Here is a 144,179-nt window from a genome sequence, read left to right as displayed (position 1 = left end):
ATATTTAGTTTTGTTGAGCACGTACCCCGTACCGAGCGAGGTAGCGCAGTGGTCAGCACACTGGACTCGCGTTCTGGAGGACGACGGTTCAAGTCCGTGTCTGGCCATCCGGATTTTGGTTTTCAGTGATTTCCCTAAATCGCTTCAGAAAAATGCCGGGATGGTAGGTTCAAAACGGCCGAATTCCTTTTCCATCCTTCCCAATCCGATGGGACTGATGATCCTCGCTGTTTGGTCCTCTTCCCCCAAATCAGCCAACCTACGTACCCCGTACAAAAATTAAACACGAACATGCAGTATCACATTAATACTGCAGTGGTTTACGCTGGAAGAAACTCTCCTAACGGTCAGACGACCACCTCTTCACTTCATACGATAGAAACAAAGAAAAGTAAGGCTTTTTCACGTAGTAATTCATCTCTTTGCAAAGCAGGTTGGTTTGGGGTACGGACGTTAGCCGGGAAGTTAGTCCACCCGCCAGTCACGAGAGTAGTGTGGGCTGCCTATCTCAAAGGCAAACTCAAGAACGCGATTTCTGCGTGAACGGAGAGGATCAACGCTTACTGTGTGTGAACGCTTTTCACACACTGCTTCTCAATACTCTCTTTAAACGAGTTACATGTGCATGATCACAAGATTCTAACCCTAGGCCGATTTCAAGATGTTTGGGTTTGTGCATAACTTTGTACCGTTTCCCCAATGTTTAATAAACATAATCTATAGACATAACACAAACTTAAGTCATCAACAAATATTCTCCTTCTCTATTTAAAACCGTCTGCCAACGCTGGGGTAACTTTTCGATTTCACGACTGTAAAAATGGCGTTGTTTTGAGGTGAAAAATTCGTCATGTTCGCAGCGCATTTTCATCCGAAAAGGTAGTTCTTTGAAGGTTGTTCGATAGAGAATGGAAAAGGTGAAAATCTGAGAGTAATAAGGCTGGTGTGGAATGTCTTCCCAATCAAGCTCCTTAGCAGTGCTTCTAATCTGTCTACCAGAATGTGCGCGGGCGTTATCGTGAAGCAACATCACTTCATCCTGTCTTCCTTATCGCTCTTCTATATGTCAACAGTTATGGTTACACCACACTGTCGCTGTGCATAACATTATCTTTCGTGCATGCGTGAAAGTCTTTTTGTGGGGGGTTGCTGCTTTGAATGGCCTCAGCTATTCCTTTCTTTTCCTTATGTAATCGTAAAGACACCATTTATCGTCGCCAGTAACAATAGAGGATAGGAATGGTCGGTGTTGTTGACGAGCCAATTGATGACGAGCAATCAGAGATGCTCCAGCTGATTTTTGTGATTTTCGCTTAGAGCATATTGTACACATACACCTGATTTTTGAACCTTTCCTATTGCGTGCGATTACTGACCGTTTGTGGAATGGCCGCAGTTCATCAGATTTGTCGGTTCTTGGGTTCACTGATGTGAATCATTGTGGGTTAATGTGTTTAAACGCTCTTTATCAAATCCCGAAGGTCTTCTTGTACGTGGAGCGCCACTGATCTCAAAACGATCTTCCTTAAAGCGAGAAAACCATTTTCCTGCGCGCTCTGTCCAGTGACGTCACACCTACACACTGCGCAAATGTTCCTGGACGCCTCCGCTGCTGTCACACCTCTACTGAACTCAAAATAGATGGAGATGTCGAAAACGTTCCGATTTCTCCATTTGAACTCCGTTTTTTAACATTCAAAGCTCCATTCACTACCTACAAACGTCAAAGTGATAATATGTAAGCTCAAATAGTGACAATGAGCTAGAAATGAAAATGACAGTCGATAAATAAACTCATAGTTACCGGAATACCAAGGTGCAAAACAAAACGCTACGAACTTAAGACACCAAGCTAACAGTTCGGGCCTGCAAGTAGGCAACCGAATGAACAGATCCTCGAAACGCGCCGCAGTCGCTGCGTTCTGGACACACTGCGTCAATAAACTGCGCGCGCTTGTTGACGTTGGTCGCGTCACACACTGTGTCCGTACTGAGCACCTCTAGCATATGTTAAAAACACTGATGTACGGCTGTTCTCTACTTTTTTGTGTTCTTGCGCAATCGTCTTCTGAAGTCTCGGTGGTATGTCCCAGCCCCTCCCCCTTTGGAAAACGAAACGTGGAGCAATATTTTTTTCATGTTGTTAATTCAGACTACGACGTAAATTAGAGTAACCATATATCAATGTCTTTCACTCTGGAAAATTTTTTTTTTAGTGAAACGGGGTATTGGTTGTAACGTGACATATGAAAATTACCTATTACGTCACTTTTAGTTCTTTTATTTTTTTTATTTCATTCGCCTCAATCAACATATTCTGGGGTGGCGAGAGGGTAGGATGTTAGCGGTACAATAAGCTGGTCTTCAGCCAAGGGATTTTTAAAAATATAACAAGAATGAGAAAAAAGCCTGGGGACTGTTTCTTTTTTAAATCAAGGAAAAACAGCTAAAAACGAAAATATGTACATTTGAAAAATACGTCGCAGTTTGATGAAATCCCGCTGAGGGGAACAGAAAGCAGGGAGTACTGCACTTTCAGAAAGCTCTAAACGACCTGCACTGGGTGAAAAGGTTGTCGGAAGAGGGAGTTCGTTGAAAACGGTTGAGGGGCGTGCGTCAAAAAGATAGGCGCCAGTTAGGTAGGAAAACGATGGCGATGAAGGTAGGACTTGGGATGGATAGTGGGAATACAGAAGAAGGGAAAAGTGGAGGATGAGGAGGAGTTTGGTGCTAGGGTAGGGAAGTGGTAGCAGAAGGAAAGGGACGACGACGCATGGAGACGGAAAATGGGAGAGGAGCACTGGTGTGGAGCAAGGCAGGCGGGGGACTGTCTGAGCAATACGCTTTTAGTCAGCACACACCCGCGCCTAGCTCCCTCAGAAACCACATTAGCTCCCTACATTTATACATATACACATATATAATGTAAGGTGCCCCGTCTGCTGGTATGTTCAGGAATTATTGTAGGCATTTTGATATATTTTCACTACCACATGAGCATCTCCTTCTAAACCAGAGGACCGATTTCGACTAAACTTGGTACACATTTTACTTACTGTCCGGAAAGAATCGCTATTGGGGTACGAGCGAATTACCTGTCAAAGAGATGGGGGTGGAAGTGAAGCAAAGGTGTAGCCCAGGAAGCGCGGAAACTCATACCGTACTTATCCAGTATCAGAGAATGAGAGCGCTCAGTCACTTGCGCAACTATACTCGTAATTTCAGATCCTTACCAAAGTTTTTCTCGCTGGTAATGCCCACAAAATGTTAAAGGAAAGAAGTTTCTCACTTACGACATCTTCGCTGTTAGTGCTGTAAAACTACCGCGTCATGCATGATGTTTTAATGCATTACTGCTGTATTGCTAACTGGAAGCATAGACAGTAATATGAAAGTTTTGCATAGGGCGCCAAAGGAACAGTTACTAAACCTACCCGAAGAAATGGAGTACAGAAAACGACATCCGGAATTACTGGTGACTGAACAGAACGAGCTTAACCTAAATGCTTATTTTGACGTATTCAGAGACCTACTAATTTGAGTAGCGTGGAGCACCCCAGCGCATTGACGTGCGCCGGCCGTCGGCGACGAGGAGACTGGGCCGTCCCCCGCGAGCTCCACCACAGGATACTACGACACGGCGCCATCGAGAGCACACGCTGCGGTTAATACCGACCATAGATTTTTTTGACTTCTAACGTAAAGTTACCATTTCAGTAACTGTACTACAATTACGTTTATGGTAACTGATCCGTCAACCTGAAAGATTTTTTGTTATTGTTGTGGTCTTCAGTCCTGAGACTGGTTTCATTCAGCTCTCCATGCTACCCTATCCTGTGCAAGTTTCTTCATCTCCCAGAACTTGCTGCAACCTACATCCTTCTGAATCTGCTTAGTGTATTCATCTCTTGGTCTCCCTCTACGAGTTTTACCCTGCACGCTGCCCTCCAACGCTAAATTTGTGATCCCTTGATGCCTCATAACATGTCCTACCAACCGGTCCCTTCTTTTTATCAAGTTGTGCCACAAACTCCACTTCTCCCCAATTCTATTCAATACTTCATCATTAGTTATGTGATCTACCCATCTAATCAGCATTCTTCTGTAGCACCAGATTTCGAAAGCTTCTATTCTCTTATTGTCCAAACTATTTATCGTCCATGTTTGACTTCCATACATGACTACACTCCATACAAATACTTTCAGAAACAACTTCCTGACACTTAAATCTATACTCGATGTTAACAAACTTCTCTTCTTCAGAAACGTTTTCCTTGCCATTGCCAGTCTACATTTTATATCCTCTCTACTTCGACCATCATTAATTATTTTGCTCCCAAAATAGCAAAACTCCTTTACTACTTTAAGTGTCTCATTTCCTAATCTAATTCCCTCAGCATCACTCGACTTAATTCGACTACATTCCATTATCCTCGTTTTGTTTTTGTTGATGTCCATCTTATATCCTCCTTTCAAGACACTGTCTATTCCGTTCAACTGCTCTTCCAAGTCCTTTGTTGTCTCTGATAGAGTTACAATGTCATCGGCGAACCTCAAATTTTTTATTTCTTCTCCATTGATTTTAATACCGACTCCGAATTTTTCTTTTGTTTCCTTTACTGCTTGCTCAGTATGCAGATTGAATAACATCGGGGAGAGGATACAACCCTGTCTCACCTTCTTCCCAACCACTGCTTCCCTTTCATGCCCCTCGACTCTTATAGCTGCCATCCGGTTTCCGTACAAATTGTAAAAAGCCTTTCGCTCCCTGTATTTTACCCCGGCCACCTTCAGAATTTGAAAGAGAGTATTCCAGTCAACATTGTCAAAAGGTTTCTATAAGTCTACAAATGCTAGGAACGTAGGTTTGCCTTTCCTTAATCTTTCTTCTAAGATAAGTCGTAGTGTCAGTATTGCCTCACGTGTTCCAACATTTCTACGGAATCCAAATTGATCTTCCCCGAGGTTAGCTTTGATCAGTTTTTCCATTCGTCTGTAAAGAATTCGCGTTAGTATTTGCAGCTGTGACTTATTAAACTGATAGTTCGGTAATTTTCACATCTGTCAACACCTGGAGGGCGTGAGGATATTTTTAGATATTTTATTTTATTGTTACACTTTTTAAACTAGCTTGTACAGGTTTTATGTTTTACCTAGTCAGGCTAGTGGCTGTATTATATTAGTATTTGTACTTTGTGTGGTATTTTAAGTATGAATCCAATTTCACATCATTTACGTTTTATTGTCAGACGTTCGTTTTGCTTTTCGAAGTAATTAAAAAAAATTTAACTACCGACTTTGCATGTCGCACTTTAATCATCAAATTGGAGACTCTGGGTTAATATGCACTCTAGCTTAAGTGCCCTCTGCTGGCATGTGTCTCTCGTACCAGACGCAATCTGAGTATTACTATCAGGTACCATGTACTAGGCGCTTCAGTCTGGAACCACGAGACCGGTACGGTCGCAGGTTCGAATGGTGCCTCGGGCATGGAGGTGTGTGATGTCCTTAGGTTAGTTAGGTTTAAGTAGTTCTAAGTTCTAGGGGACTGATTGTAAGGTGTCAGGCAAATCCAACACCTGCCATGAAAAGCCTGACATGATAAGCAAATCCGCTAGTATGTCACATAGCTCCGAATAAATCGTGACATTAAATTAACCAAAGTAATACGAGTAGCGAGTGAGCAAATGGAATACCACAGATTAACACAAGAATGCCTAAATACATGTCATACCTTCCCACTGTGAGGCAGACGCAGTTCTGAGGGGAGAAACGAGAAGCGGAGAGCAGAACTGTGTTAAGCTGGAGGGCCCTACGATAAGGGATTGACGGACACCCACGTCGCCAGCTAACAGCTAAGACCACACCACCCGCAAGTTTTAGCGTGAGACTTTTCGCGTCTCTGTTGTGTCAAGGACCACCCTCCAGCCCATGTTAAAAGATAGAGCACTCCAGAAGAACAGTATAGATCTTACGATAACGCTAAAAGGACCACACCAGCTGCAAGTTTTAGCGTGAGGCTTTTTCGCGTCTCTGTTACGTTGCAAACTTTAACAACATTGCCCCACCACGAAAAGTATAACTTTCTCATTGGATAGACAGAATTTTTGTAGGCGGAGCTTAAGGTTAACATTGAGACCCTGATTGGTCAGATGAAAACACAGCCAGATAGTTTTTTTTTTTAAACCAACTTCGGTAAACAGTAGTAAGGAGAAGTTAGGAGAGGAGTTGCTTCCGAGATGGCGAGGTGAGCGGAGCTGTGCTGCCGCCGCCGCCGCCCTGACGCTGCCTAAACACCGACAATGTAATGAACGCACGCGATGCCGCATTTTTGAGAGCATAAGGCTTCACTCAGAACTGCAGAAGTCTCATCTGTTACACCCCCTTTTCGCGTAATACTAGTGTTGATCGTCAATTAAAGCTCATGGTGTTCACATTTGCCACTTGAAGTAAAAATCTGAAACTCGATGATTTTTCTGTTATATAGTTATTGAAAAGCCACATCAGCCACTGTAATTTACGACAAGTTAGAAAAGTAATTAAAGATGATTGAGGGTCACTGTAGACCATTTTGATAGTTTTCTCTTTCGTGAAACTTAATTTAAACCTAGATTATAGATGTGATATGGCATAGGTCATCCTTTGATCCATTGTAGAACTTGGAAACCCATTCAGGGAATATTCGTTCACATTTTTGTTGAACGCAGTTGTTTTTTACCATCGTATATTAAAACATTTCCTTTCATCAATAGTGCAATTTATACACTGTGTTTTGTGAGTAGAATAAAATTTCCAATGGTAAACTTAACTGCTTTTTCGACGTTATTTTATCAGCTAACTAAAAATAGGAAAGCCTTGAACCCCTTCTACTAAATTTAGTTAGTATTAAGATTCTTTTACAGGGAGTGCAGTGGAGCTGACGCTGAGATCATATGGTATTTGGTTATATCATCGCTAGTCTCACTGAACTCTTCTGAATTCTACATGTCATGTGTGGTCTGGCGTCTCCTTACCAGCAACAGGTCCCAGGTTCAAACTAGTCAATTCCCTAAAAAAGATTCTCAGAGCGTCGTTGCGCGAAAGTGGTAGGGAGACACGATATAGAACAAACAGACACCACCATGAATGTTAGATGATGACTTGAGATGTTAAGTCCTATAGTGTTCAGAGCCATTTGAACCATTTTTTGAACCATGTACTCAGATGTTTAACTTGTTTACATCAAAATATTTTAATTGGCTGTGTGGCTGTTATACATGGCTATAAACATTTTAGAATTTTATATTTTATGTATTACTAAGACTTGTTAGATTTAGCGTTAACGTATTGAACCTGTCGCTTACACAATATTTATCTGTGATCTGAGGATGGCAGTATGCCGAAGCAGGTAATAAGTTTTAAGAAATCTGTGGGGTCAAGACGGACTTGTGAAAATAAAGTGCCAAAAATGATTGCGGACTCATTTACAGACTTTATGTCTTCAATTAATAAGAAACATATTCAACCATGTCTGATTCACAAATGACTGCTTCGAGTTACGGGAAATGTTTCGTGTCATGAACTTGAAGCTGATTTTTCCACAGCATTATTTTTTGTTTGATGGGATCAATCCTGTACACCACATGTGTAACTAAATAATCTCACCTTTCATTAATAATTTGTGATGCCAATAATAAAAGATGTTTTCATCATTCTACTTATCCCGAACTCAGTTTTATTCCCTAATGGCCGCCTTCATTTAAACCAGCATTCAGCAGAGAACTAGTTCATCCTACCGTGTTTGTGGCTGGTGTTGTGATGGCGTTCCATTAAATATTTGTGCAGCTCATAGTAGTGCGATGGCATGTTATGCTCTTTGCTTGATCTTTAAACGACTGCGCTTTCTCTTCTTTTAGACAAACGCTTAGACGCCTTACTACAGCTACTGCAGAACGTGAATCTAATTGAGTGCAGGCAGTAGCGCATGCAGACTGCTTAGCGACTGTGCAGCTGTAGCGGCCTCGGGCTGCGGCCTTTATTTTCCCCCTCCTCCTCCTCACACGCAGTTGCGTTCCCAGGCGCCGTGTCGCCGTGGCCGACTACTGCGTACTGCTGCCTGCATGGAGGCGGGGCGCCGTGTTAGCTGTACACGCAGGCTGTCCCCCCAGAGAATCGTCAGGCGCATTTCCTCTGCTGTTTCGGCAGAAACCTGCAGTTTTCTTTTTTGGACTGTGTAGCAGGAATCAGTCCAGACAAATACCGCTCATGACCTCTTCAATGCGAAGCATAGCGTTCACGTAAACGCCGGTCTGCTTCCCGTTACAAACAAAATGATTTGGAAAGCGGAACTTTACGATTCCTTTGGGTAGAGTAGCTCCATATTAGTCTAGTGCGATATTTACTTTATTGTTATATGTTAGCAGGGACAGTGAAACACGAAGAACAAACGGTACTCCAGCACTGCGCTGCCCCGTGCTGACTGCGGCCGCACTGCAGCAGCGCTACCCATTCGCTGCTGGAGTACCGTTTCTTCTTCGTGTTTAGTGGCCCTGGTTACCACGTATCGATAAAGCCAATATCCTGCGCGACTGACTCTGGACTGCCCTATCGAATGGAACTCAAAATCGAAATCGTTTTAATTGTAGCGGAAAAGAAATCGACGCTTTCTGTCGATGCCTGGCGTCGCATGAAAGACAAGGTGGACAGTGCTTGTTTTGGCTGACTGAAGCTACACGGAAATAGAAAATGTCTGCCGAAGCGCCAGAGAAAACGCTCCTGACGAGTTTTCCTAGAGCCGATCGGTCTACGGCGCTGCAGTCCCTCGGGCATGGGTGTGTGTGTGTTTGTCCTTAGGATGATTTGGGGTAAGTAGTGTGTAAACTTATGGACTGATGACCTTAGAAGTTAATTCCCAGAAGATTTCACACCCATTTGAACATTTTTCTTCCTAGAGATGCCCTGTATAGTTACTTACGTACATCTCTTGAGGAATCCGTTCATGCTCGATAGCATATGATAATCAAACTTTATAAATATGTGTTATATATTGTATACATCACTATTATTTTTGGCGACAAGAAAAGAGTTTAACGCAAGTGTATGTAAATTCTGCGTTAGTATTTTTTCAGCATCGGTATGTGTTATGGACTATTTGCGGAGAAAGAGCTGTATAACACGTTAGAGAGAGTGTTTGCTTCGACACTATAAACAATCGGTCAGACTGCCCACCAGAACTAACTATCCTCTCGTGATGTGTTCCGCCTCATCCATTCGTGTCGTTGTCCAGGTTTTGTTGTCCACTGCCCGCTCGTAGTGCACTAACAAAGAACACGGTGCTTGTTGTACACATCACTGTGCACTCAATCAAAACTGTTTTAGTTTTCGTCACCTGTCTTCTCATTGTCTTAAACTGTAGTTCAAGATGTCCGTTAAAACATTCTTGATTACGGAAATACGAAAAATTATCACCTACTATCCTATCATCGGTACACAATGCTAAGTTTTGTGTTTCTCAATAACGTTTTTCATTTATGAGCCCACAGTCACTATCCTAACAAAAGTCGTTTTTGTACATAGTTAACCTTTTTATATTATTAAACACACGTTTATTTTATTTCGCCCCCTTGGTAGTTGTCAAACGACATAACGCCGACCGTTATGTGCTGTTATGCTCAAAATATGTTATGAGTTGTACAGGAACGTAGGAAGAAGCAAGTTCGGTACAACAACGGTAGGTACAGCGCATCTACCATATACCTGTATGTGAAGTCGAAATGTTAAATGAAGAAACTGTAACACATATGCCAATTTTCTCATTGTGCGACCACACATAACACATTAAAATACATTACTTCTTGGAGACGGAGTGTTTAAGGACAATGGACCCAGGGTCGTCCTTAACTCAACAAAGCAGACATTTGCGCTAGCCTAATTTAATGGCCCTTATACAAAGAAATTGTTCACTCGGGAGCATATTTAACTGTCAGTTACTGTCATAATTATTACCATAATTTACAAGCAAGATGGTGACCTAGTGGTTTCATGTTTACTCACGTTTTCAATGCTTTTACCTTAAAGCCATCATTTTTTAATGATGGTATTTCGCGACTCAAAGAAACGACGGCCTCCCAGTGCTGCTATTGGTCATTCCCCGGCCCCCACCATCGCCCACACTTCTCCTTAGCCGCCCTGAGATTGTCATTCTTAACGTGGATCTCACTGGAGCAGCAGCAGTAGCAGCAGTAAATTCAGATGATGCTGTAGATTTCCAGCGTAGTATATCACGCTATTTACGATTTTGCACCTGATTTTTAGCTGTTCTTCAAGGAAATACATTTCATTGCTATTTTATGATTCCCTGCACTTTACGAAGATAGATGTAAAAAGGGGTTTCCTTGTTATTTTCCCTCACTTTCAAGAAAATACATGTAAATATGGGTTTCGAGACTAAGTTTACAGATTTTTTTTTAAGGCGACACACTTAAATATTGGTTTTGCTGCTATTTTAGCGATTTTTAAGAAACACCTTTTAAGAAAACGGCTTTAAATATTTCATGACATGTCCAACAAATGACGCTATTTAAGGTTTTTAGGCTGTTCGTCTTGATTTTGTAGATCTTCCCTCAATCTTTGGCAGAATACGTGCACTAAGGTGACAAAAGTCATGGAATGCCTCCAAACACCGTGTCGGATCTCCTTTTGTCCGGCGCAGTGCTGGGACTCGACGTGGCATGGAGTCCTCAAGTCGTTGCAGGTCCCCTGCAGAAATACTGAGCGATGCTGCCTCTATAGCCGTCCATAACTGCGAAAGTCTTGCGGGTGCAGGATTTTGTGCACCAACTGACCTCTCGATTATGCCCTACAAATGATCGATGGAATGCATGTCGGTCGATCTGGGCGGCCAGGCCATTCTCTCCAGCTATCCAGAATGTTCTTCAAACCAATCGAGAACAAAGATATCCCAGTGACATGGCACATTGTTATCCATAAAATTACCGTCGTTGTTTGGGAATGTGAAATCCACGAATGGCTGCAAATGCTCTCCGAACATAACCATTTCCCGCAATGCTCGGTTTAGTTGGACCAGAGGATCCAGCTGATTCCATGTAAACACACCATTATGGAACCACAGTGGCATGTTGACAACTTGGGCCATGGCTTCGTGGGCTCTGCGTCACACTCGAATCCTGCCATCAGCTCTTACCGACTGAAATCGGGGCTCGTGGGACCAGGAGAAGAGTTACCAGTAGTCTAGAGTGCAACCGATGTGGTCACAAGCCCAGGGTAGGTAGGCGCTGTGGTGCTGGTGGCAAAGGCATGAATCACCTGCGTGTCACCTCCGCCAATGCACTGCCCGTTTACATGTCTACGTATACAATCATCATCTGAGTATGTGCGAATCGCTATCCATGACTTTGGTCACTTCATTGCACTTTCTCAAGACGATACACTTAAGTACGGAACTCTAAATGTGTAGGAACAAACACCATAGTGCATACCTTCCGAACATATAAACATACGATACTATTTATAGTTCTTGAAAGTTTTGACAATTTTCTCCAAAAATGGCCACTTTTTGCAGGAAGACACACCATGACGAGAAATATGCAGCAGACCTAGTTTCACTTAAAGCGAATTTATCCGCCTGCACTTCTATGTGTGACGTTACTATCAGCTCCCATAACACCAAACTTGTAAAAGATAACGGCTGGAACGCTTCTACAGAGGAAGGGGCACGTTCCACCCGCGAAGCCCGCACTGGAGCGGCGGAGTCCTGCGTCGTCCAACCGCTACTCACACCTGGCACCTTAGTCCTGCCACAGGATAACTGACGGGACTGTATTCGAATAATCACGACAAATGCTGCATACTGCTTCCGTACTCTACCCAGTAATCCCTTTAGTACCGCAGGACGCACTGTGTCTTCACCGCACAGAAGGTGCCTGAGCGCTTGCACTCACTGTACCACACTTTGCATTTGTCTTGTATGTAGGACGTTCGCAGCTGATGGCGTTGTCTGCAAGCGAGCATGGAGGCCTGTTGGTGGACTGGAAGTTGACCCAGACGTAACTAAATCCGTTGCACATTGACAGGACTAGAAATCCAGTACACTGCCATCCGTGGGTTCTTCAATTATTATCAATCGTACACCTAGTTGCAGAACAGTAAATAAAGTGCTACGGACTCTGCGAGTGAATTACAAGACTCTATGCATAGTGCACATTCTTTCGTAACTTTTGTACATCTTTAAATGGATAGACTGACATCTTAATAGGTAGACTAAATTTAAAAATCCAGTGAGTAAAGTTGTGGTATTACTCTGCAGCACAAAAATTCCGAGTGACAGAGAGTCTTTCTGCATGTAATTCACGAATGGTTCTAGTTAAAGACGAAAAGAAGACATGCTTAACGGCTCCCAGGAGTGACAAAGTGTGTATCTTATCGCTACGACAGTAGAACTTAAAACGAGGAAGAGCCATCCGCCGGATTTTGAATGTTGCTGCATTCATCAATGATAATTTGATCGGATCGATGGAAGAAGATACTAGAACTATCAAACTGTAATTGAACGTGAATTTTTGTGACACAAGTGAAGTCACATACCTTTGGAAACATGTGCAAGGTTTCAGGATGGATGAAAATTCACAAGTACGGTCTGCTCGAATACGTGGGACGGGGGACTGGGTGGGGGACGAGAGGGGGAGGAGCAAGTGGTCACAGCAAGTCTCTTTAATCGTGACAGCCGCTGGTAGTGTGTGGCAGGGGCTTGACCGCAGAGCTGGACAGCGGTGTGCGCTCTCTCGTGGTCGAGGGGTCAGGCGTAGGGGAGCGCCGGCCGGCCTGCCACAGCTGGCCGTGGGCGTCGGAAACACGCAGCTTTACTCCCAGGAGCATTCCCATACGGTGAGTGTGGTCGCGATAGACACTTTGAGAGGGGTCGGCTGGAGCCTGTAGTATTGAGTCTCGACGCAATTTGTGTGTTGTACCGTAACTGCGAGTGTGTTAGGACTACAGTAAGCTGGCAGTGGTGCATCGGCATTAAGCAACTTGTATCTCAGGAGAAGTTCCATACAGTGCCAATAACCCGCAATAGCCACTTGGAGAGAGGCTGTTGGAAAGTGTATGTGTTATTGTATCGCGATGCAGTTTCAGTGTTGTATAGTCGATGTGAGGATGTGTGGATTACAGTAAGCAGGCAGTGGGGCGTCGGAAACAAGGAACTTCACTCCCAGTAGTATTTCCATACAGTGAAGGTACCTGCGATAGTCACTTGGAGAGAGGTCGGCTGGAGCCTGTAGTAGTGAATCGCGACGCAATCTGCATCGTCAATGTGAGGGTGCTAGTGCTACAGTAAACTGGAATGGGTGCATAGCAAATAAGCAACTTGACTCCAAGGTGATCTTCCATACAGCGTTCGTAGCGGCGAGAGACACTTGGAGAGAGTTCGGCTGGAGCAAGTTGTATTGTATCGCGACACAATTAGTGTATTACATCATCAATATGACTGTCCCAGGGTAACAGTAAGCAGACATGGGTGCATCGGTAAAAAGCAAACTTCACTCAGAGGTGAATGTTCTGTACGGTGACAATACCCACTATAGTCACTTGGAAAGTGGTCGGCTGGAGCATTTTGTATTGAATCGCGCGGCAACTTGTGGGTTGCATCGCCAATGTGTGTGTGTGTGACGGTTACGGTCAACTGGCATTGGGGCATCGGAGACAAGCAACTTGACTCCCAAGAGATCTTCCATACAGTGTTCGAAGCTGCAATAGACCCTTGGAGACAGGTCGGCTGGAGCCTGTACTACTGAATCGCGACGCACTTAGTGTGTTGCATTGGAAGTGTGAGAGAGCGAGTGTTACTGTAAACTGGATGTGGTGCATCGGAAATAAGAAACTAGACTCCCAGGAGAAATTCCAAACGGTGTCAGGAACCACGCTATACACTTGGAGAGAGTTAGTCTGCAGCCTGTAGTACTGATTCGTGACCTATTTTGTGTGTTACATCGTTAATATGAGAGTGCGAATGTTACAGAATACTGCAGGCCGCGGTGGTCTATCGGTTCTAGGCGCTCAATCTGGAACCGCGCGACTGCTACGGTCGCAGGTTCCAATCCTGCCTCGGGCATGGCTGTGTGTGATGTCCTTAGCTTAGTTAGGTTTAAGTAGTTCTAAGTTATAGCCCCCCCCCCCCCCCCCCCTCCATGAACCATGGACCTTGCCGTCGGTGGGGAGGCTTGCGTGCCTCAGCGATACAGATGGCCGTACCGTAGGTGCAACCACAACGGAGAGGTATCTGTTGAGAGGCCAGACAAACGTGTGGTTCCTGAAGAGGGGCAGCAGCCTTTTCAGTAGTTGCACGGGCAACAGTCGGGATGATTGACTGATCTGGCCTTGCAACATTAACCAAAACGGCCTTGCTGTGCTGGTACTGCGAACGGCTGAAAGCAAACGGAAACTACAGCCGTAACTTTTCCCGAGGACATGCAGCTTTACTGTATGATAAAATGATGATGGCGTCCTCTTGGGTAAAATATTCCGGAGGTAAAATAGTCCCCCATTCGGATCTCCGGGCGGGGACTACTCAAGAGGATGTCGTTGTCAGAACAAAGAAAACTGGCGTTCTACGGATCGGAGCGTGGAATGTCAGATCCCTTAATCGGGCAGGTAGGTTAGAAAATTTAAAAAGGGAAATGGATAGGTTAAAGTTAGATATAGTGGGAATTAGTGAAGTTCGGTGGCAGGAGGAACAAGACTTCTGGTCAGGTGACTACAGGGTTATAAACACAAAATCAAGTAGGGGTAATGCAGGAGTAGGTTTAATAATGAATAGGAAAATAGGAATGCGGGTAAGCAACTACAAACAGCATAGTGAACGCATTATTGTGGCCAAGATAGATACGAAGACCATACCTACTACAGTAGTACAAGTTTATATGCCAACTAGCTCTGCAGATGACGAAGAAATTGGAGAGATGTACGATGAAATAAAAGAAATTATTCAGATAGTGAAGGGAGACGAAAATTTAATAGTAATGGGTGACTGGAATTCGAGAGTAGGAAAAGGGAGATAAGGAAACATAGTAGGTGAATATGGACTGGGGCTAAGAAATGAACGAGGAAGCCGCCTAGTAGAATTTTGCACAGAGCACAACTTAATCATAGCTAACACTTGGTTTAAGAATCATGAAAGAAGGTTGTATACATGGAAGAACCCTGGAGATACTAAAAGGTATCAGATAGATTATATAATGGTAAGACAGAGATTTAGGAGCCAGGATTTAAGTTGTAAAACATTTGCAGGGGCAGATGTGGACTCTGACCACAATCTATTGGTTATGACATCTAGATTAAAACTAAAGAAACTGCAAAAATGTGGGAAATTAAGGAGATGGGACCTGGATAAACTAAAAGAACCAGAGGTTGTACAGAGTTTCAGGGACAGCATAAGGGAACAATTGATAGGAATAGGGGAAAGAAATACAGTAGAAGAAGAATGGGTAGCTCTGAGGGATGATGTAGTGAAGGCAGCAGAGGATCAAGTAGGTAGAATGACGAGGGCTGCTAGAAATCCTTGGGTAACAGAAGGAATATTGAATTTAATTGATGAAAGGAGAAAATATAAAAATGCCGTAAATGAAGCAGGCAAAAAGGAATACAAACGTCTCAAAAATGAGATCGACAGGAAGTGCAAAATGGCTAAGCAGGGATGGCTAGAGGACAAATGTAAGGATGTAGAAGCTTATCTCACTAGGGGTAAGATAGATACTGCCTACAGGAAAATTAAAGAGACCTTTGGAGAGAAGAGAACCAAGTGTATGAATATCAAGAGCTCAGATGGCAACCCAGTTCTAAGCAAAGAAGGGAAGGCAGGAAGGTGGAAGGAGTATATAGAAGGTTTATACAAGGGCGATGTACTTGAGGACAACATTATGGAAATGAAAGAGGATGTAGATGAAGATGAAATGGGAGATATGATACTGCGTGAAGAGTTTGGCAGAGTACTGAAAGACCTGAGTCGAAACAAGGCCCCGGGAGTAGACAACATTCCATCAGAACTACTGATGGCCTTGGGAGAGCCAGTCCTGACAAAACTCTACCATCTGGTGAGCAAGATGTATGAGACAGGCGAAATTCCCTCAGACTTCAAGAAGAATATAATCATTCCAATCCCAAAGAAAGCAGGTGTTGACAGATGTGAAAATTACTGAACTATCAGTTTAATAATTCACAGCTGCAAAATACTAACGCGAATTCTGTACAGACGTATGGAAAAACTGGTAGATGCGGATCTCGGGGAGGATCAGTTTGGATTCCGTAGAAATGTTGGAACACGTGAGGCAATACTGACCTTACGACTTATCTTAGAAGAAAGATTAAGAAAAGGCAAACCTACGTTTCTAGCATTTGTAGACTTAGAGAAAGCTTTTGACAATGTTGACTGGAATACTCTTTTTCAAATTCTAAAGGTGGCCGGGGTAAAATACAGGGAGCGAAAGGCTATTTACAATTTGTACAGAAACCAGATGGCAGTCATAAGAGTCGAGGGGCATGAAAGGGAAGCAGTGGTTGGGAAAGGAGTGAGACAGGGTTGTAGCCTCTCCCCGATGTTATTCAATCTGTATATTGAGCAAGCAGTAAAGGAAACAAAAGAAAAATTTGGAGTAGGTATTAAAATTCATGGAGAAGAAGTAAAAACTTTGAGGTTCGCCGACAAATTCTGTCAGAGACGGCAAAGGATTTGGAAGAGCAGTTGAACGGAATGGACAGTGTCTTGAAAGGAGGATATAAGATGGACATCAACAAAAGCAAAACGAGGATAATGGAATGTAGTCAAATTAAATCGGGTGATGCTGAGGGAATTAGATTAGGAAATGAGACACTTAAAGTAGTAAAGGAGTTTTGCTATTTAGGATGTAAAATAACTGATGATGGTCGAAGTAGAGAGGATGTAAAATGTAGATTGGCAATGGCAAGGAAAGCGTTTCTGAAGAAGGGAAATTTGTTAATATCGAATATAGATTTATGTATCAGGAAGTCGTTTCTGAAAGTATTTGTTTGGATTGTAGCCATGTATGGAAGTGAAACATGGATGATAACTAGTTTGGACAAGAAGAGAATAGAAGCTATCCGAATGTGGTGCTACAGAAGAATACTGAAGATAAGGTGGATAGATCACGTAACTAATGAGGAGGTATTGAATAGGATTGGGGAGAAGAGAAGTTTGTGGCACAAGTTGACTAGAAGAAGGGATCGGTTGGTAGGACATGTTTTGAGGCATCAAGGGATCTCCAATTTAGTATTGGAGGGCAGCGTAGAGGGTAAAAATCGTAGAGGGAGACCGAGAGATGAGTACACTAAGCAGATTCAGAAGGATGTAGGTTTCAGTAGGTACTGGGAGATGAAGAAGCTTGCACAGGATAGAGTAGCATAGAGAGCTGCATCAAACCAGTCTCAGGACTGAAGACAACAACAACAACAACAAAGTTATAGGGGACTGATGACCACAGATGTTAAGTCCCATAGTGCTCAGAGCCATTTGAACCATTTGAACCAGAATACTGGCAGGCCTGCGTCGGAAACAAGCAATTTGACACTGAGGCGAAGTTCCATATGGTGACCGTACCCGCACTCGTCGCTTGGAGAGAGGTCGCCTAGAGCCTGTAGCATTGAATAGCGACGCAATCTGTGTGTTCCATCGTCAATATGAGTCTCGGAGGGTGACAGTAAGCAGGAAGCGGTGCATTGGAAAAGAGCGAACTTGGCTCTCAGGTGAAGTTCTGTACGGTGACCATAGCGGCGCTACGTGGAGAGTGGTCGTATGGAGCCTGTACTATTGATTCATGGTGCAATAAATTTGTGATATCGTCAATGTGAGTGTGCGAGGGGTATAGTCAGCCTGCAGTGGGGCGTCAGAAACCAGCAACTTTATTACCAGGAGAAGTTCCATACGGTGAATGTAGCCACGATAGTCACTTGGATAGAGGTTAGCTGGAGTCTGTCGTATTGGATCGAGATGCAATCTGGGTGTTGCATTGCCAGTGTGAGAGAGCGAGTGTTACGGTAAACTTGCAGTTGTACATCAGAAATAAGCAACTTGACTCAGATCACATGGTCCAAGGTTTTAACATAAGTACTATAGTCACTTGGAGAGACTTTCGCAGGAGCCGTAATATTGAATCGCGACGCAACCCGTGTATTGCATCGTCAACGTCATGTTGCGAAGGTCACATTAAGCTGGCAGTGGTTCTTCGTAATTAAGCAACTGGACTCCCAGGAGGAGTTCGATACGGTCACCGTGGCCTCGATAGTCACTTGGAGAGAGGTCGGCTACAGCCCTTAGTATTGAATCGCGACACAATTTGTGTGCTGTATCGTCAATGTGACGGAGAGAGTGCTACAGTAAGGTGGCTATGGGGCGTGGGAAACATGCAACGTTACTACCAGGAGAAGTTCCATACGGTGATCGTAGCTGCGATAGTCACTTGGAGAGAGGTCGTTGCAGCGTCTAGTATTGAATTGCGCCACAGTTAGTAGATAACATCGTCAATGTGAGGGTTCGAGCGTTACAGTAAACTGGCATCTACATCTACATCCATACTCCGCAAGCCACCTGAGGGTGTTTGGCGGAGGGTACTTTGAGTACCTCTATCGGTTCTCCCTTCGATTCCAGTCACGTAATGTTTGTGGAAAGAGAGAATGTCGGTATGCCACTGTGTGGGTTCTAATCTCTCTGCTCTTATCCTCATGGTCTCTTCGTGAGACATACGTAGAAGGGAGCAATATAGGGCCTGACTCCTCGGTGGAGGTATGTTCTCGAAACTTCAACAAATTCCCGTACCGAGCTACTGAGCGTCTCTCTTGCAGAGTTTGGAGTTCGTCGATCATATCTGTAACGCTTTCGCGATTACACGGGTTGCCTCACTATTCAATACTACTGTCTCAAGCAAATCTCTCTAGAATTGACTACCGCGGCTAAGACCTCCGTATAGACCTTCTCTTGGGAGTCAAGTTATTTCATTTCGATGCACCACTGACGGCTTACTATGACACTAGCACACTCACAATGATGATGCAACACACAAATTGAATCGCGATTCAATACCACAGGCTCCAGACGATCTGCCATTTTCCAATGCTCCACAGCCAGCGATCTTGTACCCTCAGAACCTCACATTGACGATGCAACACACAGGTTTCATCACGATTTAGTACTACAGGCTCAAGCGGACTTCTCTAGAAGTGAGCATTGAGCAGCAGCGAGTCACATTTTTAGCTTTAATGTTTGTTTTGTAGTCAGATCCTTAATTTCTTTCCGATTGTTTGTGCGCTTGTATATTTAATTACATAAAATCCTTGCGTTTTCTCGTATTTGAGAGGAGTAATATTGCTTATTGATAGCTGTAAAGTATAAATGGTTCAAATGGCTCTGAGCACCAAGGGACTTAACATCTGTGGTCATCAGTCTCCTAGAACTTAAAACTATTTAAACCTAACAAACCTAAGTATATCACAGACATCCATGCCCGAGGCAGGATTCGAACCTGCAACAGTAGCGGTCACGCGGTTACAGACTGAAGCACCGAGAACCGCACGGCCACACCGGCCGGCTGTAAAGTATAAATTCGCAGAGTCGTTAGTCACTTGTTGGACAACCGGTGCTTTATTGTGTAGAGTCAGTTACCAGCAGACAGAGGCCAGTGCAGTTTCATCTGTGCTTGCAGAGTGACGTGTACGAGCAGCAGTAGCAAAAAACTAGTCGTATATTCAGTTTTTAGTATTAGTTCTGCAGGTCTAATTCATATTACTTTGTGTGTTTGGGTGCTTCCGTGGTGAAATTGTTCGGATCTTTGCGTATTTTCGAATTAGAAAGGGGTGGTATCAAATTTTAATAACAATAGAGCGTAACATCGCGTAGGTGGTTGTCTTTTCTACTAAGACAGGGGTAGGATCGCATTGTTATATCTGTATAGTGGCGTAATCGTAGTCATTTGATTGGAATGTATACCGCAGAGATAGGCTGGACAGTGAAGGGGGAGGCGTGTTTATAGCGATAAGAAGTGCAATAGTATCGAAGGAAATTGACGGAGATTCGAATTGTGAAATGATTTGGGTGAAGGTCACGGTTAAAGCAGGCTCAGACATGGTAATTGGATGTCTCTATAGGCCCCCGGGCTCAGCAGCTGTTGTGGCTCAGCACCTGAGGAATAATTTGGAAAATATTTCGAGTAGATTTCCCCACCATGTTATAGTTCTGGGTGGAGATTTTAATTTGCCGGATATAGACTGGGAGACTCAAACGTTTATAACGGGTGGCAGGGACAAAGAATCCAGTGAAATATTTTTAAGTGCTTTATCTGAAAACTACCTTGAGCAGTTAAACAGAAAACCGACTCGTGGCGATAATATATTAGACCTTCTGGTGACAAACAGACCCGAACTATTTGAATCAGTTAATGCAGAACAGGGAATCAGCGATCATAAAGCGGTTACTGCATCGATGATTTCAGCCGTAAATAGAAATATTAAAAAAGGTAGGAAGATTTTTCTGTTTAGCAAAAGTGACAAAAAACAGATTACAGAGTACCTGACGGCTCAACACAAAAGTTTTGTCTCAAGTGCAGATAGTGTTGAGGATCAGTGGACAAAGTTCAAAACCATGGTGCAATATGCGTTAGATGAGTATGTGCCAAGCAAGATCGTAAGAGATGGGAAAGAGCCACCGTGGTACAACAACCGAGTTAGAAAACTGCTGCGGAAGCAAAGGGAACTTCACAGCAAACATAAACATAGCCTTGCAGACAAACAAAAATTACGCGAAGCGAAATGTAGTGTGAGGAGGGCTATGCGAGAGGCTTTCAATGAATTCGAAAGTAAAGTTCTATGTACTGACTTGGCAGAAAATCCTAAGAAATTTTGGTCCTATGTCAAAGCGGTAGGTGGATCAAAACAAAGTGTCCAGACACTCTGTGACCAAAATGGTACTGAAACAGAGGATGACAGACTAAAGGCCGAAATACTAAATGTCTTCTTCCAAAGCTGTTTCACAGAGGAAGACTGCACTGTGCTTCCTTCTCTAGATTGTCGCACAGTTGACAAAATGGTAGATATCGAAGTAGACGACAGAGGGATAGAGAAACAATTAAAATCGCTCAAAAGAGGAAAGGCCGCTGGTCCTGATGGGATACCAGTTCGATTTTACACAGAGTACGCGAAGGAACTTGCCCCCCTTCTTGCAGCGGTGTACCGTAGGTCTCTAGAAGAGCGAAGCGTTCCAAAGGATTGGAAAAGGGCACAGGTCATCCCCGTTCTCAAGAAGGGACGTCGAACAGCTGTGCAGAACTATAGACCTATATCTCTAACGTCGATCAGTTGTAGAATTTTGGAACACGTATTATGTTCGAGTATAATGTCTTTTCTGGAGACTAGAAATCTACTGTGTAGGAATCAGCATGGGTTTCGAAAAAGACGATCGTGTGAAACCCAGCTCGCGCTATTCGTCCACGAGACTCAGAGGGCCTTAGACACGGGTTCACAGGTAGATGCCGTGTTTCTTGACTTCCGCAAGGCGTTTGACACAGTTCCCCACAGTCGTTTAATGAACAAAGTAAGAGCATACGGACTATCAGATCAATTGTGTGATTGGATTGAGGAGTTCCTAGATAACAGAACGCAGCATGTCATTCTCAATGGAGAGAAGTCTTCCGAAGTAAGAGTGATTTCAGGTGTGCCGCAGGGGAGTGTCATAGGACCGTTGCTATTCACAATATACATAAATGACCTGGTGGATGACATCGGAAGTTCACTGAGGCTTTTTGCAGATGATGCTGTGGTGTATCGAGAGGTTGCAACAATGGCAAATTGTACTGAAATGCAGGAGGATCTGCAGCGAATTGACGCATGGTGCACGGAATGGCAATTGAATCTCAATGTAGCGAAGTGTAATGTGATGCGAATACATAGAAAGATAGGTCCCTTATCATTTAGCTACAAAATAGCAGGTCAGCAACTGGAAGCAGTTAATTCCATAAATTATCTGGGAGTACGCATTAGGAGTGATTTAAAATGGAATGATCATATAAAGTTGATCGTCGGTAAAGCAGATGCCAGACTGAGATTCATTGGAAGAATCCTAAGGAAATGCAATCCGACAACAAAGGAAGTAGGTTACAGTACGCTTGTTCGCCCAATGCTTGAATACTGCTCAGCAGTGTGGGATCCGCATCAGGTAGGGTTGATAGAAGAGATAGAGAAGATCCAACGGAGAGCAGCGCGCTTCGTTACAGGATCATTTAGTAATTGCGAAAGCGTTACGGAGATGATAGATAAACTCCAGTGGAAGACTCTGCAGGAGAGACGCTCAGTAGCTCGGTACGGGCTTTTGTTAAAGTTTCGAGAACATACCTTCACCGAAGAGTCAAGCAGTATATTGCTCCCTCCTACGTATATCTCTCGAAGAGACCATGAGGATAAAATCAGAGAGATTAGAGCCCACACAGAAGCATACCGACAATCCTTCTTTCCACGTACAATACGAGACTGGAATAGAAAGGAGAACCGATAGAGGTACTCAGGGTACCCTCCGCCACACACCGTCAGGTGGCTTGCGGAGTACGGATGTAGATGTAGATGTAGAAGCTTGGTTCGTAAGTAATTGTTCATATATCGCTGCTCACTCTGGCGCTGGTGACGCAACTGTACAGTCGCATGTTGCTGTTTTATTTGTCGCAACGCTATACGTCAAGATATTAGCAGTAGGTTGGATAGGGTGTGCGCGTGCTGTGTGCGGGCGCAGGAGGAGCTGGCCGCGGTTCGCGAGCAGCTGAGCGTGCTGTTGGCCACGGTCAGCCGCCTTCAGGCTGCTGCCTCGAGGTGCAGCGACGGCGGAGAGTCTGGAGCGACGTTCCAGATACCCCAGGTGTCGGTTGTTGCGTCCGCTGACTCAGCCGCCGAGGCACCTTCTAGTGTACCCGGCGCTTTGGGGGTGAGTGGCGGACTGCAGCGTATCGCGTCGCTCGAGGCGGACGGTTATTGTGGAGGCTGGCCGGCTGGTATCGCCCGTTCATCCTGTCAGTGGGCTGGTGGCCACTCCTGCAGCAGGCCCCGAGCAGGCACACAGGGTCAAAGGCTTGCTGGTTATTGGGAGCTTCTTCACTTTAGACGGGTGATGGAGCCCCTTAGGGAAATAGCGAACATGGCTGGAAAGCATTCCATCGTGCACTCAGTTTGACTGCCGGGGAGCCTCATTCAAGATGTGGAAGTGGCCTTGCCTTCGGCTATCGAGCGTACGAGGTGCAGTCGTCTGCAAGTAGTTGCTCAATTCGGCACCAATGATGCCTGTCGCTTGGGTTCTGAGGCGATCCTCAGTTCGTACAGGCGGCTGGCGCATTTGGTGAAGACCGCTGGCCTCGCACACGGGGTGTAAGCAGAGCTCTCTATTTGCAGCATCGTTCCCAGAGTGGATCAGGGTCCTTTGGTTTGGAGCCGAGTGGAGGGTCTCAACCAGAGGCTTCATCGGCTCTGTGAGGGTCTTGGCTGCAGATTTCTAGATTTGTGCTATTGGGTGGGGAATTGTAGGACGCTCCTAGATAGGTCATGGGTGCACTACACAAAGGAAGCGGCTACTCGGGTAGCAGAGTACTTATGGCATGCACATGGTTTTTTTAGGCTAGGCAGTAGTGTGAGGTGTCCTGATGGACACTCACCAGTCGACGTGCAGGCAGGGAAATCAGGACGCGGTCAGGGTAAAGACACTTCAGCAACAAGATATTAGCAGTAAATTTTCAGAATGTTCGGAATAAAGTTTCTGAAATTACTGCCCTCCAAGAAGTGTGTGGCGGACAAATTATTCTCGGGAGTGAACCCTGACATAGGAAGTTCTGAAATATTTAGTAAGGGTTGGAACGTGTACTGGAAAGCCAGATTAGACACTGCAGGAGGTGGTCTCCATTGCAGTTGACAAAAATATTGTGTCTACTGAGGTCGAAGTACAGTGTAATTGTGAAGTTATCTGGACACGTTTAATTGTTGGGTGTTATTACTGGCCACCAGTTTTCACAGTGACAGTTCTAGAATCATTCAAACGGAGTCTACACTCTGTACTGCAGAAGTACCTGGATCATGCTATATTAGTCAGAGGCGCTCCAACCTACCTAGTATAGACTGGGATGTCTCTGGATTCATTACAGGTGATACAGACAAGCCGTCGAGTGAATTACTTTTGAACACATTGTCCGAAAACTGTCTTGAGCAGCTAAATCGACAGCCAACGCGTAATGGAAATATTTTAGATCTGGTAGCCACAAACAGACCAAACCTCATTGACGGTGTCAGTAGTAGGGTAAGGTTCGTACTACGACATGCTGCATTGTTGCCAAATTTATTCAAAATGGGGACGATGACGTCATCCAAGATGGCGGCAGGTAGACTTGGCAACAGCACATGCTGTCATCCAAGATGGCGGATTTTGGCGGGAAAATAGACCAATTGCGCTACATCCACTAACCTAACCTGCAGAAAAAATGGAGGGAATTTCGAATTTTGGCAGGAAAATATACCAATTGGCCTACGTCCACTAACCTAAACCTCCAGAAAAAATAGGCGCGAAATTCAAATTCCAACACGATAATGGCTGGAAAACCTTACTTTTGTTTATTATTATTGATTAACATTCATAACCATTAATTGTCATTTATTATCATTATTATTATTATTTATTATTATAGGCCTACCTCCACTAGAAAATTGCGCCAAATTCAAATTCCAACACGATAATGTCTCGAAAACTGTAATATTGCAGAGCGTTATGAAGTGGGACAAGCATGTAATGACAGTTGCGGGGATGGCGGATAGTCGTCTTCGGTTCATTGGCAGAATTTTGGGAAGATGTGGTTCATTTATAAAGGAGACCACTTATAAAACACTAATACGACCTATTCTTGAGTACTGATAGAGCGTTTGGGATCCCTATCAGGTCTGTCTGAAGAAGGACATAGAAGCAATTCAGAGGTGGGCTGCTACATTTGTTACTGGTAGGTTTGACCATCACGCAAGTGTTACGGAAATGCTTCAGGAACTCGGGTGGGAGTCTCTAGAGGAAATGCGTTCTTTTCGTTAATCGCTACTGAGGAAATTTAGAGAACTAGCATTTGAGGCTGACTGCAGTACAATTTTACTGCCGCCAACTTATGACCACAAAGATAAGATGAGAGAGAATAAAGTTCGAACTGAGGCATGTAGGCAGTCATTTTTCCCTGGTTCCTTTTGGGAGTGGAACAGGGAGAGAAGATGCTAGTTGTGGTACGAGGTACCCCCCTCCACGCACCGTATGGTGGATTGTGGAGTATGTATGTAAATGTAGATGTAGAAATGACCTTCGCGGCTACGATCATCGTATAGAACTTCACCTGGGAGACAGGTTTCTGCATTACGATGCATAACTGACGGCTTACAATAACCCTAGCACACTCACACAGACGATGGAACACATAATTCGCATCACGATTCAATACTACAGATGGCATCTTTCCAAGTGACTTGCGCCGCTATGGTTACTGTACAGAAAGTCTCCTGTGAGTCAAGTTTGATTGTTCCAATGCACCAGAGATAGCGTACTTGTACCCTCAGAGCCTAACACTGACGATGCAGCATACAGATTGCATCACGATACAATACTACAGTCCCCAGACGTTATCTCAGCAAGTGTCTAGTGTGACTATTGTCACAGAACGTCTCCTGGGAGTCAAGTTTGTCTGTTTCCAATGCACCACTGCCAGCATACCGTTACCCTGGCATCCTCACATTGACAATTAAACACAAAAGCACAGCGGGTTACGTGGTCAGGGTTGTAGGGCGTGGCTGGGTAAAAGAAGGTGGCTGTTTTTAGCAATCTTCCTCTTTATTGTTGGTTCTCCCAATACATTTTTCGATAGCTCAGCCCCATCGCTCGTGGTGGAGACGCGCTCATGCGCGCTCGGTCAGCGGCTGCAGAGGTGGTAGGTGGTTAGCAGCACGAGGCCCGGCCCAGCTCGCAGACGCAGCGACTGGGGACGACGCCGGGAATCGCCGGTGCAGCAGCGGGGGGTCCTCAGGGACAGCGTCACTGATGACGACGACGTGACAGCGACCGAACGCCCAATCGGTCGAACCGAATGCCGACGTCCACCTCTGATGCCCTTTAATAGTACAGACTGCTGCTGAATCCGCCGGTTACACGGCGGCGTGTGTAATAAAAGGTTCTCGATTAGTTGGCTAACGCAACCGCGCCACACGGCCCGCGCCTACGTAATTCTGCTAATGCTTCTTTCCGGCTGTTGATTGCTGCCACACACGTACACACATACCGACGCTCGTTGCAACACTGTGTTACCTGCATAACGCGCCAGCCAGCCTTCATCCACCGTCTGTCGTGAGGCTGGTGCATCGCGCACTGAAACACACTAAATCACAATTTCGCATCATAACCCATTGTCCTGGTCAGTTCCTCCCTCGTACGAAAAGAATTCGTCCCCGAATTCTACTAAAAAGTCAAAACAACTGCAGTTCACACCACAAACACCACAAAATGAGATTGATTCACTATTCACATTGTGTTCATTCACTTCTATCCTCAGTCTAATCTTTGTCAGAAACATTACTCAGTGTCCTGCTGCAGTGGCTCACAACTGTTCAGTGATTTTGTCTGGACCCTTAGGTTAAAGGTTGCAAGAGGCGGGATTTGGGCTACCTTCCTCTTGAGCCAATAGTAAACTAATCCTACAACAAAGATAAAAATACATGTGGCAGTGGTTGATGATCCAATAATTAGTAAGCGTTGCTTATGCTCATTACAGTACTACTGCACTCGTTGAAAAACATGTTCCATAGTTATGCGTCCATCCTGAACTGCTAGTATCTGTTCCAAAGAGGCGAGCAAAGTTTGGTCTAATGTGCTATTCAAAGGAGTGAGATTTTCTTTCGTGACGAATTGCACCAGTTGGTCGTGCACATAGATCAATGTGCGTGTTATGTTCATCATTGTAGTTCCAGTAATCATGGCTGGTAAACGTAACGTTGGCCCTCAAATGTCACAGTGTGTGCCGTTAATTAACAGTCCCTGACCCTGCAAATCTATTCTTTCCGTACTCCCTTGCTTACCCTGCTCGTAACAAACGCAAATAACGACTGTGTTTTCCATTACTGAAAATACCCAATGTGGACCCACGTGCTGAAAGAACTGCACCGTGCCTGCTACAATTTCCTTAGGGCACTCGGTGACTGGTTCTTTAGAGCGGAATAGAGAATACTCACAAGATTGGGAACAGTGTGTAACAATTTCGCGGGGGAAGATGGTATCTGGACCTGTTCGTCAATGCAGCAAGTCTTGCGCAGTGAGGAACGCATGAGCTTGTCTGTTACGTGTCACTAACAGTATTTCCCGTACGGTTAATTGTACAATTTCTGCAAAATTTCCCACTTCACTGGATACGTAGGCAAGGCATAACATTCAAATTTACAATCCTTACATGTTAATGGTGTTATGATATGAATTCTCATCTGGGTACCTGTCCGCTTACTGGTAATAGTGGCCATTCTGTAGTACAGAGATAAGTGTTCGCATGGTACTGTCGTCAGTAGCTTCAGGGATGCGGGCAGTTCTGATTCAACTTTGTGCAATCCTTCCCAAAGTTGTTCCGAAGATAAAAGTACTGGGGTTAGGTGCCCGCGCATTGCGTGCAACGAAGCCTCCTGTAGTTCCGTGGCTTCTATGCGTGCTTCTGTAATACAATCAGCAAGAAAAGGCAGCAGCTTAGCGATTATCAGCTGTGAATCGATGTTATCCAACCGGTACTTGATTATACCCAAGTCGTGATTGGTTGTGTCGGCTGTGGCCTTAATTTGGGACATCAAGGTCGCGGTCAAAGCTCGCAATTGGCGCGTATTATTAATTACATCTTTCTCCAAACTCTCTAATTGGGTTTTGTGAAGATCTAGCATTTCCTGGTTGCTATTCACATTATCCTGTATCTGCTGTTCGGTTTCATAAATACTTTTAATATGTTCCACGTCAGCGGCCCCAAAAACAGTTTTTAGGATATGGCCACCTGCATGTAATCATCCTCTTTTCTTACGGAGGTGCAGGATTAACCCTGCAGTTTGCCGCAACTGAGCTTGTAAGCGTGCAAAAGCTGATCGTAGTAGCTGATATTCCCCCTGTATGTCATTAAAGCTAGTAGATAGTGTCGGAAGTTCCATGCGGATTTTCGCACATGATGCTGTAGTATACAGAGACGTTGCAGCATTAAAAAATTGTAGCGAAATGCAGGAAGATCTGCAGCGGATAGGCACTTCGTGCAGGTAGTGGCAACTGACCCTTAACATAGACAAATGTAATAAATTGCGAATACATAGAAAGAAGGATCCTTTATTGTATGATTACATGATAGCGGAACAAACACTGGTAGCAGTTACTTCTGCAAAATATCTAGGAGCATGCGTGCGGAACGATTTGAAGTGGAATGATCATATAAAATTAATTGTTGGTAAGGCGGGTACCAGGTTGAGATTCATTGGGAGAGTCCTTAGAAAATGTAGTCCATCAACAAAGGAGGTGGCTTACAAAACACTCGTTCGGCCTATACTTGAGTATTGCTCATCAGTATGGGATCCGTACCAGATCGGGTTGACGGAGGAGATAGAGAAGATCCAAAGAAGAGCGGCGCGTTTCGTCACAGGGTTATTTGGTAACCGTGATAGCGTTACGGAGATGTTTAGCAAACTCAAGTGGCAGACTCTGCAAGAGAGGCGCTGTGCATCGCGGTGTAGCTTGCTCGCCAGTTTTCGAGAGAGTGCGTTTCTGGATGAGGTATCGAATATATTGCTTCTCCCTACTTATACCTCCCGAGGAGATCACGAATGTAAAATTAGAGAGATTCGAGAGCGCACGGAGGCTTTCAGACAGTCGTTCTTCCCGCGAACCATACGCGACTGGAACAGAAAAGGGAGGTAATGACAGTGACATGCAAAGTGCCCTCCGCCACACACCGTTGGGTGGCCTGCGGAGTATAAATCTAGATGTAGATGTAGAAACCTTGACTGATTAGCCACCATGGAATGAAGTCCATTAAATATATCCTCTAATTTACAGATTTCGTCTTCAACCGCCCAAATATTATAGTCCACCCTTAAGGTCCATTGATGTCTGGACATAATTACGTCCCCTTGTCGAGAGAACAAAACACCATTTGATATAGGAGGTACCTTCAAGGCTTCAGGTAAGCTACAACAGAAAAACAGAATAACTATGCTGAGAGATAGTGAACACTTTCCCTCTTCCCTGTTCAGCGCATCCCATGATGCTGGAACTTCTGTTCTTACCAGAACGTCACGCCTTCTGAGAAACAAAAGAAAAACAACTCATGTTAGCTCTTCCTTTTTACGAGTGGCCTAAGAGCATAATAGCATGTCTGATCGCTTCCACAATTAACTTGGTTCTCTTTTTTATCTACTCCTTTCTTATTCTTTTTCTTAGATTCAGCTTTCTCTCCACTAGACGTTACTGCAGACAATGAAGGAAGTTCCTCAAAATTCCCCTTGAAAGGTCTAATTCGGTTCATATGCACAATAGTAGGGTGAGTTGAAAGCTGTAATTTTACATTCGCCGTCGATGTCATCTCGATCACCTGAAAGGGATAACGGGATACAAATTTTTTCGTTTTGCCTTTTGGCACATACAGATTAGTCATCATGACCCATTGTCCTACATGATATTTGGGCAAAGATGCCTTTCTATTGTGAACTTTGTCCTATCTCTCTAACGCTTTAGTGTTAATTTTTTGTGGATAAATCCTTAACAGCCTAACTATCGGTTCTTGGTGGGGTCTTGAGCAATTCAAACGGAGATGGCGTCTTCCGACCAAACAGTACTTCATACAGAGACAATCCTGTACTTTCATGCACTTTTGAGTTATACGCCGTGGTTACAAACGCCAATAGGGTATCCCAATTGTTGTATTGCGAATTTACATACTAACTTAACATCTTAGCTATTGTACGATGAACTCCCTCGATCCGACCATTAGCCTGCGGGTGTAACGCGCTCGTTCTCAATTTCTTTTCATGCAACAACTTGCACAACTGTTTCATCAAATCGGACATAAAGTTTGTCCCTTGATCTGCAATTATAGTTTCAGGAGTTCCGTATTTCAATATCCATTGATGTACCACGGCGTGAGCCACAGTTTCGGCTCGCTGGTACAGGACAGGTGTCATAGGCACATAGCACGAAAAATTATCTATTATTGACAAAACATAGCGATTACCCGCTGGTGTTTGCACAAACGGTCCCAAAACATCTACGCCAAGTAATTGGGAAGGTCTATCTGCTACCGGTAGTCGTTGCACCACAATTTTCTGATGACTCAATTCCGCCCGTTGAGCACACGGAATGCAATTCGTTACGTACTGATCGACATCTTGCTTACGCGTTGACCACCAATAACTCTGTGCTACCCTTCTTTCCGTTTCTCTTCGACCCGAATGACCAGACAACATTGAATCATGTGCTTGCCTTAAAATTTCGCTTCGCAATTTTGCTGGTACGACTATGCGTGGACCATTCCTAGTTTTACGGTACAATATCCCTTCTACGACGCACTGTCGCTGCGAGGTAAATCTTTCACAATCTGTGTCGGCGGTTTGTGCCTCCACCCATTCGTTCTCATTTATTCCTGTGCATTCCATGGCGCATACTTTGCGACTCAGACCATCCGCGTTTCCGTGCGATTTACCCGCTCAATGAATCACTTCAAAATCGTTGTGTAATCTGCTGAGAAATACTTATCTAGTTCATCTTCCCCTACTATCTCCAGATTCGCTATTACGGTACCCCATGCTAACTGCACCTCTTCAGGTAAAAATTATCAATACTGACAGACAACCTTTTTTCCTTCTATCTCCCGCACATAGGACAGGCTACGGCGCGTAAAACACCATTTTATCCAATGGCTTATACTCAGACAAAGGTTCAAAGACACTCAACGAATTTATCAGCACTCTAGCTCCAACATCTGCCCAGAATATTTTCCCTGTACCCTTCGGTATAGCATCCCGCGAGTTAACCCTAACGGACCTGGTACAAAGTGTAGGTGGGCCACTTGGTGTCTGCGCGGCTCCTTGCGACAGTAATGGTTTCTTGGCCACAGAACCCAGGCCAAATTGTATTCTACCCATCTCTACTCTATGCTGTTCCAGGTTAACTTTTGTGTGAGGCGTAACCAGGAAATCCAATCCAAGTAAGACATCATAGCTGCTGCCAACAACTGGAAGAACTTCTACCTTTACCTGGAAGTTCGTCATTTCCACTCGGAAGTTTAACGCCGCTGATCCGAGTGACTTCACCTGTCTCCCACCCACGCCACTTAACGCCCAGAGTGGTGTTTTTAATTCTACTTAACCGAGTACATTCTACTCGCCACAGATACCTGAGACCCATTATCCAATAAAAATTTGCACGGTCTGCCCCTCACCAAGCTGGTCAGCAAAAAGTCTGCCACTGATTCTGCACTAGCATTAATCCTTACCGGGGATGTTGCACAGTTGCGGTTTCCTATCATGTTCTGCCAGAAACCATTGCAATTACGCTCCATATGACCCCAACGTCTGCATTTCCTGCACTACACTTCCTTGCAATCGTGTCTAATGTGTCCCATCTGACTACATCTGAAACATTTTATTCCTGAATTAAACACTGCTTTCTCTAACGCCACAGCCGACTGCTCCATTGAGAGTCTTGGGAAATTCCATCCTAATCTTGTGGGAGGTTTTGGGCTGTATTCCCCGCAAAAATGCGTCTAGTGCCATCTGCTCAACTTCTTGCACTATGGCTTCATTAACCCTATCGGAGTCCGTTAGCTCATAGGTACTAACATTAATTTTTCGAATTCGATCTACAAAAGTTTCTATTAATACCCCATTCCTTTGATACATTGTATTCAATTGTTCCTGATAATATCTAGACGTATTTTTCCTCCTATAGCTTTCCAGCAATCCTTTTTTGAATACTTCAAATGTCCGAGCATCCCTTAATTCTTCATGGCATGTAACGTACGTTCTGGCATCCCCAGTTACTTTCAACTTAGCCACATGCAAAAGTTTTTCTGTACCCCAATTTAGTGACTGTGCTAAGGCTCTAAAAAAAAAAAAAATCATAGCATCCTCCCCAGCTTTTCCCAAGAAAAGGGTGATCAAAGACACAGCGTTAGTGTCAAGAAATACTGCATTAACAGGAAACCATTCCTTGATCGCTTCTTTAGACCGAGCAAGCTCTATTTCTATTTCCGACACTCGCTCAAGTAGCTGCTGAATTGCCACCTCGTTTGACACAGACTGGTCCATCACTACCAGCTATAGAATCAAGACTACAGTAAGTCCAGAAAGAAGAACAGGAGGGGAAGACGGACTATGCTACAGGTTCAGACAAACCATCACACGAAAAATTGCCACTTACTTGTCATGAGCAGGAGTTGCTGATCCATTGTTCCCTTCTCAGGTGCCACATACCCTCGTCGATTACCAGCCACAATTTGCTACAAATCCAGGGAGAAGACCACTACTGTCACAAATTGTAACAGCAGTGTGTGATGCGCAGGTTGCCCAACTGATACCACTTGTAATAGGATGACCGGAGCGGGTGACCTGGTCGAGGTTGCAGGCTTGGCTGGGTAGAAAAAGGTGGCTGTTTTTAGCAATCTTCCTCTTTATTGTTGGTTCTTCCAATATATTTTCCGGTAGCTCAGCCCCATCACTCGTGTCGTGGTGGAGACGTGCTGATGCGCGCAGCCCGGGGAATGCGACGCCGCGTTCTGTCAGCAGCTGCAGAGGTGGTCGGAGGTTAGCTGCACGAGGCCTGGCCCAGCTCCCAGATGCAGCGGCTTCTGTCGACGCCGGGAGTCGCCGGTGCAGCGTTTGTCAACGCCCTCCGCCGGGGGGTCCTCAGGGACAGCGTCACTGATGACGACGACGTGACAACGACCGAACGCCCATTCGGTCGAACCGAATGCCGACGCCCACCTCTGATGCCCTTAAATTGTGCAGACCGCTGCTGAATGAGCCGGCTACGCGATTAGTTGGCTAACGCAACCGCGACACATGCGGTCCGCGCCTGTGTAATTCTGCTAATGCTTCGTTCCGGCTGTTCATGTCTGCCATGCACGTACACACATACCGACGCTCGTTGCAAAACTGTGTCACATGCATAACCCGCCGGCCAGGTTTCGTCCGGAGTCTGCCGTGAGCCTGGCGCATCGCGCACTGTAACACATTAAATCACAATTTCGCACCATATTTCCTAAAAATAACCACTTGTCCTCTACAGTACAGAACGTCTCCCGTGAGCCAATTTTGATTGTTTCCTGTTGTGGTTGGCAGGAGAGCCAACACAGGATTACTGAAGGAGGCCGAAATGCACGCCTTTTAGCTCATGCAGGCTGGCGTGAGGTCTGGAACATGACAAGGGAATTAGAATTGAGAAAAACGGACGTAGCTGGTGGAATAATTAACTTTAATCCATTAATGATGAACGTAGCTCTTGACGGTACATGATTTACAATATCAATAGAAACTGATCATGGCGCCTTGCTAGGTCGTAGCAAATAACGTAGCTGAAGGCTTTGCTAACTATCGTCTCGGCAAATGAGAGCGTAATATGTCAGTGAACCATCTCTAGCAAAGTCGGCTGTACAACTGGGCTTTACAACTGGGCCGTGTGGCGGCGCTCGGTCTGCAATCACTGATAGTGGCGACAAGCGGGTCTGACGTATACTACCGGACCGCGGCCGATTTAAAGGCTACCACCTAGCAAGTGTGGTGTCTGGCGGTGACACCACATTTCCAATGCACCAGAGATAGCGTAGTTGTACGCTCGGACCTCACATTGACGATGCAACACACAGATTGCCTCTCTACAAGTGACAATCGCGGAAGCGATCACCCTATGAAAATTTTCCTGGGGGTAAAGTTTCTTCATTCTGATGCACCAATGACGGCTTACAATAACACTAGCACACCCACATTGACGATGCAACACTCATATTGCATGGTGATTCAGTGCTACACGATCCAGACGACCTCCCTCCAAGTGACTGGTGCGTCAGTGGTGACCGTACAGAATATCTCCCGGGAATCAAGTTTGCTTGTTTCCCATGCACCACTACCGGCGTACTGTGTCCCTCGGAACCTATACGTTGACGATGCAACACACAGGTTGGCTCGCGATTCAGTATTAGATGCTTAAGCCGACCTCTCTAGAAGTGAATATCGTGGCTACGATCACCGTATAGAAATTCTCCTTGGAGCCAATTTTTTTCATTGCCATCCACCAATGACGCCTTGCAATAACACTAGCACACTCACATTGGCGGTGCAACTGACAAATTGCATCGCGATTTAATACTACAGGCTCCGGACGGCCTCTCTCCTAGTGACTAGCCCCGCTATGGTAACAGTACATAACGTTTCCTGGGATCCTAGTTTGCATGTTTACAGTGCACCACTGCCAGGATACTGTCACCCTCGGAACCTCACATTGACAATGCAAGACACAGGTTGCATCGCTATTCAATACTAAAGGCTCAAGATGACCTCTCTAGATGTGGCTATAGCGGGTAGGATCACCGTATAGAACATCACCTGGTAGTCAAGATTCTTCATTCCGATGCACCACTGAGGGCTTACAATAACCCTAGCACACTGGCATTGACGATGCAACATGCAAATTGCTTAGCGATTCAATACTACTGGATCCAGACGAGCTCTTTCCAAGTGACTAGTGCATCGTTGGTCACCGTACAGATCATCTCCTGGGAATCAAGTTTGCTTGTTTCAGATTTACCACTGCCAGCGTACTGTTTCCCCTCTTAACCTCACACTGAAGATGCCACACACAGGTTGCCTTGCGATACAATGCAACAGGCTCAAGCCGACCTCTAGAAGTGACTATTGCGGCTACGATCACCGTATAGAACTTCTCCTTGGAGTCAAATTTCTTAATCCCGATGCACCTCTGACGGCTTACAATAACCCTAGTACCCTCACATTGACGATGCAATACACTAGTTGAGTCGCTATTTAATGTTACACTCTCCAAGACAAACTGTTCAAAGAAACCTTTGATTACTATGTGTATTGAAGAGAATTCAGAAAGCAAAAGAAATCTGTATGAGACAGCAAGCACTAATACAGATGCAGAAGTAGTTTTACACTATAAAAATTATTGTAACATACTGAGAAAAGTTGTAAGGGAATCAAGAAATATGTATGTTAGAGAAGAAATAAACAACTCCAGCAATCAAATCAAATCAATATGGAATGTTGTTAGAAGGCGACAAGAAAAATAACCACTCGGGTAGGTAGCATTACTGTTAAAGAGAATGAGACCATTTTAACCAACAGTACACAGGTAGCCAATGTATTTAACAATCACTTCTTAAGTGTAGGAGAGAAAATTGGTGAGAATAGTTCAAAAGAAAAAGTCAGGCACTAAATAGCAGAGCCAGTTTTGAAAAAAAAAATAGTCAGATTAAGTTTCATCTAACAACCTCTTGTGAAATAAGGAAACGTATTAAATCTTTGAAAAATAAATGTTCTGTTGGAGTAGATTATATCTTTAACAAGTTATTAAAACAATGTGGAGCAATTGCAGCTGATGTTCTGAGTCACGTATGTAATGCATCACTGACTTAGGGTATTTTTCCAGACAGTTTACAATATACCATTGTCAAACCTCTCTACAAGAAGGGGGAAACCACAGATGTCAATAATTACCTGCCAGCATCCTTACTTACAGCAGTTTCTGTGGTGTCACAGCGAGACACCACACTTGCTAGGTGGTAGCCTTTAAATCGGCCGCGGTCCGTTAGTATACGTCGGACCCGCGTGTCGCCACTATGAGTGATTGCAGACCGAGCGCCGCCACACGGCAGGTCTAGTCTAGAGAGACTCCCTGGCTCTCGCCCCAGTTGTACAGCCAACTTTGCTAGCGATGGTTCACTGTCTACATACGCTTTCATTTGCCGAGACGACAGTTTAGGATAGCCTTCAGCTACGTCATTTGTACGACCTAGCAAAGCGCCATATTCAGTTACTATTCTGAACAGATAATATTGTGAATCATGTACCGTCAAGAGCCACGTTCACCATTAATGGATTAAAGTTAAGTATCTAACTAGCTACGCCCGCTTTCTGAATTCTAATTCCTTGTCATGTTCCAGACCTCACGCCAGTATAGTTCTTTCCTCCTCACCCCAGCCTGCGTGAGCTAAAACGCGTGCATTTCGGCCTTCTCTAGTAACACGGTGTTGGCTCTTCTGCCAACACTACAATTTCAAAAATCTCTGAGAAAGTAATGCACTCAAGAGTTGTTAGCCATCTCAACAGTAATGGAATACTTAGTAAATCACCGTTCTGATTTCAGAAATGCTGCTCCACTGAGACAGCACTATACAAATTCACTTTTCAACATAATAGACTCTTTAAATAGTGAAATGGGACCAGTAGGAATATTCTGTGACTTATCCAGAGCATTTGATTATGTGAACCATGACATTATGTTAGAGAAATTACAATTCTATGAGATAAATGGAACAGCATGTAAGTCGTTTAAGTCATATCTACAGAACAGGAAGCAAAAAGTCTCTTTACATGCTTCAAGGGACTGAAAGGAGTTTGCCACTTCATCTAACTGGGGTGAAATTACATTAGGTGTTCCACAAGGTTCGATCATGGGTCCCCTCCTGTTCTTGATATATGTGAATGACCTCCCTTCTTATGTGAAACAAGATGCTGAACTGGAACTGTTTTCTGATGATACAAGTATAATTATTAATCCAGTAAAAGAAAGTCCGATAGAAAATGATACAAATAAGGCCTTTGGAATAGTTATTAATTGGTTTTCTGGGAATGGATTTCCTCGGAACTTTGAAAAAAAAAAAAACACAGTACATCCAGTTTTCAGCTGGGAAAAGTATAATTCCTTCAATAAATATAACACATCAAAAGAAGTCAGTACCCAGGGTAGAGCAGACTATGTTTTTGGGTGTACATATAGATGAGAATCTTAATAGAAAATTCGTATTTTGGATGTCCTAAAGCGACTAGGTTCAATCAGAATAATTGCCAGTTTTGAGAATGCAGAAATTAGTAAGCTAACATACTTTGCATATTTACTCTCTCTGATGTCATACGAAATAATCTTCTGGAGCAACTCAAAACTTAGTCAAAAGATATTCACTGCCGAAAAGAAAGTAGTTAGAATAATGTGTTGGGTTCATAGGCGCACTTCTTGTAGGCATCGGTTTAAAGTGTTAGGTATTCTTACAACTTCTTCACAGTACATTTACTCAGTAATGAAACTTTTTCTCAACAACATAAACCAGTTTAAAATCAACAGCGACATTCATTACAATACCATGAAAAAGAAAGACCGACACTATCCTTTACTTAACCTGTGTTTGGCACAGAAAGGGGTAAAATAAGCTGCTATAAAACTTTTTGATAAATTACCAGATGAAATAAAATGCCTCACAGACAGCAGTAATTGTTTCAAAAACAAATTGAAAACATACCTCCTTGACAACTCCTTCTATACAATTGATGAATTCTTGAATATCAGTTAATAAATCTTGAGATGTAATATATGCATTTTGTGCCATTTAAGGGAATGGGAGACATAATAGAAAATTTTAGTTACAACACCATAACGTAAAAAAAACTCGCTTCCTGTGCACAATCCTTGTGCATTTGACATGTCCACATCATAACGGTTGTTCCGTGATATTGATCAATGGAACAAGTAACTAACTAACTAACTAACTAACTAACTAACTGCAGTCGACCATTCTCCAAGTGACTAGCGCCGCTACGGTCAGCGTACATAGTTTCTGGTGCGAGTCAAGTTTTCTGGTTTCAGTGCACCCCTGCCAGCTTACTGTTATCCTTGGAAACTCACATTGACGATACAACACACAGGTTGGCTGACGATTCAATACTACAGGCTCAAGCCTACCTTTCTAGAAGTGACTAACGCGGCAACGATAACCGTATAGAACTTCTTCTGGGGGTCAAGTTTCTTCATTCTGATGCACCTCTGACAGCCAACAATAAGCCTAGCACACTCACATTCACGATGCAACACACAAATTGCATCGCGATTCAATACTACAGGCTCCAGGGGACACCTCTCCTAGTGGCTAGCGCACTACTGGTCACCGTACTCGACGTCTCCCGCGAGTCAAATCTGACTGTACTGTAACACTCGCACCCCCACATAGACGATACAACTCTCAGATTGCTACGCTATTCAATACTACAGCCTCTAGCCAAACTCTCTCCAAGTGTCACATGCGGCTACGATTACTGTATGGAAGATCTCCTGTGAGTCAAGTACCTTATTCCATATGAACCACTGGCAGTTCACTGTAACACTCGCAAACTCACATCGAAGATGCAACAAATAGTTTGCGTCGCGATTCAGTACTACAGGATCCCGATGAAATCTCTCCAAGTGTAAATAGCGGCTATGATAAGTGTATCGAAGATCTCCTGTAAGTCAAGTTGCTTAATTTCTATGCACAACTGCCAGTTAACTGTAACACTCGCACCCTCACATTGATGATGCATTTCACAGATTGGTACGAGGTTCAATACTACAGGCTCTAGAAGACCTCTCTCCAAGTGTCAAACGCGGCTACGATCACTGAATGGAAGATCTCCTGGGAGTGAAGTAGTTATTCCATTTGCACCCCTGCCAGTTTACTGTAGCAGTTCCACCCTCACTTTGATGGTGCAACACACAGATTACGTCGCGATTCAATACTACAGGCCTCACATTGACGATGCAACATACAAATTGCTTCGCGATTCCATATTACAGGCCCCCCTAACCGACGTCTCTACAGGTGACTATCACGGCTGTGGTCACCATAAGGAAGTTTCCCTTGTAGTCCAGTTGCTTGATTCCGATGCACCACTGGCATTTTACTGTGACCCTCGCACCATCACATTGACGATGCAACACACATACTGCGTCGTGATTTAGTACTATAGGCTCCAGCCGACCTTTGTCCAAGTGACTATCGCAGCTACTGACACCGTAACGGAATTTCCTGAGAGACAAGTTCCTTGTTTCCGATGCAGCATTGGTAATTTACTCTAACACTCGCTAGCCGGCCGGGGTGGCCGAGCGGTTCTAGGCGCTATATTCTGGAACTGCGTGACCGCTACCGTCGCAGGTTCGAATCCTGCCTCGGGCATGGATGTGTGTGATGTCCTTAGGTTAGTTAGGTTTAAGTAGTTCTACGTTCTAGGGGACTGATGACCTCAGATGTTAAGTTCCATAGTGCTCAGAACCATTTGAACCATTTCTAACACTCGCTCCCTTGCATTCACGATGCAGCACACAAATAGCGTCGGAATTCAAATCTATAGGCTGCACCCGACCTCCCCCCAAGTGACCATCGCTTCTAAGGTCACCGTAAGAAATTTCTCATGGGAGTTACGTTTCTTGTTTATGGTGCATCAGTGCCAATTTACTGTAACCCACGCACCCTCACATTCATGATGCAACGCACAAATTGCATCGCGAGATAATAATACAGGCTGTAGCCGCCTCATCTCCAAGCGACTAAGACGGCTACGGTCACCTTATGGAACTTCCCCTGTTAGTCAAGTTGCTTATTTCCCAGCGAACACTGCAAGCGTACTGTAACCTTCGAAAACTCATATTGACGATGCAACGCACAAATTAAGTCGAGAACAATACTATAGGCTCGAGCGGAACTCCCTCCAAATGTCTACTGCAGCCACAGTCACAGTAAAAAATTCCTCCTGGGAGTCAAGTTGCTTAATTCCGATTAACCACAGATAGTTTCCTGCAATACTCGCACCGTCACTTTGACGATGCAACACATAACTTGCCTCGCGATTCAATACTGCAGGCTCCAGCCATCCTATCTCCCGGTGACTATTGTGGCTGCGGACACCGTATCGACTGTCTATAGGGAGTCAAGGTACATCTTTCCCATGCACCACAGCCAGCATAATGTAACACTCACACCCTCAGATTGACGATGCAACACGTAAATTGCGTCGCGACTCAATACTACAGCCTCCAGCTGTCCTCACTCCAAGTGACTGTCGCGGATACTGTCACCGTAAAGAATGTCTCCCAGGAGACATGTTGCTTGTTTCCGATGCACCACTGCCAGTTTACTGCAACCCTCGCACCGTCACACTGACGATGCAACACACAATTTGCGTCTCGTTTCTTTACTAGAGGCTCAAGACGACATCTCTCCAAGTGACTGCCGCGGATACTGTCACCGTAAAGAATGTCTCCCAGGAGACATGTTGCTTGTTTCCGATGCACCACTGCCAGTTTACTGCAACCCTCGCACCGTCACACTGACAATGCAACACACAATTTGCGTCTCGTTTCTTTACTAGAGGCTCAAGGCGACATCTCTCCAAGTGACTACAGCGGCTATGATCACCTTACGGAACTTTTCCTGGCAGCCAAGTTGCTTGATTGTTTGATTGTGATGCAGCACTGCCAGTTTACTGTAACCCTCGTACCCTCACATTCAGGATGCGTCACACAGATAAAGTTGTGATTAAATAGTACAGGCTCCAGCCGACCTACATCCAAGCGAATAACGCGGTTACAGTCACCGAATGGAACTTCTCCTGGAATTTAAGTTGGTTGATTCCGATGTACCACAGCCAGCTTAATGTAACCCTCGCACACTCACATTGACGATGAAACACAGAAATTGCATTAGGATTTCATACAACAGGCCTCATGCCGACGTCTGTCCAGGCGGGTAACGATCAAACGGTCTGTGCTTGGAACCGTTCCGGGGAGTTCAGTAGTAGTTTCTGATGCACCACTGCAGGTTTAGTATAACTCTTGGACCTTCACATTAACGATGAAACACAGAAAATGCATCGCGATTGAATACAAAAAACCAATTGCAACTTTTGTCCAGGCGAGTAACGCTTCAAACGATCTGGCTTGGAAACTTTCCTGGTAGTCCAGTAGTAGTTTCCGATAGGAAACTGTAGGTTTCTGCAACCCTTGCACCTCACATTGAGGATGAAACAAAGAAACTGCAACGGTATTGAATACAACAGGAAAGTAATGCTTCAAACTGTCTGTGCTTTGATACATTCCTGGGAGACCAGTAGTTGTTTCCGATGCACCACTGCAGGATTACTGTCACCCATAGACCTTAACATTCGTGATAAAACACAGAAATTGCCTCAGGACTGAATGCAACAAGCACCATGCCGATTTATGTCAAGGCGAGTAACTTTTCAAACGGTCTGCGCTTGGAAACTTTCCTGGGAGTTCAGTGCTTGTTTCCGATGCAACACTGCAAGTATACTGTACCCCTGGAACTTCGCATTGACGATGTAACACAGAAATTGCATGAGATTAAAATACAACAGGCACCACGCCGACGTCTGTCCATGGTAGTAACACTTCATAATTGTAATTGATATTGTGTTTATACTGGTGGCTGCTGAGGATGAAAGTTAGTTGTTAGTATTTTCTTAAAGATCTCATTCATAAGCAGCCATACCACAGTCATCACAGTCGCTCAAGCAAGTTTTAATTAATCTTTACCTGTTTAATCAATATCGGACGATGACTCTACTTGTCCGCAGATCCGATGATTCGAAGCGATCTGCAATCCTGTGTTTCGTAGTCAGTTGGGAAACCCCAGATCAAGGGGAACGTTTTATTTGATAGAGTTTAATTATCCGATGAAATAATGGAGCTCTTGGATCTAATAATTGCAGGTTCGTTTCCAATTAATCGGAAGTACCCTTCTGATTATCAACGAAACGACACCTCCGTACAAATATATAGTGAAATTCCTTGCACACCTTTGATGTAAATGCTCAGTATATATTTTTTTGAGTAGCATACAATATATTTTCAATCTCTTTCTTCCAGTAATCTCGATAGCAAAACTGCAAATATTCAGTGCATCTATTCGGCACGGACAATATCCCAGAAGTCCTCTCACCACACCAGAGAGAATATTAACAAGAGTAATTATGCGCTCATGGAATAGTACTGTACTACTTCGCGCATCGATATCGCGAGTATATAGATAGTCAAGTAGGAAACGTAATTCACTCATAGAAATGTGCAGGGATAATTAGTAGAATATAAAGAGATATTACAATTGCCGCTCGCAATGAGCAAAGTTAATGATAATACACTTTGCGAGATAACCGTAAATTTTGTTGGTTCGTTTATTCAAAAGAGAAATATTTTGAAGATTAGTTTTTCGAAATTTACCATAGAGTGTATGGGTAACATGTTAAGACTGTATGTTACCAGAATACTTAGCCTGTGACTTTTACATGTACCTGGGTATATCCGCATCCCGCGTACATAACCAGGAAAGATATAAATCAGTATGATAGCGGAAAAGTGTACCCATTTGGGACTTGGCCTTCACGGGCGCCCTGGAAACGCCGGAAGAATAGACCGCAGATAAGAAAGCCTAATCAAAGTGATTTTGAAATGTATAAAACTTAATAGTTGAGGTAGATGGAAAAGTGCATCAAAGCCACAAAAAAAAAAAACCACTTTACAACAGTGTTTCAAAAAAAATTTTTAAAAATTTCTTCTTTCGATGGTGTAGGCGGAGATCTCGTAGTCGCTCCGATGGAACAGGAACACTGGGTACGGTCAGCGTGTACTCGACGTACAGCGTTTGGTGGAGGCGGCACGGAGGACAGGCGATGAGTGGCGGTACAGGACAGAAGCTGGTAACGTGCCGTAGAAACAGCAAGAGGGTCTCGAGAACAGATGGTCAGGGACGTGAACATAGAACAGGTCTCGTTGTGAAGTCGATGGAACAGGAACACTGGGTACGGACAGCGGGTAGGCGATGTACAGCGTTTGGTGGAGGCGGCACGGAGGACAGGCGATGAGTGGCGGTACAGGACAGAAGCAGGTAACGTGCCGTAGAAACAGCAAGAGGGTCTCAGGAACAGATGGTCAGGGATGGAACAGGAACACTGTGTACGGTCAGCGTGTAGGCGACGTACAGCGTTTGGTGGAGGTGGCACGGAGGACAGGCGATGAGTGGCGGTACAGGACAGAAGCTGGTAACGTGCCGTAGAAACAGCAAACGGGTCTCGAGAACAGATGGTCAGGGACGTGAACATAGAACAGGTCTCGTTGTGAAGTCGATGGAACAGGAACACTGGGTACGGACAGCGGGTAGGCGAAGTACAGCGTCTGGTGGAGGCGGCACGGAGGACAGGCGATGAGTGGCGGTACAGGACAGAAGCTGGTAACGTGCCGTAGAAACAGCAAGAGGGTCTCAGGAACAGATGGTCAGGGATGGAACAGGAACACTGGGTACAGTGTTTTGTCTCAAGTGCAGATAGTGTTGAGGATCAGTGGACAAAGTTCAAAACCATGGTACAATATGCGTTAGATGAGTATGTGCCAAGCAAGATCGTAAGAGATGGAAAAGAGCCACCGTGGTACAACAACCGAGTTAGAAAACTGCTGCGGAAGCAAAGGGAACTTCACAGCAAACATAAACATAGCCAAAGCCTTGCAGACAAACAAAAATTACGCGAAGCGAAATGTAGTGTGAGGAGGGCTATGCGAGAGGCTTTCAATGAATTCGAAAGTAACGTTCTATGTACTGACTTGGCAGAAAATCCTAAGAAATTTTGGTCCTATGTCAAAGCGGTAGGTGGATCAAAACAAAATGTCCAGACACTCTGTGACCAAAATGGTACTGAAACAGAGGATGACAGACTAAAGGCCGAATTACTAAATGTCTTCTTCCAAAGCTGTTTCACAGAGGAAGACTGCACTGTGCTTCCTTCTCTAGATTGTCGCACAGTTGACAAAATGGTAGATATCGAAGTAGACGACAGAGGGATAGAGAAACAATTAAAATCGCTCAAAAGAGGAAAGGCCGCTGGTCCTGATGGGATACCAGTTCGATTTTACACAGAGTACGCGAAGGAACTTGCCCCCCTTCTTGCAGCGGTGTACCGTAGGTCTCTAGAAGAGCGAAGCGTTCCAAAGGATTGGAAAAGGGCACAGGTCATCCCCGTTCTCAAGAAGGGACGTCGAACAGCTGTGCAGAACTATAGACCTATATCTCTAACGTCGATCAGTTGTAGAATTTTGGAACACGTATTATGTTCGAGTATAATGTCTTTTCTGGAGACTAGAAATCTACTCTGTAGGAATCAGCATGGGTTTCGAAAAAGACGATCGTGTGAAACCCAGCTCGCGCTATTCGTCCACGAGACTCAGAGGGCCTTAGACACGGGTTCACAGGTAGATGCCGTGTTTCTTGACTTCCGCAAGGCGTTTGACACAGTTCCCCATAGTCGTTTAATGAACAAAGTAAGAGCATACGGACTATCAGATCAATTGTGTGATTGGATTGAGGAGTTCCTAGATAACAGAACGCAGCACGTCATTCTCAATGGAGAGAAGTCTTCCGAAGTAAGAGTGATTTCAGGTGTGCCGCAGGGGAGTGTCATAGGACCGTTGCTATTCACAATATACATAAATGACCTGGTGGTTGACATCGGAAGTTCACTGAGGCTTTTTGCAGATGATGCTGTGGTGTATCGAGAGGTTGCAACAATGGAAAATTGTACTGAAATGCAGGAGGATCTGCAGCGAATTGACGCATGGTGCACGGAATGGCAATTGAATCTCAATGTAGCGAAGTGTAATGTGATGCGAATACATAGAAAGATAGGTCCCTTATCATTTAGCTACAAAATAGCAGGTCAGCAACTGGAAGCAGTTAATTCCATAAATTATCTGGGAGTACGCATTAGGAGTGATTTAAAATGGAATGATCATATAAAGTTGATCGTCGGTAAAGCAGATGCCAGACTGAGATTCATTGGAAGAATCCTAAGGAAATGCAATCCGACAACAAAGGAAGTAGGTTACAGTACGCTTGTTCGCCCAATGCTTGAATACTGCTCAGCAGTGTGGGATCCGCACCAGGTAGGGTTGATAGAAGAGATAGAGAAGATCCAACGGAGAGCAGCGCGCTTCGTTACAGGATCATTTAGTAATTGCGAAAGCGTTACGGAGATGATAGATAAACTCCAGTGGAAGACTCTGCAGGAGAGACGCTCAGTAGCTCGGTACGGGCTTTTGTTGAAGTTTCGAGAACATACCTTCACCGAAGAGTCAAGCAGTATATTGCTCCCTCCTACATATATCTCGCGAAGAGACCATGAGGATAAAATCAGAGAGATTAGAGCCCACAGAGAAGCATACCGACAGTCCTTCTTTCCACGTACAATACGAGACTGGAATAGAAGGGAGAACCGATAGAGGTACTCAGGGTACCCTCCGCCACACACCGTCAGGTGGCTTGCGGAGTACGGATGTAGATGTAGATGTAGATGTACAGACAGCGGGTAGGCGACGTACAGCGTTTGGTGGAGGCGGCACGGAGGACAGGCGATGAGTGGCGGTACAGGACAGAAGCTGGTAACGTGCAGTAGAAACAGCAAGAGGGTCTCGAGAACAGATGGTCAGGGACGTGAACATAGAACAGGTCTCGTTGTGAAGTCGATGGAACAGGAACACTGGGTACGGACAGCGGGTAGGCGACGTACAGCGTCTGGTGGAGGCGGCACGGAGGACAGGCGGTGAGTGGCGGTACAGGAGAGAAGCTGGTAACATGCCGTAGAAACAGCAAGAGGGTCTCAGGAACAGATGGTCAGGGATGGAACAGGAACACTGGGTACTGTCAGCGTGTAGGCGACGTACAGCGTTTGGTGGAGGCAGCACAGAGGACAGGTGATGAGTGGCGGTACAGGAGAGAAGCTGGTAACGTGCCGTAGAAACAGCAAGAGGGTCTCAGGAACAGATGGTCAGGGACGTGAAGATAGAACAGGTCTCGTTGTGAAGTCGATGGAACAGGAGCACTGGGTATGGACAGCGGGTATTCGACGTACAGCGTCTGGTGGAGGTGGCACAGAGGACAGGCGATGAGTGGCGGTACAGGACAGAAGCTGGTAACGTGCCGTAGAAACAGGAAGAGGGTCTCGAGAACAGATGGTCAGGGACGTGAACATAGAACAGGTCTCGTTGTGAAGTCGATGGAACAGGAACACTGGGTACGGACAGCGGGTAGGCGACGTACAGCGTCTGGTGGAGGCGGCACGGAGGACAGGCGGTGAGTGGCGGTACAGGAGAGAAGCTGGTAACATGCCGTAGAAACAGCAAGAGGGTCTCAGGAACAGATGGTCAGGGATGGAACAGGAACACTGGGTACTGTCAGCGTGTAGGCGACGTACAGCGTTTGTTGGAGGCGGCACGGAGGACAGGCGGTGAGTGGCGGTACAGGAGAGAAGCTGGTAACATGCCGTAGAAACAGCAAGAGGGTCTCAGGAACAGATGGTCAGGGATGGAACAGGAACACTGGGTACTGTCAGCGTGTAGGCGACGTACAGCGTTTGGTGGAGGCAGCACAGAGGACAGGTGATGAGTGGCGGTACAGGAGAGAAGCTGGTAACGTGCCGTAGAAACAGCAAGAGGGTCTCAGGAACAGATGGTCAGGGACGTGAAGATAGAACAGGTCTCGTTGTGAAGTCGATGGAACAGGAGCACTGGGTATGGACGGCGGGTATTCGACGTACAGCGTCTGGTGGAGGTGGCACAGAGGACAGGCGATGAGTGGCGGTACAGGACAGAAGCTGGTAACGTGCCATAGAAACAGCAAGAGGGTCTCAGGAACAGATGGTCAGGGATGGAACAGGAACACTGGGTACGGTCAGCGTGTAGGCGACGTACAGCGTTTGGTGGAGGCAGCACAGAGGACAGGTGATGAGTGGCGGTACAGGACAGAAGCTGGTAACGTGCCATAGAAACAGCAAGAGGGTCTCAGGAACAGATGGTCAGGGATGGAACAGGAACACTGGGTACGGTCAGCGTGTAGGCGACGTACAGCGTTTGGTGGAGGCAGCACAGAGGACAGGTGATGAGTGGCGGTACAGGAGAGAAGCTGGTAACGTGCCGTAGAAACAGCAAGAGGGTCTCAGGAACAGATGGTCAGGGACGTGAAGATAGAACAGGTCTCGTTGTGAAGTCGATGGAACAGGAGCACTGGGTATGGACAGCGGGTATTCGACGTACAGCGTCTGGTGGAGGTGGCACAGAGGACAGGCGATGAGTGGCGGTACAGGACAGAAGCTGGTAACGTGCCGTAGAAAAAGCAAGAGGGTCTCAGGAACAGATGGTCAGGGATGGAACAGGAACACTGGGTACGGTCAGCGTGTAGGCGACGTACAGCGTTTGTTGGAGGCGGCACGGAGGACAGGCGATGAGTGGCGGTACAGGACAGAAGCTGGTAACGTGCCGTAGAAACAGCAAGACGGTCTCAGGAACAGATGGTCAGGGATGGAACAGGAACACTGGGTACTGTCAGCGTGTAGGCGACGTACAGCGTTTGGTGGAGGCGGCACGGAGAACAGGCGGTGAGTGGCGGTACAGGAGAGAAGCTGGTAACGTGCCGTAGAAACAGCAAGAGGGTCTCAGGAACAGATGGTCAGGGATGGAACAGGAACACTGGGTTCGGTCAGCGTGTAGGCGACGTACAGCATTTGGTGGAGGCGGCACGGAGGACAGGCGATGAGTGGCAGTACAGGACAGAAGCTGGTAACGTGCCGTAGAAACAGCAAGAGGGTCTCAGGAACAGTAGGTCAGGGACGTGAACATGGAAAAGGTTTAAAGTGGAATGAGAAAAGGCGGTCTCGTTGTGAAGTCGATGGAACAGGAACACTGGGTACGGACAGCGGGTAGGCGACGTACAGCGTTTGGTGGAGGCGGCACGGAGGACAGGCGGTGAGTGGCGGTACAGGACAGAAGCTGGTAACGTGCCGTAGAAGCAGCAAGAGGGTCTCAGGAACAGATGGTCAGGGATGGAACAGGAACACTGGGTACATTCAGCGTGTAGGCGACGTACAGCGTTTGGTGGAGGCGGCACGGAGGACAGGCGATGAGTGGTGGTACAGGACAGAAGCTGGTAACGTGCCGTAGAAACAGCAAGAGGGTCTCAGGAACAGATGGTCAGGGATGGAACAGGAACACTGGATACGGTCAGCGTGTAGGCGACGTACAGCATTTGGTGGAGGCGGCACAGAGAACAGGCGGTGAGTGGCGGTACAGGACAGAAGCTGGTAACGTGCCATAGAAACAGCAAGAGGGTCTCAGGAACAGATGGTCAGGGACGTGAACACAGAACAGGTCTCGTTGTGAAGTCGATGGAACAGGAACACTGGGTACGGACAGCGGGTAGGCGACGTACAGCGTCTGGTGGAGGCGGCACGGAGGACAGGCGATGAGTGGCGGTACAGGACAGAAGCTGGTAACGTGCCGTAGAAACAGCAAGATGGTCTCAGGAACAGATGGTCAGGGATGGAACAGGAACACTGGGTACGGTCAGCGTGTAGGCGACGTACAGCGTGTGGTGGAGGCGGCACGGAGGACAGGCGATGAGTGGCGGTACAGGACAGAAGCTGGTAACGTGCCGTAGAAGCAGCAAGAGGGTCTCAGGAACAGATGGTCAGGGATGGAACAGGAACACTGGGTACATTCAGCGTGTAGGCGACGTACAGCGTTTGGTGGAGCCGGCACGGAGGACAGGCGATGGGTGGCGGTACAGGACAGAAGCTGGTAACGTGCCGTAGAAACAGCAAGAGGGTCTCAGGAACAGATGGTCAGGGATGGAACAGGAACACTGGGTACGGTCAGCGTGTAGGCGACATACAGCGATTGGTGGAGGCGGCACGGAGGACAGGCGATGAGTGGCGGTACAGGACAGAAGCTGGTAACGTGCCGTAGAAACAGCAAGAGGGTCTCAGGAACAGATGGTCAGGGACGTGAAGATAGAACAGGTCTCGTTGTGAAGTCGATGGAACAGGAGCACTGGGTATGGACAGCGGGTATTCGACGTACAGCGTCTGGTGGAGGTGGCACAGAGGACAGGCGATGAGTGGCGGTACAGGACAGAAGCTGGTAACGTGCCGTAGAAAAAGCAAGAGGGTCTCAGGAACAGATGGTCAGGGATGGAACAGGAACACTGGGTACGGTCAGCGTGTAGGCGACGTACAGTGTTTGGTGGAGGCGGCACGGAGGACAGGCGGTGAGTGGCGGTACAGGACAGAAGCTGGTAACGTTCCGTAGAAACAGCAAGAGGGCCTCAGGAACAGATGGTCAGGGATGGAACAGGAACACTGGGTACTGTCAGCGTGTAGGCGACGTACAGCGTTTGGTGGAGGCAGCACAGAGGACAGGTGATGAGTGGCGGTACAGGAGAGAAGCTGGTAACGTGCCGTAGAAACAGCAAGAGGGTCTCAGGAACAGATGGTCAGGGACGTGAAGATAGAACAGGTCTCGTTGTGAAGTCGATGGAACAGGAGCACTGGGTATGGACAGCGGGTATTCGACGTACAGCGTCTGGTGGAGGTGGCACAGAGGACAGGCGATGAGTGGCGGTACAGGACAGAAGCTGGTAACGTGCCGTAGAAAAAGCAAGAGGGTCTCAGGAACAGATGGTCAGGGATGGAACAGGAACACTGGGTACGGTCAGCGTGTAGGCGACGTACAGTGTTTGGTGGAGGCGGCACGGAGGACAGGCGGTGAGTGGCGGTACAGGACAGAAGCTGGTAACGTGCCGTAGAAACAGCAAGAGGGCCTCAGGAACAGATGGTCAGGGACGTGAACATAGAACAGGTCTCGTTGTGAAGTCGATGGAACAGGCGCACTGGGCACGGACAGCGGGTATTCGACGTACAGCGTCTGGTGGAGGCGGCACGGAGGACAGGCGATGAGTGGCGGTACAGGACAGAAGCTGGTAACGTGCCGTAGAAACAGCAAGAGGGTCTCAGGAACAGATGGTCAGGGATGGAACAGGAACACTGGGTACGGTCAGCGCGTAGGCGACGTACAGTGTTTGGTGGAGGCGGCACGGAGGACAGGCGGTGAGTGGCGGTACAGGACAGAAGCTGGTAACGTGCCGTAGAAACAGCAAGAGGGTCTCAGGAACAGATGGTCAGGGATGGAACAGGAACACTGGGTATGGTCAGCGTGTAGGCGACGTACAGTGTTTGGTGGAGGCGGCACGGAGGACAGGCGGTGAGTGGCGGTACAGGACTGAGGCTGGTAACGTGCTGTGGAAACAGCAAGAGGGTCTCAGGAACAGATGGTCAGGGATGGAACAGGAACACTGGGTACGGTCAGCGTGTAGGCGACGTACAGCGCTTGGTGGAGGCGGCACAGAGGACAGGCAAAGAGTGGCGGTACAGGACAGAAGCTGGTAATGTGCAGTAGAAAGAGCAAGATGGTCTCAGGAACAGATGGTCAGGGACGTGAACATAGAACAGGTCTTGTTGTGAAGTCGATGGAACAGGAACACTGGGTACGGACAGCGGGTAGGCGACGTACTTCGTCTGGTGGAGGCGGCACGGAGGACAGGCAATGAGTGGCGGTACAGGACAGAAGCTGGTAACGTGCCGTAGAAACAGCAAGGGGGTCTCAGGAACAGATGGTCAGGGATGGAACAGGAACACTGGGTACGGACAGCGGGTAGGCGACGTTCAGCGTTTGGTGGAGGCGGCACGTGGACAGGCGATGAGTGGCGGTACAGGACAGAAGCTGGTAACGTGCCGTAGAAACAGCAAGAGGGTCTCAGGAACAGATGGTCAGGGATGGAACAGGAACACTGGGTACGGTCAGCGTGTAGGCGACGTACAGCGTTTGGTGGAGGCGGCACGGAGGACAGGCAATGAGTGGCAGTACAGGACAAGAGCTGGTAACGTGCCGTAGAAACAGCAAGAGGGTCTCAGGAACAGATGGTCAGTGACGTGAACATGGAAAAGGTTTAAAGTGGAATGAGAAAAGGCGGTCTCGTTGTGAAGTCGATGGAACAGGAACACTGCGTACGGACAGCGGGTAGGCGACGTACAGCGTTTGGTGGAGGCGGCACGGAGGACAGGCGGTGAGTGGCGGTACAGGACAGAAGCTGGTAACGTGCTGTAGAAACAGCAAGAGGGTCTCAGGAACAGATGGTCAGGGATGGAACAGGAACATGGGTACGGTCAGCTTGTAGGCGACGTACAGCGTTTGGTGGAGGCGGCACGGAGGACAGGCGGTGAGTGGCGGTACAGGACAGAAGCTGGTAACGTGCCGTAGAAACAGCAAGAGGGCCTCAGGAACAGATGGTCAGGGACGTGAACATAGAACAGGTCTCGTTGTGAAGTCGATGGAACAGGCGCACTGGGCACGGACAGCGGGTATTCGACGTACAGCGTCTGGTGGAGGCGGCACGGAGGACAGGCGATGAGTGGCGGTACAGGACAGAAGCTGGTAACGTGCCGTAGAAACAGCAAGAGGGTCTCAGGAACAGATGGTCAGGGATGGAACAAGAACACTGGGTACGGTCAGCGTGTAGGCGACGTACAGCGTTTGGTGGAGGTGGCACGGAGGACAGGCGATGAGTGGCGGTACAGGACAGAAGATGGTAACGTGCCGTAGAAACAGCAAGAGGGTCTCAGGAACAGATGGTCAGGGACTTGAACATAGAACAGGTCTCGATATTAAGTCGATGGAACAGGCACACTGGGTACGGACAGCTGGTAGGCGACGTACAGCGTCTGGTGGAGGCGGCACGGAGGACAGGCGATAAGTGGCGGTACAGGACAGAAGCTGGTAACATGCCGTAGAAACAGCAAGAGGTTCTCAGGAACAGATGGTCAGGGATGGAACTGGAACCCTGGGTACGGTCAGCGTGTAGGAGACGTACAGCGTTTGGTGGAGGCGGCACGGAGGACAGGCGATGAGTGGCGGTACAGGACAGAAGCTGGTAACGTGACGTAGAAACAGCAAGAGGGTCTCAGGAACAGATGGTCAGGGACGTGAACATAGAACAGGTCTCGTTGTGAAGTCGATGGAACAGGAACACTGGGTACGGACAGCGGGTAGGCGACGTACAGCGTTTGGTGGAGGCGGCATGGAGGACAGGCGATGAGTGGCGGTACAGGACAGAAGCTGGTAACGTGCCGTAGAAACAGCAAGAGGGTCTCAGGAACAGATGGTCAGGGATGGAACAGGGACACTGGGTACGGTCAGCGTGTAGGCGACGTACAGCGTTTGGTGGAGGCGGCACGGAGGACAGGCGATGAGTGGCGGTACAGGACAGAAGCTGGTAACGTGCCGTAGAAACAGCAAGAGGGTCTCAGGAACAGATGGTCAGGGACGTGAACATAGAACAGGTCTCGTTGTGAAGTCGATGGAACAGGAACACTGGGTACGGTCAGCGTGTAGGCGACGTACAGCGTTTGGTGGAGGCGGCACGGAGGACAGGCGATGAGTGGCGATACAGGACAGAAGCTGGTAACGTGCTGTAGAAACAGCAAGAGGGTCTCAGGAACAGATGGTCAGTGACGTGAACATGGAAAAGGTTTAAAGTGGAATGAGAAAAGGCGGTCTCGTTGTGAAGTCGATGGAACAGGAACACTGCGTACGGACAGCGGGTAGGCGACGTACAGCGTTTGGTGGAGGCGGCACGGAGGACAGGCGGTGAGTGGCGGTACAGGACAGAAGCTGGTAACGTGCTGTAGAAACAGCAAGAGGGTCTCAGGAACAGATGGTCAGTGACGTGAACATGGAAAAGGTTTAAAGTGGAATGAGAAAAGGCGGTCTCGTTGTGAAGTCGATGGAACAGGAACACTGCGTACGGACAGCGGGTAGGCGACGTACAGCGTTTGGTGGAGGCGGCACGGAGGACAGGCGGTGAGTGGCGGTACAGGACAGAAGCTGGTAACGTGCCGTAGAAACAGCAAGAGGGTCTCAGGAACAGATGGTCAGGGATGGAACAGGAACATGGGTACGGTCAGCGTGTAGGCGACGAACAGCGTTTGGTGGAGGCGGCACGGAGGACAGGCGATAAGTGGCGGTACAGGACAGAAGCTGGTAACATGCCGTAGAAACAGCAAGAGGGTCTCAGGAACAGATGGTCAGGGATGGAACTGGAACCCTGGGTACGGTCAGTGTGTAGGAGACGTACAGCGTTTGGTGGAGGCGGCACGGAGGACAGGCGATGAGTGGCGGTACAGGACAGAAGCTGGTAACGTGACGTAGAAACAGCAAGAGGGTCACAGGAACAGATTTTCAGGGACGTGAACATAGAAAAGGTCTCGTTGTGAAGTCGATGGAACAGGAACACTGGGTACGGACAGCGGGTAGGCGACGTACAGCGTTTGGTGGAGGCGGCATGGAGGACAGGCGATGAGTGGCGGTACAGGACAGAAGCTGGTAACGTGCCGTAGAAACAGCAAGAGGGTCTCAGGAACAGATGATCAGGGACGTGAACATAGAACAGGTCTCGTTGTGAAGTCGATGGAACAGGAACACTGGGTACGGTCAGCGTGTAGGCGACGTACAGCGTTTGGTGGAGGCGGCACGGAGGACAGGCGATGAGTGGCGATACAGGACAGAAGCTGGTAACGTGCCGTAGAAACAGCAAGAGGGTCTCAGGAACAGATGGTCAGTGACGTGAACATGGAAAAGTTTTAAAGTGGAATGAGAAAAGGCGGTCTCGTTGTGAAGTCGATGGAACAGGAACACTGCGTACGGACAGCGGGTAGGCGACGTACAGTGTTTGGTGGAGGCGGCACGGAGGACAGGCGGTGAGTGGCGGTACAGGACAGAAGCTGGTAACGTGCTGTAGAAACAGCAAGAGGGTCTCAGGAACAGATGGGCAGGGATGGAACAGGAACACTGGGTACGGTCAGTGTGTAGGCGACGTACAGCGTTTGGTGGAGGCGGCACGGAGGACAGGCGATGAGTGGCGGTACAGGACAGAAGATGGTAACGTGCCGTAGAAACAGCAAGAGGGTCTCAGGAACAGATGGTCAGGGACGTGAACATAGAACAGGTCTCGATATGAAGTCGATGGAACAGGCACACTGGGTACGGACAGCGGGTAGGCGACGTACAGCGTCTGGTGGAGGCGGCACGGAGGACAGGCGATAAGTGGCGGTACAGGACAGAAGCTGGTAACGTGCCGTAGAAACAGGAAGAGGGTCTCAGGAACAGATGGTCAGGGATGGAACAGGGACACTGGGTACGGTCAGCGTGTAGGCGACGTACAGCGTTTGGTGGAGGCGGCACGGAGGCAAGGCGATGAGTGGCGGTACAGGACAGAAGCTGGTAACGTGCCGTAGAAACAGCAAGAGGGTCTCAGGAACAGATGGTCAGGGATGGAACAGGAACACTGGGTACGGTCAGTGTGTAGGCGACGTACAGCGTTTGGTGGAGGTGGCACGGAGGACAGGCGATGAGTGGCAGTACGGGACAGAAGCTGGTAACGTGCCGTAGAAACAGCAAGAGGGTCTCAGGAACAGATGGTCACGGACGTGACATAGAACAGGTCTCGTTGTGAAGTCGATGGAACAGGAACACTGGGTACAGACAGTGGGTAGGCGACGTACATCGTTTGGTGGACGCGGCACGGAGGACAGGCGATGAGTGGCGGTACAGGACAGAAGCTGGTAACGGGCCGTAGAAAGAGCAAGAGGGTCTCAGGAACAGATGGTCAGGGACGTGAACATGCAACACGTCTCGTTGTGAAGTCGATGGAACAGGAACACTGGGTACGGACAGCGGGGAGGCGACACACAGCGTTTGGTGGAGGCGGCACGGAGGACAGGCGGTGAGTGGCGGTACAGGACACAAGCTGGTAACGTGCCGTAGAAACAGCAAGTGGGTCTCAGGAACAGATGGTCAGGGACGTGAACATAGAACAGGTCTCGTTGTGAAGTCGATGGAACAGGAACACTGGGTACGGACAGCGGGTAGGCGATGTACAGCGTTTGGTGGAGGCGGCACGGAGGACAGGCGATGAGTGGCGGTACAGGTGAGAAGCTAGTAACGTGCCGTAGAAACAGCAAGAGGGTCTCAGGAACAGATGGTCAGGGATGGAACAGGAACACTGGGTACCAACAGCGGGTAGGCGACGTACAGCGTTTGGTGGAGGCGGCACGGAGGACAGGCGGTGAGTGGCGGTACAGGACAGAAGCTGGTAACGTGCCGTAGAAACAGCAAGAGGGTCTCAGGAACAGATGGTCAGGGATGGAATAGGAACACAGTGTACGGTCAGCGTGTAGGCGACGTACAGCGTTTGGTGGAGGCGGCACGGAGGACAGGCGATGAGTGGCGGTACAGGACAGAAGCTGGTAACGTGCCGTAGAAACAGCAAGAGGGTCTCAGGAACAGATGGTCAGGGACGTGAACATGGAACAGGTCTCGTTGTGAAGTCGATGGAACAGGAACACTGGGTTCGGACAGCGTGTAGGCGACGTACAGCGTTTGGTGGAGGCGGCACGGAGGACAGGCGATGAGTGGCGGTACAGGGCAGAAGCTGGTAACGTGCCGTAGAAACAGCAAGAGGGTCTCAGGAACAGATGGTCAGGGACGTGAACATGGAACAGGTCTCGTTGTGAAGTCGATGGAACAGGAACACTGGGTACGGACAGCGGCTAGGCGACGTACAGCGTTTGGTGGAGGCGGCACGGAGGACAGGCGATGAGTGGCGGTACAGGACAGAACCTGGTAACGTGCCGTAGAAACAGCAAGAGGGTCTCAGGAACAGATGGTCAGGGATGGAACTGGAACACTTGGTACGGACAGCGGGTAGGCGACGTACAGCGTTTGGTGGAGGCGGCACGGAGACAGGCGATGAGTGGCGATACAGGACAGAAGCTGGTAATGTGGCGTAGAAACAGCAAGAGGGTCTCAGGAACAGATGGTCAGGGACGTGAACATGGAACAGGTCTCGTTGTGAAGTCGATGGAACAGGAACACTGGGTACGGACAGCGGGTAGGCGACGTACAGCGTTTGGTGGAGGCGGCACGGAGGACAGGCGGTGAGTGGCGGTACAGGACAGAAGCTGGTAACGTGCCGTAGAAACAGCAAGAGGGTCTCAGGAACAGATGGTCAGTGATGCAACAGGAACACTGTGTACGGTCAGCGTGTAGGCGACGTACAGCGTTTGGTGGAGGCGGCACGGAGGACAGGCGATGAGTGGCGGTACAGGACAGAAGCTGGTAACGTGCCGTAGAAACAGCAAGAGGGTCTCAGGAACAGATGGTCAGGGACGTGAACATGGAACAGGTCTCGTTGTGAAGTCGATGGAACAGGAACACTGGGTACGGACAGCGGCTAGGCGACGTAGAGCGTTTGGTGGAGGCGGCACGGAGGACAGGCGATGAGTGGCGGTACAGGACAGAAGCTGGTAACGTGCCGTAGAAACAGCAAGAGGGTCTCAGGAACAGATGGTCAGGGATGGAACAGGAACACAGTGTACGGTCAGCGTGTAGGCGACGTACAGCGTTTGGTGGAGGCGGCACGGAGGACAGGCGATGAGTGGCGGTACAGGACAGAAGCTGGTAACGTGCCGTAGAAACAGCAAGAGGGTCTCAGGAACAGATGGTCAGGGACGTGAACATGGAACAGGTCTCGTTGTGAAGTCGATGGAACAGGAACACTGGGTACGGACAGCGGCTAGGCGACGTACAGCGTTTGGTGAAGGCGGCACGGAGGACAGGCGATGAGTGGCGGTACAGGACAGAAGCTGGTAACGTGCCGTAGAAACAGCAAGAGGGTCTCAGGAACAGATGGTCAGGGACGTGAACATGGAACAGGTCTCGTTGTGAAGTCGATGGAACAGGAACACTGGGTACGGACAGCGGCTAGGCGACGTACAGCGTTTGGTGGAGGCGGCACGGAGGACAGGCGATGAGTGGCGGTACAGGACAGAAGCTGGTAACGTGCCGTAGAAACAGCAAGAGGGTCTCAGGAACAGATGGTCAGGGATGGAACGGGAACACTTGGTACGGACAGCGGGTAGGCGACGTACAGCGTTTGGTGGAGGCGGCACGGAGACAGGCGATGAGTGGCGATACAGGACAGATGCTGGTAATGTGGCGTAGAAACAGCAAGAGGGTCTCAGGAACAGATGGTCAGGGACGTGAACATGGAACAGGTCTCGTTGTGAAGTCGATGGAACAGGAACACGGGGTACGGACAGCGGCTAGGCGACGTACAGCGTTTGGTGGAGGCGGCACGGAGGACAGGCGGTGAGTGGCGGTACAGGACAGAAGCTGGTAACGTGCCGTAGAAACAGCAAGAGGGTGTTAGGAACAGATGGTCAGGGACGTGAACATGGAACAGGTCTCGTTGTGAAGTCGATGGAACAGGAACACTGGGTACGGACAGCGGCTAGGCGACGTACAGCGTTTGGTGGAGGCGGCACGGAGGACAGGCGAAGAGTGGCGGTACAGGACAGAAGTTGGTAACGTGCCGTAGAAACAGCAAGAGGGTCTCAGGAACAGATGGTCAGGGACGTGAACATGGAACGGGTCTCGTTGTGAAGTGGATGGAACAGGAACACTGGGTACGGACAGCGGGTAGGCGACGTACAGCGTTTGGTGGAGGCGGCGCGGAGGACAGGCGGTGAGTGGTGGTACAGGACAGAAGCTGGTAACGTGCCGTAGAAACAGCAAGAGGGTCTCAGGAACAGATGGTCAGGGACGTGAACATGGAACAGGTCTCGTTGTGAAGTCGATGGAACAGGAACACTGGGTACGGACAGCGGCTAGGCGACGTACAGCGTTTGGTGGAGGCGGCACGGAGGACAGGCGGTGAGTGGCGGTACAGGACAGAAGTTGGTAACGTGCCGTAGAAACAGCAAGAGGGTCTCACGAACAGATGGTCAGGGACGTGAACATGGAACAGGTCTCGTTGTGAAGTGGATGGAACAGGAACACTGGGTACGGACAGCGGGTAGGCGACGTACAGCGTTTGGTGGAGGCGGCGCGGAGGACAGGCGATGAGTGGCGGTACAGGACAGAAGCTGGTAACGTGCCGTAGAAACAGCAAGAGGGTCTCAGGAACAGATGGTCAGGGACGTGAACATGGAACAGGTCTCGTTGTGAAGTCGATGGAACAGGAACACTGGGTACGGACAGCGGCTAGGCGACGTACAGCGTTTGGTCGAGGCGGCACGGAGGACAGGCGATGAGTGGCGGTACAGGACAGAAGCTGGTAACGTGCCGTAGAAACAGCAAGAGGGTCTCAGGAACAGATGGTCAGGGACGTGAACATGGAACAGGTCTCGTTGTGAAGTCGATGGAACAGGAACACTGGGTACGGACAGCGGCTAGGCGACGTACAGCGTTTGGTGGAGGCGGCACGGAGGACAGGCGATGAGTGGCGGTACAGGACAGAAGCTGGTAACGTGCCGTAGAAACAGCAAGAGGGTCTCAGGAACAGATGGTCAGGGATGGAACGGGAACACTTGGTACGGACAGCGGGTAGGCGACGTACAGCGTTTGGTGGAGGCGGCACGGAGACAGGCGATGAGTGGCGATACAGGACAGATGCTGGTAATGTGGCGTAGAAACAGCAAGAGGGTCTCAGGAACAGATGGTCAGGGACGTGAACATGGAACAGGTCTCGTTGTGAAGTCGATGGAACAGGAACACGGGGTACGGACAGCGGCTAGGCGACGTACAGCGTTTGGTGGAGGCGGCACGGAGGACAGGCGGTGAGTGGCGGTACAGGACAGAAGCTGGTAACGTGCCGTAGAAACAGCAAGAGGGTGTTAGGAACAGATGGTCAGGGACGTGAACATGGAACAGGTCTCGTTGTGAAGTCGATGGAACAGGAACACTGGGTACGGACAGCGGCTAGGCGACGTACAGCGTTTGGTGGAGGCGGCACGGAGGACAGGCGAAGAGTGGCGGTACAGGACAGAAGTTGGTAACGTGCCGTAGAAACAGCAAGAGGGTCTCAGGAACAGATGGTCAGGGACGTGAACATGGAACGGGTCTCGTTGTGAAGTGGATGGAACAGGAACACTGGGTACGGACAGCGGGTAGGCGACGTACAGCTTTTGTTGGAGGCGGCGCGGAGGACAGGCGATGAGTGGCGGTACAGGACAGAAGCTGGTAACGTGCCGTAGAAACTGCAAGAGGGTCTCAGGAACAGATGGTCAGGGATGGAACGGGAACACTTGGTACGGACAGCGGGTAGGCGACGTACAGCGTTTGGTGGAGGCGGCATGGAGACAGGCGATGAGTGGCGATACAGGACAGAAGCTGGTAATGTGGCGTAGAGACAGCAAGAGGGTCTCAGGAACAGATGGTCAGGGACGTGAACATGGAACAGGTCTCGTTGTGAAGTCGATGGAACAGGAACACTGTGTACGGACAGCGGCTAGGCGACGTACAGCGTTTGGTGGAGGCGGCACGGAGGACAGGCGGTGAGTGGTGGTACAGGACAGAAGCTGGTAACGTGCCGTAGAAACAGCAAGAGGGTCTCAGGAACAGATGGTCAGGGACGTGAACATGGAACAGGTCTCGTTGTGAAGTCGATGGAACAGGAACACTGGGTACGGACAGCGGCTAGGCGACGTACAGCGTTTGGTGGAGGCGGCACGGAGGACAGGCGGTGAGTGGCGGTACAGGACAGAAGTTGGTAACGTGCCGTAGAAACAGCAAGAGGGTCTCACGAACAGATGGTCAGGGACGTGAACATGGAACAGGTCTCGTTGTGAAGTGGATGGAACAGGAACACTGGGTACGGACAGCGGCTAGGCGACGTACAGCGTTTGGTGGAGGCGGCACGGAGGACAGGCGATGAGTGGCGGTACAGGACAGAAGCTGGTAACGTGCCGTAGAAACAGCAAGAGGGTCTCAGGAACAGATGGTCAGGGACGTGAACATGGAACAGGTCTCGTTGTGAAGTCGATGGAACAGGAACACTGGGTACGGACAGCGGCTAGGCGACGTACAGCGTTTGGTGGAGGCGGCACGGAGGACAGGCGATGAGTGGCGGTACAGGACAGAAGCTGGTAACGTGCCGTAGAAACAGCAAGAGGGTCTCAGGAACAGATGGTCAGGGATGGAACGGGAACACTTGGTACGGACAGCGGGTAGGCGACGTACAGCGTTTGGTGGAGGCGGCACGGAGACAGGCGATGAGTGGCGATACAGGACAGATGCTGGTAATGTGGCGTAGAAACAGCAAGAGGGTCTCAGGAACAGATGGTCAGGGACGTGAACATGGAACAGGTCTCGTTGTGAAGTCGATGGAACAGGAACACTGGGTACGGACAGCGGCTAGGCGACGTACAGCGTTTGGTGGAGGCGGCACGGAGGACAGGCGAAGAGTGGCGGTACAGGACAGAAGTTGGTAACGTGCCGTAGAAACAGCAAGAGGGTCTCAGGAACAGATGGTCAGGGACGTGAACATGGAACGGGTCTCGTTGTGAAGTGGATGGAACAGGAACACTGGGTACGGACAGCGGGTAGGCGACGTACAGCGTTTGGTGGAGGCGGCGCGGAGGACAGGCGATGAGTGGCGGTACAGGACAGAAGCTGGTAACGTGCCGTAGAAACTGCAAGAGGGTCTCAGGAACAGATGGTCAGGGATGGAACGGGAACACTTGGTACGGACAGCGGGTAGGCGACGTACAGCGTTTGGTGGAGGCGGCATGGAGACAGGCGATGAGTGGCGATACAGGACAGAAGCTGGTAATGTGGCGTAGAAACAGCAAGAGGGTCTCAGGAACAGATGGTCAGGGACGTGAACATGGAACAGGTCTCGTTGTGAAGTCGATGGAACAGGAACACTGTGTACGGACAGCGGCTAGGCGACGTACAGCGTTTGGTGGAGGCGGCACGGAGGACAGGCGGTGAGTGGTGGTACAGGACAGAAGCTGGTAACGTGCCGTAGAAACAGCAAGAGGGTCTCAGGAACAGATGGTCAGGGACGTGAACATGGAACAGGTCTCGTTGTGAAGTCGATGGAACAGGAACACTGGGTACGGACAGCGGCTAGGCGACGTACAGCGTTTGGTGGAGGCGGCACGGAGGACAGGCGGTGAGTGGCGGTACAGGACAGAAGTTGGTAACGTGCCGTAGAAACAGCAAGAGGGTCTCACGAACAGATGGTCAGGGACGTGAACATGGAACAGGTCTCGTTGTGAAGTGGATGGAACAGGAACACTGGGTACGGACAGCGGCTAGGCGACGTACAGCGTTTGGTGGAGGCGGCACGGAGGACAGGCGATGAGTGGCGGTACAGGACAGAAGCTGGTAACGTGCCGTAGAAACAGCAAGAGGGTCTCAGGAACAGATGGTCAGGGACGTGAACATGGAACAGGTCTCGTTGTGAAGTCGATGGAACAGGAACACTGGGTACGGACAGCGGCTAGGCGACGTACAGCGTTTGGTGGAGGCGGCACGGAGGACAGGCGGTGAGTGGTGGTACAGGACAGAAGCTGGTAACGTGCCGTAGAAACAGCAAGAGGGTCTCAGGAACAGATGGTCAGGGACGTGAACATGGAACAGGTCTCGTTGTGAAGTGGATGGAACAGGAACACTGTGTACGGACAGCGGCTAAGCGACGTACAGCGTTTGGTGGAGGCGGCACGGAGGACAGGCGGTGAGTGGTGGTACAGGACAGAAGCTGGTAACGTGCCGTAGAAACAGCAAGAGGGTCTCAGGAACAGATGGTCAGGGATGGAACAGGTTTAAAGTGGAATGAGAAAAGGTTCTGACTGAATAATTCCCTGGAAGAGAGTGGATTAAAGCAACGAAGTCCATATTTCATCGTTGAACTCAAAATCGGAGTGGATTCTTATATTCTTCCATCTGTACTAGACTGGAACTTTCATCAGTTATGACAATTGCGAATTTTATTGTCGTCCTCAATTTTGAAGTTGTTCAGAATCACAACTGCAGATCGTCCAAAGTACTGTAAAAGAAACTGTGTTAATTTAATTTTGCTGTAGCATGTACCGAATCTACTCCTCCCAAAAATTTTCTTAATCTAATTTGATATAGTTCAGGTGGAAGTAAGGCGCTGAATCTGTCCGAATTTTGTTTTCAAGTACGAAATTATGGATAAAATTCAAGTTCATACAAGAGGAAAATTTTTAAATATAGGCTTCTGACATCGAATACACATAAAATTATATTCTTCCAGTACAAATATCTGAAAAATTTTGATGTTTATTATTATCGTTTTTGATCTGCAGACCTACCTGCAATTAAACAGCATTAATTGTGATGTATGCTCATTTAGCTCAGCATCCACTCACAGAATCTTTGTCATTCTCTCATGAACGTTAATGGAAAACATATTTCCGACAATCATGTCATTAATATGAAAACATAAGAAACTCAACTAGCGAGTCTCTTTAACCATTCGTAGCGGTGATGTTATCGACTGTAGTTTCACTTCACAATTCACTTGTTTTTACCGCGAACAGCGCGCGTCCTGCCTTCAACGTACTTCCATACATAATTACTACGTTTAAAGTTTCACACGCCATGTTCATATGATTGTTATGTCTTGAGAGAATGTAGGTGCACTTTAACTACACATTGACACTCCCTAGGGCTGTTACTTATAGTCAATACGTACACACACTAGCAAATGCCACAGTCTGATATCTATTCTAAAGATTATATTAAAGTATCACAGGAGTATCTCACCGTCTCTTAACCTATCAACCACAGGAAAGCCAACTGCCCGAAGTTAACAGAAACTCTGGACGCTGTATCTCTCAATATTGAACCTTCACCTGACTCATACGACACTTTTGTGAGGGCTGTAAAGAGGTGCTCCAGAACCGCAATTCCTCGGGGTTGTCAAACATCATACATTCCTGGTCTAACTTTAGAACTCAGTGCTCAATTTACAGAGTATAAGGTACTATTCGAAGAAGATCCATTCGGCGAGGCAACACTATCTGCTGGGAGTAAACTTATTGCATCTCTGAAAGAATCGTAAAGGAATTCTTGGGTTAAAACTATGGAAGAACATGACCTCATCAGAAACAGTCATAAAGCGTGGAGATTACTGAGTTGGCTCAGTAATGACCCAACCAGATCCACAGCACACTGCAACATTACTGCAGATCAGATAGCACACGAACTGCTCATGAATGGGAAAGGAAGCCACAGAATCAAAGTTCCGAAAGTACAGCAAGTGGCCCAAGAACAAACGAAGGATCTGTCTCTCCCATTCGAGATATCTGAATTAAACATGGCTATTAAGAAGAGCAAAACTGGTAAAGCATCCGGTCTAGATGACATCCGTATGGAGCAAATCAAGAACTTCGGCCCAGAAACAGGAAAGTGGATCGAGCAGCTTTTCAACAACTGGATGAACCAGTGCCAAATACCAAAGATCTGGCGCAAGAGCAGGGTGATAGCTCTTCTGAAACCTGGAAATGAAGCAAATCATCCCAAGAATTTCAGACCAGTTAGCCTTTTGAGTCACCTTTATAAACTGTTCGAATGTATGATTCTGAATAGAATCCTACCAGCAATAGACCCTCTTCTCATACCCGAACAAGCAGGATTTCGACCAAACAGAAGCTGCATAAGGCAGCTTTTGAATCTCACTCAGTTCATAGAGGATGGTTTTGAAGCTCGTCTACTAACGGGCGTGGTCTTCGTAGATCTCACAGCAGCGTATGATACTGTCCATCATCGGTTACTCCATGCAAAACTATGCAATATGATCAACAACGTCCACCTCTTTAGACTACTCAGTACCCTCCTCCAAAACCGCAGGTTTTTTGTTGAATTTCAAGGACAATGCAGTCACTGTAGACCGGAGAAAAATGGTCTACCTCAGGAAAGCGTCTTGGCTCCACTTCTCTTCAACATCTATACCAACGACCTGCCATTGACCCCAGGCACAAGGAGATTCTTATATTCAGATGACCTAGCCCTTGCTACGCAGAGCTCGTGCTTTGAAAGAGTGGAATGAAACCAGACAACAGTACTTAGATCACTGTCAAGCTACTACAATCAGAACCAACTCACACCAAACCCTTCGAAGAGACAAGTGCATGACTTTCATTTAAGGAACAGGAGAGCTAATCGTGAGCTACATATTGCATGGTCAGGCATCCAACTCCAGCATCATCACGCACCTAAATAGTTGGGAGTCACTCTCGATAGAACTATGACAGTTAAAACTCACTGCAAGAACACCAAAATGAAAATCTCCGCTCGAAACAATCTAATTCTCAAACTAGCGGGGACATAGTGGGGATCACATCCACAAACTATTCGCTGTTCTGCGATGGCACTGTGCTTTTCTACTGTTGAATATGCTTATCCAGTCTGGTACAGGTCATCTCATGCCAGACAAGTAGACATTGCTCTCAACGAAACCTGCAGGTTGATCACAGGTTGCTTAAGACCTACCCCAACTGATAAGCTCTACTGCCTGGCTGGAATAGCGCCACCATGGATACGCAGAACAGTGGCTGCCAACAAGGAGAGACTGAAAGTGGAACAGGACAGTGCCCATCCACTGCACGGACGTAATCCACCACAGCAACGGCTGAGATCGCGAAAGAGCTTCCTGAGAACATCCGAGAAGCTCACCATTTAAGCAGAGAAGGCAAGGCTGGAGTTATGGAAGAAGTCGACGCCTCACCTGCAGACGCCAGAAGCTGAAGAACTTCCACCTGGACACAACGAGAGCTGGCTGGTGTGGAAATCTTTAAACAGATTACGATCAGGAGTTGGACGATCCAGAGACAACCTGAAGAGATGGAGCTTCATAACAGAAGATATGTCCTGTGGTTGTGGACAAGAACAAACCAGAAGCCACATGCTCCAGTGCCTTTTGTGCCCTACATCCTGCACGAAGATTGATCTCCTGCAAGCCATTCCAAGCGCCTTGTAGGTTGCAAAGTACTGGGCACATGTAATATAAATACAATTTGTGTATATATATGTACATATTTGTTGATGTGTATGGCTACTGTAAATTTGTATGTTTCTGATTTCTGATTCGAGAATAACCGCACACACGCACACACACGCACACACACGCGCACACACACACACACACACACACACACACACACACACACACACACACACACACACACACACACACATATATATATATATATATATATATATATATATATATATTCAAATAATAATAATAAAAATCCATTCTTGATTCTTCTTCAGGTCCTGTGTCGAAGTTCTAAGATCCTTCAAAAAATTTCTTGATACTCGTAATTATGCGGGAATAAACCGTTTACCCCTTTTGAATCGGGATAGGCCAACAGGTATGATCCCGGATTTGGTATACTGGCAATAACATATGGTCCGGTATAGATAACATTCCATTTCTTGGTGTTCTTTCTCAGTTCGTAGGAATGCAGGTACTATTATTTTATTGATCTCTCTCGCATCAAGGACTAATCTTACGTTGCCTCCAGGTTTTGAAACGACTAACAACGGGGAACAATATGGACTCGTTGATGGCTCAGTCAGGTCCCATTTCAGCATTTTATTTATCTCCTTTTGAACAGATTGTTTTAATCGCCAGGGGATCGGATAGTTCGTGTGACAGTAAGTTTGGTGTGGCTTTACTTGCATGTGGCAAATATACCCTTTGGTAATTCCGGGTTTCTCATCAAAAATCTCTTCATAAGTCGCAAACAGATGATGAAGCTGCTGCCTTTGTTCTACGGTAAGCTGTTTTGATTCACTGGCTTTAAGTATTGTTGTTTCATTAAAGTCTTCATTCTGCATCGAATTATTTGAAAAATCCTTCCAACGACCGTTTGTAGTATCAATTAACTGAATGGTGGCACCGCAAAAATACTTCTTATGCACCGTCTCCTTTCTATTTAGGTCCAGTGCTATCTCTCCTCCATTTATTCTAAATTTAACTTTCCCTTCCGAAAAATCGTACTCCTGCGTACTCCCAATACCAAGAGTACAGTCCACAAACAACTTCTCCACTACAAGGAACGTGCATCTTATTGCGACATTTCCTGTCTTCATCTCCAACTGGGTTTGTACTTTGACATTGGGAGAGCGTGCTCCTACAGCTCCGATGATTTTATCGTTTTGTACCGGTAAAATTGGTACCTCCCTCTTGTTAACAAGTCTCTTAAAAAGATCGCCTGAGATGACATTGGCGGAAGCGGCGGTTGGATTCTCCTTTATTTCGACAAATACCTCCGATACAGGAACACTCGACCTTTCATCCTTACACATTGTTAAATCTTTCGTCAACTCTTCAGTTAATAGCTCACCGTCATTATATCGTAACATTTGCACTTTTGCTGACTCGCCCCTAACAGATCCCCTGATCGCTCCTTCGGGTTCACAATGCAGTCACGATTAGTTTGACTGATTTACATTACGATTGCTATTTGTATCGTCAATTATTTCAGTAATGATCTGTCGTTGTGGTGTGTTGTGATTCCATTCTGTCTGTTGAGGAGAATTTGGTCGGTATTGCCTCGATTGGTTGGTGTGGTTACTGTTATTATTCTGCGGCTATTGGTAGAACTGTCTTGCATTCCCATACAGAGGATTAAATCGATTAAAATTTCTTTTGTTCCTGCAACTGCCCCTCGCGGCACAGTTACTGAAATTTCCATAATAATAATAATTGTTGTTTCCATTTAATCCATTTCTAAGTCTTCGCGGATGAGATGGTTGGTCGTGATTATTATTACTGTTACTATTATTGTCATTTCCGTTCCTGGTGTAGCTCGGATTTGCTTCAATTGCTCTTTTTTGATGGAGCATTTCTCTTCACCTTTGATCGTGCTCCTCAATTAAATCAATGTGATCAAGAGTGGTCATAAACGAGTCTAAGTCCTTGTCATTTATGTACAAAAGCTGATTCCTTATATTCGTGGGTAATCTGGCTTTAAGTATTCTGAGTATGTCAGACAAAGGAATTGGTACGTCCCAGTATAATGATTTGTTAATATATTTCTCAAAATATTTCTTTAGGGATCATCTAGAGAATGAGAAAGGCTTAGTATATAACACTTCCTGCCTTAGTCTTTCTTGTATTCCAGCAGACCAGTGTTTTGATAGAAAAGCCTGCTCAAATTCTTTATATACTTTACAGGACAATATTTGCTCAGATGCCCACAATGCTTCTGATCCGTGAATATATCCTGACACAAAACTAATCTTTTGTCATTCTCTCCAAGATCATGGAAATATACCTCTAAAGCTTCTAATGAAAACTACAGGATGAACATTCCTTTTATCGGGATTAAAGATTTGGAATTGTCTTTGTTTAATCATTTTTTCTTCTACCGCACTACGATTCCAAAAATCATCCTGTTCACAATCTTCACGGTGACAATCTGGAAGATCAACTCCAACCTGTGACGTTATGCTTCTGTCTGCGTCTGACCTTGACGTTGATGGAAAGTCACGTATGGATTGAGAATTTTGCTTCTTGCTTCGTGCCGTTTCCAAATCCTCCTGCGAGAAATTTAACGATCTTTCAGTATTCTCCTTCCAACCCGAAAATTCCTCACCAAGTTGGTCACAGACTTCCTTCAACCCTTTGTTAAAGAAGTTCTCTTCGGAACCATCAGAAATCGACTGCAGAACTACTTTCACTGTTTCTTCGATTTTTTCAGAAGAAAAATTCTGCCGTTCTAATATTATTTCTAAAAATTTTTCCGGTAAGTACATTGATTCTATGTTCAACGTTCGTCTGATTTTCCTTAACTTCGTCGAACTGCTTCTTTAGATTATCTTGTGATTCTGTTATTTCAGGTATCAAAGCTACGGTACACTTCATGTCCTCTGGTGCTTGCGCACAATTTGAGCAACAAGATTTTGTTCGGTTCGTTCTGCCTGTTCTTTTATTTCCTGTATCTTGCTATCAAACCTGTGATCTAGTTCATTAAAGCTTTCTCGTAATTGATTCTGTAATTCCTTTTGATTTTCACTTAACTTATTATGCAGGTCAGAGTGTACTGCTGATAATCCTCCGGCTTGCCCTTCTTCTAAGAGGGATAGCTGCTGCATAATCATAATTAACGGCTCACAACATTTTTATCTGGAGTCGTACAAACATTGTCCGAACGAGCGGGGGTTTCTATGCTGCTACCGCTATCCACAGAAGTCTCAGAATTGCTCTCTGTGGCCTCTGCTTCGGCGCAAACAGCTGAAGGCTGTTGCACGTCTTGTTGCTGATGCATGGATATGTTATATGCAGCTCTAGTTAATACCATGAAATAATTATCTATCACAGTTTATAAATCACAGAATATTACATCAACATTAATGTCTTAAAAAAAGTTTAACGTTGAGATTAATTCACTGAGGTAGTCAAGTTAAATGCTCACACACGAAATAGTAATCAAACATTAAAATTCTACAAGTTAACTACTCTCTGAAAAACTTCTTTCCAAGATACTGCAAATTCTAATTTAACTACAAAATTAAAAACTGGTTTGTTCTGGCCTATATCTGGAGCGCAATTCTTGTCTAGTAGGTGAAACCTTTCCTGTCGGCAACCTTCACTGTCAACACAGGATATCTCTGCAGCTTAGTTCGAGCTCTTTCTCATAGTTTATCATGAAACAGAAAATACATGTATTATAGAACATAAAGAGATATTAAAACTTGAAATGGTCTCTGCTGGGAACAATTCCTGGAAGTCAGAAAGTAACATCCGATGCACCACTGCAAGTTTACTGTGACCCTTGGACCTTCACATTGGTGATGAAATACAAAATTGGGATTGAATACAACAGGCATCATGCCGACTTCTGTCCAGGACAGTAACGCTTCAAAAAGTCTGATATTGAAACCTTTCCTAGGATTCCAGTAGTGGTTTACGACGCACCACTGCAGGTTTACTGTAACCCATGGACCTTCACAATGACGAAGAATCACAGAAATTGCATCGGGATTGAACAGTACAGGCACCATGCCGACTTCTGCCCAGGCGAGTAAAACTTCAAACGCTCTGTGCTTGGAACCTTACCTGGGAGTCCAGTAGTAGTTTCCGATGCACCGCTGCAGGTTTACTGTTTCTCTTGGACCTTAACATTGACGATAAAACAAAGAAACTGCATCGGGACTGAATACAACAGGCACCATGCCGACTTCTGTGCAGGCCAATAACGCTTCAAATGGTCTGTGCATGGTACCTTTCCTGGGAATCAAATGGTTGTTCCCGAAGGACCACCGCAGGTTTACTGTAACTCTTGGACATTCACACTAACGATGAAACACCGAAATTTCATCGGCATTGAATTCAACAGGCACCATGCCGAGCTATGTCCAGGCGAGTAACGAATCAATCGGTCTGTGCATGGAACCTTTCCTGGCACTCCAGTAGTAGGTTCCGATGCACCACTGCAGGCTTGCTGTAATGCATGAACCTTCACATTGAAGATGAAACACCAAAATTGCATCGGGATTCAGTAGAACAGGCACCCTGCCGAATTCTGTCCAGACGAGTAAGGTTTCAAATGGTGGGAATGTTGAACCTTTCCACGAAATCCAGCAGTAGTTTCCCATGCACCACTGGTCGGTGTCTGTAATTCATGGACGTTCACATTGACAATGAAACACCGGAATTGTATTAGGATTAAATACAAGGGGCACCATGCCTACTTCTGCCTGACGTTTCAAAAGATCTGAATTTGGAACCTGTCCTGGAAGTCCAGCAGTATTTTCCGATGCACTACTGCAGGTTTCATCTAACCTTTGGACCTTCACATTGAAAATGAAACACGTAAATTGCGCAGGGAGTGAATGCAACATGCACATGCCGACTTCTGTATAGGGGATTAATGCTTCAAACTATGTTTGCCTGGGAGTCCAATAGTAATTTCCAATGCTACACTTTAGGTTTACTGTAACCCTTGGACCTTCACACTGACGATTAAGCAAAGAAATTGAATAAAACACCCCTCACACCGACCTCCATCCAGGCGAGTAATTCTTCAATTGTTTTATGCTTGAAACCTTTATTGGGAGCCCGGTGGTTGTTTCCCATGCACCACTGCAGGTTTACTGTAGCCAATGGACCCTGACATTGCCGATAAATCACAGAAACTGCATCTTGATCAATACAACAGGCACCATGCAGATTCTTATCCAGGCGAGAAATGCTTCAAACGGTCTGAAAGCCTAGTAGTAGTTCCCGATACACCAATGCAGGTTTACTGTAACCCTTGGACGTTCACATTGACGATTGTAAGGTTCCGTGGCAGCATACACACTGTTAATAAATTGAAATGACGTTTAATTGTACTATGTACGCCGCTGTGAAGCAATTAGTATGTACTGTAATTGTTTAACAAAAAATATTATTTAATTTTGTGTAAATGACGTTGGTTATTATTGTAAAATTTTCTGTAATAATATTCTCGATGTATTTATGATTGTAATATTTCTATACTCATAATGTAATTACGAAATATGTTAATATCTGGGATGAAAAAATGTAAAATATAGCCACAGAGGAAAATAATGTTGTAAGATTACAAAGATATTAATAATCAGCAATAGTACAAATAGCACTACATAATGTGCATTCTTTGTCGTCTTCCTCGAGATCTGAGAGAGAGAGGAACCTGTGACGTAGCATTATATGCATGAGTAGATTTCTTTTGTCTATATCTGTCTTTAGCCGCCATTAGAGGAGAAATTATAAAGGTATGTAATTATAATTATTGTTGTGGTCTAAATACATTATAATTTATCAAAATTGTGTATTACTAATGAAAATTAGCTTTCCCATGTCATCTATAATATTTCTTTAAAGCGATTCTCGTTGGTGTTGCTGGGCTGTCCCGCGACCGAACGATTTGCAGCGGCGGCACATTTAAAAAATTGTTCCGTTATAAAATTAACCAAACCCGTAAATCGGGAGCAGGTAAAATTAGCAGTGAATTACGAAATATTTTTCTTTTACAGCGACCGTGAGGTTGACTGAATTTATTATTGGTTTTACGTTTGTGCATTCATAGGCGGATAATTAACGTTGAAGTTGTTAATCTGTTAGTTCTTTCAATTTCTAAAGCAAATAACTTAAACGTATAGTAAAGTGTGTTTTGTCAATGATAATTAAACGTTCAGGTCGACTTGGCAATATTTAACCATTTTATGCTAACAGAGACAGTCTTGTGTTCCATAGGTAACGGCGGGAAAGAATTCAGTAAATATTTAAAAACCCACTGCATTTAGAAAATGTGTACCAAGGCCGAAATAAGTAAAAAATTTAATTTAAATATTTTTCAAAGTCATAAATGTTATTAATCAGTTAGTCTGAATTTATCAGCATGAGAGGGTTGCTAAAGTTCACGTAATTTTAAATGTGCTTAATTGTGTCTAAATGAATTTTATTACCACACGTGAAAAAAGGGTTCTACAACAAAGTTCGTACTGAAAGAGTAAATAACAAAAATATTTAAAGCCATTTCATCCCCATTTTCATCCATTCATTTCACATAATAAATTTTTTCTTCATTAAACGATGTATCACCGAAATTGCGTAGGGATTGAATGCAAGAAGGCACCATGCCGACTTCCATCCAGGCGTGTAACGGCACACACTGTATGTGCGTGGTAGCTTTTCTGGGAGTCCAGTAGTAGCTTCCGATGCACCACTGCTGGGTTACCGTAATCCTTGAACCTTCACGTTTATGATGAAACATAGAAATCGCATCCGGATTGAAAAGAAATTGCACAATGGCGACTTCTGTCCAGGCGATTAACGATCAAACGGTCTTGGGTTGGAGCCCCTACCTGCGAGTCCATTAGTAGCTTCCGATGCACCACTGCAGGTTTACTGTAACCGTTGGGCCTTCACATTGACGATGAAACATAGAAATTCCATCGCGATAGTATACAACAGCCACCATGCCTACGCGAGTAACACTTCACAAGCTCTAAGGCTGGAACCCTTCCTGGGAGTCCAGTAGTAGCTTCCGATTCACCACTGCAAGGTTTTTTTAACGTTTGGACCTTCACATTAACGATGAAGCACAGAAATTGCATCGGGAGAGATAACAACTGGCACCATGACGACTTTTGCCCGAGCGAATAACGCTTGAAGCGGTCTGAGCTAGAACCATATCTGGGAGTCTAGTAGTAGCTTCCGATGCACCACTGCAGGGTTACTTTAACCCTTGGACCTTCCCATTGACGATGAAAGCGGAAAGTGTATCGGGATTGAATACAAGAGGGAACGATGCAGACGTCTGCCCAGGTGATAACGCTTCAAACGGTCTGTGCCCGGAACCTTATCTGGGGGTTCAAAAGCAGTATGCGAAGCACAAATACAGGATTAGTGTAATCTTTGGATCTTATCATTGACGATGAAATGCAGAATTTGCATCTGGACGGAATACAAAATGCAACATAACGACTTCTGTCTAGCAGAGTAACACTTCAAACTCTCTGTTTGGAACATTTCCAGGGATTCCAGTACTAGTTTCCGATGCACCATTGTAGATTTACTGTAACCGTTGGACCATCACATTGACGATGAAACACAAAAATTGCATAGAGTGTGAATACAACAGGTACCATTCCGACTTCTGCCCAGGCGAGCAACGCTTTAGACGGGCTTCGCTTTGGACCTATGCTGGGAGTCAAGTAGTAGATTCTGATTCACCACTGCACATTTATTGTAACCCGTGGACCTTTATATTGAAGATAAGCCACAGAAATTGCATCGGGATGAATGCAACTGGCACCATGCCGGCTTTTGCCTAGGCGAGTAACGCTTCAAATGGTATCTGCTTGGAAGCTTTCCTGGGAGTCTTGTATCAGTTTCTGATGCGCCTCTTCAGGTTTACTGGAACCATTGGGCTTTCACATTCAGGATGAAAAGAAAAAATTGCATCAGGTCTGAATACAACAGGCACCATGCCGACTTCTGTCCACGGAGGACGTTTCAAAAGATCTGTGCTTAGAACCTTTCCTGAGAGTCTAGTATTAGTTTACGATGCACCACTGAAGGTATACTGTAACACTTGGACATTCAGATTGATGATGAAACATCGAAATTCCATCGGGATAGAATACAACAGCCATCATGCGGGCTGTCTAGGCGAGTAACGCCTCAGACTGTCCGAGCATGGAGCCTTTGCTTGGATTCCAGTAGTGGCTTCCGATGCACCGCTGCAGATGTACTGTAACCCATGGACGTTCACATTGGGGATAAATGACAGAAATAGCATCTTGATAGAATACAACATGCACTATGCCGACTTATGTCCAATGTAGTAACGATTCAAACGGTCTGTGTTTGGAACCATTCCTGGGAGTCCAGTAGTAGTTTGCGATGCATCACAGCTGGTTTACTGTAAGCCTTTGCTCTTCACACCGACGTAGAAACACAGAAATTGCATGGGGATAGAATAATACGGCACCATGCCGACTTCTGTCCAGGCGAGTAATGCTTCAAACTGTCTGTGCTTGGGACCCATCCTGGACGTCCAGTAGTAGTTTCCGATGGACACCTGCAGGTTTACTGTAATCCTTGGACCTTCACATTGACGATGAAACAGAGAAATTGTTTCGGGACTGAATACGACAGGCACCGTGCCGACCTATGTCCACTCGTGTAACGCTTCAAAAGTCTTTGCTTGGAACCTTTCCTGGGAGATCAGTAGTTATTGTCGATGGACCACTGACGGTTTACTGTAAACCTTGGACATCCACAATGAACATGAAAAAAAGAAATTGCATCCCGACTGAATGACAACTTCTGTCCCGGCGAGTAACTCTTCAAACAGTCTGTGCTTGGAACGTTTACTGTGAGTCCAGTTGTTGTTTCCGATGCACCACTGCAGGTTTACTCTAACACTTGGAATTTCACATTGAGGATGAAATACAGAAATTGCATGGGGATTGTATACACAAGGTACCACGCCGACTTCTATCGAGGCGAGTAACGCGTCAAAGGTATTGTGTTTGGAGCCTTTTCCGGGAGTCCGGTAGTACTATCCGATGCCGCACTGCAAGTTTACTGTAAAACTTGTACCTTCAAATTGGCGGTGTAACACAGGAATTGCATCAGGAATTAATACAACAGGCACCATGCCAACTCCTGTCCGAGGGAGTAACTGTTTAAACGGTCGGTACTTGGAATCTTTCCTGGGAGTCCAGTAGTTGTGTCCGATGCACCACTTCAGATTTAATGTAATCCTTGGACATTCACATTGACGATGAAACACAGAAATTGCATCTGGATTGAATAGAACAGGCACCATGCCGACTTCTGTCCAAAGGGCTAACGCTTCAAACGGTCTGTGCTTGGAGCCTTCTCTGGGCATCCAGTAGTTAGTACCGAAGCTCTTTTGCAGGTGTACTGTAAATCTTGTACCTTCACATTGACGATGAAATTTAGAAAATGCATCGAGAGTGACTACAAAAAGCATCATACTGACTTCTGTCCAGGCGAGTAACGCTTCAAAGGGTCACTGATTGGAAACTTTACTGGGAGACCAGTAGCGGTTTCCGATGCACCAGTGCACGTTTACTGTAACTCTTGGAGTTTCACATTGACTGTGAATCACAGGAACTGCATCGGGATTGAATACAATAGGTTCCTTGCCATCTTCTGTCCAGGCGAGTAGTGCTTCAAAAGGTCTATGCTTAAAACCTTTCCAGGGAGTCCAGTAGATCTATCTGATGCCGCACTGTAAAATTACTGTGACTTTTGGACCTTCATATTGGCGATGGAATACAGAAATTGCATTGGGGTGGAAGACAACATTCACCAGCAGATTTCTGTACAGGCGAGTAACGCATCAAACGGTCTGTGCTTGGAAACTTTTTCTGGGAGTTGTAAATAATTACATTATATATATACACTCCTGGAAATGGAAAAAAGAACACATTGACACCGGTGTGTCAGACCCACCATACTTGCTCCGGACACTGCGAGAGGGCTGTACAAGCAATGATCACACGCACGGCATAGCGGACACACCAGGAACCGCGGTGTTGGCCGTCGAATGGCGCTAGCTGCGCAGCATTTGTGCACCGCCGCCGTCAGTGTCAGCCAGTTTGCCGTGGCATACGGAGCTCCATCGCAGTCTTTAACACTGGTAGCATGCCGCGACAGCGTGGACGTGAACCGTATGTGCAGTTGACGGACTTTGAGCGAGGGCGTATAGTGGGCATGCGGGAGGCCGGGTGGACGTACCGTCTAATTGCTCAACACGTGGGGCGTGAGGTCTCCACAGTACATCGATGTTGTCGCCAGTGGTGGGCGGAAGGTGCACGTGCCCGTCGACCTGGGACCGGACCGCAGCGACGCACGGATGCACGCCAAGACCGTAGGATCCTACGCAGTGCCGTAGGGGACCGCACCGCCACTTCCCAGCAAATTAGGGACACTGTTGCTCCTGGGGTATCGGCGAGGACCATTCGCAACCGTCTCCATGAAGCTGGGCTACGGTCCCGCACACCGTTAGGCCGTCTTCCGCTCACGCCCCAACATCGTGCAGCCCGCCTCCAGTGGTGTCGCGACAGGCGTGAATGGAGGGACGAATGGAGACGTGTCGTCTTCAGCGATGAGAGTCGCTTCTGCCTTGGTGCCAATGATGGTCGTATGCGTGTTTGGCGCCGTGCAGGTGAGCGCCACAATCAGGACTGCATACGACCGAGGCACACAGGGCCAACACCCGGCATCATGGTGTGGGGAGCGATCTCCTACACTGGCCGTACACCTCTGGTGATCGTCGAGGGGACACTGAATAGTGCACGATACATCCAAACCGTCATCGAACCCATCGTTCTACCATTCCTAGACCGGCAAGAGAACTTGCTGTTCCAACAGGACAATGCACGTCCGTATGTATCCCGTGCCACCCAACGTGCTCTAGAAGGTGTAAGTCAACTACCCTGGCCAGCAAGATCTCCGGATCTGTCCCCCATTGAGCATGTTTGGGACTGGATGAAGCGTCGTCTCACGCGGTCTGCACGTCCAGCATGAACGCTGGTCCAACTGAGGCGCCAGGTGGAAATGGCATGGAAAGCCGTTCCACAGGACTACATCCAGCATCTCTACGATCGTCTCCATGGGAGAATAGCAGCCTGCATTGCTGCGAAAGGTGGATATACACTGTACTAGTGCCGACATTGTGCATGCTCTGTTGGATGTGTCTATGTGCCTGTGGTTTTGTCAGTGTGATCATGTGATGTATCTGACCCCAGGAATGTGTCAATAAAGTTTCCCCTTCGTGGGACAATGAATTCACGGTGTTCTTATTTCAATTTACAGGAGTATATATATACATATAATTTTAATTTATATGCTTTGAGAATTTCGTCTCCGTAAGAAGGAGGTCCGTGGGTCACGTTATTTCTGAGCTAAAATGAGATAGATACTGAAAATACAGTTTACATATAATGTTGGAAGTTTAACAAATAATGAGATCACAATTAATCATAAGTATAATTACTGAAGTGCACTATGCTACTTACATTGGGAATACAATATTAGTCACCAGTGGTATGTTGACTATCCGCACGTCGGTATCTCGTCCGTGCGCGGCGGTAATTTCCTTATATAGTTTCTAGTATGCGCGAGTATGCGCCCTGCAGTACGCAGTGACGTTTTATAAAATTAAAGAGTTTAAATTAGGGCGGCCAGTCTAACGCGCGCGGCTCTCCCTCGACTCCATTTCAGAACAGATAACAGCAGAAGTAATTAACAAAAAACTAGACATCCTTTCTGTGTCTCACCAGTGATCACACGCGACCGCGCACTTGCATTGGCTTTCATGCTTTATTAAACAGGGTTCTCTGATTAAAAAAATTAATTTACATGCTATGGCCAAAAATGTGCCTTTAAACCGCCCCCAAAGTTGCGAGGCAAAAGATCACATCTTTAGACAAGCAACTTTCCCAAGTGGGATGGCAAAAATAAAAGTAATAATAAATAATAAATACTCATACAATTCCTTAAACATAACAACTTATACAGATACATTAGGATTGCATTTATTTACATTTTGGCAAATTAAGTTCTTAGCCAGTCTTTAAGTTGCCGGCTTATGTCCCTTTGTTGACCATAGTCTGTTATTGTAGTCCGCGCGCATGCGCTTCACTGTAGGTTGCTGCCGCGCCGCGATCGTCGCTAGATACTCCGTCTCGCATAGTTGCCGGTTTAAGTCTCTATTGCCGCGCCTACATTCTCGGATGTATCTCGTCGTGATAACGTTCGTATGACTGCACACCAAAGTTCCTTCCAGGTAAGTACTTCATCACTTTGAAAAGAAAATATTTTCCATTGGTTTTTAATGCTCATTGTACTGTTATAGTTCATAATTTATTCATTTCTTGCATCCGTTAGGTTTTCGTGTCGTCAATTGGGCGTCAGCGGTCGAAGTCCATTTGTCGGTGTTATTGCAGATGCGATACAGGTTTGTATTGTCCATTAAAGTTCATTACAGTGCACCTTTTCCTCGCTTTTAACGAAGGAAAGGGTTCATTTTTGTCCTTTCATTGACTATTTTGTCGTTGTTCTCAGATCCGGTCGTATGTAAGAATTGAAGTACGTAACTTCACGTGTTCCAAAAGTGTTTAGTCCCGGAGAATCGATGGAAATCACTTCCGAGGTCACAGTTTACTGATTTGGTTATCCAATGTTCTAAGGTTAGTGTTCGTCATACGTTGAATTATTAGCATTTTGAAGTGTTCCGTAAGTTGCACCTCCGGTCGCTTGCATGGCATTACATAGTTTCTCATGTTGTTAGTGAGTGCAGGCGCACTCCGACGATAATTGTTCGCGACAGCTTCCGCTCGTCGTCAAACATAATTGGCATAATGTCTTTGTTCAGACTCGTTTGGAGTGCAAAATTCACCGTATCACGTCGTTGTCATTGTTCGCATTCACACACAAGCCCTAACAACGCACTTGTTCATAGACGCGAATAACTTCACTCATAAACACACCTATCACATTGTGTTTGCCAAAAGTTTCAATTTGTTGACATTTATATATTCTGGTCTTTTTCTACACTCTTGTCCTTATTTACAGGTATAGATCAATACATTCACATCAAAATAAAATTATGAATACAATTACAACTATATTTCTCACTCACTCATGTGAGTGTTTCATGTTAGACGTGAACAATATTATTCGCATTTCTCCTTCTGTTGTGAACTAGTTTTTACAACTAAATATCATAATGAAATAAGTATCCTTTGTCAACAAGGTATGGAAAGAATTGTTTGCAAATCAAAAATTCAACAAATATATAGAAGTTTAAATTCACGTGAAAATAGAGAATATAAGACAAAGTACATCATAACTAGAGCACTGGACACTGAGGCGCTTGTTAAACACAAATGTTACCGCGTAACGAAAAGGAAATTTATTCAGTAAATCATAACCTCAGGTAACCATGCAATTAATTGGCCACTGTGTTCGCGTCACTCAGTGTAGTGTGTTTTAGTCTCAAATCGATGTGCTCAAGAATTTCTATTTGTTCCGCAGGCGTGCGTGTGAATCGGTGTCACAATCTACACATTGTACTGCAAATTTCTTTAATAGATGTGCCTTGCACAATCATATATATTTAATAACAAATAATATCACTTACCTTCTATCTTAATGACTATAATATTCAGCATGACCGTTCTGCAATCATGTCTTCTTTCTTCAGTCAGGTACATAAATATTACTTAATTAATATTAGTATCCTTTGCCTGTCATTGTTTAGTGTAATCCCTTAAAACTACTATTTACATGTAGTTATTCTGTGTTGCACTTTTTAATGTCTTTATCCGGATATAATCCTATAATCTTGTCATTTCTCCTGTTCTTCAGTAAGTACGCTCCTGGATGCGGTATCCCATGGATTATGTGTGGACCGTCGTAGACAAGTTTCCATTTAGCATTCCTATGCATCAGAGCTGAGGATTTGTGGTGAGTACGCAAAATACAAGTTCACCTTGCTTGTAGTTTAGTCCTTTCTTAGTTTGTTTACTGTAGTGTCCTTTTCTTATCTTACTTTCCCTTTCCAATGCAATGTAGACTTCTCTTAGCTTGTCTTCTAGTGGCATTTCTTCGTGTTTCAACTTAGATATTGGGCTACTCCATTCATTTCTTTCTACTATGTTAAACATGATTTCCATAGGTGTATAGGTAGTGTCATATATGTTTAGATTATTGTGTACCTCCTGAAATGAGTTTAATAGGCTTACCCATATGGTTTGCTTATTTGGTATGTAAGTCCTGATAAACCGATTGAGTTCCCTAAATACTCTTTTTGCTGGGTTACCTTGTGGTGCAAATTTACTAATGAATATGGGTTGTATGTTGTTGTCGGATAAAAATTTCCTTCAACGAAATCCTGTATAGTATGTGGCATTGTCTGATAGGATTTTAACAGGTTTTCCTACATGTGGTATGTAATCGTTCTTAAATCTTCTTGCAGATTTCAGTGCAAATAATTTTACATGTTTGCTAAAAACATCATAATATAAAAGTATATATTTTCCTCCTCCATAGCTTGTAGGATGAGGTTCAGATATGTCAGTACTAATTATTTCCAATGGTTTGGTAGGCAGTATTGAATGCAGTTCTGTTCTGTGTGACTGGTTACTTGCTTTTGCTTTCTGACATGTGGTACAAGTTTTGAGTGTGTTATGTACTTTTCTTCTCATGTTCGTGAAGTAACAGTATGAGCTTAATTTAGAAAAACATTTCTTAGATCCATAATGATCAAAGAGAAAATGTGTATGCCAAATAAGGTATCCTTCATATTACTGTGGAATACAAACGCACCAGTTTTTACTCAAAATGTGTAAAATAATACTCCTCTATCAAGTTTATATCTACTACACAGTGTGTGCTGAGGCTGATCTGTGACCAGTGAGGGACTGCCATCTGTAGTGTTTCAATGTTTGTACACAAGTCTTTCTAATACTGAGTATAATTGCTATTCTGCATTAGCAAAATTCTGTAATCATGGAGGTTCTCTGGTTCTGTTGTATCCTTACTTAATCCTTGTGGAAATCGTGATAGAGTGTCTGCTATGACATTATCTGTACCTTTAATGTAAATTATTTCAAATGAGTATCCTTGAAGGGAAATCGCCCACCTGGCTAATCTGGGGTGTAATAATTTACATGATAGAAGAAATATCAACGCATGATGATCTGTGTATACCCTTGTGTGCTTGCCAAAAATATAACAGTTAAATTTCTTGAAACTCCAGACTATGGCTAATGTTTCTAGTTCTGTAGTTGTGTAAGATCTTTCACATTCGGTCAAAGTTCTGCTAGCAAACCCTATAATTCTAACTTCTTCCTTACCATCTTTATTTACAACTTGGAAAAGACATGCTCCTAAACCATAGTTGGAAGCATCACAAGCTAAACAGAATTCTGAGCTAAAACCTGGGTGGCATAATATGTCTGCATTCATTAGTGCATGTCTAATTTTCTCAAAGCCTTCCTGACACTCCTTACTCCAATGCCAAGTCTGGTTTTTCTTAAGTAGTTTGAGTAGATGTGGGTTGTTTAGAAGTGGGTGAGGTAAAAATTTTCTAAAAAATAAGAAAAACCCAATTAGTGAACTTAGTTGTTTCTTTGTTCTGGGTGCTGGGAGATTCTTCAGTGCATCCAGCTTCATGGGATCTGGCCTTATGCCTTGTGAATTTATTGCATGTCCTAGAAATTTTATTTATTCACAAGCAAACTTAGATAGATTCACTGTAACACCACATTCCGAAAATCTGTTTAATAGCTTGTTAAGAATGCATGAATGTATGAATGTTCTTCCCATGTGTGGGTGGCTATCAGAAGATCATCCATGTGACAGAATGTTTTAAGTCTTCATTGAGTACCGTCTCTAAGGCTGAGATGAAAACACCAGAGCTGATATTCAAGCCAAAATGCAGTAGACAAAATTCATAACTCTTCCCATAAACGAAAAAGCTGTGTATTTTCTACACTGAGGTTCCAGTCTTGTTTTGCCAGAAGGAATTGACCAAATCTAAGGAACTAAAATATCTTGCACATAGAAATTTCTGCAGTTGCTCTTCAAGGTTCTCAGGCTTAGTTCTAACAGGTAGTATAATCTGGTTTCTTGCCCTAGTATCTAACACAAGTCTAATGCTACCATTAGCTTTCCTTACAACAAATAGTGGGCTGCAATATGAAGATGGGCTGGGCTCAATAATATTCCACTCCAGCATCTGTTTTAACTCTTTCCAAACTGCTGCTTTCTGTGAGTGTGGTACACTACATGATTTGTGGTAGAATACTGTATGAGGCTTCACTTCAATGTTATAAGACTATGTGTTAATTATTCCTGGTCTATTTGAGAAAACACTGACATATCTATGCAATAGTTCTGCTGGTTCACTTCGTTCATCCTCAGACAAGGCCGATGACTGCTGTATCTTACTCTGTATAGTTGTATCTGTCTCAAACATGTCTTGCTTAGGTACTGGTGTGCATGTCTCTGTATCGTCATGTTCCTGTATTATCTGTAACTTGTATCCTGGAAAGTGTTTATCATGGGTTACTTCTCTAGTTTCTAAGTGCATGGTGTACTGATTGCCAAAATCCTTAAAACTACATGTTTGTGCAGAAAAGTCAATTACAGCGTCCTTTTCACACAAGAAATCCAGTTCCAGTACAGCATCACATATTAAATTAGGTACAACTAAGAATGCCCAATTGATCGATCCATTCTCCACTTGAACTGGTATATAAACTTGCTTCTTAATACTAATAGGCTTGTTATCTACAGCAGTCAGTATGTTGCATCCTTTCACTGGGAACACATCCACTTGTCCATGTTCTTGCATTAAATTGTAAAAATTCTCAGATAATACGCTTACAGGTGCACCAGTATCTAGTGTGAGACATGTAGTTATACCTCCTACTTTTGCTTTAGTGGAAGCAGGTACTACAATTTTGTGTGATGAACAGAAAATATTGTTATCCTTTTCAGTGAGTTCATCTGATAAATTTTGACCATAATTATAACGTAAGAATAACACAAGTTTATGTTTGTAAACACGCCTTACTTTTTCTTGTTCAGTACTTACTGTGTCAGTCTTAAATAATTCTTGTAAATCAAAGTCGCCCCCATAGTATTCTTCAGCCACAATTTGGGGACTAGTAATGGCTGTCATTAGTTTAAATGTCTGTCTTGTATTCCGTCAGTCTGTCTTGGTGTAGGTGGGTTATTGTCTACCTCTATTATATTTATATTCGGGTACTCTCTATTCCAGTCACCTGCATTCATTCCTTGTTGCTGTGTAAAAGTTGCATTAGGTGTCTGTTGTGTTGTGTTCTGTACTGCATTGCTGTCATTCCTTTGCGGCGGTGGCTGTGGTTGAGTTTGATGTTGCCATGCGCCGTTGTTTACATTCTGAGGCTGCGCATTTGCTGTATATTGCATTCCATATCCATAGTTTTGGTTATTACTGTACCAAACCTGCCCCTGTTGGTTTTGGTTACCGTTGTAATTAAAAGTTTCTCATATTATCAGAATCTTCCGTCTGCTCTTGGTAGAACAACATTATAATACATGAAAAGCACCTGTTTATTGGTTGAACAAAATCAAACTGGTGCTTTTCATTTATTAAAATTTTGTCGGTTATTTTGCCAGTTTTGGCCATTTTAATAATTGTGGTTTTGTTTATTGTTCCGCCTGCGCTTGTAGCCATTGTCGCTCGGTGAAAATGTGGGGTTAGTGTTCAAGATGGGTGGCTGCATATTAGGTACGCTGTTGCCAGCATAATTTGCATTCGCTGCAGGGACAAATTGCGGCGCAAAATATGCTACGATAGGTGGTGTGTATTGATGAGGTTGGCTATACAGCTTGTTTTGATTGGAATTAGGACTGTCATATTGTTTGTTGTCATATCGGCTGCTAGATCAACAGTATCTAGAGCCTGGAGAAAATATTCTATGTCGAAATCCGGGATATGTAACAATTTCTCTTTGATATAGAACGGTAAACGTGCTTTCAACGCACGGAGCAGATCTCTAGACCCGACAGGTTCTGACAAGCAATGCGTCATATTTATATACTTCTCAAAGTAATGCCTAAGATTTCCGTTCTTTGGATTAAATGGTTCGGGTTCTACGATCTGTCTCCTTATTCTTTCCTGCACGGTATGTGACCAGAATTTTGACAGGAAAGCATTTTCGAATTGCTCAAAAGTTTGGCACCTGTCTGCCTCATTATAAGCACAAACAACTACGTTTCCTTGTATACAAGATACTGCAAAATTAATTTTCCTCCTCTCACTCCACGTGCGAAGAATGCGTCTTTGAAAGCTTTCATGAAAATTACAGCGTGAATGGTTTTCTTGTCTGAAGCAAAAGGTTGAAAGGTTCGGTGTTTTATAAAACTTTCTTGCTGTCTGTTAGATTGATCTATGTTTCCTCTTCTCGTCCTTCGTCTATGATACATTTCAGGACAAGAAGACTGTGAGTCAGAATCATTTCCGAAATTTCGGTTTTGTTCTTCTTTTCTGTATTTACATCTGTGTGAGTTGTCTGAATAAATTTCTCTCTTATGTCTTATGTCGTTTGTGTGTTTGAATGTAACTATCACTGTGATCTGAATTTTCTGTACTGTCAGTATCGTGTACATGTTTGTTTACACATATTCTTGTGTGTGCGGCATCAGGTACTTTGTTCGCTATCGTTACAACATATTCATCTACAGTCTGACTACTACCTGTAGGTTTGTCCTAATGCATTTGTCAAGATATTTGTCTTTTCTGTCAATCCACTCATGCAATTCTTCATTAATTTTAGAAAAACGTCTGTTTGTCTCTATGTCAATAAAATTCTTCTGGGTTAGACCCTGGTTAACCCAGAAGAATTTTATTGACATTGACAACGGCCGCGGAAGCCTACGGTTACATGTTTGTCTCTAATTTGATTGTCTGGTCAATTGTCTTTGTCATGGTTTCTAAATCTGTCTCTACTTGTGTGACACGATTCGTGATGTCATCATGAGCAGTGACGCACTTTTCTACTTTTGTCGTCACGGTGTCACACGTTTGAAATTGGCTTCAAGAGAATTGATTTTGGTTTCATTATCTTTTGCTAAAACTGTTAGTTTTGAAAACTTCGTGTCCCATTTCATCGACCCTTTTGTTTAAGTCAGTACCAATTTTGGTTAATTTAGCGTAATTACAGTCAAGTTTTTTATTTATTTCCTGAAATTTTTCGGTAAATTGTTTGTCATTGTTCTGTAAACTTGTATTCATCTGCTGAAATTGTTGCATGACTGCATTGATAAATTGTGAGAAATTTACTGTTTGAACATTATCTGCCCCCGTTAAACCGTGAGAATTTACTGCTTGTGATTCAGTTTCCATATCTCACGACTCTATGTTACTGCCTGTTGCTACGGCTAGATTGTTTAGGTTCTGTATTTCATTTACTGTTTCGCTTATTTGAGCATTAGTGTTTTGAGCAAACGTAATTTGATTCTGTGCTTCTTCATTGGATACGGAACTTGCAGTAGGCGAACAGTTTATGTTGTTGTTGTTGTTGTTGTGGTCTTCAGTCCTAATACTGGTTTGATGCAGCTCTCCATGCTACTCTATCATGTGCAAACTTCTTCATCTCCCAGTACCTACTGCAACCTACATCCTTCTGAATTTGCTTGGTGTATTCATCTCTTGGTCTCCCTCTACGATTTTTTCCCTCTACGCTGCCCTCCAATACTAAATTCGTGATCCCTTGATGCCTCAGAACATGTCCTACCAATCGATCCCTTCTTCTAGTCAAGTTGTGCCACAAACTTCTCTTCTCCCCAATCCTATTCAATACCTCCTCATTAGTTATGTGATCTACCCATCTAATCGTCAGCATTCTTCTGTAGCACCACATTTCGAAAAATTCTATTCTCTTCTTGTCTAAACTAGTTATCGTCCATGTTTCCACTTTCATACATAGCTACACTCCATACAAATACTTTCAGAAACAACTTCCTGACACTTAAATCTATACTCGATGTTAACAAATTTCTCTTCTTCAGAAACTCTTTCCTTGCCATTGCCAGTCTACATTTTATATCCTCTCTATTTCGACATCATCTGTTATTGTGCTTCCCAAATAACAAAACTCCTTTACTACAAAAGCTTTCTCTAAGTTTACAAATGCTAGAAACGTAGGTTTGCCTTTCCTTAATCTACACTCCTGGAAATGGAAAAAAGAACACATTGACACCGGTGTGTCAGACCCACCATACTTGCTCCGGACACTGCGAGAGGGCTGTACAAGCAATGATCACACGCACGGCACAGCGGACACACCAGGAACCGCGGTGTTGGCCGTCGAATGGCGCTAGCTGCGCAGCATTTGTGCACCGCCGCCGTCAGTGTCAGCCAGTTTGCCGTGGCATACGGAGCTCCATCGCAGTCTTTAACACTGGTAGCATGCCGCGACAGCGTGGACGTGAACCGTATGTGCAATAGACGGACTTTGAGCGAGGGCGTATAGTGGGCATGCGGGAGGCCGGGTGGACGTACCGTCTAATTGCTCAACACGTGGGGCGTGAGGTCTCCACAGTACATCGATGTTGTCGCCAGTGGTGGGCGGAAGGTGCACGTGCCCGTCGACCTGGGACCGGGCCGCAGCGACGCACGGATGCACGCCAAGACCGTAGGATCCTACGCAGTGCCGTAGGGGACCGCACCGCCACTTCCCAGCAAATTAGGGACACTGTTGCTCCTGGGGTATCGGCGAGGACCATTCGCAACCGTCTCCATGAAGCTGGGCTACGGTCCCGCACACCGTTAGGCCGTCTTCCGCTCACGCCCCAACATCGTGCAGCCCGCCTCCAGTGGTGTCGCGACAGGCGTGAATGGAGGGACGAATGGAGACGTGTCGTCTTCAGCGATGAGAGTCGCTTCTGCCTTGGTGCCAATGATGGTCGTATGCGTGTTTGGCGCCGTGCAGGTGAGCGCCACAATCAGGACTGCATACGACCGAGGCACACAGGGCCAACACCCGGCATCATGGTGTGGCGAGTGATCTCCTACATGGGCCGTACACCTCTGGTGATCGTCGAGGGGACACTGAATAGTGCACGATACATCCAAACCGTCATCGAACCCACCGTTCTACCATTCCTAGACCGGCAAGAGAACTTGCTGTTCCAACAGGACAATGCACGTCCGTATGTATCCCGTGCCACCCAACGTGCTCTAGAAGGTGTAAGTCAACTACCCTGGCCAGCAAGATCTCCGGATCTGTCCCCCATTGAGCATGTTTGGGACTGGATGAAGCGTCGTCTCACGCGGTCTGCACGTCCATCACGAACGCTGGTCCAACTGAGGCCCCAGGTGGAATTGGCATGGCAAGCCGTTCCACAGGACTGCATCCAGCATCTCTACAATCGTCTCCATGGGAGAATAGCAGCCTGCATTGCTGCGAAAGGTGGATATACACTGTACTAGTGCCGACATTGTGCATGCTATGTTGGCTGTTTCTATGTGCCAGTGGTTCTGTCAGTGTGATCATGTGATGTATCTGACCCCAGGAATGTGTCAATAAAGTTTCCCCTTCCTGGGACAATGAATGCACGGTGTTCTTATTTCAATTTCCAGGAGTGTATTTTCTAAGATAAGTCGTAGGGTCAGTATTGCCTCACGTGTTATAATATTTCTACGGAATCCGAAGTGATCTTCCCCGAGATCGGCTTCTACTAGTTTTTCCATTCGTCTGTAAAGAATTTTCGTTAGTATTTTGCAGCATTGACTTATTAAGTTCACATCTGTAATTTTCACATCTGTCAACACCTGCTTCCTTTGGGATTGGAATTATTATATTCTTCTTGAAGTCTGAGGGTATTTCACCTGTCTCATACATCTTGCTCACCAGGTGGTAGAGTTTTGGCAGGACTGGCTCTCCCAAGGCTGTCAGTCGTTCTAATGGAATGTTATCTACTCCCAGGGCCTTGTTTCGACTTAGGTCTTTCAGTGCTCTGTCAAACTCGTCACGCAGTGTCGTATCTCCCACTTCATCTTCGTCTACATCCTCTCCTATTTCTGTAATATTGTCCTCAAGCATATTCGCCCTTGTATAGACCCTCTATATACTCCTTCCACCTTTCTGCTTTCACTTCTTTACTGAGAACTGGGTTTCCACCTGAGCTCTTGATATTCATACAAGTGATTCTCTTTTCTGCAAAAGGTCTCTTTAATTTTCCTGTAGGCAGTATCTGTCTTACCCCTAGTGAAGTAAGTCTCTACATCCTTACATTTGTCCTCTAGCCATCCCTGCTTTGCCATTTTGCACTTCCTGTCGATCTTATTTTTGAGACGTTTGTATTCCTTTTTGCCTGCTTCATTTACGGCATTTTTATATTTTCTCCTTTCATCAATTAAATTCAATATTTCTTCTGTTACCCAAGGATTTGTAGCAGCCCTCGTCTTTTTACCGACTTGATCCTCTGCTGCCTTCACTGCTGCATCCCTCAGAGCTACCCATTCTTCTTCTACTATATTTCTTTCCCCTATTCCTATCAATTGTTCCCTTATGCTCTCCCTGAAACTCTGTACAACCTCTGGTTCTTTCAGTTTATCGAGGTCCTATCTCCTTAAATTCCCACCTTTTTGGAGTTTCTTCAGTTTTAATCTACAGTTCATAACCAATAGATTGTGGTCAGAGTCCACATTTGACCCTGCAAACGTCTTACAATGTAAAACCTGGTTCCTAAATCTCTGTCTTAGCATTATATAATCTATCTGAAACCTGTCAGTATCTCCTGCTTCTTCCATGTATAAAACATTCTTTTATGATTCTTGAACCAAGTGTTAGCTATGATTAAGTTGTGCTCTGTGCAAAATTCTACCAGGCGGCTTCCTCTTTCATTTCTTACCCCCAATCCGTATTCCCCTACCTCGTTCCTTCTCTCCATTTTCCTACTACCGAATTCCAGTCACCCATGACTATTAAATTTTCGACTCCCTTCACTATGTGAATAATTTCTTTTATTTCGTCATACATTTCATCAATTTCTTCGTCATCTACAGAGCTAGTTGGTATATAAACTTGTACTACTGTAGTAGGCGTGGGCTTCGTGTCTATCTTGGCCACAATAATGCGTTCACTACGCTGTTGGTAGTAGCTTACCCACATTCGTAATTTTTTATTCATTATTAAACCTACTCCTGCATTACCCCTATTTGATTTTGTGTTTATAACCCTGTAGTCACCTGACCAGAAGTCTTGTTCCTCCTGCCACCGAACTTCATTAATTCCCACTATATCTAACTTCCATCTCAAGTTTATTCCGTATTTCCAGATTTCCGGAACGCTTTTGACACCGTTCCTCACAAGCGACTTCTAATCAAGCTGCGGGCCTATGGGGTGTCGTCTCAGTTGTGCGACTGGTTTCGTGATTTCCTGTCAGGAAGGTCGCAGTTGGTAGTAATAGACGGCAAATCATCGAGTAAAACTGAAGTGATATCAGGTGTTCCCCAGGGAAGTGTCCTGGGACCTCTGCTGTTCCTGATCTATTTAAATGACCTGGGTGATAATCTGAGCAGTGCTATTAGGTGATGCTGAAATTTACCGTCTAGTAAGGTCATACGAAGACCTGTATCAGTTGCAAAGCGATTTAGAAAAGATTGCTGTATGGTGTGGCAGGTGGCAGTTGACGCTAAATAACGAAAAGTGTGAGGTGATCCACATGAGTTACAAAAGAAATCGGTTTGAATTCGATTACTCGCTAAATAGTACAATTCTCAAGGCTGTCAATTGAACTAAGTACCTGGGTGTAAAAATTACGAACAACTTCAGTTGGAAAGACCACATAGATAATATTGTGGGGAAGGCGAGCCAAAGGTTGCGTTTCATTGGCAGGACACTTAGAAGATGTAACACGTCCACTAAAGAGACACCTTGCACTACACTCGTTCGTCCTCTGTTAGAATATTGCTGTGCGGTGGGATTGACGGAGGACATCTAAAGGGAACAAAAAGGGCAGCTCGTTTTGTATTATCACGTAATAGGGGAGAGAGTGTGGCAGATATGATAAGAGAGTTGGGATGGAAGTCATTAAAACAAAGACTTTTTCGTCGCGGCAATATCTATTTACGAAATTTCAGTCACCAACTTTCTCTTCCGAATGCGAAAATATTTTGTTGAGACCAACCTACATAGGCAGGAATTATCATCAAAATAAAATAAGAGAAATCAGAGCGCGAACAGAAAGTTTTAGGTATTCGTTTCTCCCGCGCGCTGTTAGGGAGTGGAATGGTACAGAGATGTGTGATTGTGGTTCGATGAACCCTCTGCCAAGCACTTAAATGTGGATTGCAGAGTAATCATGTAGATGTAGATGTAGAACCTATCCATTTCCCTTTTTAAATTTTCTGACCTACCTGCCCGATTAAGGGATCTGTCATTCCACGCTCCGATCCGTAGAACGCCAGTTCTCTTTCTCCTGATAACGACGTCCTCTTGAGTAGTCCCCACCCGGAGTTCCGAATGGGGGACTATTTTACCTTCGGAATGTTTTACCCAAGTGGACGCCATCCTCATTAACCATACAGAAAATCTGCATGCCCTCGTGAAAAATTACGGCTGTAGTTTCCCTTTGCTTTTAACCATTCGCAGTACCAGGACAGCAAGGCCGTTTTGGTTAGTGTCAGAAGGCCAGATCAGTCAATCATCCAGACTGTTGCCCTGCCGCTACTGAAACGGCTGCTGCCCATCTTCAGGAACCACAAGTTTATCTGACCTCTCAACAGATACCCCTCCGTTGTGGTTGCATCTACGGTACGGCTATCTGTATCGCTGAGGCACGCTATCCTCCCCACCAACGGCACGGTCCATGGTTTATGGGGGGGGTTACAAATTTATACTGTCTTTTTAATCACCCGTTACATCTACATCGACTGTGTGGCGCAGGGTACCCTGAGTACCTCTATCGGTTCTCCCTTCTATTCCAGTCTCGAATTGCGCGTGGAAAGAAGAATTGTTGGTATGGTTCTGTGTGGGCTCTTATCTCTCTCATTTTATCCTTATGGTATCTTCGCGAGATATACATACACTCCTGGAAATTGAAATAAGAACGCCGTGAATTCATTGTCCCAGGAAGGGGAAACTTTATTGACACATTCCTGGGGTCAGATACATCACATGATCACACTGACAGAACCACAGGCACCTAGACACAGCCAACAGAGCATGCACAATGTCGGCACTAGTACAGTGTATATCCACCTTTCGCAGCAATGTAGGCTGCTATTCTCCCATGGAGACGATCGTAGAGATGCTGGATGCAGTCCTGTGGAACGGCTTGCCATGCCAATTCCACCTGGCGCCTCAGTTGGACCAGCGTTCGTGTTGGACGTGCAGACCGCGTGAGACGACGCTTCATCCAGTCCCAAACATGCTCAATGGGGGACAGATCCGGAGATCTTGCTGGCCAGGGTAGTTGACTTACACCTTCTAGAGCACGTTGGGTGGCACGGGATACATACGGACGTGCATTGTCCTGTTGGAACAGCAAGTTCTCTTGCCGGTCTAGGAATGGTAGAACGATGGGTTCGATGACGGTTTGGTTGTACCGTGCACTATTCAGTGTCCCCTCGACGATTACCAGAGGTGTACGGCCAGTGTAGGAGATCGCTCCCCACACCATGATGCCGGGTGTTGGCCCTGTGTGCCTCGGTCGTATGCAGTCCTGATTGTGGCGCTCACCTGCACGGCGCCAAACACACATACGACCATCATTGGCACCAAGGCAGAAGCGACTCTCATCGCTGAAGACGACACGTCTCCATTCGTCCCTCCATTCACGCCTGTCGCGACACCACTGGAGGCGGGCTGTACGATGTTGGGGCTGAGCGGAAGACGGCCTAACGGTGTGCGGGACCGTAGCCCAGCTTCATGGAGACGGTTGCGAATGGTCCTGGCCGATACCCCAGGAGCAACAGTGTCCCTAATTTGCTGGGAAGTGGCGGTGCGGTCCCCTACGGCACTGCGTAGGATCCTACGGTCTTGGCGTGCATCCGTGCGTCGCTGCGGTCCGGTATGCCACGGCAAACTGGCTGACACTGACGGCGGCGGTGCACAAATGCTGCGCAGCTAGCGCCATTCGACGGCCAACACCGCGGTTCCTGGTGTGTCCGCTGTGCCGTGCGTGTGATCATTGCTTGTACAGCCCTCTCGCAGTGTCCGGAGCAAGTATGGTGGGTCTGACACACCGGTGTCAATGTGTTCTTTTTTCCATTTCCAGGAGTGTAGGAGGAGCAATATACTGCTTGACTCCTCGGTGAAGGTATGTTCTCGAAACTTCAATAATAGTCCGTTCCGAGTTACTGAGTTTCCTTCAAGCAGTCTTCCAGTGGAATTTATCTTTCATCTCCGTAACGCTTTCGCGATTTGTAAATGTTCCTGTAACGAAGTGGGCTGCTCTCCGTTGGATCTTCTCCATCTCTTCTGTCTGGTACGAATCACACACTGTTGAGCAATATTCAAGCAGTGGGCGAGCATGTGTACTGTAACCTACTTCGTTTGTTATGGGATTGCATTACCTAAGGATTCTTCCAATGAATCTCAGTCTGAGATCTGCTTTATCTACGATTAACTTTATATGATTATTCAATTTTAAATCGCTCCTAATGCCTACTCCCAGATAATTTATGGAATTAACTGCTTCCAGTTGCTGACCTGCTTCATTGTAGCGAAATGATAAAGGATCTTTCTTTGTATGTTTTTGTAGCATATTATACTTGTCTACATTGAGGTTCAATTGCCTTTCCCTGTACCATGAGTCAATTCGTTGCATATCCTCCTGCATTTCAGTACAATTTTCCAATGTTACAACCTCTCGATATTCCACAGCATCACGCGCATAAAGCCTCAGCGAACTTCCGATGTTATCTTTTGCCACTTTTGCTAAACTAAAAAATATTCCTACCTTTTTTAATACTTCTATTTACGGGTGAAATCATCCAGGGGAGTAATAACTGTGTGTGTTTTGATCGATTTCTGGGAGACCCGTAGTAGGTTCCGAAGCACAGCTGGAGGCTTCCTGTAATCTGTGGTCCATCACATTGACGATGAAACACAGAAATTGTATCGACGTGAATATAACAGACACCGTGCCGACTTCTGTCCAGGCGGTAATGCTGCAAACTGTCTGTGCTTTGATCCATTCCTGGGTGACCAGTAGTAGTTTTAGATCGACAGCTGGAGGCTTCCTGTAAGCTGTGGACCTTGTCTTTGACGAAGAAACAGAGAAATTGCATCGGGATTGAATACAACAGGCACCATGCCAACTTCTGAGCTGGGGAGTAATGTTTGAAACTGACTTTGCTTTGATCCATTCCTGGGAGACCAGTAGGAGTTTCCACTGCACAGCTGGGGGCTTCCTGTAAACTGTGGACCTTAACATTGGCGATGAAACACAATTTGCATCAGGGATTGAAAACAACAGGCACCATACAGACTTCAGTGCTGGGGAGTGCTACTTCAAACTGTCTGTGCCTTGATCCATTCCTGGGAGACCAGTAGTAGTTTCCGATCCACAGCTGGAGGCTTCCTGTAATCATGGTCCATCACACTTATGATGAAACACAGAAATCGTATCGAGGTGAATACGACAGACACCATGGCGACTTCTGTCCAGGGCCATAATGCTGCAAACTGTCTGTGCTTTGATCGATTCCTGGGAGACCAGTAGTAGTTATCGATGCAGAGCTAGAGTCTTGCTGTAAACAGTGGACCCCGACATTGACGATCAAACAGTGAAATTGCATGGGGATTGAATACAACAGGTACCATGCCGACTTCTGTACAGGGGAGGAACGGTCTGTGCTTTGATTCATTCCTGGGACTACAGTAGTAGTTTCTGCTGGACACCTGCAGGTTTACTGTAACGATTTTATATTCACATTGAAGATGAAACAAAGAGTTTACACCGGGCTTGAATACAAGTGGCACCATGCAGACTTCTATCCAAGGGGAGTAATACTTAAACTGTCTGTGCCTTGATCCGTACCTCGGAGACCAGTAGTAGTTTTCGATCCACAGCTCGACGATTCCTGTAAGCTGTGGACCTTGTCTTTTACGAAGAAACAGAGAAATTGCATCGGGATTGAATACAACAGGCACCATGCCAACTTCTGAGCTGGGGAGTAATCCTTGAAACTGACTTTCCTTTGATGCATTCCTGGGAGACCAGTAGTAGTTTGTAATGCACAACTGGAGGCTTCCTGCAAACTGTGGTCCATCACGTTGACAATGAGACACCGAAATTGCATCGAGGAGTATATAACAGACACCATGCCGACTTCTGTCCAGGGCCGTAATGCTGCATACTGTCTGTGTTTGATCCATTCCTGGGAGAAAAGCAGTGGTTATCGATGCAGAGCTGGAGGCTCGGTGTAAATTGCGCACAATCACATTGACGATGAAACACAGAAATGTCATCGGGATTGAATACAACAGGCACCATGCCGAGCTCTTTACAGGGGAGGAACAATTCAAACGGTCTGTTCTTTGATTCATTCCTGGGACTCCAGTAGTAGTTACTGATGGACAGCTGAAGGTTTACTGTAACTATTTTATATTCACATGACGACGAACCACATAATTTACATCGGGATTGATACAAGAGGTACCATGCAGACTTCTGTCCAAGGGACGTAATACTTAAACTGTCTGTGAATCGATCCATTCCTGGGAGACCAGTAGTAGTTTCCGAAGCACATCTGGAGGCTTCCTGTAACCTGTGGACGTTCAGAGTGTTGATGAAACACATAAATTGCATCGGGATTGAATACAACAGCCACCATGCGGACATTTCTCCATGGTAGTAATGTCTCAAAGTGTTTACGCTTTGATCGTTCCCTGGGAGTCCAGTAGTAGTTTAAGAAGCACATCTGGAGGTTTCCTGTAATATGTGGACAGTGAGAGTTTTGATGAGACACAGAAATTGCATCGGGATTGAATACAATATTCCAAATGCCTACTTTTCTCCATGGGAGTAATTTCTCAAACTGTCTGCGCTTTGATCGATTCCTGGGAGACCAGTAGTAGTTTCCGAAACACGTCTGGAGACTTCTTGTAATCTGTGGACGTTCAGAGTGTTGATGAAAACCAGAAATTTTATGGGGATTGTATTCAACAGGCACCGTGTGGACTTTTCTCCATGGGAGTAAGTTCTCAAACTGTCTGCGCTTTGATCGTTTCCTGGGAGACCAGTAGTAGTTTCCGAAACACGTCTGGAGGCTTCCTGTAATCTGTGGACGTTCAGAGTAATGATTAAACCAGAAATTGCATCGGAATTGAATACAACAGGCAACAAGCGGACTTTTCTCCATGAGAGTGATGTCTCAAACAGGCTACGCTTTGATCGATTCCTGGGAGACCAGTAGTAGTTTCCGAAACACGTCTGGAGGATTCCTGTAAACTGTGGTCGTTCAGAGTGTTGATGAAACACTGAAAGTGCATCGGGATGGAATACAACAGGCACCTTGCGGACTTTTCTCCATGGGAGTAATGTCTCAAACTGTCTACGCTTTGATCGATTCCTGGGAGACCAGTAGTAGTTTCCGAAGCACATATGGAGGCATTCTGTAGTCTGTGGACCTTCAGAATGTTGATAAAACACAGAAATTGCATCGAGATTGAATACAACAGTCACCATGTGGAGTTTTCTCCATGGGAGTAATTTCTCAAACTGTCTGCGCTTAGATCGATTCCTGGGAGACCAGTAGTAGTTTCCGAAACACGTCTGGACACTTCTTGTAATCTGTGGACGTTCAGAGTGTTGATGAAAACCAGAAATTTTATGGGGATTGTATTCAACAGGCACCATGTGGACTTTTCTCCATGGGAGTAAGTTCTCAAACTGTCTGCGCTTTGATCGTTTCCTGGGAGACTAGTAGTAGTTTCCGAAACACGTCTGGAGGCTTCCTGTAATCTGTGGACGGTCAGAGGAATGATTAAACCAGAAATTGCATCGGAATTGAATACAACAGGCAACAAGCGGACTTTTCTCCATGGGAGTGATGTCTCAAACAGGCTACGCTTTGATCGATTCCTGGGAGACCAGTAGTAGTTTCCGAAACACGTCTGGAGGATTCCTGTAAACTGTGGTCGTTCAGAGTGTTGATGAAACACTGAAAGTGTATCGGGATAGAATACAACAGGCACCTTGCGGACTTTTCTCCATGGGAGTAATGTCTCAAACTGTCTACGATTTGATCGATTCCTGGGAGACCAGTAGTAGTTTCCGAAGCACATATGGAGGCATTCTGTAGTCTGTGGACCTTCAGAATGGTGATAAAACACAGAAATTGCATCGAGATTGAATACAACAGTCACCATGTGGAGTTTTCTCCATTGGAATAATGTCTCAATCTGTCTACGTTTTGATCGAATCCTGGGAGACCAGTAATAGTTTTCGAAGCACATCTGGAGGCTTCCTGTAACCTGTGGACGTTCAGAGTGTTGATGAAACACATAAATTACACCGGGATTGAATACAACAGCCACCATGCGGACATTTCTCCATGGTAGTAATGTCTCAAAGTGTTTACGCTTTGATCGTTCCCTGGGAGTCCAGTAGTAGTTTAAGAAGCACATCTGGAGGTTTCCTGTAATATGTGGACAGTGATAGTTTTGATGAGACACAGAAATTGCATCGGGATTGAATACAATATTCCAAATGCCTACTTTTCTCCATGGGAGTAATTTCTCAAACTGTCCGCGCTTTGATCGATTCCTGGGAGACCAGTAGTAGTTTCCGAAACACGTCTGGAGACTTCTTGTAATCTGTGGACGTTCAGAGTGTTGATGAAAACCAGAAATGTTATGGGGATTGTATTCAACAGGCACCATGTGGACTTTTCTCCATGGGAGTAAGTTCTCAAACTATCTGCGCTTTGATCGTTTCCTGGGAGACCAGTAGTAGTTTCCGAAACACGTCTGGAGGCTTCCTGTAATCTGTGGACCTTCAGAGCGCTGATGAAACACAGAAATTGCATCGGGATTGAATACAACAGGCACCATGCATATTTTTCTCCCTGGGAGTAATGTCTCAAACTGTCTACGCTTTGATCGATTCCTGGGAGACCAGTAGTAGTTTCCGAAACACGTCTGGAGACTTCTTGTAATCTGTGGACGTTCAGAGTGTTGATGAAAACCAGAAATTTTATGGGGATTGTATTCAACAGGCACCATGCGGACTTTTCTCCATGGTACTAATGTCTCAAACTGTCTGGGCTTTGATCGATTCCTGGGAGACCAGTAGTAGTTTCTGAAACACGTCTGGAGGCTAACCAGAAATTGCATCGGAATTGAATACAACAGGCAACATGCGAACTCTTCTCCATGGGAGTGATGTCTCAAACAGGCTACGATTTGATCGATTCCTGGGAGACCAGTAGTAGTTTCCGAAACACGTCTGGAGACTACTTGTAATCTTTGGACGTTCAGAGTGTTGATGAAAACCAGAAATTTCATCGGGATTGAATTCAACAGGCACCATTCGGATTTTTCTCCATGGGAGTAAATTCTCAAACTAACTGCGCTTTGATCGTTTCCTGGGAGACAATTAGTAGTTTCCGTAACACGTCTGGAGGCTTCGTGTAATCTGTGGACGTTCAGAGTAATGATTAAAACCAGAAATTGCATCGGAATTGAATGCGACAAGCACAATGCGGGCTTTTCTCCATGGGAGTGATGTCTCAAACTTGTCTACGCTTTGATCGATTCCTGGGAGACCAGTAGTAGTTTCGGAAGCACATCTGGAGACATTCTGTAATCTGTGGACGTTAAAAGTGTTGATGAAACACAGAAATTAATCGGAATTCAATACAACAGTCACCATGTGGAGTTTTCTCCATGGGAGTAATATCTCAAATTGTCTACGCTTTGATTGATTTCTGGGAGACCAGTAATAATTTACGAAGCACAACCCCAGGCTTTCTGTAATATGTGGAAGTTCAGTGTGTTGATGAAACACAGAAATTGCACCGGGATTGAATACAACAGGTACCATGAGGACTTCTCTATTTGGGAGTAATGTCTCAAACTGTCTACACTTTGATCGATTCCCGGGAGACTAGTAGTAGATTCCGAAGCACATCTGGAGGCATTCTGTAATCTGTGGACCTTTAGAGTGTTTATGAAATACAAAAATTGCATCGGGAGTGAATACAACAGGTATAATGAACACTTTTCTCCATGGGAGTAATTTCTCAAACTGTCTGCTCTTTGATAGTTTCCTGGGAGACCAGTAGTGTTTCCGAAGCACATCTGGAGGCATTCTGTAATCTGTGGACCTTTAAAGTGTTGATGAAATACAGAAATTGCATCGGGATTGAATACAACAGGCACCATTCGGACTTTTCTCCATGGGAGTAATGTCTCAAACTATCTACCCTTTGATCGATTACTGGGAGACCAGTAGTGTTTCCGAAGCACAATTGGAGGCATTCTGTAATCTGTTCATCTTCAGAGTGTTTATGAAACACTGAAGTTGGCTTTGGAATGAATACAACAGGCACCATGCTGACTTTTCTCCATGGGAGTAATGTCTCAAACTGGCTACGTTTTTGACCGATACCTGGGTAGTAGTAGTTTCCGAAGCACAACTCATGGCTTCCAGTAATCTGTGGAAGTTCAGAGTGTTGATGAAACACAGAAATTGCATCGGGATTGAATACAATAGGCACCATGCGGACTTTTCTCTATGGGAGTGATGTCTCAAACTGTCTACGGTTTTATCGATTCCTGGGAAACCAGTAGTAGTTTCCGAAACACATCTGGATGCATTCTGTAACCCTGGACATTTAGAGTGTTGATGAAATACAGAAATTGCATCTGAATTGTATATACAGGCACCATGCGGACTGTTCTCCATGGGAGTAATATCTCAAATTGTCTACCCTTTGACCAATACCTGGGAGTCCAGTAGTAGTTTCCGAAACACATCTGGAGGCATTCTGTAGGCTGTAGTCAGTCAGAGTGTTGATGAAACTCAGAAATTGCATCGGGTTTGAATACAACAGGCAACATGCGTACTTTTCTATTTGGGAGTAATGTCTGAAACTGTCTACGCTTTGATCGATTCCTTGGAGGATAGTAATAGTTTCAGGAGCACAACTCCAGGGATTCTGTAATCTGTGGAAGTTCAGACTGTTGATGAAATACAGAAATTGCATCGGGATTGAATACACAGGCACCATGCTCACTTGTCTCCATGGGAGTAAAGTCTCAAAGTGTCTACGCTTTGATCGATTCCTGGGAGACCAGTAGTAGTTTCCGAATCACATCTGGAGGCAATCTGTAATCTATGGACACTCTGAGAGTTCATGAAACACAGAAATTACATCGGGTTTGAATACAACAGGCAACATGCGGACTTTCGTATTTGGGAGTAATGTCTCAAACTGTCAAAGCTTTGATCGATTCCTGGGTGACCAGTAGTAGTTTCCGTTGCACATCTGTGGGCTTCCTGTAAACTGTGGACATTCAGATTGTTGATGAAGCACCGAAATTGCATGGAGATTGAATACAACAGGCACCATGCGGACTTTTCTACATGGGAGTAATGTCTCAAAGTGTCTACGCTTTGATCGATTCCTCGGAGCCCAGTGGTAGTTTCCGAAGCACATCTGGAGGCATTCTGTAATCTGTGGACCTTCAGAGTGTTGATGAAACACAGAAATTGCATCGGGATTGAATACATTAGGCACGATGTGGACTTTTCTCCATGGGAGAAATGTCTCAAACTGTCTACACATTGATCGATTCCTGGGAGACCAGTAGTGTTTCCGAAGCACATCTGGAGGCATTCTGTAATCTGTTCACCTTCAGAGTGGTTATGAAACACTGAAATTGCATCGGGATTGAATACAACAGGCGCCACGCGGACTTTTCTCCATGGCAGTAAAGTCTCAAACTGTCTACTTTTTGACCGATTTCTGGGTAGTAGTAGTTTCCGAAGCACAACTCCAGGCTTCCAGTAATCTGTGGAAGTTCAGAGTGTTGATGAAACACAGACATTGCATCGGGATTGAATACAATAGGCACCATGCGGACTTTTCTCCATGGGAGTGATGTCTCTAACTGTCTATGCTTTTATCGATTCCTGGGAAACCAGTAGTAGTTTCCGAAACACATCTGGAGGCATTCTGTAATCTGTGGATGTTTAGAGTGTTGATGAAATACAGAAATTGCATCGGGATTTTATACACAGGCACCATGCTCACTTGTCTCCATGGGAGTAATGTTTCAAACTGTCTACGCTTTGATCGATTCCTGGGAGACCAGTTGTAGTTTCCGAATCACATCTGGAGGCAATCTGTAATCTGTGGACACTCAGAGTGTTCATGAAACACAGAAATTACATCGGGTTTGAATACAACAGGCAACATGCGGACTTTCGTATTTGGGAGTAATGTCTCAAACTGTCAAAGCTTTGATCGATTCCTGGGAGACCAGTAGTAGTTTCCGAAGCACATCTGGAGGCATTCGGTAATCTGTGGACCCATAGAGTGTTGATGAAATACAGAAATTGCATCGAGATTGAATACAACAGGCACCATGCTCACTTTTCTCCATGGGAGTAATTTCTCAAACTGTCTGCAATTTGATCGATTCCTCAGAGACCAGTAGTAGTTTCCGTTTCACATGTGAGGGCTTCCTCTAAACTGTGGACATTCAGATTGTTGATGAAGCACAGAAATTGCATCGGGATCGAATACAACAGGCACCATGCAGTTTTTTCTCTATGGGAGTAGTGTGTCAAACTGTCTACTATTTGATCGATACCTGGGAGACCAGTAGTAGTTTCCGAAGCACATCTGGAGGCATTCTGTAATCTGTGGACTTCCAGAGTGTTGAAGAAACACCGAAATTGCATCGGGATTTAGCACAACAGGCACCATTCAGACTTTTTTCCATGAGTGTAATGTCTCAAACTGTCTACGTTTTGATCGATTCCTAGGAAACCAGTAGTAGATTCTGAAACACATTTTGAGCCATTCTGTAATCTGTGCACCTTCAGAGTGTTGATGAAACACTGAATTTGCATCGGGATTGAATACAACAGGCACTACGCGGTCTCTTCTCATGGGGAGTGATGTCTCAAACTGTCGACGCTTTGATCGATTCATAGGAAACCAGTAGTAGTTTCCGATGCACATCTTGAGGCATTCTGTAATCTGTGGACCTTCAGAGTGTTGATGAAACACAGAAATTGCATCGGGATTGAAAACAACAGGCACCATGCGGACCTTTCTCCATGGGAGTAGTGTCGTAAACTGTATAAACTTTGATAAATTCAAGGTCGACCAGGACTAGTTTCCGAGGCAAATCTGGAGGCATTCTATAATCTGTTCACATTTAGAGTGTTGATGAAACACAGAAATTGCATCGGGATTGAATACAACAGTCACCACGCGGAGTTTTCTCCATTGGAGTAATGTCTCAAACTGCCTACGCTTTGATCGATTCCTAGGAGACCAGTAGTAATTTCCGAATCACATCTTGAGGCACACAGTAATCTCTGTACAGTCAGAGTGTTGATGAAACAAAGAAATTGCATCGGGATTGAATACAACAGGTACCATGCGGACTTCTCTCCATGGGAGTAATGTCTCCAACTGTCTACGTTTTGATCGATTCCTGGGAGACCGGTAGTAGTTTCCGAAGCACATCTGGAGGCTTCCTGTAATCTGTGGACGTTCAGAGTGTTGATGAAACACAGAAATTGCATCGGGATTTAATACAACAGGAAACATGCGGACTTTTCTCCATGGGTGTAATGTCTCAACCTGTCTAAATCTTTGATCGATTCCTGGGAGACTAGTAATAGTTTCCGAAGCACAACTCTAGGCTTCCTGTAGTCTGTGGAAGATCAGAGTGTTGATGAAACACAGAAATTGCATCGGGATTGAATACAAAGTGCACCAAGCGGACTTTTCTCCATGGAAGTAATGACTCAAACTGTCTACGCTTAGAATGATTCCTGGGAGATCAGTAGTAGTTTCCGAAGAACATCTGGAGGCATTCTATAATCTGTGGACGTTCAGAGTGTTGATGAAACACCGAAATTGCATCGGGATTGAATACAACATTCACCATGTTGACTTTTCTCCATGGGAGCAATGTCTTAAGCTGTCTATGCTGTGATCGATTTCTGGGAGACCAGTGGTAGTTTCCGAAGCACATCTGGAAGCATTCTGTAATCTGTGGACGTTCAGAGTGTTGATGAAACAAAGAAATTGCATCGGGATAGAACACAACAGGCACTATGCAAACTATTCTGATTGGGAGCGATGTCCCAAACTGTCTACGATTTGATCGATTCCTGGGAGACCAGTAGTAGTTTCCGAAGCACATCTGGAGGCATTCTGTAATCTGTGGACCTTCAAAGTGTTTATGAAACAAGGAAATTAATCGGGATTGAATAGAACAGGCACCATGCGGACTATCCTCCGTGGGAATAATGTCTCAAATTATCTACGCTTTGATCGACTCCTGGGAGACCAGTAGTAGTTTCTGAAGCACATCTGGTGGCTTCCTGTAATCTGTGGACTTTCAGAGTGTTGATGAAACACAGGAAAAGGGACGGGACTGAATACAACAGGCACCATGCGGACTTTTCTCAATGGGAGTAATGTCTCAAACTGTCTACGCTTTGATCGATTTTTGGGAGACCAGTAGTAGTTTCCGAAGCACATCTGGAGGCATTCTGTATCTGTGGACGTTAAGAGTGTTGATGAAACAAAGAAATTGCATCGGGATTGAATGCAATAGGCACTATGCGGACTTTCCTCTGTGGGAGTGATGTCTCAAACTGTGTACGCTTTGATGGATTCCTGGGAGACCAGTAGTAGCTTCCGATGCAAATCTGGAGGTATTCTGTAGTCTGTGGACGTTCAGAGTGTTGATGAAACACAGAAATTGCATTGGGATTGAATACAACAGGCACCATGCGGACTTTCATCCGTGGGAGTAACGTCTCAAACTGTCTACGACTTTGATCGATTCCTGGGAGACTAGTAATAGGTTCCGAAGCACTACTCTAGGCTTCCTGTAATGTGTGGAAGTTCAGAGTGTTGATGAAACACCGAAAATGCTTCGGGATTCATTACAACAGGCACAATGCGGACTTTTCTCCATGGAAGTAATATCTCTAACTGTCTACGCTTTGATCGATTCCTGGGAGACCAGTAGTAATTTCCGAATCACATCTGGAGGCATACTGTAATCTGTGGACAGTCAGAGTGTTGATGAAACAAAGAAATTGCATCGGGATTGAATACAACAGGCACCATGCGGACTTTTCTCCATGGGAGTAATATCTCAAATTGTCTACGTTTTGATCAATTTCTGGGAGACCAGTAGTAGTTTCCGAAGCACATCTGGAGGCATTCTGTAATCTGCAAATGTTCAGAGCCTTGATGAAACCCAGAAATTACATTGGGATTGAATACAACACTTACTACGCGGTCTTTTCTCAGGGGGAGTGAAGTCTCAAACTGTCTACGATTTGATCGATTCCTAGGAAATCAGTAGTAGTAGTGTCCGAAACACAATCGGTGGCATTCTGTGATCTGTGTACCTTCAGATTGTTGATGAAACACAGAAATTGCACCGGGATTGAATACAAGAGGCACCATGCGGACTTTTCTCCATGGGAGTAATGTCTCAAACAGTCTACGCTTTGATCGATTCCTGGGAGACTAGTAGTAGTTTCCGAAGCACAACCCTAGGCTTCCTGTAATCTGTGGAAGTTCAGAGTGTTGATGAAACACAGAAATTGCATCGGGATTGAATACAACAGGCAATATGAGGAGTTTTCTCCATGGGTGTAATGTCTCAACCTGTCTACGTCTTTGATCAATTCCTGGGAGACTAGTAATAGGATCCGAAACACAACTCTAGGCTTCCTGTAATTTGTGGAAGTTCAGAGTGTTGATGAAACACCGAAATTGCATCGGGATTGATTACAACATTCACCATGCGGACTTTTCTCCATGGAAGTAATGTCTCAAACTGTCTACGCTTTGATCGATTCCTGGGAGACCAGTAGTAGTTTCCGAAAACCGCCTGGAGGCTTCCTGTAATCTGTGGACGTTCATAGTGTTGATGAAACAAAGAAATTGTATCGGGATTGAATACGACAGGCACCATGCGGACTTCTCTCCATGGGAGTAATATCTCAAATTGTCTACGTTTTGATCGATTCCTGGGAGACCAGTATTTGTTTCCGAAGCACATCTGGAGGCATTCTGTAATCTGCGGACGTTCAGAGCGTTGATGAAACACAGAAATTCCATCGGGATTGAATACAACAGTTACCACGCGGTCTTTTCTCAGGGGGAGCGTTGTCTCAAACTGTCTACGCTTTGATCGATTGCTAGGAAATCAGTAGTAGTTTCCGAAACACAATCGGGGGCATTCTGTAATCTGTGTACCTTCAAAGTTGTGATGAAACACAGAAATTGCTTCGGGATTGAATTCTACAGGACAATGCGGTCTTCTCTCCATGGGAGCAAAGTCTCAAACATTCGACGCTTTGATCGATTCCTGGGAGACCATTACTAGTTTCCGAAACACGTCTGGAGGCTTCCTGTAATCTATGGACCTTCAGTGTGTTGACGAAACACAGAAAATGCTTCGGGATTGATTACAACAGGCACCGTGTGAACTTTTCTGGATAGGAGTAATGTCTCAAACTGTCTACGCTTTGATCGATTACTGGGAGACCAGTAGTAGTTTCCGAAACGCGTCTTGAGACTTCCTGTAATCTGTGGACGTTCAGAGTGTTGATGAAACACACAAAATGCATCGGGATTGAATACAACAGGCACCATGAAGACTTTTCTCCATGGGAGTAATGTCTTAAGCTGTCTACGCTTTGATCGATTCATGGGAGACCAGTAGTAGTTTCCGAAGAACATCTGGAGGCATTTTGTAATCTGTGGACGTTCAGAGTGTTGATGAAACAAAGAAATTGCATCGGGATTGAATACTACAGGCAGGATGCGGACTTTACTCCTTGGGAGCAATGTCTCAAACTGTCTACGATTTGATCGATTCCTGCGAGACCTGTAGTAGTTTCCGAAGAAGATCTGGAGGCATTATGTAATCTGTGGCCCTTCAGTGTGTTTATGAAGGACAGAAATTGCATCGGGATGGAATACAACAGGCACCATGCAGTGTTTTCCCCATGGGAGTAATGTCTCAAACTGTCTACGATTTGATCGATTCCTGGGAGACCAGTAGTAGTTTCCGAAGCACATCTGGAGGCTTCCTGTAATCTGTGGACCTTCAGAGTGTTTATGAAACGCAGAAAGTGCATGGGGATTGAATACAACGGGCACCATGAGGACTTTTCTCCATGGGAGTAATGTCTCAAACAGTCTACGCTTTGATCGATTCCTGGGAGACCAGTAGTAGTTTCTGCAACACGTCATGAGGCTTCCTGTAATCTGTGGACGTTCAGAGTGTTGATGAAACTCAGAAGTTGCATCGGGATTGTATACAACATGCACCATGGGGACTTTTCTCCATGGAAGTAATGTCTCAAACTGTCTACGATTTGATCGATTCCTTGGAGAACAGTAGTAGTTTCCGAAACACGTCTTGAGGCTTCCTGTAATCTGTGGACGTTCAGAGTGTTGATGAAACACAGAAATTGCATCGTGATTAAATACAACAGACACCATGCGGACTTTTCTCCATGGGAGTAATGTCTCAAACTGTCTACGATTTTATCGATTCCTGGGAGACCCGTAGTAGTTTCCGAACTACGTCTTGAGGCTTCCTGTAATCTGATGATATTCAGAGGGCAGGTGAAACACAGAAATTGCATCGGGATTGAATACAACAGGCATCATGCGGACTTTTCTCCATGGGAGTAATGTCTCAAACTGTCTACGCTTTGATCGATTCCTGGGAGACCAGTAGTAGTTTCCGAAGCACATCTGGAGGCATCCTGTAATCTGTGGACGTTCAGAATGTTGGTGAAACACAGAAATTGTATCATGATTGAATACAACAGACACCATGCGGACTTTTCTCCATGGGAGTAATGTCTCAAACTGTCTACGATTATATCGATTACTGGGAGGCCAGTTGTAGTTTCCGAATCACGTCTTGAGGCTTCCTGTAATATGTGGACGTTCAGAGTATTGATGGAACACAGAAATTGTTTCGGGATTGAATACAACCAGCACCATGCAGACTTTTCTCCATGGGAGTAACGTCTTAAACTGTCTACGCTTTGATCAATTTCTGGGCGACAAGTAGTATTTTCCTAAGCAGATCTGGAGGCATTCTGTAATCTGTGGACGTTCAGGGTGTTGATAAAACACAGAAATTGCATCGGGATTGAATACAACAGGCACCACGCGGACTTTTCTCCACGGGAGTAATGTCTCAAACTGTCTACGCTTTGATCGATACCTGGGAGAGCAGTAGTAGTTTCCGAAGCACATCTGGTGGCATTCTGTAATCAGTGGACCTTCGTAGTGTTGATGAAATACAGAAATTGTATCGGGATTGAATACAACAGGCACCATGCGGACTTTTCTCCATGGGAGTATTATCTTAAACTGTCTACGCTTTGATTAATTTCTGGGCGACAAGTAGTATTTTCCTAAGCAGATCTGGAGACATTCTGTAATCTGTGGACAGTCAGAGTGTTGATGAAACACAGAAATTGCATTGGGATTGAATACAACAGGCAACATGCGGGCTTTTCTCCATGGGAGTAATGTCTCAAACTGTCTACGTTTTGATCGATTCCTGGGAGACTAGTAGTAGTTTCCGAAGCACATCAGGAAACATTCTGTAATCTGTGGACCTTCACAGTGTTGATGAAACGCAGAAATTGTATCGGGAATAATACAACAGGCACCATGCGGACTTTTCTCCATGGGAGTAACGTCTTAAACTGTCTACTCTTTGATCAATTTCTGGGCGACAAGTAGTATTTTCCTAAGCACATCTGAAGGCATTGTGTAATCTGTGGACGTTCAGGGTGTTGATGAAACACAGAAATTGCATCGGGATTGAATACAACAGGCAGCATGCAAAATTTTCTCAATGGGAGTAATGTCTCAAACTGTCTACGCTTTGATCGATTCGTGGGTGATTAGTAGTAGTTTCCGAAACACATCTGGAGGCATTATGTAATCTGTGGATTTACAGAGTGTTGATGAAACACAGAAATTGCATCGGGATTGAATACAACAGTGACCATCACGACTTTTCTCCGTTGGAGTATTGTCTCAGACTCTCTATGATATGATCGGTTCCTGGGAGTAAAGTAGTAGTTTCCGAAGCACATCTGGAGGCATTCTGTAATCTGTGAACGTTCAGAGTGTTGATGGAAGACAGAAATTGCATTGGGATTTAATACAACAGGCACCATGCGAACTTTTCTCCATGGGAGTAATGTCGCAAACTGTCTACGCCTCGATCGATTCCTGGGAGAGCAGTAGTAGTTTCCGAAGAACATATGGTGGAATTCTGTAATCTGTGGACCTTCATAGTGTTGATGAAATACAGAAATTGTATCGGGATTGAATACAACAGGCACCATGCGAACTTTTCTCAATGGGAGTAATGTCTCAACTGTCTCCGATTTGATCGATTCCTGGGAGACCAGTAGTAGTTTCAGAAGCACATCTGGAGGCATTCTGGAATCTATATACCTTCAGACTGTTGATGAAACACAGAAATTGCATCGGGATTGAATACAACAGGCAGCATGCAAAATTTTCTCAATGGGAGTAACGTCTCAAACTGTCTACGCTTTGAGCGATTCCTGGGAGATCAGTAGTAGTTTCCAAAGCACAACTGGAGGCTTTCTGTAATCTGTGGATTTTCAGAGTGTTGATGAAACACAGATATTGCATCTGGATTGAATACAACAGTCACTGTGCGGATTTTTCTGCCTGTGAGTGATGTCTCAAACTGTCTACGCTTTGATCGATTCCTGTGAGACCAGTAGTAGTTTTCGAAGCACATCTATATGCATTCTGTAATCTATGGACCATCAGAGTGCTTATGAAACACATAAATTACATCGGGATTGAAAACAACAGGCACTATGCGGACTTTTCTCAATGGGAATAATGTCTCAAACTGTCTACGATTTGATCGATTCCTGGTAGACGAGTAATAGTTTCTGAAGCACATCTGGAGGCATTCTGTAATCTGCGGACCTTATAGTTTGGATGAAATACAGGAGTAGTATCGGGATTGAATACAACAGGCACCTAGCAACCTTTTCTCCAATAGAATAATGTCTTAATCTGTCTACGCTTTGATCGATTTCTGGGTGATCAGTAGTAATTTCCGAATCACATCGGGAGGGATTCTGTAATCTGTGGACAGTCAGAGTGTTGATGAAACACAGAAATTGCATTGGGATTGAATACAACAGGCAACATGCTGGCTTTTCTCCATGGGAGTAATCTCTCAAACTGTCTACGTTTTGATCGATTCCTGGGAGACTAGTAATAGTTTCCAAAGCACATCTGGAAGCATTCTGTAATCTGTAGACCTTCACAGTGTTGATGAAACGCAGAAATTTCATTTGGATTGAATACAAGAGGCACCATGCGGACATACCTCCATGGGAGTAATGTCTCAAACTGTCTACTCTTTGATCTTTTCCTGGGAGTCTAGTAGTAATTTCCGAAGGACATCTGAGGCATTCTGTAATCTGTGGACAGTCAGAGTACTGATGAAATGCAGAAATTGTATTGGGATTGAATACAACAGGCACCATGCGGGCTTTACTCCATGGGAGTTATGTCTCAAAGTGTCTACGCTTTGATCGATTCCTGGGAGACCAGTTGTAGTTTCCGAAGTACATCTGGAGGCATTCTGTAATCTGTGGACCTCCTCAGTGTCGATAAATCACAGAAATTGCATCGGGATTGAATACAACAGGAACCATGTGCACTTTTCTCCATGGGAGTAATGTCTCAAACTGTCTACGCTTTGATGGATTCCTGGGGGCCCAGTAGTAATTGTCCGAAGCACATCTGGAGGCATTCTGTAATCTGTGGACCTTCAGAGTGTTTATGAAACACAGAAATTGCATCGGGATTGAATACAACAGGCAGCATGCGGACTTTTCTCCTTTTGAGTAGTGTCTCAAACTGTCGATTCGTATGAGACCAGTAGTAGTTTCCGATGAAAATCTGGAGGAATTCTGTAATCTCTGGACGTTCAGGGTGTTGATGAAACACAGAAATTGCTTCGGGATTGAATACAACAGGCACCACAGATTACAGGTAGCCTCCAGATGTGCTTCGGAAAGTACTACTGGTCTCCCAGGAATCGATCAAAGCGTAGACAGTTTAAGACGCTACTCCCATTGTGAAAAGTCATCATGGTGCCTGCTGTATTCAATCCCGATGCAATTTCTGTGTTTCATCAACCCTCTGAAGGTCCTAAGATTACAGAATGCTTCCAGATGTGCTTCGGAAACTACTACTGGTATCGATCAAAACGTAGAGAGTTTGAGACATTACTCCCATGGAGAAAAGCCTGCATGTTGCCTGTTGTATTCAATTCCAATGAAATTTCTGTGTTTCATCAACAGTCTGAAGGTCTACAGATTACAGAATGCCTCCAGATGTGCTTCGGAAATTACTACTGGACTCCCAGGAAACGATCAAAGCGTAGACAGTTTAAGACGCTACTCCCATTGTGAAAAGTCATCATGGTGCCTGCTGTATTCAATCCCGATGCAATTTCTGTGTTTCATCAACACTGTGGATGTCCATAGATTAAAGAATGCCTCCAGATGTGCTTCTGAAACTACTACTGGTCTCCCAGGAATCGATCAAATCACAGACAGTTTGAGACATTACTCCCATGGAGAAAAGTCGGGATGGTGACTGTTGTATTCAATCCCGATGCAGTTTCTGTGTTTCATCAACACTCTGAAAATCTACTGGTTACAAAATGCCTCCAGATGTGCTTCGAAACTACTACTAATCTGCCAGTAATCGATCAAAGCGTAGACAGTAGGAGACATTACTCCCATGCGGAAGTCCGCATACTGCCTGTTATATTCAATCCCGATGCAATTTCTGTGTTTCATCAACACTCTGAAGGTCCACAGATTACAGATTGCTTCCAGATGTGCTTCGGAAACTACTACTGATCTCCCAGGAAACGATGAAAGCGTAGACAGTTTGAGACATTACTCCCATTGAGAAAAGTCCGCGTGGTGCCTGTTGTATTCAATCCCGATACAATTTCTGTGTTTCATCAACACTACGAAGGTCCACAGATTACAAAATGCCTCCCGTTGTGCTTCGGAAATTACTACTGGGCTCCCAGGAATCCATCAAAGCGTAGAGCGTTTGAGACATTACTCCCGTGGAGAAAAGTATGCATGGTGCCGGTCTTATCAATCCTGATGCAATATCTGTGCTTAATAAACACTCTTAATTTCAACAGATTACAGAATGCCTACAGATGTGCTTCGTAAACTGCTACTAGTCTCCCAGGAATCGATCAAAGCGTAGACAGTTTGGAACATTACTCCCATGTATAAAAGTCCCCATTGTGCCTGTTGCATTCAATCCCGATGCAATTTCTATGTTTCATCAACACTCCGAACGTCCACATATTGCAGGAGGCCTCCAGATGTGCTTCAGAAATTACTACTGGTCTTCCAGGAATCGATCAAAGCTTAGACAGTTTGGGACATTACTCCAATGGAGAAATTTCCGTATGGTGCCTGTTGTATTCAATCCCCATGCACTCTCGTTGTTTCATCAACACTCTGAACGTCCACAGATTACAGAATTTCTCTATATGTGCTTCAGAAACTACTATTGGTCTTCCAGGAATCGATCAAAGCGTAGACTTATTGAGACATTACTCCCATGTAGAAAAGTCCGCATCGTGCCTGTTGTATTCTATCCCGATGCAATATCTGTGTTTCATAAAACTCTGAGCGTCTGCAGATTACAGTATGCCTCGAGATGTGCTTCGGAAACTACTACTGGTATCCCAGAGATCGTTCAAAGCGTACACAGATTGACACATTACTCCCATCTAGAAGAGTCCGCATGGTGCCTGTTGTATTCAATCCCGAAGGAATTTCTGTATTTCATCAACACGATGAACGCCCAGAGATTACAGAATTCCTCCAGATGTTCTTCGGAAACTACTACTGGTCACCCACGAATCGATCAAAGCGAATACAGTTTGAGAGATTACTCCCATGGAGAAAAGTCCGCATGGTGCCTGTTGTATTCAATCCCGATGCAATTTCTGTGTTTCATCAACACTGCAAAGGTCCACAGATTACAGAATCCTTCCAGATGTGCTTCGGAAACTACTACTGGTCTCCTACGAATCGATCAAAGCGTATACAGTTTGAGACATTACTTCCATGAAGAAAAGACCGCATGGTGCTTGTTGTATTCAAACCAGATGCAATTTCTTTGTTTCATCAACTCTCTGACTGTCCACAGATTACAGAATCCCTTCATATGTCATTTGGAAATTACTACTGATCTCCCATAATTCGATCAAAACGTAGACAGATTGAGACATTACTCTATTGGAGAAAAGGCTGCATGGTGCCTGTTGTATTCAATCCCTATACCATTTCAGTATTTCATCAACACTCTAATGGTCCGCGGATTACAGAATGCCTCCAGATGTGCTTCGAAACTACTACTGGTCTCCCAGGAATCGATCAAAGTGTAGACAGTTTAAGACACTACTCCCATGGAGAAAAGTCCGCATGGTGCCTGTTGTATTCAATCCCCATGCAATTTATTTGTTTCATCAACATTCTGACTGTCCACAGATTACAGAATGCCTCCAGATGTGCTTCGGAAACTACTACTGGTCTTCCAGGAATCGATCAAAGCGTTTACAGTTTGAAACATTACTCCCATGGAGAAAAGTCCGCATGGAACCGTTTGTATTAAATACCGATGCAATTTCCTTGTTTCATCAACACTCTGAACGTCCACAGATCACAGAATGCCCCCAGATGTCCTGTAATGTCGCAAACTCTCTACGTTTTGATCGATACCAGTAGTAGTTTCCGAAGCACATCTGGAAGCATTCTGTAATCTGTGGACCTTTGTGGTGTTGATGAAACACAGAAATTGCATCGGGAATGAATACAACAGTCACCATCCCGACTTTTCTCCATGGAAATAATGTCTCAAACTGTCTACGATTTGATCGATTCTTTGGAGATCAGTAGTAGTTTCGGAAGCACATCTGGAGGCATTCTGCAATCTGTGGATTTTCAGAGTGTTGATGAAACACAGAAATTGCATCGGGATTGAACACAACAGTCACCATCCTGACTTTTCCCGTGGGGGTATTCTGTCAGACTCTCTATGATTTGATCGATTCCTGGGAGTCCAGTAGTAATTTCCGAAGCACATCTGGAGGCAATCTGTAATCTGTGGACACTCAGAGTGTTCATGAAACACAGAAATTACATCGGGTTTGAATACAACAGGCAACATGCGGACTTTCGTATTTGGGAGTAATGTCTCAAAGTGTCTACGCTTTGATCGATTCCAGGAAGGCCGGTAGTAGTGTCCGAAGCACATCTGGAGGCATTCTGTAATCTCTGTACGTTCAGAGTGTTGATGAAACTCAGGAATTGCATCGGGATTGAATACAACAGGAACCATGCGGACTTTTCTCCAATAGAGTAATGTCTCAATCTGTCTACGCATTGATCAATTTCTTGGAGATCAGTAGTAATTTCCGAATGACATCTGGAAAGATTCTGCGACCTGCGGACAGTCAGAGAGTTGATGAAACAAAGTAATTGCTTCGGGATTGAATACAAAAATCACCATGCGGACTTTTCTCCATGGGAGTAATGTCTCAAACTGTATACCATTTGATCGATTCGTGGGAGACCAGTAGTAGTTTCCGAAGCACATCTGGATGCATTCTGTAATCTGTGGACCTTCACAGTGTTGATGAAACGTAGAAATTGCACCAGGATTGAATACAACAGGCACCATGCGGACTTATCTCCATGGGAGTTTTGTCTCAAACTGTCTACGCTTTGATCGATTCGTGGGAGCCCAGTAGTAGTTTCCGACGCGCATCTGGAGGCATTCTGTAATCTGTGGCAATTCAGAGTGTTGATGGAACACAGAAATTGCATGGGGATTGAATACAACAGGCACCATGCGGACGATTCTCAATGGAAGCAATGTCTCAAACTGTCTACGTTTTTGAGCGATTCCTGGGAGACTAGTAGTAGTTTCCTAAGCACAACTGAAGGCTTCTTGTAATCAGTGGAAGTGAAGAGTGTTGATGAAACACAGAAATTGCATCGGGATTGAATACAACAGGCACCATGCATACTTTCCTCCATGGGAGTAATGTCTCAAACTGCTACGTTTGAACGATTCCTGGGAGACCAGTAGTAATTTCCGAAGCGCATCTGGAGGCATTCTGTAATCGGTGGACAGTTAGAGTGTTGATGAAACACAGAAATTGCATTGGGATTGAATACAACAGGCACCATGTGGACTTTTCTCCAAGGTAGTAATGTCTGAAACTGTCTACGCGTTGATCGATACCTTTGAAAGCAGTGGTAGTTTCCGAAGCACAACTGGATGCATTCTGTAATCTGAGGACGTTCAGGGTAATGATGAAACACAGAAATTGCATCGGTATTGAATACAACAGGCACCATGCGGACTTTTCTCCACGGGAGTAATGTCTCAAACTGTCTACGGTTTGATCGATTCCTGGGAAACCTGTAGTAGTTTCCGAAGCGTAACTGGAGGCATTCTGTAATCTGTGGACGTTCAGGATGTTGATGAAACACAGAAATTGCATCGGGACTGAATACAACAGGCACCATGCGGACTTTTCTCCATGGGAGATATGTGTTAAAATGTATACGCTTTGATCTATTTCTGGGCGACCAGTAGTATTTTCCGAAGCAGATTTGGAGGCACTGTATTCTGTGGATGTTCAGGGTTTTGATGAAACACAGAAATTGAATGGGGATTGAATACAACAGGCACCATGCGGACTTTTCTCCATGGGAGTAATGTCTTAAACTGTCTACGTTTTGATCGATTTCTGGGAGGCCAGTAGTAGATTCTGAAGCACATCTGGAGGCATTCTGAAATCTGTGGACGTTCAAAGCGTTTATGAAACACTCAAATTGCATCATGATTGAATCCAACAGGCACCATGCAGACTTTTCTATATGGGTGTAAGGTCTCAAACTGTCTACGCTTTGATTGATTCCTAGGAGATCAGTAGTAGTTTCCGAAGCACATCTGGAGGCATTCTGTAATCTATGGACCTTCAGAGTGTTGATGAAACACCGAAATTCTATGGGGATTGAATACAACAGGCACCATGCGGAGTTTTCTCCATGGGAGTAATGTCTGAAACAGTGTACGTTTGAACGATTCCTGGGAGTTCAGTAGTAATTTCCGAAGCGCTTCTGGACGCATTCTGTGATCTGGGGACAGTTAGAGTGTTGATGAAACACAGAAATTGCATTGGGATTGAATACAACAGGCACCATGTGGACTTTTCTCCACGGGAGTAATGTCTCAAACTGTCTACGGTTTGATCGATTCCTGGGAAACCTGTAGTAGTTTCCGAAGCGTAACTGGAGGCATTTTGTAATCTGTGGACGTTCAGGATGTTGATGAAACACAGAAATTGCATCGGGACTGAATACAACAGGCGCCATGCGGACTTTTCTCCATGGGAGATATGTGTTAAAAAGTATACGCTTTGATCTATTTCTGGGCGACCAGTAGTAGTTTTCGAAGCACATCTGGAGGCATTCTGTGATCTCTGGACGTTCAGAGTGTTGATGAAACACAGAAAATGCATCATGATTGAATACAACAGGCACCATGCGGACTTCTCTCCATGGGAGCAATGTCTCAAACTGTCTACGTTTTTGATCGATTCCTGGGAGACTAGTAGTAGTTTACGAAGCACATTTGGAGGCATTCTTTAATATGTGGACCTTTAGAGTGTTTATGAAATATGGAAATTGCATCGGCATTGAATACAACAGGCACCACGCGGACTTTTCTGCATGGGAGCAATGTCTCAAACTGTCTACGTTTTTGATCGATTCCTGGGAGACTAGTAGTAGTTTTCGAATCACATCTGGAGGCATTCTGTAATCTGTCGACATTCAAAGTGTTTATGAAGCACACAAATTGTATCGGGATTGAATGCAACAGCCACCATGCATACTTTCCTCCATGGGAGTAATGTCTCAAACTGTCTACGCTTTTATCGATTCGTGGGAGACCAGTAGTAATTTCCGAAGCACATCTGGAGGCATTCGGTAATCTGTGGACGTTCAGAGTATTGATGAAACACAGAAATTGCATCGGTATTGAATACAACAGGCACCATGCGGACTTTTCTCCACGGGAGTAATGTCTCAAACTGTCTACGGTTTGATCGATTCCTGGGAAACCTGTAGTAGTTTCCGAAGCGTAACTGGAGGCATTTTGTAATCTGTGGACGTTCAGGATGTTGATGAAACACAGAAATTGCATCGGGACTGAATACAACAGGCGCCATGCGGACTTTTCTCCATGGGAGATATGTGTTAAAAAGTATACGCTTTGATCTATTTCTGGGCGACCAGTAGTATTTTCCGAAGCAGATCTGGAGGCACTGTATTCTGTGGATGTTCAGGGTGTTGATGAAACACAGAAATTGAATCGGGATTGAATACAACAGGCACCATTCGGACTTTTCTCCATGGGAGTAACGTCTTAAACTGTCTACGATTTGATCGATTTCTGGGAGGCCAGTAGTAGTTTCCGAAGCACATCTGGAGGCATTCTGAAATCTGTGGACGTTGAAAGTGATGATGAAAGACAGAAATTGCATCGGGATTGAATACAACAGGCACTCTGCGGATTTTTCTCCACGGGAGTAATGTCTCAAACTGTCTGCGCTTTGATCGATCCCTGGGAGACCAGTTGTAGTTTTCGAATCACATCTGGAGGCATTCTTAATCGGTTGACATTCAAGATGTTTATGAAACACACAAATTGCATCGGGATTGAATACAACAGGCACCCTGCGAACGACTCTCCATGGGAGCAATGTCTCAAACTGTCTACGCCTTGATCGATTCCTGGGAGACCAGTGGCAGTTTCCGAAGCACATCTGGAGGCATTCTGTAATCTGTTGACATTCAGAGTGTTTATGAAGCACTGAAATTGCATCGGGATTAAATACAACAGGCACCATGCATACTTTTCTCCATGGGAGTAATGACTCAAACTGTCTACGCTTTGATCGTTTCCTGGGAGACCAGTAGTAATTTCCGAAGCACATCTGGAGGCATTCTGTAATCTGTGGACAGTCAGAGTGTTGATGAAACACAGAAATTACATTGGGATTGAATAGAACAGCCGCCATGCGGACTTTTCACCATTGCAGTAATGTCTCAAACAGTCTACGCTTTGATCGATTCCTTGGAGACCAGTAGTATTCTCCGAAGCTGATCTGGAGGCATTCTGTAATCTGTGGACGTTCAGGGTGTTGATGATACACTAAAATTGCGTTGGGATTTAATACAACAGGCACCATGTGGACTTTTCTCCATGGGTGTAAGGACTCAAACTGTCTATGCTTTAATCGATTCCTGGGAGACTAGTAGTAGTTCCCGAAGCTCATCTATATGCGTTCTGTAATCCGTGGATCTTCAGAGTGTTTATGAAACACAGAAATTGCATCGGGATTGAATACAACAGGCATCATGCGGACTTTTCTCCACGGGAGTAATGTCTCAAACTGTCTACGCTTTGATCGATTCCTGCGAGACCTGTAGTAGTTTCCGAAGCATAACTGGAGGCATTCTGTAATCTGTGGACGTACAGGATGTTGATGAAACACAGAAATTGCATCCGGATTGAATACAACTGGCACCATGCGGACTTTTCTCCACGGGAGTTATGTCGTAAACTGTATACGCTTTGATCGATTTCTGGGAGACCAGTAGTATTTTCCGAAGCAGATCTGGAGCCATTCTGTGTTCTGTGGATGTCCAGGTTGTTGATGAAACACAGAAATTGCATAGGGATTGAATAGAACAGGCACCATGCGGACTTTTCCCCATTGGAGTAATATCTCAAAGAGTCTATGCATTGATCGATTCCTGGGAGACCAGTAGTAGTTTCCGAACCACGTCTTGAGGCTTCCTGTAATCTGTGGACGTTCAGAGTGTTGATGAAACACAGAAATTGCATCGGGTTTGAATACAACAGGCACCATGCGGACTTTTCGCCATGGGAGTAATGTCTTAAACTGTCTACGCCTTGATCGATTCCTGAGCGACCAGTAGTATTTTCCGAAGCAGATCTGGAGGCATTCTGTAATCTGTGGATGTTCAGGGTGTTGATGAAACACTGCAATTGCATCGGGAATGAATACAACAGGCACCATGCGGACTTTTCTCCACGTGAGGTATGTCGTAAACTGTATACGCTTTGATCGATTTCTGGGAGACCAGTAGTATTTTCCGAAGCAGATCTGGAGGCATTCTGTGTTCTGTGGATGTTCGTTGTTTTGATGAATTACTGAAATTGCATCGGATTGAATAGAACAGGCACCATACGGACTTTTCTCCACGGGAGTAATGTCTCAAAATGTCTACGCCTTGATCGACTCCTAGGCGACCAGTAGTATTTTCCGAAGCAGATCTGGAGGCATTCTGTAATCTGTGGACGTTCAGGGTGTTGATGAAACATTGCAATTGCATCGGGATTGAATACAACAGGCACCATGCGGACTTTTCTCCACGGGAGTAATGTCTCAAACTGTCTACGCTTTGATCGATTCCTGGGAGACCTGTAGTAGTTTCCGAAGCATAACTGGAGGCATTCTGTAATCTATGGATTTTCAGGATGTTGATGAAACACGTAAATTGCATCGTGATTGAATTCAACAGGCACCATGCGGACTTTTCTCCACGTGAGGTATGTCGTAAACTGTATACGCTTTGATCGATTTCTGGGAGACCAGTAGTATTTTCCGAAGTAGATCTTTAGGCATTCTGTGTTCTGTGGATGTTCAGGGTGTTGATGAAACACAGAAATTGAATCGGGATTGAATACAACAGGCACCATGCGGACTTTTCTCCACGAGAGTAATGTCTTAAACTGTCTACGCTTTGATCGATTTCTGGGAGGCCAGTAGTAGTTTCCGAAGCACTTCTGGAGGCATTCTGTAATCTGTGAGCGTTCAGGGTGTTGATGAAACACAGGAATTGCATCATGATTTAATACAACAGGCACCATTGCACTTCTCTCCATGGGAGTAATGTCTCCAACTGTCTAAGCTTTGATCGATACCTTTGAAACCAGTGGTAGTTTCCGAAGCACATCTGGATGCATTTTGTAATCTGCGGACGTTCAGGGTGTTGGTGAAACACAGAAATTGCATCGGAATTGAATACAACAGGCACCATGTGGACTTTTCTCCATGGGTGTAAGGTCTCAAACTGTCTACGCTTTATCGATTCCTGGGAGACTAGTAGTAGTTTCCTATGCACGTCTGGAGGCCACCTGTATGTAATCTGATGACACTCAGAGGGTTGATAAAACACAGAAATTGCATCGGGATTGAATACAACAGGCACCATGCAAACTTTTCTCAATGGGAGTAATGACTTTAACTGTCTACACTTTGATCGATTTCTGGGAGGCGAGTAGTAGTTTCCGATGGACTTCTGGAGGCATTCTGTAATCTGTGGACCTTCAGAGTGTTTATGAAATATAGAAATTGCATCGGCATTGAATAGAACAGGCACCATGCAAACTTATTTCCATGGGAGTAATTTCTCAAACTGTCTACGCTTTGATCGATTCCTGGGAGACCAGTAGTAGTTCCCAAAGTACATTTATATGCGTTCTGTAATCCGTGGACCTTCAGAGTGTTTATGAAACACAGAAATTGCATAGGGATTGAATAGAACAGGCACCATGCGGACTTTTCCCCATTGGAGTAATATCTCAAAGAGTCTATGCATTGATCGGTTCCTGGGAGACCAGTAGTAGTTTCCGAACGACGTCTTGAGGCTTCCTGTAATCTGTGGACGTTCAGAGTGTTGATGAAACACAGAAATTGCATCGGGTTTGAATACAACAGGCACCATGCGGACTTTTCGCCACGGGAGTAATGTCTTAAACTGTCTACGCTTTGATCGATTTCTGGGAGGCCAGTAGTAGTTTCCGAAGCACTTCTGGAGGCATTCTGTAATCTGTGAGCGTTCAGGGTGTTGATGAAACACAGGAATTGCATCATGATTGAATACAACAGGCACCATGTGGACTTTTCTCCATGGGAGTAATGTCTCAAACTGTCTACGCTTTGATCGATTCCTGGGAGACTAGTAGTAGTTTCCTAAGCAGAGTTGGAGGCAACCTGTAATCTGATGACATTCAGAGGGTTGATAAAACACAGAAATTGCATCGGTATTGAATACAACAGGCTCCATACTTACTTTTCTCCACGGGAGTAATGTCTCAAAACGTCTACGTTTTGATCGATTCCTGGGAGACCAGTAGTAGTTCCCGAAGCACATCTATATGCGTTCTGTAATCCGTGGACCTACAGAGTGTTTATGAAACACAGAAATTGCATAGGGAGTGTATAGAACAGGCACCATGCGGACTATTCTCCATTGGAGTAATATCTCAAACAGTCTACGCATTGATCGGTTCCTGGGAGAAATAATTGTAGTTTCCGATGCACATCTAGAGGCATTCTGTAATCTGTGGACCTTTAGAGTGTTGATGAAACACAGAAATTGCATCGGGTTTGAATACAAGAGGCAAAGTGAGGACTTTTCTCTATGGGAGTGATGTCTTAAACTGTCTACTCTTTGATCGATTCCTGGGCGACCAGTAGTATTTTCCATAGCAGATCTGGAGGCATTCTGTAATCTGTGGACGTTCAGGCTGTTGATGAAACACTGAAATTGCATCGGGATTGAATACAACAGGCACCACGTGGACTTCTCTCCATGGGTGTAAGGTCTCAAACTGTCTACGATTTAATCGATTCCTGGTAGCCTAGTAGTAGTTTCCTAAGCACGTCGGGAGACAACCTGTAATCTGATGACATTCAGAGGGTTGATAAAACACAGAAATTGCATCGGGATTGAATACAACAGGCACCATGCAAACTTTTCACAATGGGAGTAATGTCTAAAACTGTCTACGCTTTGATCGATTCCTGGGAGACCAGTAGTAGTCCCCGAAGCACATCTATACGCGTTCTGTAATCCGTGGACCTTCAGAATGTTTATGAAACACAGAAATTGCATAGGGATTGAATAGAACAGGCACCATGCGGACTTTTCGCCATGTTAGTAATGTCTTAAACTGTCTACGCCTTGATCGATTCCTGGGCGACCAGTAGTATTTTCCGAAGCAGATCTGGAGGCATTCCGTAATCTGTGGACGTTCAGGGTGTTGATGAAACACTGAAATTGTATCGGGATTGAATACAACAGGCACCATGCGGTCTTTTCACCACGGGAGTAATGTCCCAAACAGTCTATGCTTTGATCGATTACTGGGAGACCTGTAGTAGTTTCCGAAGCATAACTGGAGGCATTCTATAATCTGTGGACGTTCAGGATGTTGATGAAACACAGAAATGGCATCGGGATTGATTACAACAATCACAATGCAGACTTTTCTCCACGGAAGTTATGTCGTAAACTGTATACGCTTTGATGGATTTTTGGCAGACCAGTAGTATTTTCCGAAGCAGATCTGGAGGCATTCTGTGTTTTGTGGATGTTCAGGGTGTTGATGAAACACAGAAATTGATTCGGGATTGAATACAACAGGCACCATGCGGACTTTTCTCCATGGGAGTAATGTCTTAAACTGTGTACGCTTTGATCGATTTTTGGGAGACCAGTAGTATTTTCCGAAGCACATCTGGATGCAGTCTGTAATCTGTGGTTGTTCACGGTGTTGATGAAACACAGAAATTGAATCGGGATCGAATACAACAGGCACCATGCGGACTTTTCTCCATGGGAGAAATGTCTTAAACTGTCTACGGTTTGATCGATTCCAGGGAGACCAGTAGTAATTTCCGAAGCACATCTGGAGGCATTCTGTAATCTGTGGACGTTCAGAGTGTTGATGGAACACAGAAATTGCATCGGGTTTGAATACAACAGGCACCAGGAGGACTTTTCTCTATGGGAGTGATGTCTTAAACTGTCTACACTTTGATCGATTCCTGGGCGACCAGTAGTATTTTCCGAAGCAGATCTGGAGGCATTCTGTAATCTGTGGACGTTCAGGTTGTTGATGAAACACTGAAATTGCATCGTAATTGAATACAACAGGCACCATATGGACTTTTCTCCATGGGAGTGAGGACTCACACTGTCTACGATTTAATCGATTCCTGGTAGCCTAGTAGTAGTTTCCTAAGCACGTCTGGAAGCAACCTGTAATCTGATGACATTCAGAGGGTTGATAAAACACAGAAATTGCATCGGGATTGAATACAACAGGCACCATGCAAACTTTTCTCAATGGGAGTAATGTCTAAAACTGTCTACGCTTTGATCGATTCCTGGGAGACCAGTAGTAGTCCCCGAAGCACATCTATACGCGTTCTGTAATCCGTGGACCTTCAGAATGTTTATGAAACACAGAAATTGCATAGGGATTGAATAGAACAGGCACCATGCGGACTTTTCTCCATTGGAGTAATATCTCAAACAGTCTACGCATTGATCGATTCCTTGGAGACCAGTAGTAGTTTCCAAACACGTCTTGAGGCCTCCTGTAATCTATGGACGTTCGGAGAGTTGATGAAACACAGAAAATGCATCAGGATTAAATACAACAGGCACCATGCATACTTTTCTCCATGGGAGTAATGTCTCAAACTGTCTACGCTTTGATCGATTCCTGGGAGACCAGTAGTAATTTCCGAAGCACATCTGGAGGCATTCTGTAATCTGTGGACGTTCAGACTGTTGATGAAACACAGAAATTGCATCGGGTTTGAATACAACAGGCACCATGAGGACTTTTCTCTATGGGAGTGATGTCTTAAACTGTCTACGCTTTGATCAATTCCTGGGCGACCAGTAATATTTTCCGAAGCAGATCTGGAGGCATTCTGTAATCTGTGGACGTTCAGGTTGTTGATGAAACACTGAAATTGCATCGGGATTGAATACAACAGGCTCCATGCGGACTTATCTCAATGGGAGTAATGTCCTAAACTGTCTACGCTTTGATCGATTCCTGGGAGACCTGTAGTAGTTTCCGAAGCATAACTGGAGGCATTCTGTAATCTGTGGACGTTCAGGATGTTGATGAAGCACAGAAATTACATCGGGATTGAATACAACAATCAGCATGCGGACTTTTCACCACGGAAGTTATGTCGTAAACTGTATAGGCTTTGATCGATTTCTGGGAGACCAGTAGTATTTTCCGAAGCAGATCTGGAGGCATTCTGTGTTCTGTAGATGTTCCGGGTGTTGATGAAACACAGAAATTGAATCGGGATTGAATACAACAGGCACCGTGCGGACTTTTCTCCATGGGAGTAATGTGTCTATCTGTCTACTCTTTGATCGATTCCTGGGAGAAATAATTGTAGTTTCCGATGCACATCTAGATGCATTCTGTAATCTGTGGACGTTCAGAGTGTTGATGAAACACAGAAATTACATTGGGATTGAATACAATACGCACCATGCGAACTTTTCTCCATGGGATTAATGTCTCAAACTGTCTACGCTTTGATCTATTCCTGGGAGACCAGTAGTAGTTTCCGAGCACATCAGTTGGCATTCTGTAATCTGTGGACCTTTAGAGTGTTTATGAAATATAGAAATTGCATCGGCATTGAATAGAACAGGCACCATGCGGGCTTTTCTCCATTTGAGTAATATCTCAAGCAGTCTACGCATTGATCGATTCCTGGGAGACCAGTAGTAGATTCCGAAGCATAACTGGAGGCTTTCTGTAATCTGTGGACGTTCAGGATGTTGATGAAGCACAGAAATTGCATCGGGATTGAATACAACAGGCACCATGCGGACTTTTCTCCACGGGAGTAATGTCCCAAACAGTCTACGCTTTAATCGATTCCTGGGAGACCTGTAGTAGTTTCCGAAGCATAACTGGAGGCTCTCTGTAATCTGTGGAAGTTAAGGATGTTGATGAAACACAGAAATTGCATCGGGATTGAATACAACAGGCACCATGCGGACTTTTCTCCGCGGGAGTTACGTCGTAAACTGTATACGCTTTGATCGATTTCTGGGAGACCAGTAGTATTTTCCGAAGCAGATCTGGAGGCATTCTGTGTTCTGTGGATGTTCAGGGTGTTGATGAAACACAGAAATTGAATCGGGATTGAATACAACAGGCACCGTGCGGACTTTTCTCCATGGGACTAATGTGTCTATCTGTCTACTCTTTGATCGATTCCTGGGAGAAATAATTGTAGTTTCCGATGCACATCTAGATGCATTCTGTAATCTGTGGACGTTCAGAGTGTTGATGAAACACAGAAATTACATTGGGATTGAATACAATACGCACCATGCGGACTTTTCTCCATGGGAGTAATGTCTTAAACTGTCTACGCCTTGATCGATTTCTGGGAGGCCAGTAGTAGTTTCCGAAGCACATCTGGAGGCATTCTGTAATCTGTGAACGTTCAGAGTGTTGATGAAACACTGAAATTGCATCTGGATTGAATACTACAGGCACCATGTGGACTTTTCTCCATGGGTGTAAGGTCTCACACTGTCTACGATTTAATCGATTCCTGGTAGCCTAGTAGTAGTTTCCTAAGCACGTCTGGAAGCAACCTGTAATCTGATGACATTCAGAGGGTTGATAAAACACAGAAATTGCATCGGGATTGAGTACAACAAGCACCATGCAAACTTTTCTCAATGGGAGTAATATCTCAAACTGTCTACGCTTTGATCGATTCCTGGGAGACCAGTAGTAGTTTCCGAAGCATAACTGGAGGCTTTCTGTAATCTGTGGACGTTCAGGATGTTGATGAAGCACAGAAATTACATCGGGATTGAATACAACAATCAGCATGCGGACTTTTCACCACGGAAGTTATGTCGTAAACTGTATAGGCTTTGATCGATTTCTGGGAGACCAGTAGTATTTTCCGAAGCAGATCTGGAGGCATTCTGTGTTCTGTAGATGTTCCGGGTGTTGATGAAACACAGAAATTGAATCGGGATTGAATACAACAGGCACCGTGCGGACTTTTCTCCATGGGAGTAATGTGTCTATCTGTCTACTCTTTGATCGATTCCTGGGAGAAATAATTGTAGTTTCCGATGCACATCTAGATGCATTCTGTAATCTGTGGACGTTCAGAGTGTTGATGAAACACAGAAATTACATTGGGATTGAATACAATACGCACCATGCGAACTTTTCTCCATGGGATTAATGTCTCAAACTGTCTACGCTTTGATCTATTCCTGGGAGACCAGTAGTAGTTTCCGAGCACATCAGTTGGCATTCTGTAATCTGTGGACCTTTAGAGTGTTTATGAAATATAGAAATTGCATCGGCATTGAATAGAACAGGCACCATGCGGGCTTTTCTCCATTTGAGTAATATCTCAAGCAGTCTACGCATTGATCGATTCCTGGGAGACCAGTAGTAGATTCCGAAGCATAACTGGAGGCGTTCTGTAATCTGTGGACGTTCAGGATGTTGATGAAGCACAGAAATTGCATCGGGATTGAATACAACAGGCACCATGCGGACTTTTCTCCACGGGAGTAATGTCCCAAACAGTCTACGCTTTAATCGATTCCTGGGAGACCTGTAGTAGTTTCCGAAGCATAACTGGAGGCTCTCTGTAATCTGTGGAAGTTAAGGATGTTGATGAAACACAGAAATTGCATCGGGATTGAATACAACAGGCACCATGCGGACTTTTCTCCGCGGGAGTTACGTCGTAAACTGTATACGCTTTGATCGATTTCTGGGAGACCAGTAGTATTTTCCGAAGCAGATCTGGAGGCATTCTGTGTTCTGTGGATGTTCAGGGTGTTGATGAAACACAGAAATTGAATCGGGATTGAATACAACAGGCACCGTGCGGACTTTTCTCCATGGGACTAATGTGTCTATCTGTCTACTCTTTGATCGATTCCTGGGAGAAATAATTGTAGTTTCCGATGCACATCTAGATGCATTCTGTAATCTGTGGACGTTCAGAGTGTTGATGAAACACAGAAATTACATTGGGATTGAATACAATACGCACCATGCGGACTTTTCTCCATGGGAGTAATGTCTTAAACTGTCTACGCCTTGATCGATTTCTGGGAGGCCAGTAGTAGTTTCCGAAGCACATCTGGAGGCATTCTGTAATCTGTGAACGTTCAGAGTGTTGATGAAACACTGAAATTGCATCTGGATTGAATACTACAGGCACCATGTGGACTTTTCTCCATGGGTGTAAGGTCTCACACTGTCTACGATTTAATCGATTCCTGGTAGCCTAGTAGTAGTTTCCTAAGCACGTCTGGAAGCAACCTGTAATCTGATGACATTCAGAGGGTTGATAAAACACAGAAATTGCATCGGGATTGAGTACAACAAGCACCATGCAAACTTTTCTCAATGGGAGTAATATCTCAAACTGTCTACGCTTTGATCGATTCCTGGGAGACCAGTAGTAGTTTCCGAAGCATAACTGGAGGCTTTCTGTAATCTGTGGACGTTCAGGATGTTGATGAAACACAGAGATTGCATCGGGTTTGAATACAACAGGCACCATGAGGACTTTTCTCTATGGGAGTGATGTCTTAAACTGTCTACGCTTTGATCGATTCCTGGGCGACCAGTAATATTTTCCGAAGCAGATCTGGAGGCATTCTGTAATCTGTGGACGTTCAGGTTCTTGATGAAACACTGAAATTGCATCCGGATTGAATACAACAGGCTCCATGCGGACTTTTCTCCACGGGAGTAATGTCCCAAACTGTCTACGCTTTGATCGATTCCTGGGAGACCTGTAGTAGTTTCCGAAGCATAACTGGAGGCTTTCTGTAATCTGTGGACGTTCAGGATGTTGATGAAACACAGAAATTGCATCGGGATTGAATACAACAATCACCATGCGGACTTTTCTCCACAGAAGTTATGTCGTAAACTGTATAAGCTTTGATCGATTTCTGGGAGACCAGTAGTATTTTCCGAAGCAGATCTGGAGGCATTCTGGTTTCTGTAGATGTTCAGGGTGTTGATGAAACACAGAAATTGAATCGGGATTGAATACAACAGGCACCATGCGGACTTTTCTCCATGGGAGTAATGTCTTAAACTGTCTACGCTTTGATCGATTTCTGGGAGGCCAGTAGTAGTTTCGGAAGCACATCTGGTGGCATTCTGTAATCTGTGGACGTTCAGGGTGTTGATGAAACACTGAAATTGCATCGGGATTGAATACAAAAGGCACCATGCGGACTTTTCTCCACGGGAGTAATGTCCCAAACTGTCTACGCTTTGATCGATTCCTGGGAGACCAGTAGTATTTTCCGAAGAGATCTGGAAGCATTCTGTAATCTGTGGACGTTCAGGGTGTTGATGAAACACTGAAATTGCATCGGGATTGAATACAACAGGCACCATGCGGACTTTTCTCCACGGGAGTAATGTCCAAACTTTCTACGCTTTGATCGATTTCTGGGAGACTTGTAGTAGTTTCCGAAGTATAACTGCAGGCATTCTGTAGTCTGTGGACGTTCAGGATGTTGATGAAACACAGAAAGTGCATCGGGATTGAATACAACAGGCACCATGCGGACTTTTCTCCACGGGAGTTATGTCGTAAACTGTATACGCTTTGATCGATATCTGGGAGACCAGTAGTATTTTCCGAAGCAGATCTAGAGGCATTCTGTAATCTGTGGACGTTCAGGGTGTTGATAAAACACTGAAATTGCATCGGGATTGAATACAACAGGCACCATGCGGACTTCTCCCAACAGGAGTAATGTCTCAAACTGTGTACGCTTTCATCGATTTGTGGGAGATCAGTAGTAGTTTCCGAAGCACTTCTGGAGGCATTCTGTAATCTGTGAACGATCAGGGTGATGATGAAACAAAGAAATTGCATCATGATTGAATACAACAGGCATCATGTGCACTTCTCCCCATGGGAGTAATGTCTCAAACTGTCTACGCTTTGATCGATTTCTGGGAGGCCAGTAGTAGTTTCCGAAGCACATCTGGAGCCATTCTGTAATCTGTGAACGTTCAGAGTGTTGATGAAACACCGAAATTTACCTCATGATTAATTACAACAGGCACCATGAGGACTTCTCTCCATGGGAGTAATGTCTCAAACTGTGTACGCTTTGATCGATACCTTTGAAACCAGTTTTAGTTTCCGAAGCACATCTGTATGCATTCTGTAATCTGCTTACTTTCAGGGTGTTTGTGAAACACAGAAATTGCATCGGGATTGAATACAACAGGCACCATGTGGATTTTTCTCCACGGGAGTAATGTCCCAAACTGTCTACGCTTTAATCGATTCCTGGGAGACCTGTAGTAGTTTCCGAAGCATAACTGGAGGCTTTCTGTAATCTGTGGAAGTTCAGGATGTTGATGAAACACAGAAATTGCATCGGGATTGAATACAACAGGCACCATGCGGACTTTTCTCCACGGGAGTTATGTCGTAAACTGTATACGCTTTGATCGATTTCTGGGAGACCAGTAGTATTTTCCGAAGCAGATCTGGAGGCATTCTGTGTTTTGTGGATGTTCAGGGTGTTGATGAAACACAGAAATTGAATCGGGATTGAATACAACAGGCACCATGCGGACTTTCCTCCATGGGAGTAATGTCTTAAACTCTCTACGCTTTGATCGATTTCTGGGAGGCCACTAGTAGTTTCCTAAGCACATCTGGAGGCATTCAATAATCTGTTAACGTTCAGAGTGTTGATGAAACACAGAAATTGCATCATGATTGATTACAAAAGGCACCATGCGGAATTCTCTCCATGGGAGTAATGTCTCAAGCTGTGTACGCTTTAATTGATACCTTTAAAATCAATGGTAGTTTCCGAAGCACGTCTGGATGCATTCTGTAATCTGTGGATGTTCACGGTGTTGATGAAACACAGAAATTGAATCGGGATTGAATACAACAGGCACCATGCGGACTTTTTGTTAAACTGTCTACGCTTTGATCGATTTCTGGGAGGCCAGTAGTAGTTTCCGAAGCACATCTGGAGGCATTCTGTAATCTGTGAACGTTCAGAGTGTTGATGAAACACCGAAATTTACCTCATGATTAATTACTACAGGCACCATGAGGACTTCTCTCCATGGGAGTAATGTCTCAAACTGTGTACGCTTTGATCAATACCTTTGAAACCAGTTTTAGTTTCCGAAGCACATCTGTATGCATTCTGTAATCTGCGGACTTTCAGGGTGTTTGTGAAACACAGAAATTGCATCGGGATTGAATACAACAGGCACCATGCGGACTTTTCTCCACGGGAGTTATGTCGTAAACTGTATACGATTTGATCGATTTCTGGGAGACCAGTAGTATTTTCCGAAGCAGATCTGGAGGCATTCTGAAATCTGTGAACGTTCAGAGTGTTGATGAAACACAGAAATTACATTGGGATTGAATACAATACGCACCATGCGGACTTTTCTCTATGGGAGTAATGTCTTAAACTGTCTACGCCTTGATCGATTTCTGGGAGGCCAGTAGTAGTTTCCGAAGCACATCTGGAGGCATTCTGTAATCTGTGAACGTTCAGAGTGTTGATGAAACACTGAAATTGCATCTTTATTGAATACTACAGGCACCATGTGGACTTTTCTCCATGGGTGTAAGGTCTCACACCGTCTACGATTTGATCGATTCCTGGTAGCCTAGTGGTAGTTTCCTAAGCACGTCTGGAAGCAACCTGTAATCTGATGACATTCAGAGGGTTGATAAAACACAGAAATTGCAAAGGGATTGAGTACAACAAGCACCATGCAAACTTTTCTCAATGGGAGTAATGTCTCAAACTGTCTACGCTTTGATCGATTCCTGGGAGACCAGTAGTAGTTTCCGAAGCATAACTGGAGGCTTTCTGTAAAATGTGGACGTTCAGGATGTTGATGAAACACAGAGATTGCATCGGGTTTGAATACAACAGGCACCATGAGGACTTTTCTCTATGGGAGTGATGTCTTAAACTGTCTACGCTTTGATCGATTCCTGGGCGACCAGTAATATTTTCCGAAGCAGATCTGGAGGCATTCTGTAATCTGTGGACGTTCAGGTTGTTGATGAAACACTGAAATTGCATCGGGATTGAATACAACAGGCACTATGCGAACTTTTCTCCACGGGAGTTATGTCGTAAACTGTATACGCTTTGTTCGATTTCTGGGAGACCAGTAGTATTTTCCGAAGCAGATCTGGAGGCATTCTGTAATCTGTGGGCGTTCAGGGTGTTGGTGAAACACTGACATTGCATCGGGATTGAATACAACAGGCACCATGCGGACTTTTCTCAATGGATGTAAGGTCTCAAATTGCCTACGCTTTAATCGATTCCTGGGAGACCAGTAGTAGTTTCCTAAGCACGTCTGGAGGTATCCTGTAATCTGATGACATTCAGAGGTTTGATGAAACACCGAAATTGCATCGGTATTGAATCAACAGGCACCATGCAAACGTTTCTCAATGGGAGTAATGTCTCAAACTGTCTACGCTTTGATCGATTCCTCTGAGATCAGTAGTAGTTTCCGAAGCACATCTGGAGGCATTCTGTAATATGTGGATTTTCAGAGTGTTGATGAAACACAGAAATTGTATCGGGATTGAATACAACATTCACCATCCCGACTTTTCTACAAGGGAGTATTGTCTCAATCTGTCTATGATTTGAACGATTCCTGGGAGTCCAGTAGTAATTTCCGAAGCGCATCTGGAGGCATTCTGTAATCTGTGGACAGCCAGAGTGTTGATGAAACACAGAAATTGCATTGGGATTGAATACAACAGGCACCACGTGGACTTTTCTCCATGGTAGTAATGTCTCAAACTGTCTACGCTTTGATCGATACCTTTGAAACCAGTGGTAGTTTCCGAAGCATATCTGGATGCATTCTGTAATCTGCGGACGTTCAGGGTGTTGATGAAACACAGAAATTGGATCGGTATTGAATACACAGCGATAGATCTGTACCTACAGATTGGAAAATTGCGCAGGTCGCACCAGTGTTCAAGAAGGGTAGTAAGAGTAATCCATTTAACTACAGACCTATATCATTGACGTCGGTTTGCAGTAGGGTTTTGGAGCATATACTGTATTCGAACATTATGAATCACCTCGAAGGGAACGATCTATTGACACGTAATCGGCATGGCTTCAGAAAACATCGCTCTTGTGCAACGCAGCTAGCTCTTTATTCGCATGAAGTAACGGCCGCTATCGACAGGGGATCTCAAGTTGATTCCGTATTTCTAGATTTCCGGAAAGCTTTTCACACCGTTCCTCACAAGCGACTTCTAATCAAGCTGCGGAGCTATGGGGTATCGTCTCAGTTGTGCGACTGGATTCGTGATTTCCTGTCAGGAAGGTCGCAGTTCGTAGTAATAGACGGCAAATCGTCGAGTAAAAATAAAGTGATATCAGGTGTCCGCCAGGGAAGCGTCCTGGGACCTCTACTGTTCCTGATCTATATAAATTACCTGGGTGACAATCTGAGCAGTTCTCTTAGACTGTTCGCAGATGATGCTGTAATTTACCGTCTAGTAAGGTCATCCGAAAACCAGTATCAGCTGCAAAGCGATTTAGAAAAGATTGTTGTATGGTGTGTCAGGTGGCAGTTGACGCTAAATAACGAAAAGTGTGAGATGATCCACATGAGTTCCAAAAGAAATCCGTTGGAATTCGATTACTCGATAAATAGTACAATTCTCAAGGCTGTCAATTCAACTAAGTACCTGGGTGTTAAAATTACGAACAACTTCAGTTGGAAGGACCACATAGATAATATTGTCGGGAAGGCGAGCCAAAGGTTGCATTTCATCGGCAGGACACTTAGAAGATGTAACAAGTCCACTAAAGAGACAGCTTACACTACACTCGTTCATCCCCTATTAGAATATTGCTGCGCGGTGTGGGATCCTTACCAGGTGGGATTGACGGAGGACATCGAAAGGGTGCAAAAAAGGGCAGCTCGTTTTGTATTATCGCGTTATAGGGGAGAGAGTGTGGCAGATATGATACACGAGTTGGGATGGAAGTCATCACAGCATAGACGTTTTTCGTCGCGGCGAGACCTTTTTACGAAATTTCAGTCACCAACTTTCTCTTCCGAATGCGAAAATATTATGTTGAGCCCAACCTACATAGGTAGGAATGATCATCAAAATAAAATAAGAGAAATCAGAGCTCGAACAGAAAGGTTTAGGTGTTCGTTTTTCCCGCTCGCTGTTCGGGAGTGGAATAGTAGAGAGATAGTATGATTGTGGTTCGATGAACCCTCTGCCAAGCACTTAAATGTGAATTGCAGAGTAGTCATGTAGATGTAGATGTAGATGCGGACTTTTCACCATGGGAGTAATGTCTCAAACTGTCTACGCTTTGATCGATTCCTGGGAGACCAGTAGAACTTTCCGATGCACATCTAGAGGCATTCTGCAATCTGTGGACTTTCGGAGTGTTGATGAAACACAGAAATTGCATCGTGATTCAACACAAACGGTACCATGCGTGCTTTTCTCCATGGGAGTAATGTCTCAAACTGTACACGCTTTGATCGATTCCTGTAAGACCAGTAGTAGTTTCCGAAGAACATCTGGAGGCATTCTGTAATCTGTGGACCTTCGTAGTGTTGATGAAACACAGAAAATGTATCGGGATTGAATACAACAGGCACCATGCGGACCTTTCTCAATTGGAGTAATGTCTCAAACTGTAAACGCTTTGATCGATTCCTGGGAGACCAGTAGTAGTTACCGATACACATCTGGAGGCATTCTGTAATGTGTGGACGTTCAGAGTGTTGATGAAACACAGAAATTGCATCGTGATTCAACACAAACGGTACCATGCGTACTTTTCTCCATGGGAGTAATGTCTCAAACTGTCTACGATTTGATAGATTCCTGGGAGACCAGTAGTAGTTTCCGAAGCACATCTGGAGGCATTCTATAATCTTTGGACCTTCGTAGTGTTGATGAAACACAGAAATTACATCGAGATTGAATACAACAGGCACCATGCGGACTTTTCTCAATTGGAGTAATGTCTCAAACTGTCTACGCTTTGATCGATTCCTGGGAGACCAGTAGTACTTTCCGATGCAGATCTAGAGGCATTCTGTAATCTGTGGACATTCGGAGTGTTGATGAAACACAGAAATTGCATCGTGATTTAACACAAACGGTACCATGCGTACTTTTCTCCATGGGAGTAATGTCTCAAACTGCAAACGCTTTGATCGATTCCTGTAAGACCAGTAGTAGTTTCCGAAGCACATCTGGAGGCATTCTGTAATCTGTGGACCTTCGTAGTGTTGATGAAACACAGAAATTTCATCGGGATTGAATACCACAAGCACCATGCGGACTTTTCTCAATTGGAGTAATGTCTCAAACTGTCTACGCTTTGATCGATTCCTGGGAGACCAGTACTTTCCGATGTACTTCTGGAGGCATTCTGTAATCTGTGGACAGTCAGAGTGTTGATGAAACACAGATATTGGATCAGGATTGAATACAACAGGCACCAAGCGGAGTTTTCTCCATGGGAGTAATGCCTAAAACTGTCTACGCTTTGATCGATTCCTCGGAGACCAGTAGTAGTTACCGATGCACATCTGGAGGCATTCTGTAATCTGTGGACGTTCAGAGTGTTGATGAAACATAGAAACTGCATTGGGATTGAATACAACAGGCACAATGCGGACTTTTCTCCATGGGAGTAATGTCCCAAACTGTCTACGCTTTGATCGATTCCTGGGAGACCAGTAGTAGTGTCCGAAGCACATCTGGAGGCATTCTGTAATCTGTGGACTGTCAGAGTGTTGATGAAACACAGAAATTGCATCGGGATTGAATACAACAGGCAGTATGCGGAATTCCCCATGGGAGTAATGTCTCAAACTGTCTACGCTATGATCGATTCCTGGGAGACCGGTAGTAGATTCCGAAGGACATCTGGAAGCATTCTGTGATCTGTGGACGTTCAGAGTGTTGATGAAACACAGAAATTGCATCGGGATTTATTACAAACGGTACCATGCGGACTTTCCTCCATGGGAGTAATGTTTCAAACTGTCTACGCTTTGATCGTTTCCTGGGAGTCCAGTAGTAATTTCCGAAGCACATCTGGAGGCATTCTGTAAACTATGGACAGTCAGAGTATTGATGAAACACAGAAATTGCATTGGGATTGAATGCAAAAGGAAACATGCGTTTTTTCTCCATGGGAGTAATGTCTCAAACTGTCTACGCTTTGATCGAGTCCTGGGAGACCAGTAGTAGTTTCCGAAGCACATTTGGAAGCATTCTGTAATCTGTGGACCTTCACAGTGTTGATGAAACACAGAAATTGCTTCTGGATTGAAAACAACATGCACCATGCGGACTTTTCTCCAAGGGAGTAATGTCTTAAACTGTCTACGTCTTGATCGATTCCTGGACGACCAGTAGTATTTTTCGAAGCAGATCTGGAGGCATTCTGTAATCTGTGGACGTTCAGGGTGTTGATGAAACACTGAAATTGCGTCGGGATTGAATACAACAGGCACCATGCGGACTTTTCTCTTGGGAGTAATGTCTCGAACTGTCTACGCTTTAATCGATTCCTGGGAGACCAGAAGTAGTTTCCTTAGCACGTCTGGAGGCATCCTGTAATCTGATGACATTCTGAGGGTTGATGAAACACAGAAATTGCATCGGGATTGAATACAATATGCACCATGCAAACGTTTCCCAATGGGAGTAATGTCTCAAACTATCTATGCTTTGATCGATTCCTCGGAATCAGTAGTAGTTTCCGAAGCACATCTGGAGGCATTCTGTAACCTGTAGACCTTCATAGTGTTGTTGAAACACAGAAATTGCATTAGGATTGAATACAACAGGCACCATGTGGACTTTTCTCCATGGTAGTAATGTCTCAAACTGTCTACGCTTTGATCGATACCTTTGAAACCAGTGGTAGTTTCCGAAGCACATCTGGATGCATTCTGTAATCTGCGGACGCTCAGGGTGTTGATGAAACACAGAAATTGCATCGGTATTGAATAGACAGCGATAGATCTGTACCTACAGATTGGAAAATTGCGCAGGTCGCACCAGTGTTCAAGAAGGGTAGTAAGAGTAATCCATTTAACTACAGACCTATATCATTGACGTCGGTTTGCAGTAGGGTTTTGGAGCATATACTGTATTCAAACATTATGAATCACCTCGAAGGGAACGATCTATTGACACGTAATCAGCATGGCTTCAGAAAACATCGCTCTTGTGCAACGCAGCTAGCTCTTTATTCGCATGAAGTAACGGTCGCCATCGACAGGGGATCTCAAGCTGATTCCGTATTTCTAGATTTCCGGAAAGCTTTTCACACCGTTCCTCACAAGCGACTTCTAATCAAGCTGCGGAGCTATGGGGTATCGTCTCAGTTGTGCGACTGGATTCGTGATTTTCTGTCAGGAAGGTCGCAATTCGTAGTAATAGACGGCAAATCATCGAGTAAAACTGAAGTGATATCAGGTGTCCGCCAGGGAAGCGTCCTGGGACCTCTACTGTTCCTGATCTATATAAATGACCTGGGTGACATTCTGAGCAGTTCTCTTAGACTGTTCGCAGATGATGCTGTAATTTACCGTCTAGTAAGGTCATCCGAAAACCAGTATCAGCTGCAAAGCGATTTAGAAAAGATTATTGTATGGTGTGTCAGGTGGCAGTTGACGCTAAATAACGAAAAGTGTGAGATGATCCACATGAGTCCCAAAAGAAATCCGTTGGAATTCGATTACTCGATAAATAGTACAATTCTCAAGGCTGTCAATTGAACTAAGTACCTGGGTGTAAAAATTACGAACAACTTCAGTTGGAAAGACCACATAGATAATATTGTGGGGAAGGCGAGCCAAAGGTTGCGTTTCATTGGCAGGACACTTAGAAGATGTAACAAGTCCACTAAAGAGACAGCTTACACTACACTCGTTCATCCCCTATTAGAATATTGGTGCGCGGTGTGGGATCCTTACCAGGTGGGATTGACGGAGGACATCGAAAGGGTGCAAAAAAGGGCAGCTCGTTTTGTATTATCGCGTTATAGGGGAGAGAGTGTGGCAGATATGATACACGAGTTGGGATGGAAGTCATCACAGCATAGACGTTTTTCGTCGCGGCGAGACCTTTTTACGAAATTTCAGTCACCAACTTTCTCTTCCGAATGCGAAAATATTATGTTGAGCCCAACCTACATAGGTAGGAATGATCATCAAAATAAAATAAGAGAAATCAGAGCTCGAACAGAAAGGTTTAGGTGTTCGTTTTTCCCGCTCGCTGTTCGGGAGTGGAATAGTAGAGAGATAGTATGATTGTGGTTCGATGAACCCTCTGCCAAGCACTTAAATGTGAATTGCAGAGTAGTCATGTAGATGTAGATGTAGATGCGGACTTTTCACCATGGGAGTAATGTCTCAAACTGTCTACGCTTTGATCGATTCCTGGGAGACCAGTAGAACTTTCCGATGCACATCTAGAGGCATTCTGCAATCTGTGGACTTTCGGAGTGTTGATGAAACACAGAAATTGCATGGTGATTCAACACAAACGGTACCATGCGTGCTTTTCTCCATGGGAGTAATGTCTCAAACTGTACACGCTTTGATCGATTCCTTTAAGACCAGTAGTAGTTTCCGAAGAACATCTGGAGGCATTCTGTAATCTGTGGACCTTCGTAGTGTTGATGAAACACAGAAAATGTATCGGGATTGAATACAACAGGCACCATGCGGACCTTTCTCAATTGGAGTAATGTCTCAAACTGTAAACGCTTTGATCGATTCCTGGGAGACCAGTAGTAGTTACCGATACACATCTGGAGGCATTCTGTAATGTGTGGACGTTCAGAGTGTTGATGAAACACAGAAATTGCATCGTGATTCAACACAAACGGTACCATGCGTACTTTTCTCCATGGGAGTAATGTCTCAAACTGTCTACGATTTGATAGATTCCTGGGAGACCAGTAGTAGTTTCCGAAGCACATCTGGAGGCATTCTATAATCTTTGGACCTTCGTAGTGTTGATGAAACACAGAAATTACATCGAGATTGAATACAACAGGCACCATGCGGACTTTTCTCAATTGGAGTAATGTCTCAAACTGTCTACGCTTTGATCGATTCCTGGGAGACCAGTAGTACTTTCCGATGCAGATCTAGAGGCATTCTGTAATCTGTGGACATTCGGAGTGTTGATGAAACACAGAAATTGCATCGTGATTTAACACAAACGGTACCATGCGTACTTTTCTCCATGGGAGTAATGTCTCAAACTGCAAACGCTTTGATCGATTCCTGTAAGACCAGTAGTAGTTTCCGAAGCACATCTGGAGGCATTCTGTAATCTGTGGACCTTCGTAGTGTTGATGAAACACAGAAATTTCATCGGGATTGAATACCACAAGCACCATGCGGACTTTTCTCAATTGGAGTAATGTCTCAAACTGTCTACGCTTTGATCGATTCCTGCGAGACCAGTAGTACTTTCCGATGTACTTCTGGAGGCATTCTGTAATCTGTGGACAGTCAGAGTGTTGATGAAACACAGATATTGGATCAGGATTGAATACAACAGGCACCAAGCGGAGTTTTCTCCATGGGAGTAATGCCTAAAACTGTCTACGCTTTGATCGATTCCTCGGAGACCAGTAGTAGTTACCGATGCACATCTGGAGGCATTCTGTAATCTGTGGACGTTCAGAGTGTTGATGAAACATAGAAACTGCATTGGGATTGAATACAACAGGCACTATGCGGACTTTTCTCCATGGGAGTAATGTCCCAAACTGTCTACGCTTTGATCGATTCCTGGGAGACCAGTAGTAGTGTCCGAAGCACATCTCGAGGCATTCTGTAATCTGTGGACTGTCAGAGTGTTGATGAAACACAGAAATTGCATCGGGATTGAATACAACAGGCAGTATGCGGAATTCCCCATGGGAGTAATGTCTCAAACTGTCTACGCTATGATCGATTCCTGGGAGACCGGTAGTAGATTCCGAAGGACATGTGGAAGCATTCTGTGATCTGTGGACGTTCAGAGTGTTGATGAAACACAGAAATTGCATCGGGATTTATTACAAACGGTACCATGCGGACTTTCCTCCATGGGAGTAATGTTTCAAACTGTCTACGCTTTGATCGTTTCCTGGGAGTCCAGTAGTAATTTCCGAAGCACATCTGGAGGCATTCTGTAAACTATGGACAGTCAGAGTATTGATGAAACACAGAAATTGCATTGGGATTGAATGCAAAAGGAAACATGCGTTTTCTCTCCATGGGAGTAATGTCTCAAACTGTCTACGCTTTGATCGAGTCCTGGGAGACCAGTAGTAGTTTCCGAAGCACATTTGGAAGCATTCTGTAATCTGTGGACCTTCACAGTGTTGATGAAACACAGAAATTGCTTCTGGATTGAAAACAACATGCGCCATGCGGACTTTTCTCCAAGGGAGTAATGTCTTAAACTGTCTACGTCTTGATCGATTCCTGGACGACCAGTAGTATTTTTCGAAGCAGATCTGGAGGCATTCTGTAATCTGTGGACGTTCAGGGTGTTGATGAAACACTGAAATTGCGTCGGGATTGAATACAACAGGCACCATGCGGACTTTTCTCTTGGGAGTAATGTCTCGAACTGTCTACGCTTTAATCGATTCCTGGGAGACCAGAAGTAGTTTCCTTAGCACGTCTGGAGGCATCCTGTAATCTGATGACATTCTGAGGGTTGATGAAACACAGAAATTGCATCGGGATTGAATACAATATGCACCATGCAAACGTTTCCCAATGGGAGTAATGTCTCAAACTATCTATGCTTTGATCGATTCCTCGGAATCAGTAGTAGTTTCCGAAGCACATCTGGAGGCATTCTGTAACCTGTAGACCTTCATAGTGTTGTTGAAACACAGAAATTGCATTAGGATTGAATACAACAGGCACCATGTGGACTTTTCTCCATGGTAGTAATGTCTCAAACTGTCTACGCTTTGATCGATACCTTTGAAACCAGTGGTAGTTTCCGAAGCACATCTGGATGCATTCTGTAATCTGCGGACGCTCAGGGTGTTGATGAAACACAGAAATTGCATCGGTATTGAATAGACAGCGATAGATCTGTACCTACAGATTGGAAAATTGCGCAGGTCGCACCAGTGTTCAAGAAGGGTAGTAAGAGTAATCCATTTAACTACAGACCTATATCATTGACGTCGGTTTGCAGTAGGGTTTTGGAGCATATACTGTATTCAAACATTATGAATCACCTCGAAGGGAACGATCTATTGACACGTAATCAGCATGGCTTCAGAAAACATCGCTCTTGTGCAACGCAGCTAGCTCTTTATTCGCATGAAGTAACGGTCGCCATCGACAGGGGATCTCAAGCTGATTCCGTATTTCTAGATTTCCGGAAAGCTTTTCACACCGTTCCTCACAAGCGACTTCTAATCAAGCTGCGGAGCTATGGGGTATCGTCTCAGTTGTGCGACTGGATTCGTGATTTTCTGTCAGGAAGGTCGCAATTCGTAGTAATAGACGGCAAATCATCGAGTAAAACTGAAGTGATATCAGGTGTCCGCCAGGGAAGCGTCCTGGGACCTCTACTGTTCCTGATCTATATAAATGACCTGGGTGACATTCTGAGCAGTTCTCTTAGACTGTTCGCAGATGATGCTGTAATTTACCGTCTAGTAAGGTCATCCGAAAACCAGTATCAGCTGCAAAGCGATTTAGAAAAGATTATTGTATGGTGTGTCAGGTGGCAGTTGACGCTAAATAACGAAAAGTGTGAGATGATCCACATGAGTCCCAAAAGAAATCCGTTGGAATTCGATTACTCGATAAATAGTACAATTCTCAAGGCTGTCAATTGAACTAAGTACCTGGGTGTAAAAATTACGAACAACTTCAGTTGGAAAGACCACATAGATAATATTGTGGGGAAGGCGAGCCAAAGGTTGCGTTTCATTGGCAGGACACTTAGAAGATGTAACAAGTCCACTAAAGAGACAGCTTACACTACACTCGTTCATCCCCTATTAGAATATTGGTGCGCGGTGTGGGATCCTTACCAGGTGGGATTGACGGAGGACATCGAAAGGGTGCAAAAAAGGGCAGCTCGTTTTGTATTATCGCGTTATAGGGGAGAGAGTGTGGCAGATATGATACACGAGTTGGGATGGAAGTCATTACAGCATAGACGTTTTTCGTCGCGGCGAGACCTTTTTACGAAATTTCAGTCACCAACTTTCTCTCCCGAATGCGAAAATATTATGTTGAGCCCAACCTACATAGGTAGGAATGATCATCAAAATAAAATAAGAGAAATCAGAGCTCGAACAGAAAGGTTTAGGTGTTCGTTTTTCTCGCTCGCTGTTCGGGAGTGGAATAGTAGAGAGATAGTATGATTGTGGTTCGATGAACCCTCTGCCAAGCACTTAAATGTGAATTGCAGAGTAGTCATGTAGATGTAGATGTAGATGCGGACTTTTCACCATGGGAGTAACGTCTCAAACTGTCTACGCTTTGATCGATTCCTGGGAGACCAGTAGTACTTTCCGATGTACTTCTGGAGGCATTCTGTAATCTGTGGACAGTCAGAGTGTTGATGAAACACAGATATTGCATCAGGATTGAATACAACAGGCACCAAGCGGACTTTTCTCTATGGGAGTAATGTCTTAAACTGTCTACGCTTTGATCGATTCCTGGGAGACCAGTAGTAGTGACCGATGCACATCTGGAGGCATTCTGTAATCTGTGGTCGTTCAGAGTGTTGATGAAACATAGAAACTGCATCGGGATTGAATACAACAGGCACTATGCGGACTTTTCTCCATGGGAGTAATGTCCCAAACTGTCTACGCTTTGATCGATTCCTGGAAGACCAGTAGTAGTGTCCGAAGCACATCTGGAGGCATTCTGTAATCTGTGGACTGTCAGAGTGTTGATGAAACACAGAAATTGCATCGGGATTTAACACAAACGGTACCATACGTACTTTTCTCCATGGGAGTAATGTCTCAAACTGCAAACGCTTTGATCGATTCCTGTAAGACCAGTAGTAGTTTCCGAAGCACATCTGGAGGCATTCTGTAATCTGTGGACCTTCGTAGTGTTGATGAAACACAGAAATTGTATCGGGATTGAATACAACAGGCACTATGCGGACTTTTCTGCATGGGAGTAATGTCCCAAACTGGCTACGCTTTGATCGATTCCTGGAAGACCAGTAGTAGTGTCCGAAGCACATCTGTGGGCATTCTGTAATCTGTGGACTGTCAGAGTGTTGATGAAACACAGAAATAGCATCGGGATTGAATACATCAGGCAGTATGCGGAATTCCCCATGGGAGTAATGTCTCAAACTGTCTACGCTTTGATCGAGTCCTGGAAGACCAGTAGTAGTTTCCGAACACATCTGGAAGCATTCTGTAATCTGTGGACCTTCACAGTGTTGATGAAACACAGAAATTGCATCTGGATTGAAAACAACAGGCACCATGTGGACTTTTCTCCAAGGGAGTAACGTCTCAAAGTGTCTACGCTTTGATCGATTCCTGGGAGACCAGTAGTAGTTTATTAAACACGTCTTGAGGCTTCCTGTTATCTGTGGACGTTCAGAGTGTTGATGAAACACAGAAATTGCATCGGGTTTGAATACAACAGGCACAATGCGGACTTTTCTCCTGGGAGTTATGTCTTAAACTGTCTACGCTTTGATTGATTTCTGGGCGACCAGTAGTATTTTCCGAAGCAGATCTTGAGGCATTCTGTAATCTGTTGACCTTCGTAGTGTTGATGAAACACAGAAATTGTATCGGGATTGAATACAACAGGCACTACGCGGACTTTACTCCACGGGAGTAATGTCCCAAACTGTCTACGCTTTGATCGATTCCTGGAAGACCAGTAGTAGTGTCCGAAGCACATCTGTAGGCATTCTGTAATCTGTGGACTGTCAGAGTGTTGATGAAACACAGAAAAAGCATCGGGATTGAATACAACAGGCAGTATGCGGAATTCCCCATGGGAGTAATGTCTCAAACTGTAAACGCTTTGATCGATTCCTCGGAGACCATAAGTAGTTTCCAAAGCACGTCTGGGGGGCATCCTGTAATCTGATGACATTCAGAGTGTTGATGAAACAGAGAAATTGCATCGGGATTGAATAAAACATGCACCATGCAAACATTTCCCAATGGGAGTAATGTCTCAAACTGTCTACGATTTGATCGATTCCTCGGAGATCAGTAGTAGTTTCCGAAGCACATCTGGAGGCATTCTGTAATCTGTGGATTTAAAGAGTGTTGAAGAAAAACAGAAATTGCATCGGGACTGAATACAACATTCACCATCCCGACTTTTCTACAAGGGAGTATTGTCTCACACTGTCTTTGATTTGAACGATTCCTGGGAGTCCAGTAGTAATTTCCGAAGCGCATCTGAAGGCATTCTGTAATCTGTGGACAGTCAGACTGATGATGAAACACAGAAATTGCATTGGGATTGAATACAACAGGCACTATGTGGACTTTTCTCCATGGTAGTAATGTCTCAAACTGTCTACGCTTTGATCGATACCTTTGAAACCAGTGGTAGTTTCCGAAGCACATCTGGATGCATTCTGTAATCTGCGGACGTTCAGGGTGTTGATGAAACACAGAAAGTGCATCGGTATTGAATACACAGCGATAGATCTGTACCTACAGATTGGAAAATTGCGCAATTCGCACCAGTGTTCAAGAAGGGTAGTAAGAGTAATCCATTTAAGTACAGACCTATATCATTGACGTCGGTTTGCAGTAGGGTTTTGGAGCATATACTGTATTCGAACATTATGAATCACCTCGAAGGGAACGATCTATTGACACGTAATCGGCATGGCTTCAGAAAACATCGCTCTTGTGCAACGCAGCTAGCTCTTTATTCGCATGAAGTAACGGCCGCTATCGACAGGGGATCTCAAGTTGATTCCGTATTTCTAGATTTCCGGAAAGCTTTTCACACCGTTCCTCACAAGCGACTTCTAATCAAGCTGTGGAGCTATGGGGTATCGTCTCAGTTGTGCGACTGGATTCGTGATTTCCTGTCAGGAAGGTCGCAGTTCGTAGTAATAGACGGCAAATCATCGAGTAAAACTGAAGTGATATCAGGTGTCCGCCAGGGAAGCGTCCTGGGACCTCTACTGTTCCTGATCTATATAAATGACCTGGGTGACAATCTGAGCAGTTCTCTTAGACTGTTCGCAGATGATGCTGTAATTTACCGTCTAGTAAGGTCATCCGAAAACCAGTATCAGCTGCAAAGCGATTTAGAAAAGATTGTTGTATGGTGTGTCAGGTGGCAGTTGACGCTAAATAACGAAAAGTGTGAGATGATCCACATGAGTTCCAAAAGAAATCCGTTGGAATTCGATTACTCGATAAATAGTACAAATCTCAAGGCTGTCAATTCAACTAAGTACCTGGGTGTTAAAATTACGAACAACTTCAGTTGGAAGGACCACATAGATAATATTGTCGGGAAGGCGAGCCGAAGGTTGCGTTTCATTGGCAGGACACTTAGAAGATGTAACAAGTCCACTAAAGAGACAGCTTACACTACACTCGTTCATCCCCTATTAGAATATTGGTGCGCGGTGTGGGATCCTTACCAGGTGGGATTGACGGAGGACATCGAAAGGGTGCAAAAAAGGGCAGCTCGTTTTGTATTATCGCGTTATAGGGGAGAGAGTGTGGCAGATATGATACACGAGTTGGGATGGAAGTCATCACAGCATAGACGTTTTTCGTCGCGGCGAGACCTTTTTACGAAATTTCAGTCACCAACTTTCTCTCCCGAATGCGAAAATATTATGTTGAGCCCAACCTACATAGGTAGGAATGATCATCAAAATAAAATAAGAGAAATCAGAGCTCGAACAGAAAGGTTTAGGTGTTCGTCTTTCCCGCTCGCTGTTCGGGAGTGGAATAGTAGAGAGATAGTATGATTGTGGTTCGATGAACCCTCTGCCAAGCACTTAAATGTGAATTGCAGAGTAGTCATGTAGATGTAGATGTAGATGCGGACTTTTCACCATGGGAGTAACGTCTCAAACTGTCTACGCTTTGATCGATTCCTGGGAGACCAGTAGTACTTTCCGATGTACTTCTGGAGGCATTCTGTAATCTGTGGACAGTCAGAGTGTTGATGAAACACAGATATTGCATCAGGATTGAATACAACAGGCACCAAGCGGACTTTTCTCTATGGGAGTAATGTCTTAAACTGTCTACGCTTTGATCGATTCCTGGGAGACCAGTAGTAGTGACCGATGCACATCTGGAGGCATTCTGTAATCTGTGGACGTTCAGAGTGTTGATGAAACATAGAAACTGCATCGGGATTGAATACAACAGGCACTATGCGGACTTTTCTCCATGGGAGTAATGTCCCAAACTGTCTACGCTTTGATCGATTCCTGGAAGACCAGTAGTAGTGTCCGAAGCACATCTGGAGGCATTCTGTAATCTGTAGACTGTCAGAGTGTTGATGAAACACAGAAATTGCATCGGGATTTAACACAAACGGTACCATACGTCCTTTTCTCCATGGGAGTAATGTCTCAAACTGCAAACGCTTTGATCGATTCCTGTAAGACCAGTAGTAGTTTCCGAAGCACATCTGGAGGCATTCTGTAATCTGTGGACCTTCGTAGTGTTGATGAAACACAGAAATTGTATCGGTATTGAATACAACAGGCACCATGTGGACTTTTCTGCAAGGGAGTAATGTCTTAAACTGTCTACGTCTTGGTCAATTCCTGGACGACCAGTAGTATTTTCCGAAGCAGATCTGGAGGCATTCTGTAATGTGTGGACGTTCAGGGTGTTGATGAAACACAGAAATTGCATCGGGATTGAATACAACAGGCACCATGCGGACTTTTCTCCTTGGGAGTAATGTCGCGAACTGTCTACGCTTTGTAAGATTACTGGGAGACCTGTAGTAGTTTCCGAAGCATAACTCGAGGCATTCTGTAATCTGTGGACGTTCAGGTTGTTGATGAAACACAGAAATTGCATCGGGATTGAATACAACAGGCACAATGCGGACTTTTCTCCATGGGAGTTATGTCTTAAACTGTCTACGCTTTGATCGATTTCTGGGCGACCAGTAGTATTTTCCAAAGCAGATATTGAGGCATTCTGTATTCTGTGGAAGTTCAGGGTGTTGATGAAACACAGAAATTGCATCGGGATTGAATACATCAGGCTCCATGCGTACTTTTCTCCATGGGAGTAATGTCTTAAACTGTCAACGCTTTCATAGGTTCCTTGGAGACCAGAAGTAGTTTCCTTAGCACGTCTGGCTTCATCCTGTAATCTGATGACATTCTGGGGGATGATGAAACACAGAAATTGCATCGAGATTGAATACAACATGCACCATGCAAACTTTTCCCAATGGGAGTAATGTCTCAAACTGTAAACGCTTTAATCGATTCCTGGGAGACCAGTAGTAGTTACCTATGCACATCTGGAGGCATTCTGTAATCTGTGGACTGTCAGAGTGTTGATGAAACATAGAAATTGCATCGGGGTTTAATACAAACGGTACCATGCGGACTTACCTCCATGGGAGTAATGTTTCAAACTGTAAACGCTTTTGTCGAATCCTGGAAGACCAGTAGTAATTTCCGAAGCACATCTGGAGGCATTCCGTAGTCTGTGGACCTTCGTAGTGTTGATGAAACACAGAAGTTGCATCGGAATTGAATACAACAGGCACCATGCGGAGTTTTCTCCATGGGAGTAATGTCTCAAACTGTCTACGCTTTGATCGATTCCTGGGAGACCAGTAGTAGCTACCGATGCACATCTGGAGGCATTCTGTAATCTGTGGACGTTCAGAGTGTTGATGAAACATAGAAACTGCATCGGGAT

The sequence above is a fragment of the Schistocerca gregaria genome, chromosome 4 (genome assembly GCF_023897955.1).
Source record: "Schistocerca gregaria isolate iqSchGreg1 chromosome 4, iqSchGreg1.2, whole genome shotgun sequence".
In the NCBI taxonomy this organism is placed as follows: Eukaryota; Metazoa; Arthropoda; class Insecta; order Orthoptera; family Acrididae; genus Schistocerca; species Schistocerca gregaria.
This window is presented reverse-complemented; position numbering follows the sequence as displayed.